Consider the following 144,179-nt stretch of genomic DNA (forward strand, 5'->3'; position numbering starts at 1 on the left):
CCCTCCGCCCCAGCCTGTTGCCTGTGAATTCTCACCCTTCTCTTTAGGCTGAAGAGGGTGGGAGAGAGATTTGACATCTTCCAGGGAGTAATTTAAAAATACGGACCTTGTTTTGGAAGCAGTTGCACACAAAGCATCATTCAGGAAGTACATCACTCGCTTTTCAAAGCTTTATGCCACGTTTTAATTGAAGACTTTTGACTCATGTAGTGTTTCTTCTAGTATTTCAGTTTAAGTTTATGGATCCAGACGTTAGGTTGTGCCAGGAACTAAAATACACTCATGCATGGGCCTTGCTGTATATATTATGCTTTTTAAAAGCACAGAAATCAGAAACAAAGTTGAGTGAAAAGCGATGGCGGTGCAGGAGGAGGAACACTTGTGAGCTCCAGCTTATTGGAACAGCCTTTAAGAATTTCACTATTCTTATGGCAATAGTACTTAATTGTAAATTGGCCTTCTTCCCAGGACAGATTTTGATATTTCTTTTTTATGTACTGCGATGCAGCACTGCTGAAGTTGGATCCCAGTAGACCAATTTTATTTACTTTGCTAGATTTTATTCCCACCCCCACACCACTTTAGAAAATTTATTTTGGAAGGTAAAGAAGGAAGCAAGAATCTGGTATCCTTTTTGGCTTGTCAAAGCTTTCTTGAGCCATGAATAACAAAGTTTTGTCTTTTTAGCTTGTCCAAGTCCCACATGTGAGTTTTCCCATGGGGTAAAAGTAGGCCAAATGAAAACCAAAGTAGAATAACATTACTTTTAATTCGGTCCACTTGTGTGTTACATTCTCCATATATCTTGTTCCTCTAGTCTTCTCATTTTCTTTGAAATTTTTTCATTATTCATTTAGCCACTGTTAAGTGCCTACTGCATGCCAGGCATTGATGGCAGGGGTTGGTCCTTGCCCAGAAGTTTTCTTGTTTGGAAACTGATCCTTTATTCCACTAGTTACCCTGAAGTAATTTGAACTTAAAAGAGGGAGCATTTCTGCCTGGAGACCTATAAGAATAGGTGTCACATAGGCACTTAGTCTTCAGATTGGTTTGGGATTTTGTACATTGTAGGCAGGTGGCGCGCAGACCACTGAAAAATAAATGCATGTATCTTTAGGCTGTTGTATCCTGAGCTTTGCACATGGGCTTGTCTGGCTGAAGTGTCCAAGGTGGAAGTAGTAGTCAGAGACATGTATACCATTCATTTCAGATCACTTGGCACCTTTTCTTGCTTACGTTGGGCACTAAATATTTACTGAATTGACTTGAACAGGAAAATGAAGGATTTTGTATACCAGATTAAGAAATTTGGACTTTATCCAGTCAGTGATACTGAGCTGCTAATTGTAAGCAGGAGAATGTCATCATAACATTCGCATTCCAGAAAGCTATCTGCAGCGTCTGGAGGATGGTGGGCTTCCCGATGGGTGGTAACCAGACTAAGTTGGAGGCTGTTATGATGCAGGGGTTGAGTGCTCAGGGATTCTCTATTCAGATTAACTGGGGCTCTGTCAGATTAATCAGGCTCTGTCATACACTAGAAGCTTTTTGTTCCTTAGTTTTTTCATCTCAGAATTTGGAGGAGGCTAGAACTTGACAAAACATGTATATTAGAATAGTGATTGCCACATAGTGAGGACTTAGTAAATTCTAGTGTGCTGGCAGTGGAAGGAGAAATGTGGCATTTAGAAGGTATGACTAGGAGGCTGGACTAGGTAAGTGACTAGATAGATTTAAGGAGGAAATGAATCCTTAAGGATGAATCCTGAGTTGTTTGACTTCAGACATTGGCATGTACTAGTTAGCTGGCTGTGGAATTAAAACGGGGGTCAAATTCTAATTCTGTTACTTACCCTTAGAATTACTATCGTGACAGAACTTTGATTTCCTAACATTTGGGAAGTGATCATCGTACCTGGTTAGTTGGGTTTGAGGAAATTACGCATGTAATGCCCTTGGCAGGGTACCTAGCATATTCCAAGTGCTTAGTAAATATTAGTTGTTCCTTTCGATGATGACATTAATGAGCTAGTGGAATGTTGGAGGAGACAAGAAGGAGCAGGTAAAAACAATTAATGGTAGAGGTGCGGAAGGGAAGATAAGTTGAGTTTTGGACCAATCTAAGGAGATGCTAAATGGATGGTTGAGAGATCCATGATGCAGTTGTTGGATAGTTGTGTCTCACAGGAGCTAGGAAAGAATAGAAAAAAAAAAAAAAGAGTTCACAGAAAGCCTTCATGGATATGGTAAGCTTTATGGGAGATTTAGAGGAAGCGGAGGATGAAGGAGTTCACAGTAGAGCAATGCCAGAAGTGTTGACATTGAATATTAGGCATTTCTATCCTTAAAATACATTTTGGCCACCATTAAAGAAAGGAGGACTCCAGGCCCTTATAATCTGATTGGCTCTGGCCTTCTCCCCCTCTTCTTTCTCTTTTTTCTGATTGCCACCCCAAAATTCAAATATTTTAAAATTTTATTATGAAGAACTATTTAACTTTAACCCCGTTACAGGGCCATAGTTCATAGGCCCATCTTCCTCTATCTAAATGCATCAAGGTTTTTAAAAGATAATCACAGGTCTCATTTCATAGGTTCTCCTCTATTTAGGAAGCAGTGTTGGTTGAAAAAATATATATATCTTGCATGTAGGATTGGAAGACTGGGGCAGGCCTACCAAAATTGATGCTGTGGGAAGGCCTGAGAGTTTTACAAAACACATCCCATCCCCTTTAGCTTTCCTGGCATGTGTTTCTTTTCCTCAGAAAGTACAAAACAGTAGGAAAATCTGTGGTTAATAAGTTATTTTGTTTGGTTGGATTCAGAAAAGGTGGCTATTTTGTGTGTTAGCCTACTGAGAAGTTATTAAGAGGAATTTTTTAAGAAGCAAGTGCTCATGACACTACAAAAATAAATTGTCCTCTAGTTAGTATGCTTCTAAAGAACCAGGTGTTGTAGGTTCTATCCTTTAGAATGTATGCTTCCTAGAGCTGGGATCCTATCTATTTTGCCAACTGCAGAATGCGTAAGTACTTAAACAATAAATATTAATATATTGTAAACCAAAAATAAAACTCTAAACTCTCTCCCCTTCCCAGCCATCTGAATGGACTTCCTCCTCAGCCAGGAGTCTTTTAAAATTTAACCTGAGAGACAGTTTCGGGCCATGATTGGGAAATGGGGGTTGGATACGACTCATTATACTTCTCTGACATTAACACAGACTTTAAGTCTGATAAGAAACATTTTACTACAACCTATTGTAGCCTACCTGAAGGCTTCCTCTGAAAGTAAGAACCTGGGTCTCCACAATTCTTTGTCTTAACGTAGACATTCCTTTCTGTTGATCCCAGGTCTTTAGACAAACTCAACCAATTGTCAACCAGAAAATATTTAAATTTACCTATAGCTTGAAACGCCATCCCCCACCAAACCCTGCGGTTGTCCCACCTTTCTGGACCAAACGAATCTAATTCTTAAATTTTTTTTATTGATGTCTCGTGCCTCCCTAAAATGTATAAAACCAAGCTGCACCCCAACAACCTTGGGCACATGTTCTCAGGACCTCCTGAGATCTGTGTCACAGGCCATGGTCACTCATATTTGGCTCAGAATAAATCTCTTCAAATATTTTACAGTTTGACTCTTTTTGTCAACAGTATGTATAAATGAACAAATTGGATCCAAATTGACTTTGATCTGCCTTGGCTCACAGACTTCTCCAGCTCTTTGGCACAGTTGTTGGTCAGAGGGAAAGCAAAAGAGAATTGATCCAGTGAAGAAGCTTGAAGTGTTTCATGTTCTTATCAGAAGATATAAGAACTGTAAGAGATTGATGGCTTATGATTCAACTATTTGATAGAGATATAGATTTGTTCAGAGGTAAACTGACAGTAGCCGCATCATAAATTTGTCCTCTCTTGGTTATTTGCAAAACTCCACTGCAGAGCCTCTGAAGTCTTGATAAAGATAGCTGGAGGATAGGATGTAAGCATAGCTTATACGTTTAATCTTTCCAGCCTGGAGATTTAGGACTGATACTTTTGACATCACTCTCCCTTAGTGGAGAAATTATGCAGGGAAAAATTATTTTTTCTCAAAAAATTAGGCTGAGTAGGAGAAATGAGGAATAGTTACAAATGCAGAAAATAGGCAATAGGCAAGTAACATACTATAAAACAATCATTATGTGTCTACTTTAAAAGTGTATCACCTTCATATGTAAAACAAATGAGGGTTTCATTTTTTCTTTCTTGAAGAGTAATCTTAGAATTCTTTTAAATAACAAATTGCTCTAAGGTATGCAATAGGGGCCAGTGTAAAAAGTATTGATAGCCAAGTTTTGATGACCTGTATGTTATATAACATAAGATGTATTTGGCTATAGTTAAGCTTCTGTGATCCTGTGAAACATATATTTGGTCTTTGTCCCTGTTTCCTGGCATACAACTCCCAAATTCCTTGGAATCTTCAGAGTGCTACGTGTCTTTTTGTATGCTGATGAGTTGACTGAACGCAGCCTGTAGGTAGCTTCAAGATGGGCCCTGGTCACTGGAAAGGCTGGATTAGAGGGTTAGGACTGTCAGACCCACCACCAACCTTCAGGGAGGGTAGAGGATCTGAAAAGTAATCTGATCACCATGGCTAATGATTTAACCAACCATACCTACGTTATGAAGTCTTCATAAAAGGCCCAAGAGGACAGGGTTCAGAGAGCTTCTGGATAGCTGGATAGCTGATCATGTGGAGGTTCCTGGAGGTTAGTATCCCCAGGGAGGGCATGGAAGCTCCTCCCCATAGAGTTGTTGCTAATCTGGTGTAGGCTGAGTACGTGGATACTCAAACTTATTAGGAACCATATGCTAAGAGGATGTATCTCTTCATCTGTATCCTGTCTGATATCTTTTATAATAAACTGGTAAACCTAAGTGTATCCCTGAGTTCTGTGAGCTACTCTAGCAAATGAACCCAAAGAGGGGACATAGGAACCCCAAACTGAGGCCAGTCAATCAGAATTTCAGGAGCCCTGCATGACTGGTGTCTGGGAGAGGGAAGCAGTCTTGGAGACTGAGTCTTCAGCTTTGGGATCTGAGGGTATCTCTAGGTAGATAGTGTCAGAATTGAATTGAATTAGAGGACACCCAGCTGGCATCCACTGCTTTGTGTATCAGGGTTGGGGGAAAACCCACATATGGACATAGAAGTATTCTGTGTTGATGACTGTTGAATAAGAGAATAGAAATAATACTTTTGAATGTGTTTTTATTTCCTCTCAGTTTCCAAGGTTCTCTTAGCTATTACTTTGCTTTATAGATAAAAGTAAGGTAAGTCTGGGAAATATTTATACCTGTCATACCCTCTGACATTGGGATTTCAGCTGCTAATCTTAAAGACTTAATTGTTTATTAGAACCTTTATCATTTGGACTAATAAATAATTACTGAACACATAAATTGGAGACCTTTACTTAAGTCTTATTTCAGTATTGTGGCTTTTTCTTTTGTAACCGCCCAGTGGGTTCTTCTTGTCCATTGCCCAGAGATAGCCAATTTTTCAAGGCAGGGGAATTGCAATAAAGAAAGAATTTTACACACACAGACCTTGCTAAACAGAAGACTGGAATTTTATTATTACCCATATCAGCCTACCTGAGCATTTGGGGGATATTTTCATAGGTAGTCTGGGGGAAGGAGTAGGGGAGGCTAGGCAATGGGTGCTTGCTGCTAATTGGTTGGGGGCACGATCATAGGGGTGTGGGAAATGCTCCTCCTATGCTCTGAGTGGCTTCTGGGTGAGGCCACAGAAGTGGTCAGTGAGTCCAATAAAAAAACCTGAACAGATATCTCGAAAGGCCAATCTCAGGTTCTCCAGTATGTTATCTCCAGTACTCCTGCACGTTTTCTGCGGGAGTAATGGGGGAAGTTGATTATCCTGTGACCTCTGGAATAGTGGCTGGCAATTGTTTATGTCTACACCTTAGCTGAATTCAGGCTCCTCTGTTGCCTAGTCTGGTGGGCCCTCATTAGTTTTACTTACAAAGACAGTTGAATTTTGGGGAAGGGCTGTTACCATTTAAACTATAAACTAAATGTCTCCCAAAATTAGCTTGGTTTAAGCCCAGGAATAGTTAAAGGCAGCTTGAAAGCTAAAGGCAAGATGGTAAGTGGCTAAGATCTCCCTACTGCTATAACGTTTTCACTGATACAATTTTTTGCAAAGTCGGTTTTCACTTCTATGTGATTTTTAACATTTGAACTTTGACTTTCACTTTAGTTGTATCTAACAAGTACCTAAGAACTGCTGGACTTGGGTGGCACACACAAGATTGTCTCTGCCCTTGTAGAATTTAAAAATCTTAAAAGACATTCAATCAAGGAGTTAATCATTTGCAGCCGGCTGACTGATGCCCTTGGCTCCTCAACCCTGGGTGACCTTTGCTTCCACTGTTGTTTTTTTTTTTTTTGGAGACAGAGTCTTGCTCTGTCACGCAGGCTAGAGTACAGCGGCACGATCTCAGCTCACTGCAACCTCCACCTCCTGGGTTCAAGCGATTCTCCTGCCTCAGCCTCCTCAGTAGCTGGGATTATGGGTGCCCACCACCATGCCCGGCTAATTTTTGTATTTTTAGTAGAGACGGGGTTTCACAATGTTGGCCAGGCTGGTGTCAAACTCCTGACCTCAGGTGAGTGAACCGTCCACCTTGGCCTCCCTAAGTGCTGGGATTACAGGCGTGAACCACCACGCCCGGCCTGCTTCCATTGTATTTTAACATTCATTTGGCATCTTGTTGTTTCCCTAAGTTTTCCATGTTAGAAATCTTAAACTTAACATATCCTGTAGTCTGACACTGAGCTTAGAGTGCTGTGGTATCCTCATCGAGTTTACAATCTAGAGGAGATTCAAGATAATATTCTGGATCTATTGGGTTAAATAAAATATTAAAAATAATTCAACCAGGTATGGTGGCTCATGCCTATAATCTCAGCACTTTGGGAGGCCAAGGCAGCAAAATCTCTTGAGCCTAGGATTTTGAGCCTAGCCTGGGCAATATGGTGAAATCTCTCTCTAAAAAATTAGCCAGGCATGTTAGCATGTGCCTGTGATCCCAGCTACTGAGGTGGCTGAGGTGGGAGGATCACCTGAGCCCAGGAGGTTGAGGCTGCAGTGAGCTGTGTTTGTACCACTGCACTCCAAGCCGGGCAACAAGAATGAGACCCTGTCTCAAAATAGTAATTTGGAAAGGCTTGGTGGCTCACACCTGTAACCCCAGCACTTTGGGAGGCCGAGGTGGGCAGATCACCTGAGGTCAGGGGTTCAAGAGCAGCCTGGCCAACATGGTGAAACCCTGTCTCTACTAAAAATACAAAATTTAGCAGGGTGTGGTGGCAAGCGCCTGTAATCCCAGCTACCAGGGAGGCTGAGGCTAGAGAATCGTCTGAACCCGGGAGGCGGAGGTTGCAGTGAAACGAAATCACACCATTGCACTCCAGCCTAGGCTACAGAGCTAAACCCAGTTTCAAAAAACAAATAAATAAATAAAATAATAATAATTCACTTGTTTCTTGTTATTTTTTAAACATAGCTACTGGTACATTTGAAATGACACATGTGGCTCATGTTATCTTTCTGTTGGATGGTGCTGGCTTAGGGTATTGTCTGGGGTTATGAGAAGGGGAACTACCCTAGTCTTTGCAGAGTTGGGTATCACTGAAGACTTCACCGAAGAAGTTGTCCTTAAACAGATACCTGGCTGAGTAGGTGTTACACAGGTAAACCCTCAGAGGAAGCAGTTGGAGGTGGATGGCGCTTTGAGGGAGGGGGAGGAGGTGGATGAGAGAGAGCTAGGACTGTCGCAGGGGCTGAGGCCAGGGAGATAGGCCATGGGCTGATCATATGGGTCCTGTTAGACCCAGTGAGGGTTTTGTTCTTCATCACTCATGATTTATTCCAAAACCTCATCATTACAAACCCTTTTATCCAACTCTACCTCTTCTATATAATCTGCAAATAATCTGGTTATTTCATGGAGGAAATGAGACAATCTGCTATGATTTCTCTAGGACTTTCTGTCTGTCCTCTTCTGAACTTTACCTTCTTAATTCTCAGATCTGTTTTTCCACATGTGCCCATTAATCTCTTCAAGTCTCTTTCAGGAGAATCTTCATTAATTAAGTCCCCTCTTTTTTATGTTTAATCTCTTTTTCCCTGCTTTCTTTTTTACAGCAGCCTACAAATATGCTCAATCTTTAACCTTAGAAAATAAACACAGCTCCATTGACCCCACATTCCCCTCTAATTATTGTTCTTAAAGCATAACATTTTTAAAAATTCAATATTTTAAAGCAGTATGTTCGAAATATGTTAACATTTCATCAATGTAAAATTATTAATGTGATTTGACATTCTTTTTTCTCATATTAAGTACTGAAATCTGATGAAATGGTTTGTACTTACAGTATATCTCAGTTTGGATGCTGAATTTTCAGTGGTTGAAGTAAAATAAACCCTACCAAAGTAATGAATATTTAGCAGAATAGTATTTTACATTGCTTCAGCTTTTTCTCTTTATTGTGACAAACACATAAAATTTACTGTCTTAACCATTTTTAAGTGTACAGTGTTAAATATATTCACATTACAGTGAAACAGATCTCCAAAACTTTTTAATCTTGTGAAACTGAAGCTCTGTACCCATTAAACAACTTCCCATTTCCTCCTCTCCCCAGCCCCTGATAACCACTCTTCCACTTTCTAAGAATTTGAATACTTTAGATATCACATATAAATGAAATAATACAGTATATGTCTTTTTTTGTGTAACTTGCTTATTTCACTTAGCATGATGACCTCAAGGTTCATCCATGTCGTAGCATGTGACAGAATTTCCTTCCTTTGTAAGGCTGAATAATAGTCCATTGTACACATACCCCACATTTTGTTTATCTTTCAGTGGACATTTGGGTTGCTTCTACCTCTTGACTGTTGTGCATAGTGCTGCCATGAGCGTGAGTGTACAAATGTCTCTTTGAGACTCTGCTTTGACTTCTTTTGGATGTGTACCTAGAAGTGGGATTGTTAGATCATATGGTAGTCAAACTTTTTGAGGAAACTTCATACTGTTTTTCATTGTGATTGCACTGTTTTACAATCTGACCAGCCGTGCAGAAGGATTCCAGTTTATCTACATGCTCTGTGTTCTCACCAATACTTGTTCTTTTCTGCTTTAATAGTAGCCGTATTAATGAATATGAGGTGATCTCTTGTTGCGGTTTTGATTTGCATTTTTCTGGGATTAGCAATGAACTTCTTATATGCTTGTTGGCCATTTCTGTATCATTTTTGGAGAAATGTCAATTCATATCCTTGACCCTTTAAAAATATTTTTTTATTCCGATTGTTTTGTTGTTGAGATGTAGGAGTTCTTCACATATTCTGGATATTAACCCCTTATCAGACAGGCTTTGCAAATATTTTCTTCTATTCTTTTCATTCTGTTGATGTGTCCTTTGATGTGCAAAAGTTTTTAATTTTGATGTGATCATATCCAAGAAATCCTTGCCAAATCCAGTGTCATGAAGCTTTTCCCCTATGTTTTCTTCTAGGAGTTTTATAGTTTTAAGTTCTACATTTAGGTTTTTAGTCCATTTTGAGGCAGTTTTTGTATATGGTGTAAGATAAGGGTTCAAACAAAATATTTTAAACATATTGCTGAGTCCTTGCTTATAGCAAAGAGAGGGAAAGATCTGAAATACATGGAATAGTTTTAAATTGGGGGGATTGATATCAGTTATTGGGCTAGAATACAGTTCTCAGCTGCTTCATAGCATATTCTAGTGTGAATTTCTCTGCTCTTTTTATTTCTTATAGTTGCGAGATGCCAATTTGGAAACAGTCGATAGTGTGGGGAAAGCAGACCATTATGTTTAAATTGTTTATAATATGACATTCTTTGTCTTCAAAAAGAATCTCTCTGGGCCCCGGCACGGTGGCTCACGCCTGTAATCCCAGCACTTTGGGAGGCCAAGTCGGGCAGATCACCTGAGGTCAGGAGTTCAAGACCAGCCTGGTCAACATGACAACCCCATTACAAAAATTAGCTGGGCGTGGTGGTACATGTCTGTAATCTCAGCTACTTGGGAGGCTGAGGCAGGAGAATTACTTGAACCTGGGAGGCAGAGGTTGCAGTGAGCCAAGATCATGTCACTGAACTCCAGCCTGGGCAACAGAGCAAGACTCTGTCCCCTACACCAAAAAAAAAAAACAAAAAAAAAAACCCTAAAATAAATTGCTTTGCACGTATGCTAGGATTTTTGGAAGGATATCTTTGGACAATAAAGCTTAACGTTCTTAAAAGTAGTATTTTAAATTTAATTTAAAAATTAGCAATACCTCAATTTTAAAGAATATTTTTCTATTTGGTAACTCTTGGGGATTAAGCAGCACATCTGTTTGATTTACCTTATTTCATACATTATGAACTACATGAAGATATAAGGGTTACATGTGATTTTCATTTTTAAAATCACACTGTATATTTTTTAAATTAATACATGCTTAATGTAGAAAATGCAGGAAATCATGAACTATGCAGAGAATAAACATTGCTTATAATCCCACCATTTATCATTTTTTTCAAATAATTTTTTTCAACAATATTTCATGCCTATACTGTGCTGTGTACCATTCTAGAGATTTGGGATAGAAAAGTGAATTATAGAAGTTCTTGTTCTCAGAAATCTATTCTAGTTAGATTATAATTTCAGTACAGTTACTCTACTTTGATAAAAAATGTATTTAGATGATAAAAGCATACAGTCTTGTGACAAGGCAAAATAAAAATTTATTAGAAGTTATGAGTAAAGAATAGTTTCAAGCAAAAATAAATTTCAGCGTTTTCATGACTGTGCAGGTCCCAAGATAGCTGAATACATATATGTCTTATTTTCCTACTGGGTGTTTATCGAATGCCTGTTATGTGCCAGGCACTGTTCTACATGGTGAGACTATAGCAGTGAGCAAGATGGGTGGGATCTCTGTTCTCATAGAGTTTACATGCTGGGGGGCAGGAAGAGAAACAACAGTAAATAGGTAAGCAATTAATGAAAAGGATAATGACAGATACCAGGAGGAAAATTAGATGCTGTGATTAGATCTCAATGGTCTGTTATGCTGGTTACTAGAATCTGCAGCTGGTCTCCAGATTTCCTTTTAGCCATTTGTCTCTTCACCAGGGAAACTTAGAGAGTACTGCCCAGAGAAATCGAACAGTGTTATCTTTGCTTCCTGCCCTTTTGTACCCTCTCCTGGAGGTTTCCCAGTCAGTGAAATGGTTAAATAGCGAAAGCTGGAAATAATTAAGAGTCAAAACAAGGCATATACAAAATTATTTGTCAGATAAGTTGGACTTTCAGGAAGCTGGGAATTTGTTGAGTTTTTACACACTTGAGTTTGTACCTTTCAGTATTTCAACAGTACTTTATGTTTGTATGTTCTGAATTAAGAAAAACAAAACCCTGGCTGGGCACAGTGGCTCACGCCTGTAATCCCAGCACTTTGGGAGGCCAGGGTGGGCGGATCACGAGGTCAAGAGATCGAGACCATCCTGGCCAACATGGACAAACCTCATCTCTACTAAAAATACAAAAATTAGCTGGGCTTGGTGGTGTGCATCTGTAGTCACAGCTACTTGGGAGGCTGAGGCAGGAGAATCACTTGAACCTGGGAGGCCGAGGTTGCAGTGAGCTGAGATCTCACCACTGCACTCCAACCTGGCGATAGAGTGAGACTCAGTCTCAAAAACAGAAAAAGAAAAGAAAAGCAAAACCCTGCCAGTTATTAGGAGATGGAAAAAGAGAAAATAATTTTATCACTCTGTGGAATTTGGGGTTTTATTTTGAAGTTTTTCACATCTCCTTTAAAAATTATCATCTATGTCACCTTATAAAGAACTCTTAGTTTGTAATTGAGCTTATTAGACAGTCTTTACAATTGATGTGTAAGACTTTAGTGCCCTGCTTTCTTTGGTACATAAGAATTTGGAGTGTACTCATGACTCATCAATTGATGTTGTGGTGTGTTTTTAGAAACTAGGAATGCCATAGTAGATTTCCCTTAAGTAGCAGTAGAGGAAGTAAATACAAGAAAACACCAATTTGTCTGTTTCTGTGCTGGTGTGATTACAGCTGAATATTAAATTGATTCTTAAAAATGAGTTATAACACTGGATATTTCAAAAAGCTTGAATAGAATATATATAAGCTAAGTGTCTTGCAAAAAGATTCTTAAATGTAACAATATCTTACATTTCTCCCATTTTTATGATAGGAAATAACTTTGCAGCTAAATATGAGACAATATTTAGGTTTGTGTTTTACTTATTTACTTTTGAAACAGAAATGAAGCAGTAAGGAAAAAGCATTATCTTAGGCATGCAACTTCATTTTTAGTGCTCCATAAAATTGTTATTTTTGATGTGAAGATCTTGTTTGTGTACTTTTTAATTTTTAATCATGTATGTAAGGACCAAGCTTGACAGTTTTTAAATTTCTACTTTATTTCTTTTTGTGCATGCTCCCTCGCTCCTGCCATAAATATACTTCCATATACAGGAAAGTGTATCTGTTCAGATAGATACTTCATGAAAAACAAGCCTGAGGTGAGTTCTTCATCCCAGCTACCTGGTTCACCTAGAGTTGACTGCTATTAGGTTTTTTGTATATCTTTCCAGGCACATTTTGTGTATATAAACTCATGTGTGTATCTATATATTAATACATAGATATTTTAAAACTCATACTGTTCTGTATCGTGATTTAAAATAGTGCAAAATTTGTTTTACTTTGCAAATTTTTTTTGAAATTTAACTTGGTCACCTTTCGTTTGCTGATCCCACCTTAATGATGTTACCATAAGGAGAGTGTTTATCTCTTGAAAGACATGTGGACATTATCATACAGAGGTTTTCTTTGTTGGATATGATTATGGGCAAAATGATTATTTGAGCCTTTTTTTGAGCTTTATTTTTTTTCTTTTGAGCTATAAATCAAGACCTTGTTGCTTAATCCTTTTTCAAGGGAATGCTGAACACAATAAAAATTAATTTGGGCATCATCATCATAACTTAAAATAGGATATTTACTAGGTAGCTTTGGTGTAGCAAATGTAGCACAACCATGGACTAAAACCTATTTGATACACTAATTCTGCTTAAAAGCTTAGTTATTAGGGAATTTTATAGTACAAATTGTGCTTAATTAAAAATTATTTGTTTCACACATCTGCTTGTTAATTGGAAAGATCTTTGTGCATTTTACAGTGTTCATCAAGTCTGCAGATTGTCCCTTTACAGTTTTAATGTTTGTAGTGGACACTCTTAGACTAACTTTCATTTTGAGGATTGTCAGGTGCATCTATCTTGTTCTTCTAAAAATGGGTGTGGGAAGGTGGTCTTTTTCCTTGAGTTCAATTAGAATATGATGTTAGATCTAGAGGGGAAAAAAGGTAATTGTTTTCAGTAATTAATGAGTATTGCCATAGAAGGCTTTAATATTTTCAGTGTTACATTGCTTTTCTTTCTGTTGTGAAATTTAAGTGGACAGAATTGTGCAGCTGCCAATATTAATCATTATAATAACTGCCATATGTATGACTGCTCTGTGGCTCTCTCTGAGTTAGGAACTTTAAGTTTCATTCAGTAGTTAATTGTCATAGTAATCCTGTAAGGTTGATATTTTGCATTTAAGGACTGGAGCTCAGAAAGTTTCAGAGGTAATACACAATTCGGACAAGATAATATGATTACATATGATTGGAAACCAGATTTTGATCTAAAAACTGTCTTACTCTTTACTGTACTAGGATTATATGAAAAGTTAAAGTTTTGATAGTATCATAATTGTTTCCTTTCTTCTTGCTCAAAAGGACTTTAAAGATCATTTTAGTTTAACCTATATAGCTGGCCAATGAAGATATAGGTTCCAAGTGTAAATGGCCACAGTCATGTTCTTAGACTCATAATGAGATAATTTTTCAATGGAACCTCAGAGGAATTATTTTGTTTTAATGCAGTTGAATGATTTTATAGAAACCATGGTTTCAGTTTTTTTTTTCGAGACAGTCTCACTCTGTTGCCCAGCCTGGAGTGCAGTGGCACAATCTTGGCTCACTGCTACCTCCACCTCCTGGGTTCAAGTGATTCTCCTGCCTCAGTCTCCCAAGTAGCTGGGATTACAGGCGCACACTACCACACCCAGCTAATTTTTGTATTTTAGTAGAGACAGGGTTTCACCATGTTGGCCAGGCTGGTCTCAAACTCCTGACCTTGTGATCTGCCCGCCTTGGCCTCCCAAAGTGCTACAGGCATGAGCCACTATGCCCAGCCTATGGTTTCAGTTTTAAAGGCTGAGAGGGAAAAACCTGTTGCTTGCATTATCTATCGCTGTCCACATGTCCGTCTGTCAGCCTGTCTGCTATTCATCTCTCTATTAAACCCAGAGAAAGGAATAGTTACATTCTTTATATACTGCTTCAACTTCTTCGACATTTAATTCTGGTTACTGGTCTTCAAGCTTACGTAGTGAAATGTTTGGAAGGGTAAGGGCGTTAAAGAGTAATTGCAGAGACTGGACCCGGAAAAAGCATATAATTACCCCAACTTTTGTAATGGGCTGTCAGCAAGAACTGATTTTATTAAACCCTTCTTGTGATGATACTTACCTAGTGAGATGTTTACCTGCATGGTTCTGTGTATTCACTTCATATGGTGTTTTCTTCAGAAAAAGTCTATTTTTTCCCCCACTAAAATTCAATAGGTCAGCATTAAAAGACGGGAAGAAAAAATAAATAAATAGGAATAATTTAATAGTAATACAATTCAATAGGAAATGGCAGTTTAGGAACAAGCATAAGAAAAGGGATTGCGAAAAAAAAGACTAACATCTTTGTTTCAACCCTTTGAGCCATAGATTTCTTTCTTTCTTTTTTAAGTTTAATTTGGAATAGTAGAATTTTTTACTTTTTACATTATAAAATAATTATATGGTAGAACATTTGGTAATAGATATTCATAGAAAATCTGGACAACAGACAAGAGTAAGAAAAAAGTGTAATCTCTTCTACCAAATATATGTCATATCTCCATAATTTGGAGCTATCTTGCTCCCATTCCTAGTTGTTGGGCACTCTTCCATTCTATAGTGAAACTTATGATGGGTGAAATTTGTGATGCTCTTTGGAGTGTCAAAGGACTTCCACTAATCCCTCCTTATTCTTATTCTTTACCTTCTGTTTCTGCAATCACCCATAATGTGCTTGATAGCTGAGGAGCCATTTGCACGGAGTGCACTGCTGACTCTGCCCAGTGTGTGGATCTGCTTCTATTCCTGTTCTCCTCATCTGAGAGGTTACCATAGAATAGCATGGAGAGAGTATGTGTTCATTTTATACTGTGATTTTTTTAAACATAATTTTTAAGTAAGGAAAACGTTTCAGAAAAACAGCAAAACAAACTGTTGCATTGAGTGGTATGAATAAGATAGGTATGTGTTAAAATGGCAGTTGGACATCTACTTTTTGGTGGAGGAATACATAATAGTCATTTTTCACCAATTTGAAGTTTGTCATCGTAAGGTACAACGGCATTAAGGTAGTTGGGAAGCATTTCTTAAAACTTTGTGGCCCATTGTTGACATTTGTGTAGAAGAAAAGTCAACAATAAATATGTAGGGATTGGCTGCCCCTTGACAGGTAAGAGACTGCATAAAAAATGGGATCTGGCCATGAAACTGTTTATGTATTCAGGCACCGCTATGGCTTCCCTAAGCGGCTATTGTTAGTATTTCTTTGTCATCAGCAGATGTCTGTTTACTGATTTGGACTGTCACCTGCTGAGTTTTATAAGGGTATCGATTACATAAACATATTTTATTGAAAAATGTCATAATATATCCAAGAGTGATTTGCTTGTTTCTAGGACAGTTGTGCTGCTTTTACAAGCTAATTCAGAATGTGCAGTTGTACCAAGGTGTATTGTTTTTATTTTAAGGAGTGGCATCAGATGCTATTCTTGGTGCCCCAGAACTTAATTAAAGGACATGGTTTCAAGATGGAATTATGTTAGAAAAGGTGACTAAATCTTTTAGTATAGCAAATGAGATTAGATTTTAAAGAGAGACATTGACAGTGTTCTTTTTTAACAGATATCTTTCAATTTGTATTATTGATCTAAATTGTAGGTTGAGCCATAAATTGTTGATATTATTAAGTAGTAAGAGCTAGAAAGAAAAGTTAGTATTTTGATACCAGTTTCCTAAGCAACAGTGCTAATATTTGGCAGCATAATTATTTCATGAGATACTGAATGAAAGTGTAGTTTAAATCATGTGACTTCTTGAAAGTAGAAAAACGTTTACCTAAAAGTTATATATAAAATTTATAATATTGTAATTTTTCTTAATATTGCCCTATATCTTATGTACCTCAATTATTTTTGTGCTGTATCTTACAAGTAGATTGAACTCAAAAGTAATTAAAATGTTAGTTGATCACTCATAACACAATGGCTAAAATTAGAAAGACTGACAGCATCAAATGTTGACAAAGGAAATGGAGCAACCAGAGCTTATACATTCTCGTTAGGGAAGTCAAATGGTACAACCACTTTGGGAAAGGTATGGTGGTTACCTATAAAACTAAGCATCTATTTTCCCTGGGACTCAACCCTTCTCTTAGGTATTTACCCAAGAAAAATGAAAACATATGTACATAGAAGTTCTTGTTGGTAATCACCCAAAACTGGAAACAGCCTAGTTGTCCATCAGTAAGGGACATGATACAGTGAGATACTGCCAAGTAATGGAAAGAAACAGATTACTAATATATACCACAGCATAGGTGTATCTCAAAAACATGCTGAGTAAGAGAAGCTGTACCCAAAAGAGTACATACTCTATGTTCCCATTTAGGTGATACTCTAGAATAATCAAAACTAATTTATGATGGAAAGAATATCAGACCAGGGGTTTCCTCTAGAGGTAATGGGGATTGAGATTGGCTGAGAAGGGCATTAACAAAACCTGGAGTGATGATTCTATTCTATATCTTAATAGGGGTTTGCCCATAGTTGTAGTATTTATCAAAAGCTTAATTAATGTACATTTAAGATTTATGCATTTTACTTGGTGTGGTGGTACATGCCTGTAATCCCAGCTACATGGGAGACTGAGGTGGGATGATTGCTTGAGTCCATAACTTTTAAGACTAGCCTGGGCAACATGGCGAAATGCAGTCTTTAAAAAAAAAAAAGTTTTGCAGTTACTTGTTTTTGTATTTAAATTCTACCTCAAAAGCCAAATGTAAACAAATAGGGAACTTCAGTTGATATGCATACTGTCATATTTAGAGAGAAGTGTACTGACTTACACAATTTACTTTGAAAAGCATGAAGTGATAAAACAAGGAAGGATGAGGAGTTATGTGACAAAGCACATACAATTAAATCTTCATGGTAGACTTGTAAAATACAAGTGTTTACCCCGAAAATGTTGAACTTTTCAGTATGTTTGAAACTGAGTTCGTGTCTCTAAAAATTAATAAAAATTTAAAAAATTTTTTGGGAAAATATTAATTGATAATAGAACTTTTCATCGTCTGTTCATGCATGATGTATTCTTTTGCAAACTTTATTTTGTTCCTCTTTGCTTCAGTGATATTTATGAGCTTGTGGCTGAGAATTTTTGAGAACTTAACTATACTGTTAATTATACCAAATCATAGCCTTATTGGAGGAGTTAAAATTTAGAGAAGTATCATTCCAGTTTATTAATGTAATGGTCTTTCTTTGGGGATGTTATCAGTTTTCTCAGCAATGTCTGCAGATAGAGTGTTATAAATCATGTGGCTTCTGTGGAATTGCATCACGTTGCTTATATAATGCCTTTCTTCTTTTTTCTTTAACGATGGGGAAGAGGGAGAGAACAGTAAGCATTTCTTAATTTCAGGTACTGCTGAACGTGGACTTTGGAATTAGATGGACCGGAGTTTGAATCCCATCCCAATCACTGATAGCCTAGTTGTTTTTAACCCCTTGGATCCCCATTTTCCTCATCCATAAAATGGTAATGATGATGGTAACTACTTCATAGGTTTTGTTGGAAAGGTTAAATGAAATACTGCTTGTAAAGAAATTAGTATAGTATCCAGCATGTAGTAATAGTAAGTAAATTGAGCTATGAAGGAATAGTTAAATCACTGGAAATGGACTTTTTAAGACTCTTTCACGTTATTTATCAAGTGAAGCAATCAAGTAATATGCTTAAAGGAAGATAAGGCGTACATCGGGCTTAATCAGTGTTAAGCCACTTTATTTAGTCTGTGTGATTCTGAGGAAGTTGACTTGATGCCTTGTTGCAGAAGTGACCCAGGTCTGACCCATTAAAGCATCACATGTCCCTGGTTACTGTGATTGTTCAGCGTAGGTACATGAGCAAGCCAGCCATTGGAAATAGGAAGATGTAATTCTGGGGCATTTGTTGACAATATTGTGGAAGGAAAACAAGGAGTCTGCCCCTAAAACTGCTGGGAACTAGCTGCCACATGAAGCCTGAGAATGAACCCAATCCAGAGGAAGCAGAATTGGGAGAAAGCCCCGAGTTAGTCATACCTTTATCTTATTTTATACTTAAGCCAGTGTCCGTAAGGTTTTACACCATTTGCAGCTGAAAGAATTCTACACACAGTTGCTTACGCAGTATATTATATATTAGTGTTCCTCACCGATTTCTTTACTAATTCCACAGTTATATTTCTGTACCATATATACTTTGCTTGTATAGTGATTAATCTACTGATTAGATTTTATGTTCTTTGAGGAAGCGACTTACTTCTGATATTCATGCTTTTCATCCCCATTGGAATATCTGTACCCATGTTGTCCAATACAAGACACTAGCCTTATGATGACATTGGGTTTGAAATGTGGCTAGTCCCAATTGAAATGTGATGTAAGTATAAAATGTAAACTGGATTTCAAAAACCTAATATGACAAAAGAATGTGAGATTTCTTGATCATTTTGTGTCATTGGCTAATAAATGTCTTTGTACTAGACTAAGCTCTGTGAGCTCTCCAAAGTAACCCTATCCCCAAGTGCAGTGTCTGGCATGCAGCAGATAACCAACACATATTTGTTGAATGAGTCATGAATTTTCTGGTACCTAGCGGATATGCCTGTTAGTTATGTGCCATGCTGGTTAACTGATAGGGGAAAACAAGATAAAGTGTTTTTTAAAAATGTATTTTGCTTTACTCTTAGGTTTTCTTCAGCTAGGCTGTTTCCATGGAAACAGCAACCCAAAGATTTTTAGGATTGGTGTAATGCTCTTTGGGTGATATTTGCTGCTATTGTTAACCAAGACCCACAAGTTTAAGTATTAGATGAATGTTTCTTGAGTTTGAGATCCAAAATGTGAAAGTTTGATTCTAATCTAATTTAGTAAAATTTGCTAAATATTTCCTTTTTTTTTTTTTTGGAGCATCTTGCGTTGTTGTCCAGGCTGGAGTGCGGTGGTGTGATCTCAGCTCACTGCAACTTCTGGTTCCTGGGTTCAAGCGATTCTCCTCCCTCAGTGTCCCGAGTAGCTGGGATTACAGGCATGCATCACCATGCTTGGCTAATTTTTGTATTTTTAGTAGAGTTGGGGTTTCACCATGTTGGCTAGGCTGGTCTCGAACTCCTGACCTCATGATCCACCCACCTCAGCCTCCCAAAGTGCTGTGATTACAGGTGTGAGCCATTGCGCCTGGCCCAATATTTGCCTCTTTGGGGTGCCTTTGAAGTTCTTTCCTTCCTTTAAAATAATTTGCAGGAGAGTAAAAGAGTTGCCAAAGTACAGGTGCCATTCTGTTCCTACAAGATACCTTTGTTGTTTGTTTGTTTTACTTTATATTGTCTATTCCTAACTTACTTTCTAATGATAGCTTTGTAAATATGGATTACTAATTGACCTTTACCTGGTTAGAACATAAGTATATTGTAAATAAGTGTAAATTCACTTATATAAGTATAAGTGTAATTTGTAAGTGTAAATTCACTTATGTTATATAAGTGAATCATGAGTTCAGATTGCAATGAGGATGCTAGTAGATAAGGATAGAGGCAGTTATATCCAGAATTGTTCATATTATCTAGAGCCATTGGCAAGAAAATCCAAGTGGGATTCCAGATCTTGAGGCACTAATTTACAAAGTTGTGGTCAGTGGCCTTAGAGGACAGTATTGTTCAAATGAGGAAACAAAGGCTCCTTTTGGTATCTGTATCTTAAAGCCCTAGGAGGAAAGCTTTAAGCTTGGTTAAAACATTTCTGTATAGACCCTTTTTTTTTTTTTTTTGAGATGGAGTGTGGCACTGTCGCCCAGGCTGTAGTGCAGTGGTGCGATCTTGGCTCCCTGCAATCTCCACTCTCTGGGTTCAAGCAATTCTCCTGCCTCAGCCTCCTGAGTAGCTGGGACTACAGGCATGCACCACCATGCCCAGCTAATTTTGTATTTTTAGTAGAAACAGGGTTTCACCATATAAGTCAGGCTGGTCTCGAACTCCCGACTTCAGGTGATCCACCCACCTCGGCCTCCCAAAGTGCTGGGATTACAGGCGTGAGCCACCATGCCTGGCCTGTATAGACCCTTTTATGTACAAAGGTTGCATTCAAAGCATTGCACAAATTTTGTGCCCCATGACAAACGTAAGTGAATGTGTTCCAAGAAGCTTTGAGAGAGATTGATAGGCAACTCAGAATTTGAGATGCTACTCAGTTTCATTCAAATTGATGTTCATTCAAATTGATATTGATATCCAAACACAGAAGCACATAATTATTTGAATTTTGTGGATATAAAAAATAGCGTCAATTTTGAAGCCTCCATTTTATTACAATAAAAATTAAAAATGAAAATATGAAATTGTGGAAAATTTTTTGTGAGACTGAGAAGTGAGGTCCATCTAGCATTTTGGCCCTCATATAGATGGCAATATATGTTTTCTTCTGGAAAGTAGCCTCCCTGATGTTAACAATAGAGGGTAATTTACCCTTGGATCTATCATTCACTTGTTTATGTAAACATATATGTGTGTATATGTACGTGTGTGTATGTATATATACTGTATACATATAGGTATGTGTATATTTTGGTTTGTGCAGCCTAATCATATTTATTATACTTTAAGTACTAAGTATAGTATATACTTTAAAAAGTATAGCTCTGGAGTCAGACTGCCTGATTTGAATCATGTCATCCCTTCTAGCTTTGGGTCTTGCGTATTACTTACTGTCAGTTTCCTTATCTGAAAAATGGGGAGGAATGTGAGAATAGTATCCAATTCAGTGTTATCATGAGGATTAAATCTGTTAATTCTCCATCTCAGTGGGTACTATGCCTGATACATAGTAAGTTCTAAATAAATGTTAGCGGTTATAATTCCCTCGCCAAATCTATTCCTTTTACATGTCAAAATTGACCCCATGGGTTAATCCCTGTTTAGACTGTGTATGATTTTGTGACATCAGTCTCATCCCTTTTTGTTTAATAACAAAAATCCTAATATTCTTTGTCCTGTGTTCTTGTTTTTTCACTTCTAATTTTAGTGGCCTACGTCTCAACCTTTTTCTAGCTGCATGATTTTTTTGGGGGGGGTAATTGGACTTTGATATTTCAGCCAGATGTGGGCTATAGGTGTTTATCATGTCTTTTTTTTAAATTTTTTTTAAAAGGGCTGAGACCGTTACCCTCTACCCCTAAGTGAGGGCTGGAATGAGCTGGAAGAAGCTTTGTAGATTGTTTAGCACAGTGCCCCAGTTTTTCAAAGCAGAAGGTTAGGGCCTGAGGCTGCAACTCCTGCTAATGATGGACATTTGTTGTAAATTGAAAGACATTTTATTTCTCAACAGAATACAATTTGTAGAGTAAAATAGTAAATGGATTATTAGATTTTGCCTTTTTTTAGATACCAGGAAATTCTTATATTTATGAGAAACAACTTTTGAATTGTAGGGAATATAGGTATATTTTGATGGGAAATATGAAGAAAGTTCCCTTATAATTCTCTTTTCTTGGATATGTCTGTGCTGTTTATAGTATGCTAACGCCTTTTCTTACCCTCTTATTTCTCTATTTTAAAATTTTTATATCCTAAAATTTGCTCAAATCCATTCCCCCTTTGACTGTTCATGGTCATTACCTTAGTTCAAGCTCTCATTACCAGTCATCTTGGCCATTGCAGTAACTTTCTGTTTTACCTTCCTTCATCATTGCCGTAACTCCAATGCCAGAGTTACCTACCCAGACACGTGGATCTAGTCACATCATTTCTTGACTCAGGAACCCTTGCTTTCTCTCTTTACGTAGTCCAGCCCTCAGACCCTCTTTTCTGTCCATCCACCCCCTCACATGCATATACCCAAACAGAGTGCATCAACTATTTCTGAACTATCAATTTTTAAAGCTGTTGTTCCTTATTCCCCATAACTGTCCATTGAGAGTCCTATTGTTTCTGAGCCAGTGTACTTCTCCAAGAAACTTTTCCAAATTATTGCAGTAGAAATTACTCTTTTCCCCCATACTTGCATAACACTTTGTTTCTTTTATTCCACTTGACCCAGATATCCTTATATTGGATGTCTGCCTCTCCTGTGTATCAGAGCAGGACTTATAAACTGCTGTCTTTCTCAAAGTATTGGCCTGATTGAGTGCCATTTTTATTGTGAAATTAGGAAGACATGGTTTCGGTGAAGTTGGCCATCCACAAAAGGACAGACTGATTTCTGAAAAGCATAGGCCTTAGAGGTTTTTCCCTCTAGTAATAATCTAATGATAAAGAAGTTTATGATTGAGACTAGAGAAAACAGGGAGGCTAACAGAAGCCTTATTTTTTTGAGGGGAAAATGCCTACTTAGGAGCAAAAGGCAACCTTCAGAAAGGCACTCTCTTTTAGACACTTATGCAGGTAGGTTAAACTTTACTTAGAGACATCTATCTGTATGTTATGACATTGGGCGTATACTGAGAAAGCCCCTTTGTTAAGTTGACTCTATTCAAATATATTTCCTTGGTAGTGTCTTAAAGAGTCATTCCTTTAATGTTTAGCTTCGTCTTTTGTTATGGACAAATGTCCTTAGACAAAGGTAGTATATTTTCATAAATCATATGCAGTTCATTTTATTGAGATTTTCTTACAGATTTTGTGAAACATTTTTTTGGAAAAGGTGGGTAAGGGTAGAGAATATAATATTGAAACAGAGGAAGGGAAGAATGAAGAAAAAGAGAAAAAGTTAAAAAAATAAAATTTGCGAAATGGAATTGGTCTAGGGCTGACCGTATGTGTATGTTTACACATGGGATTCTTTTTTGTTCACTATCTTTTCTGTTAGAATTCGTTTTAGAAATAACAGTGACTTGACTTTTTTAAAAACAAAGTTTATAATGATAAACAATGACTCTGTAAACAATTATGATTTAATACTATATATTTGTTTACATCTCACTCAACTGAGAATGGTGCCATGTACAGTTTGTATAAGTTTTGATGGATTTTAACTTTTTATAGTTTGTCTATGTTTTATGGTAGTAAATGACAAAATGTACATATATTTTATGCATTCTTGACATACCTTTTTCTTAATTTTTCAATATCTCTAGGCTATACTGTGTGAATTTTTTCAAATTGTCATGAATCTCCAAATAATTTTCTAATAAATTCATTGTAAAAAATCCACATATGAGTGAACCTATGTAATTCAAGCCTATGTTGCTCAAGGGTCAGCTGTACCTGCAAAAGATGGTTGAGCGCCATAGAGATTTGTGTTTAATTCCCTGCACTGAGGTCACCTACTTTGTTCCTGTTCTGAGCCTCAGTGTTGGCTTCCTCTTAGTGTATGGTTCCTAATAAGTTCGAGTATCTGAATACTCAGCCTACAGCAGATTAGCCCACAGCAGATTAGCAACAACAACTCTAAGTATGTTGTTGAGGGAGCAGGGAGAAGAGAGGATGTAACAAGTGACAAATACCATTAGGGGAAGTGGCAGAGAAACTAAAAAGTAGAAGATATTTTCCAGGTATGAGAGACAGACTAACAAACATTGGAAACAGAGATTTGAACGGTTTAAATGAATGATTTGAAGTGATAGTTGGCTAGGACACAAGGTTTTGGGGTTTAGGGGTAGACATAGAGACAGGTATGATAGAATCTTAGTTATTTGTTAAGAGATCACCTATTGTGATAAGGAAGTGAAACTAGAGGCAATTAGAAGATAATCAGGAAGTAACAGGAACCTGAATTAGAGCAGAGGTACTGGGCATAAGAATTCTAGAGACAAAATTGGTAGGATTGCTAAGGCAGGTAAAAGTTAAGGACTCATTCGTTCATTCATATTTTCTTTCCTCAGGTTTCTTATTAACCACATATACTCATGTCAGGCATCGGGGTATGGAGATGAATAACTAAGACTTGGTTTCTGTCTTTTTTTTTTTTTTTTTTTTTTTTTGAGATGGAGTCTTGCTCTGTTGCCAGGCTGGAGTGCAGTGGAGTGATCTCAGTTCACTGCAACCTCCGCCTCCCGGGTTCAAGCAATTCCCCTGCCTCAGCCTCCCAAGTGGCTAGGACTACAGGTGTGCACCACTGTGCCCGGCTAATTTCTTGTATTTTAGTAGAGACGGGGTTTCACCACATTGGCCAGGATGGTTTCGATCTCCTGACCTCATGCTCCACTTGCTTTGGCCTCCCAAAGTGCTGGGATTACAGGTGTGAGCCACCACGCCTGACTTGGCCAGTTTCTGTCTTTTAATGGCCATTCAGTCTGTAGGGAAGACAAATGCAAACAAGTGATTGCAAACCACTGCAGTGAAATGCATGATAACTGTGATAATTAAGTGGTGGTGGAAGGGAGATGATGAGAGCTTGTGTTTGGGTGGTTTGGGAAGAGCTTCATAACAGAGTGTTTGCTTGAGCTGCCTACTAAATGGATGGGGGTTCTGCAGATCCCCAAGGTAGGAAAGGACATTCCAGGCAGGGAAGAGGATGCTGTGGTCAGGAAGTTGTAAATAATTTGGTATGGCCAAAGCACAAATGTGTAGAATTGTGTCCAGAAGTGAAACTAGAGTCGGATCTGGAAGGTTTGAGTGCAAGGTTGAAGAATTTGGCTTTAATTTTGTAAAAGCAACTGAGGACTACAGAATAGTATTCAGGCAGGGAAAATAATATTGTTGCTTTTTGGATACTAGTGTTGTGAAGGAAGTAGGACGGAAAAAAGACTGGAAAACCTTCTGAGTTTGCTGAAAGAGCAGGTGCAACATATAACTCAGGCCTAAACTGAGAGTGGTGGTGGGAGTAGAAGAGAGGGGAGGCCATGTTCTGGAGGTAGAATCAAGGGGAACTTAGTGCCTAGGTGTGGAAAATGAGGCAGGGAGTGAGAAAGAGGAACAGAGGTGGATCCTCTGGTTCTAGTTATGGGATACTGGAAATAATAGAAGTTCCATGAGGAAGCGGCTCATTTAGAGGGAAATAATCCAGTTTTTGAACACAAGTGTGAGGCAGATATACTTAATGAAAAATGAAGTTAGATCTGTTCTCATACTGCATACCAACCAGAATAAAGTGATAATCCAAAAAAATTTTTTTAACTATACAAATGAAGAAAATAGAGTCAAATCTTTATCTCATTAAGAGTGATGGAAGAACTCTCAAAGGGGAAAAGGAGTGAATTCAATTACATGAAAATTGACAGCTTCTTTATGCCAGTAGACAACTAAAAGGCAAACAAGAGGCTTGGGAGAAGTGATTATAATAATGCAATAAAGGATTGCTGTCTTAATATATTGAGTTCAAATCAATTGATAAGAAAAAACAGTACAATTCAATAGGAAAAAATGGGGACTAAGGATATAAACAGGCACTTCACAGGAGAAATAAGGATAATAATCGTATGTTTAATTTAGCTAGACTAAAAAAGATGCAAATTAAAAGAACTGAAATATTTCACATATAAAATTTATAAATATTAAAAGAAAATTAACCAGGCTTAGAACAATTTTGGAAAAGTTAGCATATTTATACATTGCTAGTGGAAGTCCAAATTTTGTCACCATTTTGGAGGGCAGTTTTGTAACGTAAATCAGAAGGCTTCTTTTCATTTTGGCCCAACAATTTGACTTTTTTTGGCTTTGTCTAAAGGAAGTAATTGGACAGCTGTCAGAAAAGAGTGGTAGATAGGATGAGAACCAGAACAAGAGTGGTATAATTTCAGCCAGCAGGCCAGGTGTGATGGCTCACACCTGTAATCCCAGCACTTTGGGAAGCTGAGGTGGGGGATCACTTGAGGTCAGGAATTTGAGACCAGCCTGACCAACGTGGTGAAACCTTCTCTACTAAAAAAAAAAAAAATACAAAAATACAAAATTAGCTGGGCATGGTGGCAGGTGCCTGCAATCACAGCTACTTGAGAAGCTGAGGCAGGAGAATCACTTGAACCTGGCAGAGATTGCTGTGAGCCAAGATCGTGCCATTGCACTCCAGCCTGGGCAATAAGAGTGAAACTCCGTCTCAAAAAAAAAAGGAAAAAGAAAAAATCAGCCAGCAAAGAGTTTCAAGGAGAGAGATGTCAGTGATATTGAAGAGAGATAAAGTAGTATGCAGGTCTGAGAAGTGCCTTTAGGATTAGCAGTTAGACATTCGTGACCACAGTGGAACTAGTCTCAGTGGCTGATGGAGGTAGAAGCCCTTTTAGGTAAGGAGTTGATAACTGCAGCATGGTCTTATTTTTCAAAACTATTGGAGGTGAAATGAAGGTGAGAGAAAGAGTAATCATTGTAGAAGAATGATTTGTTTTTATTTTTAAAACTGATGAGACATGAATGTTTTTATACATGATGGGGAGAAAGTTAGAGATTGAAGAAAGATGAGATAAATGAGAAAGGCTTCCAAAGGAATGAGTCCAGGTGGAGGAGGAACTAGCTTTTATATAGGAGAGGGAGAGGTATGACAAAAGAAGAAAGGAATTAAAGTTGTAGACAGATGCAAATCATAAACCTGTACACATGGGGGTGAAAAAGTTTTGTTAATAGGGTTGGAATGCTATCACCTCTGATTGTCTCACTTCATTTTCCCTTTTCATATGGTATATTTTCTCAAAAGAATGGTCTATAACTTCTCCCACTTGAACTCATTCCAGGAGGCTTCTGCTGTCTCCACTCCACCAAAACTCTTATCAAGGTCACCAATGAATTCATGCTGCTAAATCCAGTGCTTAATTCTCAGTCCTAATCTTATTTTACTTGCTTACAGGATTTGACAGTTGATTATTTCTTCCTTCTCGAAACACTTTCTTTATCTGCTTTCTCCATACAGTACTCCCCTAATTTTCTTCTATTCACAGTGGCCACTTCTCCTCTGCCTGGTCCTCTTCATCCCCTAGAAATGTGCTAAGGCGGAGCCTTGAATCAGCCCTTCTCTTTGCTACTTACCCTCATCCACACTCTTTTAGTGATCTTTTTCAATCTGATGGCTTTCCATACCATCTTTACACCAGTGTCTGCTAATTTATGTCATCTTCCCAGTCCTCTTCTTTGAACTGGACTTGTGTAACTGTCTATTCAGTGTCTCTTCTTAGAAGTCCAACAAGCAGTTCAAATTTTACGTAGTCAAACTTGAGCATACCCATTAAATCTGCTGTCTTACAGTGCACCTCAGTTATGCTAACCCTATCCTTCCAGTTGCTCAAATCAGAAATCTTGGAGTCACCCTTGACGTCTCCCCTACCATCAGCCCATGAACGCATTTTATTAATCAGCGCACAGTATCGGTTCTACCTTCAGAATATATCTAAAATTGAGTAATTTCTCACTATCTCAACTGTGTTCATCATGTTCAATCTGCCATCATCTGTGTCTCAGAATATTTCAGTAGGCTTTTAATTGCTTCTGCCTTTGACTGCTTCAGATTATTTTCAGCATACCAGCCAATGATCTGTTAAAATCTGACTCATAGTAAAAACCAAAGTTTTAAGACCCTACAAGATTTAGTTAGCCCAGTTACCATTCTGATGTCTTTTCTTCTCTGAACTTTCCTTATTTTATCTATGCTGGTCTCCTTACTGTTCATTGAACACACTAGGAACATTCTCGCCTCAGGGCCATTGTATTTACAGTCTCGTTTGCCTGTAAGAAACATTTTTACACCAGCTACCTGTATGGCTTTCTAGTTACTGCCTTTTGGTTTTAAATTCAAATGCCACCTTCTCAGTGAGTGCTTCTGTGATCACTGTTTAAAATATCTGCCCTCCCAGTACTCGACTTCCCTACCTTGCTTTCCTTAGCTCTGTAAAACTTTTCACCATCTAAAATACTGCATTTTATTTCTTGTATATTGTCTCTCCTCCACACTTCAACTCCACCCTCTCCCCCATCCCACCCAAATGTTAGCTTCACAAGGGCAGGGGTTTTTGTTCAGTGCTGAACTCCTAACCCTGGAACAGTAGTATCTGGCACATAGGAATTTTTCAGTAAAGTCCTGGATGTATGGATGAACAGACAGAAGAGAGAATGGGAGGTCAGGTTTGAGGTTAGGGAAAACAATTAACTAGTTTGCTTTTCAATATAGTTGGTTTGTGAAAGTTCACTCCCTATTGGAGATGTCAGAAAGGCAGGTAATAGAAACTTAATGTGTGAAACCTGGGATTTTATTTCAATCATTTTGGAAACACAGGAAACTAATATAATTGAAGATGCATTGTTGATGATCCTAGTGGCTTCATATAGTACAGCCTCTTTATAGTTCTGGGTTTACAGTGCAAGTATTTTATTAATATTTCCAATCATGTAACATTATGCATTTTTATTTTGAAGGGATATTTTATTTGGCATATTTGAATCTGTAATGAATTACAATGTATTTTCTTTAAGACTGTAACTTAATTAGAAGACACTGTGTCAGCACATGGGAATCATTTTACATAAATACCAAGGCCAACAAGGCCCTGGTCCCTGCCATTGTCTATTTAGTCTGGCCTTGAGAAAGCACAAACATGGCCCTTCGAGGTCTGGTCCAAAGTTATTCTTGATCTGATATTATATATATAATATATGTATATATACACTTACTATGTATATATGTAATACATATATATTAAATTATAAGTAGAGCAACTTGAGCATCCTAAATAAAATATGCTTTTTAAATTATTGGTATCACTGATTAGCTTTGAAAGCTGCAGCATTTAAATTTCTTTTATCTTGTTCTTAATTAAGATAATGAAGCCTGGGAGTCTTAATTATTAGTAATATCACCATGATATTGTTTTAGTTCTATTTCCTTTATCTTGTTGTATAGGTTGATCACAGAATAGCAGTATCCAGCTGATTCTTTTGCATTTATTGGAGAAAATAGGACTGAAGAGTTTTTTCTTCTGTAGCTTTAGATACTTTTTATGAAAAAGTGTAAGATTGGCTCTGGGGCAAAATCTGCTATCTAAAACCACTGAGTTAGTACTAAAGCCATCTGTGCTGCTAACGTTTACCTGTACTTGCCTTTAAAAAAGAAAGGGCTGGGCATGGTGGCTCACACTTGTAACCCTGGCACTTTGGGAGGCTGTGGGAGGCCGAGGCGGGCAGATCACTTGCATTCAGGAGTTCGAGACCAGCCTGGCTAACATGATGAAAACCTGTCTCTACTAAAAGTGCAAAAATTAGCCAGGCATGGTGGCATGTGCCTGTAATCCCAGCTGCTCAGGAGGCTGAGGCATGAGAATCGCTTGAACCCAGGAGGTAGAGGTTGCAGTAAGTAGAGGTTGCAGTGAGCTGAGATTGTGCCACTGCACTCCAGCCTGGGCGACAGAGTAAGACTCAATAAATAAATAAATAAAAATAAAAGTAAAACAACAACAAACCAACTATAGATGTAGCATCATGTCCTAAATAGCACTTTTCCTGGGAACTAGAAAATTATTTTTGTCTTGTACCGTTGTAGTATCTCATGTCATGCTACCATAATAAAAAATACAAAACTGTTGTGTACCTTGTACTGCTCTCTTGTGTGTATACACTTGTCTGTGAAAATGGAAAATTTCAGATCAGGATATTTAAAGTGTCTACTACAGTGGGGCCAAAACAAACAAAAACAAGAAATGCTCACACGAAACCTTCCTGACAGAATTTGGATTTAGATCATTTTTATAGTAAACACAAAACTGGATACTAGCAAAGAAAAGTATTTGTTCTGTTTTAGGCAAAAATATAAAAAGGAATTTGTACTCACTGCACATTTCTAGAATCTTAGAATTTGGGATCTAGAAGTAAATTTGGAGTTGACCTAGTGTGGCGCAGTCATTTGCAGTTAAACGTGAGAGAGCTGGAAAGGAGAAGGGATGGCCTGGGTTATTAGTCACAGGACCAAGAGTTGGATCCAGGCCTCCTAGTTACCAGTCTAGTGGGTTTTCAGCAATCCAGCTTATCTGTTCTTATCTCCGGCATCCTTTACAATTAGCAATGTAGTAGTAAGTTAGTGTTACAGTGCTTCGTGGCTTATAAAAGGTTTTTCTGGCAGTGTGACATTTTTTAGTTCACAGTAATCCTGTGTCATAATCAAGATGCCATTTCTGTTTTATGTATGAGGAGATCGTGATTTATAGACATTTTAGTGGGGTGTGTCACACCATGATGTCACATTGCTAGTGACTCCCTAACTCCAAATTACTGTTCTTTGGTAACCTGTACTCCTTTGGATTATTGTGATCCAAAATACAGAAATTAGAAATTGAAAAGATCTTGAAAGTAAAAACTTGTCAATCACTTGAAAACTATTGTTTTCTAGAATATGCTGTGGAAGAAGTTAAACCTTTGAAAGCTTTCATCTGTTAGAAGAAAATAGAATATTATTTAATTGATAAAAATCAGAACTCTTGCCTTTGAATGGAATATAAACACATTTAAATTATAATAAGCAGGTAAACTTATCACATGCAATAAAACTAAACCAGTGAACACTGTGGCTCCTCTCATACATGATTCTTCATCTTTTATGTATTATGTGACACTTGTGAATTTGTGGCTTTATCCAGTAATTAGAAATGGCCTCAACTCAGCTGGCTAGTGAAGAGTGCTGTTGATGAAGAGAGCTGGAGAAGTCTTTCTTCTTGGAGTGAAGTTCTTTCCACAGTGGTCTTTTTTTATTGGCAGAGGTTCATCTAGATATTACTGGGAATGTTTAGCATGATATTTAGTATCTTTCCTTTTTGAAATAATTTTATGTAAATTTTGTTTCCAAATTACTCTAAGGTAACACGATTTAGTGTAACTTTTAAAAGTATAACTTTAGTATAACTATCTCAGCATAGGAATTAGGCAGGTAACCCAATATGGTTTTTGCCATTATTGTTTTGCACTAAAAAATCTTTTTCATCATAGCTTGGGAGAATTTCAAAATCAGGAGAACTAAAGGTAGAAGGACATTTAAAATTTTAAATTTTCTACTAGCTACAATTTGACCTCCCTTTTGTAGAATATTTAAAAGATTAAAGTTACCAAAAAATAAAAATGAACAAATACTGGGACTAAAAGGTAAATACAACATACCAATAAGTGTTTTATTATATATAAAAAGATATAGAATCATAAGTGTTTTAGAGCTAAATTCAAACTCCCTCTGTGTGTGTATGTAATTACTATTTAAGCAAAGCCAATAGTTTATAGTTATAGCCAATAATTTATAGAATACAATTTATGTGAAGCTCCCATATGATACGGTAAATATTTCTATGCAGCTAAATATCCAGATATGCTTCTTCCAGTAGGAAAAGGCTCTGGGGAAAGAACTTTATTCCAGGAAAGACAGACTTCTGTAGCAAGGCTCAATCAAGCATGTTTCCATTTTCAGTTTTTGTTTTTCTAAAAGGATTGTGGTTATTGACCAGTACTTCTTATGAAAGAAGGATTTTAAAACTCTTTGATGCTCTATATCAGTCATTCACCCCCTTTTCTTTCATTGAGTCCACAAGGTCAAAACTGTTTTCACAATGTTTTTCTCACTCTTTTTTGCACGAAGTGTGTGGTAGAATTTTCCAGACCTCACATCTGATCTCATGACAGATTAAAAACAGAAACATATATGAGACTCCAGATTTACAAAAATGTAAAATAGTATATTTCTTCTCACTGTGTTTTTTATTTTGAAAAACGTTATTTTCCACAAAAATGTTAATCTAATGGGTTTGTTGTTTTATTAACATGGATATTTGAATTTTAATTACTAACATGATAAATACAGACATAAAGAAAAGCTGCTTGGGAGCTTCAGTAATTTTTTAATTAAACTTTTTATTTTGAGATAGTTGTAGATTCACATACAATTGTAAGAAGAAATAAATAATACAGAGAGATCCCATGTACCCTTTATCCAATTTCCCCCAATAGTAGCATTTTGCAGAACTATAGTACAGTATCACAACCAGGATATTAACATTGATACAGTTTTCATTGTCACACAAACCCTTGTGTTGCCCTATTATTTTCCCCTAACCCTCTTGATCCTTGGCAACCACTAATCCATTTCTGTAATTTTATCATTTCAAGAATGTTATATACATGGAACAATACAGTATGCAGCTTTTTAGCATTGACTTTTTCACTCTTAATTTTCTGGAGATTCATAGAGGTTGTTGTGTATATTAAGGTTCATTGCTTTTTATTGCTGAGTAAAATTCTGTGGTATAAATGTGCCACAATTTGTTTGCCCGTTCATCAGTGGAAGTACATCTGAGTTTTTTGGTAGTTTCTGGCTATTACAAATAAAAGTTGCTGGAAACATGTGTGCACAAGTTTGTGTGTGAACGTAAGTTTTTACCTTTCTGGGATAAATGCTTAAAGGTACAGTTGCTGGATTGTATGGTAGTTACATGAGTATTTTAAGGAAACTGCCAAACTTGTCCAGCATGGATAAAAGGATTCTGAGGTCAAAAAAGTTTGACAGCACAGCTTTATACAAAAGCAGCTATCAAAGCTGATATGTGACATATACAGTGAGAGAATTTTCTTGTGTTCATATCAAGTAAAGAAACTTTTTTCCCTCGGCCCTTTGAAGATTAAAGGGAATATTGCCTTATTCTTTGTTCATTTGTAAATTAACTGGCTGGGTCCATATGTTAATTCCTTTAAGTGACACAAATACAGAATATTTCCTCATATATTAATATAGTTATATCTATCAGGACTCTTACATTTCAGGCTCATGTATGAGCCTGAGAATGATCTTTTTTAAATGCCTGTTATGTCCTAAGAAATGGGAATACAAAAGATTAAAAAGACTATTTTTACCCTCAAAGAGGAGGGGAGGCAGATGAGCAAACATGCACTGTAGGAATTGCTAAAAGGCAGATTTGTCTAAAGGGCAGCAGGAGCAGAAGGGAAGAGGGAGCCCTCAAGAGTAAGAGGAGACAGAATTTGAGCTGAAGCTAAGGAATGAGGAGGACGGGCCAGGAGGACTTGAGAGGAGGGAGGGTATTCTTAGACCCTGGTACCCATGAGTTAAGGGAACCACAAATGTTTCCTAACCTTCGGTAGTAACTCTTAGCTCATCGTCTTTTTCCCTGGGCTGAATCTCTTAGGGTAGGGCCAGTAAAGACCCTTTAAATCTGAGTCAGGGTAACATCAAAAGAAATGAACTGAATAATATATAGTTTTAGAGCATGCAAACTAATGGTGGAAAACCATAGTTCTTTTCTGAGAGTCTTTGTGGTATATCAGGATACTCTTTTAGAGTATCCACTAATGGTGGAAAACCATAGTTCTTTCTGAGAGTCTTTGTGGTATATCAGGATACTCTTATCCCTTAAACCAGGAAGATCAAGCATGTTAATCATAACTGGAATTAGGTAGTAAACTCCCTTCCCGTTGCACTGGCTATTTTTCAGTATTAAAATATATTATTTTAAATGTGTTATAATAATCCCAGCAAAGCTAACAGCTTCCTTCTCTTTACTATTCCAGGAATACTGTTAAACAGATTATACAGTTAGAAAAGATGTACAGTATGCTACATTTTATCTCTATATTTTAGGAAATGTTTGAGACTATTATTTATTTAACTTGTACTTTAATATATCACACTGCTCACAGATATATAATATCTGAAATCAAACATACATAAGCATGAGCGTATCCTCCTATATATGTAGATGTGGTTTTGTTTACCTAAACTTGCTAAGCGGAAGCTTTATTGTCACCCAGTTGGTCATTGAACATTTACTGGGCTCCTCCCCTGTGGGAGGGTCACTCTTAGAGCTGATAGTTTAGTGAGGGACCCCAGTATGAGAGTAGTGTAAGGCAGTATAGCCAGCTTGCACACAAAGCAGAAAGAGAAAGATCTGCCTGAGCTGGGAAAAGAGGGGTGGGATTGGGGCTTGGAGAAGTGAGATCAGGCTGCCTTTCTCCTTGCAAAACTCATACTCTAAAGCTTTCATGGTATATCTTCCCTCTTTCCTACTGTGTTATTCTGAAGCCAGAAGGAACTGGGTTTATCTTCCTTCTTTCTTACTAAGTAACTATATGCTATATGGTTTTGCACAAATAATAAAATCTGAACATTTGATTCTCTATTTTTAATAATAGATAACACTTACATTATACCTATGATTTGCCAGATACTGTTTTAAGCAATATATACATGCACTTAAGCAATATGTATATATTAACCCAGCTAATTTTTTTATTTTTTATTTTTATTTATCTTTTTGGTAGAGACAGAGTCCTACCATGTTGCCCAGGCTGGTCTCGAACTCCTGGACTGAAGCAGTCCTCCCACCTAAGCTTCCCAAAATGCTAGGATTACAGCTGTGAGCCTCTGCACCTGGCCTACTTAAAATTTTTTTTCCAACAAATACTTTAAATAAATAAAGCAAATACGTATATATGGTTGGAGAATTTTGTTATTGAAATAGAAATGCTAGTAGCCTTGACATGGTATATATATATATATATATATATATATAAACTTATTATTTACATTGACCCTTTGAGATAGACTACTGTTATTAAATGGGAACATGTTAATTTTCCTCATGAAAAGTTTTTTGATAAAATGAAAATAAAGAACTAAAGTTATTTAGAGATTTAGAAAGTAGCTAAAATATAATTGTCTTAAATACATTCTTAATCATTATGTGGGAGGCTAGAATTGCAGTATATTTTCTTGAGGAAAAGAAAAATTAGGATAAACACTATCACAAAGAGGAGTAAAAAATAAGTAATATTCTTGCTAATTGGTAATTTTTACTAATTCAGTAGGAAATAAGAATCTGTAGAAATTCCTTATTAAAATACCTAGCTTGAACCTGTCTGTCTGGCTGAGATACATGATCTTTGTCTCCTTAATCTCATGTACTTGCATTGACATGTTAAAAATTATGATGCTCAAAGGGAGAAGAACAGGCCCCATGAATTATAAAATGCAAGAAATACTTGCTTTCTTGATGTTGGTACTGAAAGTAGTTTAGATTGCAGGCTGCTAGTATTATTTTATTTATTTATTTATTTTTGAGACCAAGTTTCACTCTGTCACCCAGGCTGGAGTGCAGTGGTTTGATCTCTGCTCACCGTAACCTCCGCTGCTTCCTGGGTTCAAGTGATTCTCCTGCCTTAGCCTCCTGAGTAGCTGGGACTACAGGCATGTACCACCACAGCTGGCTAATTTTCTTATTTTTTGTAGAGACAGGGTCCTACCATGTTGCCCAGGCTGGTCTCAAATCCAGGACTCAAACAGTCCTCCCATCTCAGCCTCTAAAATGCTAGGATTACAGCTGTGAGCCTCTGTACCTGGCCTACTTAATTTTTTTCCAATAAATACTTTAAATAAATAAACAAGCAAACACATACATGTGATTGGAGAATTTTGTTATTGAAGTAGAAATGCTAATAGCCTTGACATGGTATATCCTACTCTTAGGGTTCTTGTGGCAGGCATGCTAAGTTCTAGAATTCCCCTGCCCTAAGTGTGTTTTCTTTGTCCGAAAGTTTTACCTGCTTCATATTCCCTGAATGTGCTATGCACCCTCAAGGCCCTGCAACTTAGCTGAGGCTTTTTTCTCACCCAAAATGCCCTTGTCCATTTTTTCTCTCTGGCTGATACTTCCTGTCACAACTCAGCAGTCCCATGTTTTTTTTTTCCCCTTTTGAAATTATTTCCAGCCACAAAGCCAGAGTTAGATGCCAGTTTTCTTCAGGATCCTCCATATTCTCTTATTATCCTGTGCCTAACTTTCTTAGAGCACTGACTACACTGAAGTTTAATAATGGGTTTTAACTGTCCTCTCCCTACCTCTTCTCTGTCAATGTTCAATGTTTGGTACATTCTAGAGGCTCTTCTGTAAATATTGACAGAAGAAGCAATACAGAGCTACTACCTTTGAAGTTGAATACTTAATCCATGATCATTCAGCAGCGGGAAGATGGAAACTGTTAGATGAGGGGAGCATTACCGGCTAGGCTTGCTGGTAGGCTTGCTGGCTAGGCTCCCTGGAGGAGGCTCTCGTAAGAGTTATATTGGAGGGCCGGGTGCGGCCACGTCTGCAATCCCCACACTTTGGGAGGATTACCTGAGGTAAGGAGTTTCAGACCAGCCTGGCCAACATGATAAAACCCCGTCTCTACTAAAAATACAAAAATAGCTGGGCATGGTGGCACATGCCTGTAATCCCAGCTACCTGGGAGGCTGAGGCAGGAGAATCTCTTGAACCTGGGAGGCAGAGGTTGCAGTGAGCCAAGATCGGGCCTCTGCACTCCAGCCTGAGCAACAGATCAAGACTCTGTCTCAAAAAAAAAACAAAACAAAAACAACTTATATTGGAGAGGACACGTGCACACACACATAGATTGCTGCTCTGAGTAAGCAAGCCCAAATTGAAGTATGGAATAATATGAGGTGGAATTGAAATGTATAACACATCTTATCTGATTAACTGAGTTACAGCAGGTTTTTTTCTTCCAATAGAATAAAATAGTATTGTACTTTGCAGAGTTTGCACTGTTATTTATATATGCTATGCAGATGTATCTTTCTATAATCTGTGTTACATATGGAGAGAGTATTCAAATCATACATATTTTGAAGTTCATTTTTCCTGTAGTGCTGAGAAAAGGTCTTTTTTTAAAAATTATTATACTTTAAGTTGTGGGATACATGTGCAGAACATGCAGGTTTGTTACATAGGTATACACCTTCCATGGTGGTTTGCTGCCCCCATCAACCGGTCATCTACATTAAGTATTACTCCTAATGCTATCCCTCCCCTCCCTCCCCACCCCCCGACAGGCCCCAGTGTGTGATGTTCCCCTCCCTGTGTCTATGTGTTCTCATTGTTCAGCTTGCATTCATGAGTGAGAACATGCGGTGTTTGGTTTTCTGTTCTGTTGTTAGTTGATTCTGAATTATCCTTGAGACTACATTTTAAAGACACAGTCTTTGGTATTATACTGTAAACACACAAAATCAATCAGAAGCAAAGAAGCATGTCTAGGATGACATGCAAATGTATTATATACCTCAAACAGCATTACTATTAGCACATAATGTAGATTAATTGGCTTTAAAACTACTCTCGAACATGACATATTTGGGGATTTCGGTCAGTAAAACAAATCGATTGATTTCTTATGTCACACTGTATAATATATGGTGTCTTTACCTTTCATCACAAGTGGTTTTTTCATCAAGGACTTGACAGTGGGGGCCAGGCACGGTAGCTCACACCTGTAATCCTAGCACTTTGGGAGGCTGAGATGGACTGATAACTTGAGTCCAGGAATTCAAGACCAGCCTCTGCAACATGGAAACCCCGTCTCTACAAAAAATTAGCAGGGCATGATGATGTGCACTTGTAGTCCCAGCTACTCAGAGGCTAAGTTGGGAGAGCTGCTTGATCCTAGGAGACAGAGGTTGCAGTGAGCTGAGATTGCACCACTGCACTCCAGACTGGGTGACAGAGCAAAACTCTGACTCAAAAAGCAAATAAATAAAATATTTTAAAATTATAATAAATAAAAAAGACCTTGGCAGTATGTCATTCTTCTTAGCCAACTGGAAAATTAATTTCATTTTTTGTGACTAATTTATTACCTGATTGAACCTTTAATTTTTTTACTATAAAAAGCTGACCAGTAATAATATATTGATACTTTTGAACTATCTTGATTGATATTAATTAACTTTTTTAATGTGTCTGTTTTGCTTATCTAGAAAAACATACCTTGACTTTAGTCAGATACATCCCTGTCTGTTAAAGGAAACCAAGCCTGAAGTGGAAGTCTAACACATGAGAACACAGAATTGATTCAAAATGGGAACAACAAGTGATGAGATGGTGTCTGTGGAACAGACTTCCTCCTCTTCTCTAAATCCCCTGTGTTTTGAATGTGGCCAACAGCACTGGACAAGAGAAAACCACTTATACAATTACCAGAATGAAGTGGATGATGACCTAGTCTGCCATATTTGCCTTCAGCCTCTGCTGCAACCACTAGACACCCCCTGTGGACATACATTCTGCTACAAGTGCCTGAGAAACTTTTTACAAGAGAAAGATTTCTGTCCATTGGACCGGAAAAGACTTCATTTTAAGTTGTGCAAGAAGTCTAGTATTCTAGTTCATAAACTCCTAGACAAATTGTTAGTTTTATGTCCATTTTCTTCAGTGTGCCAAGATGTAATGCAACGCTGTGATCTGGAGGCACATCTCAAAAACAGGTAAGCAAAAAATATAAAAGAAGTAACTCCACATGTTATAAGAAGGTGGTTCAAATGAACACAAAAACTTGATTAAAACAAAATGAACCAAAGCACTAGTAAGTAAATGGGCAAATCATGTACGGAAGAGATCCAATAAGTTGTATGGAACAGCATTTAACATTATTATTTATCAAAAACATGAATATAAAAACTGCAGTGAGGAAGTACTGTTTTATACCTATTAGTAGTTCCGCTGGTGTAATACAAAACTGATATATTCAAATGGGTGACAGGATATTATGATAGATTGTTTCTATAAGGCAATTCGGCAGTTTGTTTTTTAAAAACTTTATAAATGTAAATCTTTTATCTAGCTTATTATCCTAAGGAAATAATCTAAAAGAAGGAAAAATTGTATGTAAATATGTTCAATACAACATTATGTATAGTTTGGTCAATTGGAATCATTAAAAAGTAGGGAAGAGTTAAAAAATACTATGCACATAAACTCAATAGGATATTATACAGCCAATAAAAATCGTAATCTTGTTGCAGTATGGAAATAAGGACATGATTTTATTTGCTAAGAACTTGTAAAGATTCTGGGTTCAGGGACTAGATTGAACAAGAACTAGGAGTTGGAAGACTACATATTTAGTGGGGATTTCTGTTCTAATAAAAGCTTTTTGAAAGATTAAGGAATTTATTTAGCTATTTTGTGAGTTTTATAATTTGATTTTGGCAAAAGACCTGATCTTTAACTTAGGAAGAGTTAAAATATATGTCATTTGTGTAGAATCACATAAAATGTCAGAAATACTGATTTCTAAACTTCAAGTTAAGCCAGTTGTACAGTATAAATCTGCAGTAATCTTGCTTGATTGCTGTGAAAAACAATGCATAATACATCATACTGGATTTAGATGTAAGAGTGTAAATCTGATATAGAGTGGCTTGCTATTATACTCACACAGAAAATCATAGACTTGAAGGAGATTAATCCCTCTCATTTTATGAATGAGACTGAGTCACAAAGATAAGTTAGTTAACAGTATAAACTCAGCTTTAATATTCTTGTTTACTATTATAATAAAGCACGTTGACTCTATCATAGGTCAAGTCATGTTCTCTACTGCTGTGTAGTAGTCAGAGTTTCGTGTGCACATTGAATATACATGTTCATTCCATATCAATAAATTATTTTAAATATCAGAATTAATTGTATCATAAATTATTGATATTTCTAAATATCAGGGTTTTTTAAGACAGAAACAATGAAAGAAAAACCCAACATGTTATTAAAATGTTAGAAACATTTAGATTTATAGAGAAAGTGCTTAAATCGAAACTGTATTATCTAGAACTAGGAGCTAAGATAGAGTGGGATAGACAGACTTTTGAAAATGCATGTAATAATATAGCCTTACTTTTTTTTATATCTTCTGTAACTAGCAAGCATGGAATCTGAACATGATGGCAGAGGCCTCCTGGAAACTGACACTGGTCTTTTGAGTATACTTGTCTGGGTCAGGACTAGTTATGGCTGAAGAATATTTTAGACTTCTTACTTCTTTCAGTAGAACTGTTCTTTTTAGGGTATAGGCTTCTTTTCTAACTCTTATAAACATCAGTCATGAGATGTTAGAGAAACTGAATGGTCTGTTCAATTTGAGAGCTGAAAGATAACAGTTTCACAGATTTTTAGGAATATTACTTTAATATGCATTCAAGAATTTAATTTGCAGTTGAAGTATTACTAGTGTTTCTTATCAAATCATTAATAATGATAATGTAAAACCTTGGGAATTGAAAACTGTCCTTTCATGTACATGTTGGTAAAGGCTAAGCAGTTATATCCAGTTGAAGGTTTCATTTTCCAGGTGTGCTCATTAATATCAGAGTTACCAATTTTATCATTTCCAAGGTATCTTATACCTATAATATGAAAGATACAATGAAAAGATGGATGATTGGAAAAGGTCGTGATTTGCCTGATACAGACAGCTAAGAGTGATTATTGAGTATATGAAGATACAAAAATTATCAAATTTAATATGATTTTTATATGCCATTTGAACAGATAGTGATGAGCAGTTTGACCTTTCTCTATTCTTTTGAATAAGAACGTTGAAATTCAGGTAGAAATGTGTATTATACAACACTCAATCCTAAATAACATTGTTCGTTTGTTTATTCAGCAAATATTGATTATCTGTGATGTGCCAGATACTTTTCTAATTGTTAGTCTCTGAAAGTTAGAATCTAATGCTGGGTTGTAGATTCCTTTAGAAACAGAACCATGTCTTTACTAGTCTTTCAATTTATTTGCCCAAAGTTGACAGTCATCTAACGTTTGTCCAATTAAATTGTTGATGTATGTTCCAGTTATTCATTGCTGAGAAACTAACCACCCCAGACATAATGACATTAAACAGCATTTGTTGATTCTGTGAGTCAGGATGCAGACAGGATGCAACAGGGATGTCTTGTCTCTGCTGTTACAAGTGTGCCACAGCTGGGAAAGCGCTGAAAGCCAGGGACTGCAACAGTTGGAACTGGAGAGTCTACTTCCAAGTTGGTTTCTTCATTCACATTTCTGGCACCTTGATGGAAATGACTGGGTGCGTGGGACTTGTCAGCTGGAGAGGCTAAGGTAGCCTTTCCAGCAAGATAGCCCCAGAGTATTTAAAGTTCTTACATAGTGATTCAGTGTTCTAATAGGCTTCATGGCCTCGTATAATCTAGTCTTGAGGTTACCTGGCATCCCTTCTCTGTTGGAAGCAGTCCTCAACCCGCCCATATCCAAGGAAAGGGGACATAGGTTTCGCCTTATGATGGGAAGTCAAAAAATTTGCAGCCATATTCTAAAACCAACAAAAACCACCAAGAAGAATGATGTTGAGGTGCAGAATATGATTACTATGACTGTTTGTGGCTTCTCAGTGTAAAGTCTCACTTGTTTGTTAGGAATTGATAAGTCTGTAAGTTTCATTGAAGTTCATAGAATTTTAGCGTCAGCAACAATGAGTCATTGTGTAAAAGTTGTATGGCTGTCATGTGACTTTGCTCTTGAGCTTGGGTTTACAGGAATCTCTTAATTATTGGTAGAAATAGAGCATTAGCAGTAGTTGGCATAAATTTAATAATTTCACATTTAAGATCACCTTCCTATTTGAATGTAATTCTACACTTAACAAATGTGTTTCGATTTGAGAAGAGCAAACGTTTTTCTGCTATGGATAAAATATTTATGAAAGATTAATGTATTTTTAAATAAAATTACTATTTTTAACTGATTACATATTGAAACAAGAATTTTAAGAGACATGGACAGTCTCTATCTTTGAACAGAGAAATAAAGCCTTTGAAAAATATTCTACATATTGTAATAAATATGTCACATTTTAATTGTTACTTTGAAATTCTGCCAAGCAACATCAGCTATATAGCGTCCCTCCTACCCACTACCACTCATCTCCAACCCACCCTTAACAATTTAACATTTAAGCTTATGGTAATTTTAAGTGCTAATTGTTGTTGTTGTTTTTAAATTGTGTGTTTGTGTCCTAGTTTATGGCAAGATTTAGAATTACTTCTCTTTTCCTCTTAAAAGTTACAGTTTAATGCTATTATAAAAAATTTTCAATAGAAAACCTTTAAAGAAGCCTCTTTCCTTGCCGAGACCTTTTCTTCTTCATCAGATGGTTTTAAAACCTTAGGTTCAAGCTTGTTCAACTAGTGCTGCATGCAGCCTAGAAAGGTTTTTGGGATTTTTTTTTTTTTTTTTTTTTTTTTGAGACAGAGTCTCACTCTGTCACCAGGCACCAGGCTAGAGTGCAGTGGTGCGATTTCGGCTCACTGCAACCTCTGCCTCCCAGGTTCAAGCAATGCTCCTGCCTTAGCCTCCTGAGTAGCTGGGACTGTAGGCACACACCACCATGCCCAGCTAATTTTTGTATTTTAGTAGAGACGGGGTTTCACTGTGTTGGCCAGGATGGTCTTGATCTCTTGACCTCGTGATCTGCCTGCCTCAGCTTCCCAAAGTGCTGGGATTACAGGCATGAGCCACCATGCCCGCTGATTTTTTTTTTAAGCTCATCCGCTATCATTAGTATTAGTGTATTTTATATGTGGACCAAGATAATTCTTCCAGTGTGGCCCAGGGAAGCCAAAAGATTGGACACCCCTGCTTTAGATGATGGTCTAGGAAAAACTAAAGGAAAAAAAGGGTCAGGGTAGGCTGAGGCATGATTACACTTTTAAATTCACACTTTAACTTGGAGGGAAGTTTGTGTTTAGCACATTACTATCAGTATTGTTTTTTCATGTATAGTGTAAAAAAGCAGATACATATTTGCACATCATGTATATGATAATTGTCTAGTATCCAGAATACATAGAGAACTCTTACAAATGAAAACATAAATAATCTAATTTTAAATGGGCAAAGGATTTGAATAGATATTTCTCCAAAGATATTCAAATGGCCAAAACGCACATGACATGCTCAACATCATTAGTTCATTTTTATATTGGGTTATTTGTCTTTTTGCTAAGTTGTAAGAATTTTCTATGTGTTCTGGATACTAGACCCTTATCAGATACATGATTTGCATATATTTTCTCCCATTCTGTCAGTTGCCTTTTTCACTTTCCTATGTCCTTTAAAGAACAAATAACTAATTTTTATGAAGTTCATTGTTACTTGCTTGTGCTTTTGGTGTCATATATAAGAAAACATTGCCCAATTCAAGGTCACAAAAATTTACATGTATGTAACTCTAACTCTTCTTCTAAGAGTTTTCTGGTTTTATCTCTTATATTTTAGTTTTTGATCCATTTTGAATTAATTGCAATGGAAAATCATAATGTGTATTGTTTGTTGTTCAATCCTTTAAATTTTATTGAGGCTCCCTTTTTTTTTTTTTTTAAGATAGCATCTCGCTCTGTCACCCAGGCTAGAGTGAAGCAGTGCAATCTTGGCTCACTGCAACCTCCACCTCCTGTATTCAGGTGATTCTTGTGCCTCAGCCTTCTGAGTAGCTAGGACTACAGGCACGTGCCACCATGCCCAACTAATTTTTTTTTATATATATTTTTTGTAGAGATGGGGTCTTGCCATATTGCACTAGGCTTGCCTCAAACTCCTGAGCTCAGGTGATCCGCCACCTAGGCCTCCCAGAGTGCTAGGATTACAGGCATGAGCCACTGTGCATAGCTTGAGGCCTTTTTAAAAATGGCCTAGTACATGGTCTGTCTTGGAAAATGTCCTGTGTGTACTTGGGAATAATATGTATTCTGCTATTAATGGGTAGAGTGTTCCATATGTCTATTAGGTTTAATTGGTTTATAATGTTAAAGGGTCTATTTTGTGGTTCCATGTCTAGTTGTTCTACTGTCATCGAAAGTCGAGTATCAAAAGCTTTATTGCTAATTTGTCTATTTCTTTCTTTGTCATTTTTTACTTACGTCTTTTGGGGCTGCTGTTTATAATTGTCGTATCTTCTTGATATGTTTTTCTGTCTTTTGGTTTATGATTTCAAATCTGAAGGATGTCTGTTGTAGACAGTTGGACTATGTTCTTATAACCCATTCTGCCAGTCAGACTTTTTATTGGGATATTTAATTCATGTAATTCAATGTAATTACTGATAAGGTAGGCTTTATGTTTGCCATTTTGCTGTTTGTTTCTGTGTCTTATTTCTTTTTCTTCCATTTCTTCCATTTATGTTAAATATTTTTAATATGGTATTTTAGTTCCCCTGTCATTTCTTTTAATTAAAATTATTTTCTTAGTGGTTACCCTGGGGCTTACAATTAACATCCTAGTTTATAACAGTCTAGTTCAAATGAATACCAGCTTAATTTTCGCTGATGAATTAGTTAGGGATCTCTAAGGAAATAGAACCAATATATAAGGAATTGGCTGACGTGATTATGGAGTCTGAAAAATTACACATTCTGCCGTCTGCAAGCTGGCAACCCCAGAAAGTCAGTAGCATAATTCAGACCTTCTCAGTCAGAAGTTCTGAGAACCAGGAGAGCCAGTGATCCCAGTCTGAGGGCAGGAGATGAGATGTCACAGCTCAAGCAGTAAGGAGGAAAATAAGGAATGAATTTCTCCTTCCTCCACCCTCTAGGCACTGAAAGGATGGAATGATGCCCAACCACATTGGGGAGGGCAATCTACTTTATACTTTACTGAGTCCACTGATTCACATGCTATTCTCATCTAAAAACAGCCTCACAGACACACCCAGAAACAATGTTGAATCTGGATACCCCATGGCCCACTCAGTTGACACATAAAACTATCCATCACAACTAGTATACAAAAACTTCCATCCTCTCTCCCCTTCTGTGTGCTATTATTGTGTAAAGATACAAGTTTTATCTTTACACATTCTATGCCCATCAACACAGAATTATTGCTTTATGTGGTTTTTCTTTTAAATCAGATAGGAATAAAAGAATTACAAACCAAATAAAATAATTCATTTTTTCACATGAACTTGAGTTATTGTTTAGTGTCCTTTCACATCAGCCTTATGGACTTCTTTTAGTGTTTCTCGTAGGTTAAGCATGCTACCAACAAACATTTTGTTTTTACCTAGGAATATCTTAATTTACCTTTTATTTTTGAAATCTACTGGATATAGCCTTCTTGGTTGAGAGTTTTCTCCCCTTCTCTCCCTGCCCCTCCCTCAGAACTTTCATTATGTCATCCTACTGCCTTCTAGTCTCCATAGTTTCTGAAGAGAAATCATCAGATACTATTGAGGATCCTTTCCTTGTGATGAGCTGTTCTTCTTGCTGTTTTCAAGATTCCTTGTCTTTGACTTTCAACAGTTTTATTAAGAGATGTCTAAGTGTGAATATCTCCTAGTTTTCCTACTTAGAGTTTATTAAGTGTCTTGGATGTGTAGATAAATGTTTTTCATCAAATTGGGAAGATTTTGGTCATTATTTCTTCAAATATTCTTTCTGCTCCTTTAGCTCTCTCTCCTTTTGAAACTCCCATTATGTATGTTTATTCTCTTAATGGTGTCCCTCAAGACCCTGTGCTTTTTTTTTTTAGCTATTCTTTTCTGTTCCTCAGACTGGATAATCTCAGCCTATCTGCAAGGTTGCCTGTTCTTTCTTCCAATTCAGTTCTGCTGTTGAACTTCTAGTGAATTCCTTTTTTTTTTGTTTGTTTTCATTTTTGAAGACAGAGTTTTGCTCTTGTTGCCCAGACTGGAGTGCAATGGTGCAATCTTAGCTCACTGCAACCTCTGCCTTCCGGGTTCAAGTGATTCTCCTGCCTCAGCCTCCCAAGTAGCTGAGATTACAGGCGTGTGCCACTGCACCCGGCTAATTTTGTATTTTTAGTAGAGATCGAGTTTCACCATATTGGTCAGGCTGGTCTTGAAGAACTCCTGACCCCAAGTGATCTACCCGCCTCAGCCTCCCAAAGTGCTGGGATTAAAGCGCCCGGCTGTGTATTCTGTTTCATTAAACTTTTTGACTCCAGGATTTCTATTTAGTTCTTTATTATTACTTAATGTTTCTTTATTGATATTTTCTTTTTGGTAAGACATCATTCTCATATTTTTCTTTAGTTCTTTAGATATGTTTTCCTTTACTTCTTTGACTGTATCTAAAATAGATGATTTAAGTTATCGTCTGATAAAGCTAATACCTGGGCTTTCTTAGGGACAGTTTCTGTTGGCTGCTTTTTTTTCCCCCCCGTGAATGGACTGTACTTGCTTCTTTGCATGTCTCTTAATTTTGTATTGAACAGTGGACATTTTAAATAATATAATGTGGCAACTCAGAAAACTAGATTCTTCTCCTTCCTCAGACTTGTTGTTGTTTGTTTGCTACGTGACTCTTATGAACTAATCCTGTAAAAAAAAAAATCTCTGTTCATTTAGTATACTGGACAGCTAATAATTGGACAGAGAATTCTTTAAATACCTGAGATAAAAAATCTCCCCATCTTTGATAGGGACTCTATGTGCACGGTGGGGCATGCCATACCTTCAACACTCAGACAGTTGACAACTCCACCTTAGTCTTCATTTCCTGCCTTCACAGAGCTTCAGGATCAGCTAGAAGTGAGAGTTTAGGCCTTCGTGGGTTTTTGCTGTGCACACAGCCCTGAACATAGCTGAACCTCTGTGGATATTTCATTCCCTGGCTCTTCCTTTTAAACATTCTGGTTAGCTTTTTATTTGCGTTCAGGTAGCCACAGTCTTCAACAGTTACCTCTGATTTTTTTTTAACAAATGCCCTCAATGAAAAGGAAGTTTGCCCTGGGTAAGACAGACACACAGTCATGTAGGAAGCAAGTCAGGGAAAAAAAGAAGAAAAAAGACAAGCACACAAGGGGAACCATAGACAGGTCAGTTAATAACAGATCTCTGGGAATGGGGCTGTGAAGGCTCTCCAGTCTGCTCTTCCAGTGTCCGTCAGCCTCCTGATTTCCACTGTGATGTGGGCTATTGCTTTTCCAATATGCTGGGGAGGTGAGGATGGGAATAGGGTAAACTCAAATGCTACAAAGCTCTCTGTTTTTACTGAGAGTAGGCCATTTTTCTTGAACAAATGTTCTCCCAATTGCTATAATTCTTTGACTAATTTCCAGAATTCAGAAATGGTTGATTCTGACAATTTCTTCCAGTGTAATCATTGCCTTTATGGAGGAGAGACTTTTCAGATATTCTTAATTTACCATTTTCACTGACATGATTTGAATTAATTTTTTCCTAGCTATTTTTATCATTTTTCTTGATTCTAAGGTGCTCACATTCTTTCAGCTTCATTAAATACCTGGCATTGTGCAATGTTTAGTATGCATTGTTTTGTTTCTACTGCACTACCACCACCCCTACTACTAATACTAATACTACTGACAGTAATACAGTGTGTTGTTAGACCACATGCTTCCTAGTGTGAACGAGCTCATATGCAGTTGTTATCAGAGAATGTTGTCATTGTAGCATAAATCAAATTAGTCCATATGTAATTTTTTTTTTATGAGGAGAGCGAGAATATTGGAAATAGAAGAACAACCCTCAGCAGAAAAGGAAAAATCCCTATTTGGGTCTTGGCTGCTACAGAGGCATTTTGGTTTTATTTCAAGAAAATTAAAAAACACACCAACATGTTCAGATCCGTCCCTTGGGAGGTGCAGCCCTCAGCTACCGGCAGGTTGCACTGCCTCTGCAGCCCACTGTCTCAGAGCTCCACTTCTGTCTGCATAGTCTGAGCAATGTGCCTATCTCAGTCTAACTGAGTGTCATATGCTTTTCTATTCTATTGTTTTTATTTTTGATGTCCTCTGTAGTAGTCTCCTGCCACATTGAGTTACCTGCCTGAATAAACCAAGTCACCTTCCCCAGTGCAGTTTCAGTTTGTGTTCTTAAATGCTCCATTTCCAAAGGTGGATTACGTTTTTGTTTTTTGATTTCTGTTTTTTAATGATCACTAAGACCCTTCTAGCCCCAACAGTCTGTGATTGTGTTTCTAGGTACAAGTTTTTAGAAGAAATTCAATTTATATTTTCCCAAGGCCTAGAAAAAGAACAACATATGAATGAATTTAGTATGATACACTGGCAAGAACAGAAGCTAGAAGCCTTTGAAATCAGATCTGAGTTTGTTTGGATTATGGCTCTGCAATTTAATAGCTGTGTAATGTTGGCTTAGTTGGTTAAATCTCAAGTTTCCCATTTGTTAAATGGGGATAACAGAGTGATTATGAGGATTTAATGAAATAATGTATATAAAGATTGTTACCTAAGTGATTGGCACAAAATAGGCACTCCACAAATGTTAAGTTTTTCCTTTCTCTTTCAGTTCCAAATATTTGCAACTTGAGGGATGATGGCTCTGAGCTGTCTGAGCTTTTTTTCTGTCCAAGCCTGCTCTGATCTAGTCATTCCCTAATAGTTTTTTAAAAATATAGCTTTATTGAGATGTATTTCACATATCATAAAATTCACCTGTTTTCACATAAAAAATTCACCTATTTTATAAATTTATTATAAATTGCACACTTTAAATAAAGTGTGCAATTCAGTGCTTTTTAGTGCATTCACAGAATTGTGTGACCATCGTCACAATCCAATTTTTGGAACATTTTCAGCATACCTAAAAGAAAATACTCATTAGCAGCCATTTCCCATTCCCCGATGCACAGGTTTTGAGTGGTCTACCCCAACTCTTTTTTTCCTTTAAGCCCTGTTGCAGTTTTTGTAGAATGCATATATTATGTTAACAGAAATGCTAGTAGTATAATCTGGTCTTTTGCCCTCATCAGTGAAAGTGTTCTTTCTGAGGTTACCTTCTAATTGCCAAATCAACCCACACTTTTTGGTCCTTATTTTTATTTGCCCTTTCTGTGGCCATTTGCACTATTGGTCACTTTTTGTTGTTGACACATTTATCTCCCTGGTTAAGTTTGCACTCTCTCGTACTCTCCTTTGGTCTAGTCGTTCAATCTCATCTATTCAGTTGGTCCGTCTCGTTTAAATATGGGTTTTCTCAAAGGTTCTATCTATAGCCTTCCTCTTCTAATGCTGAGTGAAATAATTTCTCCATATTTTACATGATGTAATTTTTAGCATTTTTCTTTAGTTCCTGTTAGCAGTTAGCTGTCTTACTGAATGTAAGTATACCTGTTACTTTGCCTTTCTAACAACTTTAGCTTTTCCTTTTAAAAGTTATTTTTGTATGTTTAATAACTATAAGACAGGCCTTATTATTTAGTTTGTGAGGGCATAGAGTTTTTAGCTGGACTGATTCCCAGGTGTACATAATCTGTTTGTATTTCCTCTTCGGTTTCTATTCCTGGTTCATTTTTTCCATTGAAAACTAGCTATTCTTGTGTAGATACTTGTGTGTGGTGTGATTTTTGTAAATTAAATCTTTACCTGTCTTTTTCAGTCATACTATTTTTATGGTCCAGTTTTTGCCTCAACTTTTTTTGAATAAAATACTTTAAAATGTATTTTTTATTAAACCTGCTTGCTTGACAAAAGTAATTTTTTTATGATCTAATTTTCAAAACTAGTTGTCAGGCCCTTGGAAGAGCATTCCCTGGATTGCTGTACAGCAACACAGAGGAGAAAACCATTTGTCCCCTTCTTAACAAGGTGTAGAGAAAACAAGAAATGAGAGAAAGGTGAATAAAGACATTTCATAGTGAATCTTTTGCAAGAACTTGAAATCCAGGATTTAAAAGAAATCTTCAGGAGGGAAAATGCATTATTTTTATAGTTAAGGGATTGCTTTTAGTTTTAATTGAATTTAATTCTGTATTTTATTGTGTTAGAAATTTTGGATTTTTAAAAAATATTGTTGAGTGAAGGTCTGTAACCTTAGGCATAAGGTCTGTGATTACCTATCCTACCAAGCATTACCGTAGCTAATTACAACCAAAGCAGGTGGCATCTGTAGAGTCACGGTAGGCCTCAGGTTTATGTGTCCAACTTAACTAATCTTCTTGTCCTCCCCCATCCTTCAAACTAGACATTAGTCACTGTCAGTCAAGGTGTCCAGTGGAAAGGCACTGGCCCCTTGACATCATTTTTAAAATTTGTTATATAGAGACTTTAAGTTTAAAAACAGGCATCCATCTGCACCTTTTATTTGCTTAAATAAATAAAAACAAACAGGTTAACGGTTGTGATTTCTGGATATTTATGTAAGCTTCCCAAGTACTTGGAATATATTCTTCAGTTTATGTAGCATATCTATAATTCTGTTGAAATTCTAATTTCACAAACTAGGAGGCATGTTTTTCTTTCCATGTCTATCATAAGATAAATTATATGGGTCTTTGCTTTGTCTTCCTGTCAGTCGTAAAGCTTCCACTAATTAATGAGTGTGTCGTGTGTCTGTGAAGAGTGTAGAAGCATGGTGACACAATCAAGTCTAAGTCGGACACAACCATTTGTGGGGGAAGACTGCTGATTTCACTGCTGTGGTTAAGCCATTTAACCTGTAAAGGGGTTATGTAATCAGAATTTCAGAATAATTCTTGCAATACTGAGATGACTATTAGGGTCTTTTCTGGTGACAAGTATATACCTGCGTACAATTTTTTATTGACATATGCTTTGAGATACATACCAAACCATTGGTCATGCTAATACCTTCTGTTTTTGATTTTCTGCTCTGTGGAGCAATAAGAACTGAGTGTGAGTGGAGATTAGGATCGCAACTATGTACTGCCTGTAGGTACTTCTAGCTTCTGGTTCTGTTTGTGTAGAAGCCGTGGCCACTCTTTTGTTGTGGTACAAGCTATTAGTCCCCCTTTCTATTTTGTTTGTTTGTTTTCAAAATCATCTGGAAACCATCTGATATTCTTTTTCTAGATGTCCTGGAGCTTCTCATCGGAGAGTTGCCCTGGAGAGAAGGAAAACTAGTAAAACTCAGGCAGACATTGAGAATGAAAATGGACCCACTATACTAGATCCTGCAGTTACCTTATCTCCAGAAACAGACTGTTTGGGGACAGGCACAGTGCCTGTGGAGCGGCACTTGACATCAGCGTCTCTTTCCACATGGAGTGAGGAGCCTGGCCTTGACAATCCTGCCTTTGAGGAGAGTGCTGGAGCTGACAGTATGTGTGGTACAACTCCTTGTGTATTTCACCTGTTTCCTTTCTTTCCGCTACTTGTCCAACACATACTTTTTTCATCATTCACCCTTTTCATTGTACAATTTTCACTAATCAAACAGCACTCTCTCTAATACAAACCAGCACTCTCTACATACAGAAGCCTCCTAACAGTCTGCATTTTAGAAACAAATCACACATCTTACCCCAGAGGCGGGTGGTCCTAACCCATCCCTTTTCTGTTGCAGTCTGTGAACTCACTACCCGTTCTCATGGTTCTTACTGTCTGTGTGTGTATTCAGAAACTTGTTCACTTCTTGTCATAAGAAGTCAACATCAAGAACAACACAAAATACATAGCTCAGATTAAATGCTATTCTGTGTCAGGCACTGTGCCAAACATTTTATATGTATTAACTATTTAGATGCTTATAACATTTTAAGTTTTGGGTTTTTTTTTTTTTTTTAAACAAGAAGACTGAGACTCGAGAGATTAATTGGTTAAGTTTATACAACCAGTAAATAACTGGGTTTGCATTTGATTCCAAGACCGTGCTTCTTACCATTATACACCTCTGGTGCCAGCCACTGCTCTATAACCGACTAGGAAGTTAACTGAAGGCCTGTAGTCATGGATCTTGGGCATATCATGGTAGTTGGCCCTTGGTATTTCTTTTTAAAAATGATTTTCTTTTTCCAAGCTCTACTACAAATTTGAATTTTCCTTGCCGCAACTATGCATCTTCTTTGTTTCTTACGGCTCTGTTCAAGACCCACCTCTTCTTAGGAGCTTGATTTGGCTACTTTCTCAACATCTGTGCTGTTTCTATGCCACAGAGCTAGTGTTTCCTTGCACTGCCTTGTATTTTGTACAAGTTTCATAGTCTGTACTTTCTCTCATCAGTTAGGCAGGATGACTTTCTTTTCATATTTCTTAATCAGATCACCGTGTTATCCCTAATGATCTGACACATAGTAGCTATTTATTAGTTATTTACTGATCACTTTTGGTAGAGAAAATCTTCAGATAATGTTAACATACAGATATTTTGTCATTTTGTTTCTTTGTTGCTTAGCTGTTAATCATGTATTAATATGACATATTTACCTGAAGATAATCAGAATATAAATTGTTGGGGTTTTTTTTTGATGTATGTTTTTCTCTGTCTCATTTTTAACTTGGCAGCCACACAACAGCCACTTAGTTTACCAGAAGGAGAAATCACCACGATTGAAATTCATCGGTCCAATCCTTACATTCAGTTAGGAATCAGCATTGTGGGTGGCAATGAAACACCATTGATTAACATTGTCATCCAGGAGGTCTATCGGGATGGGGTCATCGCCAGAGATGGGAGACTCCTTGCTGGAGACCAGATTCTTCAGGTATCAGTTTTAATTATTCTGTTAACATGTGCCTTTTTGTTCTTATTCTTACACTTAAACCTTAGAAAATTCTGTTGTTATGGAACCTAAATTATATATAGGTTAGTTTTGCTGTTTCTATATGCAAAACATCAGAATTTATAAATTTGTGTTATTTTCCAGTATACATGGAATATTTTTTTTCTTCGTACCTTAATTTTCATTTCTGCATGTGATGTGGCTTGGCATGTGATCTCAGGCTCCCTGAGCTAGCTAGACTCTTCCCTGGTCTGGCTAGCCTTTTCCTGCTTGGACTTCTTGAATGGCTGTTCAAGGGCCACCTTCATCCATGTTGAAATTATCATCTCATTGGCTTTGTTACTCCCTGTTTTCCCACTCATTACCTTCATTGTTGGAATTATCCTTTTCTACACAGATTACTAAAATCTAGAGAAGAAAAAACCATGCAACACTCATAATTTATACCACAGAATATAAGATAGAGTTCAGAAATCTTACAGTCGTCTCCTATCAACCCCCTCATACACTCTCCTCAGCGGACAGTCTAACTCTGCATTTTCAATAATCCCTGTTGTTCCCCTTACTGTTTTCCCTTTCAGAAGATGATCTTTAACAAGAAACAGGTATTCTCAAAAAGGAACTAGCATGGGACAAGATATTTTATTAGAGGGCATGTTGAGGTGAGCGTAGGAGGATGGTAAGAATTCTACAAGACTGGAGTTTATGTTAATGCTGGCCTGGAATATTTACATCATACAAAGGTGATAATAATTAAAGCTTTAAAAATGGATAACTTCTAGGAGAGAGAAGAAATAAGAAAAAATGTTTTCTGCCAACCCAAGCACAGGGACTTCTCTCTCCTTGGATTTGTGGATTCAGTCCTTCACCATGACCTGTTGATATCTACCCCCTACTTCCATTTCCCTGCCACTTCTGGAGTTTAGGACTTCATTATTTCATACCTAATTTAGTATAATACCCTATTATATACTTATGCCTCCCGACTCTCCTCCCTTAAATCTGACACAATTACTGCCAGTTTAATACATCCGTAACCCTGCTTGCCTTGCAAAGATTCAGCTAGGCAGTCAAGTCCAGACTGATTAATCTAATAGTCCAGGTCCTCTATGGTCTCTTATATAACCTGTCTTCTTAATCTCAACTCTTTATTTCAGGCACACTAGCTCATTCATTTCTCCCAATTTTCTAAGCACTGTACTAGTTGCTGGTGGTACATTTCAGAGCAAAATACTGACCTGTCCTCATGGAATATATAATCCAGTAGAAGAGACAGACATAGCAATGTTCTTCCTGCAGACACCTTATTCCCACACTGCAACCTGTCCTCATCTCATGCACCAGTTTGATCACCTTCATCCTTAAAGCTTTTGTTCAGCCATTCTCGCCCATACTGATTCTTCCTACATTAGTTATTATTGGTATTCATCGCTTTTCTCTTCATCACTTGGCAGATGATCAGTTACAGTAAATTATGTGAACATTTCACATATGTAGGCGTGATCTATGGTAATTGCAACCACCCTAACGGTACAGATTATGAAACAGATTTCTCATACTTTATAATAAGTAAGTGCTCTGAAAACACTTGCTGAGTCAATAAAAGAGTGAATTTGAATATAACAATAGCCATCTTCTTTATTAAAATAAAAACTTGGTTAGTGTTTTTAGTTCTTGAAAGGAAATCTCTAGACTTGGGGCTGGGGAAGGCTACAAAGGCAGCCAGGATTGATCTTCCTGCTAAGGATTTTTGGGTTTGATTTCCACTCCGTTTGTATGCTGCTTTTCATGGTGTGTTATTCCTGAAAATAATTAACACTGAGGCCAAAACCCTTCCTTCATTACCCCTAGTGTGGCTGAGACAGACTGAACTTTCAAAAAGTGTTTTGTTTTTTACTAAATACTTAGAAGAAATAGAGGAATACAGGAACATAACTAATCCAACTTATATAAAATCTGATTTCTGATCCTGTCATAGCTAGCTATGTAGTTATCCTAGCTGTATTTTATGATGCTAGTACTCTAGCTGCACAGGCTGGCACAACTTGTAGGACCCCTTGAATTTCTTACATCCTAGCTCCTGACCTGATTTTTCAGAGGGACTTTTATAGCTCATTTCCCAGCATCATCCTCCCAGACATCTTGACAATTTGGCAGTCAAGATCAGGAAAGCCAGATAGTCCTTTTCTGCAGCCCACTCAGTGTTCTTTGACTCGCCCACTCAGTGTTCTTTGACTCTCCCACTTCTGGGCTTTTTAGCTAAAATTTAAGTGTGTACACTTATTTTTGTGTTTTGTTTTTTGCTACCAGCCCAGTATTGTTACTATAGTTATACATTTTTCATTCTCTTTCTTAATTTTAAAAGTAAAAACAAATGTTTTTATTTCTAATTCTTTGAATATAACTGAGATTTGTTTTTTAAATTTTGTTCACTAATACACTTCATCAGTGGGCTTATTTCTATAATAGAGAATGATTCATTAACTGAATCTTTATACCTCAAAAGATTATAATTATCTGAAATTGTTGACCATATTTTTGGGAATTAACTCAAAGTCATAAAGTTTACATTGTAGAAATTCCACTGAATTATTACTGTTTATGTAAACCTGTATACTAATAGCTTCAATAATGGCAATCTTATATCTAATTTAATGATTCAAATTGATAAGGAAAGTCTGAGCACATAACCTGATTAATGAATTCACAAAGTGTCTCCCCTATTATAGGCCCTGGATTCTGGCTGGCTTTTAACTGGTGTGTTGGAGCCAGTAAATAAAGCCACACCCCTTTCCCAGATATGGACTATTGATGGTTATTCAAAAGTAAACACTTGGAAGGAAGCCTATTTGGTATATTTTACTATCTGGTCACCTCCAACTTTGTATAAGCTGAATAAATATAACACAGTGAACCAATTTGAAAATCTTAGTGGCAGTAAGATGGTTCATTTACAGACCAATGAGCTAGCTTGCATTTTCATTTTTGCAGACCGTATACATAAGCAGTGTGTGGCTTTGGTGGTTTTCCCACATTTATATATATATTTATTTACATACACAGATGTTATTAGATACTTTGAAAAGGAGAACCATCTGCCCTCAGAACCATTTTCTACTCTTAGAGTTTCATATGCAGCCTTTTTGAGCAGTTTTGAAGAAAAAAAAATTGCTGTTACAAATTACCTCAATATCATTAATAAAAGTAATATAACTTAGAACATTATTAAGTATTTTCAGTTTAATGAAGTCATCGATAATGTAGGCATTTTCAGTTTTGAAGGAAAATAATTATAGCTGTTTATTGGTAAAAAAAAAAAAAAAAGATTTAGCTCAAAAATGTGATAGTTTGCTATGCTGATGCTATTTTTACAAAATCTGGAAACAGTATTTTATTTGGTTTCTGCTTTCTCTGAATTTCACCGGCAACCATGCATTCCTGGAAGAGAAATTTTTTTCCAGTTGTAGAATATTCCCCAGCCTGCTTCACAAATATGTTATGAGGCTGCATGTTTACACATGGCTGGATTTTAGCCAAACATTTTTTAAAGTCGTTTGTGATATGTGTGATATGTCTGAATACAAGATGGAGAAATGTGAACCTACAGGTAGGTAGCTTTTAAGCTAAATAGCTGGAAATGGTGGTTTTGACTAATGAATCTACATCTGCCTGGTTTTTTAGAAGCTGCTTTATAAATATAATAGAACTTCGGAAGTTCTGTTCTTGACCCTGTATTATTCAATACTTTTACCAAGGACTTGGATGACTGCCAAAGTCATAAATGTTGCAGTCTTGGGAGAAAAAAAGTTTGTGTATGGCTTCTATGAATTTGATGACTGAATTCTGAAAGGTATAGATAGGTCAAAATCAACAAATTCAAAATAGTCGTATTTAAAACTATCATTTTTTAAGTGCCGTTACCTATCCAAGGATCAGTCACTATACTTTTTTAAGGTTATAGAGGTTAATAAATAAATGCTATATGAGTGTTGAGTTATGCTTAACGCATTAGATATACATTACATTTTAGTTTTAATAGTAAAAACCTTAATTACTTTTGCATCCACCTAATACTTGTGTGCTGAAGAATTAGAGTGAGATTACAATTAGCCTGATTTTCTTTCAAGTTAAAAGTTGCTTATTATAATAAGGTTGTATACCTGGAATATGCCACTTTCCTTAAAATAACAGTTTGTTTTGTCTAGCTTAAGTGTGTATCATTTGGAAAAAGCAAATTTGTAATCCAGTAAAACTTAAATTTTTGTTCCACTAGAATTAGTATTTATTGCATTAGTATTTGCCACAGGTTGATCTGTTCATTCTCATACTGATCCCATGAAGTAAACACATTTTACAGATGAGGAAACACATTCAGACAAGTTCTATAATTTGCCTAAGGTTATCAGTTAGTAAGTGGAAGAACCTAGGACTCAAATTCAAAACTGTCATTAAAGCCCGTGATCCTAGCTACCATTCTCTCCTTGATGCTAGTCATTGTAAGTTAATACCAGAAACTCTGTTTTTAAATGTCTTTGATGTGGTTTTCTTTGTAAATAATGGTTGTATAGCATTCTCACCATACTTAGCACTCTTGCAATACTTAGTTTCCCTTGGAAATGTTACATAAACATTTCTACAAATTGGAAAAATAAAAGGTTGTCACACTTTGGTCACAATTCCTTTTTTCTAGGTCAACAACTACAATATCAGCAATGTGTCCCATAACTATGCCAGAGCTGTCCTTTCCCAGCCCTGCAACACACTGCATCTTACTGTGCTTCGAGAGAGGCGCTTTGGCAACCGAGCACACAGCCATTCTGATAGTAACTCCCCACGAGAAGAGATTTTCCAAGTGGTTCTTCATAAACGGGACTCTGGTGAACAGCTTGGTATTAAATTAGTGCGAAGGACAGATGAACCAGGTGTTTTTATTCTTGATCTGTTGGAAGGGGGGTTGGCTGCCCAGGACGGCAGGCTCAGCAGCAATGACCGAGTGCTGGCCATCAATGGGCATGACCTGAAGCATGGAACTCCGGAGCTTGCTGCCCAGATTATTCAGGTAAACCCTCTTGGCCTTCATTCCAAAGCCTTGGCCGTAATGACCATATAGCAGTATTTGTTTTCATTGGCAAATGACATCAGAATTCAGGGGACATTTTATATTTCATGAGAAAATCAGGTGTAGCTACCTGAATTCTTTAAAATCCACACAAGTATAACTTCATTGGGAATAGTCTTTTCTAAAAACTGCATCCCTATGAACTTTGGGAATGGTTATTTATAGAGTGGGCTCTACTGTTTCACATTCATTTCTCATTTGGGCTCTTGGTTCTATGATTTAGCCAGATGTAGCAGATGGTAGTGTCCACCATTTAGAAGTGAGGAAAGGGAAGCTCAAAAGAGTTGTGATTACCAAGGATCTGACTTACCTGGTGTCTTAACTCTCTGTTGGGATTTATATAAATAGGAGAAGAGTAACTCTTATCTCTATAGTGCTTTGTTGGTGGTGTTTTTAAGGAATTCAGAGTGTTTAAAATACATGATAAAATTTGTCCACATAGCATGCTTGTGACGTAAGGAAGGATAGTCATTATTAGAGAAAGAACATGTTTTTTATAAAAGCATGAAGACAGATAAATTGGAAAGTCATCCAGAGAAGATATACACATTCTGCAACATGCCATAGCATTTAATGATATGAGCAACTTCTGCAGTGATAAAGGTGCAACAAAAAGATGTTTTTCTTAAAGTTAGCACAGCAAAACACTATAAAGGAAGCCAAGCATTATATAATTGAGCATCAGGAAGTAGGCTAGGCTGATAGTCATTGAAAAATGTATTTACAACACAGAATCAAATTAACAATGAAAATTTAAGACTATAAGAAAATCCAAGTCTCAACCCTCTTTATTGTATTGAGAGGAGATTTTGATATTGGTCTAATTTCGTAGACTTGAGGTTTAAAGAAATTGGATGCCTTAAAATTTTCTTAAATCAGAGGCAACATTAGGACCTATATCTGTGGGTATCAGCCAGCAGCTGATCACTAAAACCCAGCTTATCTTGTAAGAGTGGAGATTGGTGGGAAGGAGGGGAAAAAAGAAGAGGAAGAGGAAGAAGAAAGCTAATAGAGTTGTAGCATTTGTTTGAGTAAAAGAGTCAAGTGAGAGGTTGAGAGGTCAGCTCGATAAGATAGAAAATAATAGATGAACTATATGTCAGGCAATGTTTAAATTATCTAATTTAATTTAAATGTTTAAATTATCTAATTTAGTTCATCCAATTAGATGATTCTAACTAAATTTCTAACCAAAATGTAAAAAATATAGATACACAGGTAGAAAATGTATTTTAAATTGTCCATGATAATATTTTATATTTGAATGTTTATGTTTCATCATCTTTTGTGCTATAATTTTCTCCAAATAATGGAAAACTGAAATTGCTCAATTTGTTTCTTTTTGAAAATAAGTAAAAGTCTTACTGCTTTTGGATTAAATATATATATACTCCATGTCTTAAAAGGAAACCAATAGTAAATGAATTTTGTAAGGCATTAAACTTGTTTATCACTTATTTTCTAATGTAAGAATTGAAAATAAAGTGATTTCTTAACATAATTGACTATAATCATGGGATAGGTCTCCACTTTGTACCACAATTTCTTTAAAGCAGGCTATTATATTTTCCCATAGGAATTACAGTAAAATTGGGCATTGTGGTCATGACCAAGAGTGATCATCAAATAAATTAGACTTATACTTTAAAAGGAAGGATTACATAACTTGTAAAAATATAACCAGCGTAAACATATGTTGAAAATAGGTAATAAGCCTATAAATTTAAAACAATAGTCATGAATCTCTAAAGTAATTTAACCCTTGAGATGTGTGTGTCACATTCACACACATATGCCATACACACACACACACGTATATATGAAGTCTTGTTATGCAGGATTTCTGTAGTCATTATTTTCAAGAGTGTTGAAGCTGATGTCCTATTTTTGACTTAGACCTAAAGCAGCAAAAACAAAGCTGTGCAGAATTTCATTATTATTTCTGAAGTAGCTACCATGGAATTTATTTCAAAAGTCACAATGGACTCTAATCAAGTTTCGAAGCAATTCTTCCTTCTATTTTATTTCCTTTGTTCTCCCTTACAATATTAAGACCAACATTGAAGAGGCAAAGAAGTATTACAAGAAAAGTTACCAATCATGGGGAGATGAGAGCCCAGGCAGTGTGGCCACTTTGCCTTGGTCATTTTAGAGGTGGGGTTACAGAGGGCATGCCCAAGATCTTTGTGTGTGTGTGCTTCAACTGCAGAAGTTTTAAGATATTAGCTAATGAAATGAACTCATTCCTCTTGCCACCAGGTGCTTGTGGTCACTGCCCAGATGATGCCCTGGTATAGTGATTGAGAAGTGCGTTGAAAATTACACTGCGTGTAGTCTTTAAAATGACAAACATCATTAGTGACTTGTGGTAATGTATTTGTGTTTTCTCCAGGCCAGTGGAGAGAGAGTGAATTTAACAATTGCTAGACCAGGAAAGCCCCAGCCTGGTAACACTATGAGAGAAGCAGGAAATCATAGCGGCAGCAGCCAGCACCACACACCACCACCGTATTACAGCAGACCAAGCTCACATAAGGTAAGGATTTTTTTTTTTTTAATGCCACCATCAAAGGATCATTGTTACAAGCTGATAAGATTTAAATGAAGTTTTTTTGTATGTCAGTTATACCTCAATAAAGCAGTTTTTTAAAAAAGATTCAAATGAGCGTTGTTTTTCTGTTGGAAGAGGTAAATATAGGTGTTTAGAATGTGAAATGTATTTATTTTGCTACCTTGGAGAGTGACTGCTTTGTTTCTTAGAACTAGAGATAGTTTCTTGGAGGGGAAGTTTCCTTTGCTAGGTGATTAACGAGAAGCATGAAATCTTCTATTTGTTTAATCCTACTTGAAAGTGGAATTTATCTTGGGTTGCTTATTTAAATGTAAGAGCTGGTTATTGAAATAACATAGTGAAGACAAGATTGACAAATCTATACTTAGCAATTGAGCCTGTCGCCTACAAAACCAGAATTAGAAGTGTGAATATTAAACATATGAATCATGAATTTTGATAGGTACATATAGAATATTTCTTTTTATGTTAAAGCTTAGAGGAATATTACCCTAAATCATTTAAATTTCCCATATGTTAAGATTTGTTACTGTTTCTTCAGAATCACTATTTCACTGATTTTATGATGTATTCCACGTTTATCTATCTGAGCTGAGAATTTTGATGCTACCTCACTTTCAGTCCAAAAATCTGAAAAGATGGTCCTTTAGCATTCTTTATTTTACTTACTTCATTTGATCCTTTATTTGAACACTTCCAGTAAGCCAGGAGTTTTAAACAATGATGTTATGCTTACCTAATTGTGTGAAAATAAAAGCTATATGTGAGCTAGCAAAGTAATTCTCCTTAAGCAAAATTAAATTGTTTTACTAAACAAAAACTTATTGTCACCTCAAAGTACAACATTTGAGTGAATAATTATCTTTAGAGTCTGTCTCTGGTACCCTAAGACAGCACTAGCTTAAAGACAGTATTTTTGGCCCATCAGGTTTATACGGTTTTCTGAGCTTAAGTTCTGTACAGACTTGTCACTAGTCTTTGGTTTAGTTAATACTTAAAATAAATTATAATCGCAGACTTTATTCTCATTTCTGAGCAAAACCCGAAATGTATGAAGGAAACCTGTAATTTGCCTTTAAATAATGACTGTGGAAAAGGGGTAATTGTTTTAAATGGGAAATTTTGAATAGGCATTGTTTCATATAGCCAGTCCTTGCTTTACAACTTTTGTATACATATAAAACTATAAGGTACAAGTTGATAATTGAATCTTTTATGTTATTGAATTTTATAATAATTTGAGATATTATTATATATAACAACATTATAGTTTTAAGAGACTTTGAAAGACTGTACTTAATAATTCCAGTATTCATATAGCAAACTCTCCTTATTTCAATTTTGGACACATATATTTTTCTGTTATAACTATGCTAATTCTCATTCTCTTTAATTTTATATGACAGTGTTCTAAATAGCAATGCTTAATTTATCCTTATTCCAGGCACTCTGCAAACCTGACTGGTTAGAGCAAACACTTGAAATGGAATGTGTTCGTTTAGCTATTTACTACAATATCTCTATTTGTTATGTCAAATCCTGATATAGTAAAGTAAAGGTCTCCTAGGGAAAACACATACGAATTCACCAAAACAACCTTTTCAGACAATTATAATCATTCTAAAAAAATTAAAGGATATATTAGTCTACTACAAAGCTTCCCAGTAGCTGTTTCAATAAACATTCATGTGGTTTTAGGAAGTTCCTTGAAGCACAGTGAGTATAATCTTTGAAGTTTGGTTTGGTTCCTGGGGAAAAACTGTATACATTTCAGTCACCTAGGGTAATAAAACACTCACCCTTAATTGCTTAAATATCTAAGGATTGAACCTGCCTAAATAAATATACTCAAGGCTGTGTTTACCTGAGTTATCTTTAGAATAAAGTTGTGTTTGCCTAATTTTACAGGCTGCTGACATAAATTTCATACCTTTAGATAGGAGAGCGCCTTAAAATGTTTACAAATTTTCTCCTTGGTCATAAAATTTTCTGAGAATACTGTGCTGCTATTACAAATATAAATTTCAAGAGTATAGATTTCACATCTAGAGAAGTGTAGATAGGTCTAGAATTCCAGGCCCTGATTTAGAGATTTGATAAATGCCATTGTTAACTGTTAAATACCTGTCAATTCTTAATGTGATTTAAGGAAATGTTATAACTGTGTAAATATAATTTTTATTTTTTATTTTTTATATATTAACAATGTTAATTATCCGTAACATTCTGTTAACAGTTGATAAGTGTTAAAACCTTTTGAGTCATTATCTTGTGCTGTACACTTCATGGAATAGTTCTTGTGTGGGTGCATATATACAATATGTACACGTAGTCCATCAGACTATATGGATATATACAAAATACATATTTACATTACTATGTATTGTACATACTTTTAACACACATAAGTTTTGAATCCCAGGACAGTTGCCAAAATTAAAAGATTTGGGACAAGCTTCATGACCTCCCCAAGCTTGTTTCATCATCAGTAAAATGGGGTCAATAATACATACTTTAAATACTTTTGTGAAGGTTAAAAGAAATAATGCAGTAAAGGCATTAGCTTTTCACAGGCTAAACTCAAATGTTATTTTAATATTAATATTGCATACGTACATCTTATTTTTTACTGAGTTCTAATTCAAAAGAAAAGTGATGTTTTAAATTCTTTTTCTTCCAGGAGTGTCTCAATAATAAGTAATAGTAACAAATGTCAGTAAAAATAGGAGAATATTAGTTTGTTGGGAATTTATTTCCCTTGTCATTGACTTTTTCAGAAATTCAGTCATTTCATATCCTTTTAGCTTTTCATGAAGATTTTGAAGGTAGATTTGCACCTTTTTTATTATTGAGTACTCATAGTCCTAGTCAGTAAGAACAGGAAGATAGGTCGACGGCCTTTTTCTCACAGTTGCCAAAATCTACACTGTACTTTTGTACTACTCTGTCAACTTTTCTTTCAAATAAATGGGGAGAAAGATGGCAGTAAAATTACTTGATTTGTCTTCAGATTCTTAAAACTCAAAAGCATCATTTACTTTTATGCAGTTGATGAAACATGAAGCTCAAATTACACAAACGATGTGCTTATTTTACTTTGACTGCCATATTTTAGCAGTCTTGAGTTTTTCACCTATACAAACCGTCATATGAAAATAACATAGTCCAAAATTTGACATTGATCCACAGTAGACTTATTAAGAACTGTATATTACTTTCATTTGCAAGTAAGGAATAAAAATAATCACTTTATAAATGCCATGTAAGTTATTACCTTAGTTTGAAGTAATAACTTCAACTATATTATTATCCAATAATTTTTTTCTTGTGTTTTAGGATCTTACTCAGTGTGTTACATGCCAAGAAAAACACATTACTGTAAAGAAGGAACCACATGAGTCCCTTGGCATGACTGTTGCTGGGGGCAGGGGAAGTAAGAGTGGTGAGCTGCCCATCTTTGTGACCAGTGTGCCGCCCCATGGCTGCCTTGCACGAGATGGCAGAATCAAGAGAGGTAAGATGGGCTCTTGAAAAATTTTACCACATCTTATTTCTGAATTAACGCACATTTTTAAAAATAAAGAGTATCTACAAAGTATCTATTAAATGTGACCTTTTTAAATCTTTTAAACTGTCCCTTGCATATGAAAGCATGAAGTCATTCTATGAGGTTAGAAAAATGCCTTATATAAAGGAAAGTTGCTGAATTTCGATGACGGTTTCCAAATTTGCTAACCATTACTGAGACTCTTGGATTATTTTATCTTGGGAAAAGATCCTCTAGCATTACAACAGACTTAGGTACTCTGAAGGGCCATCTCACTGAAAAATAAATGTTTCTTTTAATAAAGTGTCTATGTAGAAAGGGACTCAGAGAGGAGGTGGAGCAGAAGACAAACTTAATTTTAGGGATAAATGCATTTGCCATTTCATATTCCCTATCAATGCTATATAATTTATATAGATGGGGGTTGCAGTTAGCCACTATTAGCATGGTAAAAAAAAAAAAAATAGACTTAGTTTGTTTATAAGGTAAGAAAAGTGACGCTGAAAATATATTTTTCCAGGATGAAGTCGAACCCCTGCCTCACACCATAAACACAAATTAAGTCATAATGGATTCAAGACCTAAATATAAGAGCTGAAACTCTTAGAAGAAAATACAAGTGTAACTCCTCATGACCTTGGATTAGGCAGTAGTTTCTTAGATATGACACCAAAAGCAAAAGCAACAAAGTAAAATATAGACAAACCAGACTTTAAAACTGCAAACTTGTGCTGCAAAGAATACAACTAAGGAAATGAAAAAATAACCCACAGAATGTGAAAAACATTTGCAAATGATATGTATGACAAATGGCTTGTGTCTAGAATATATATTCTTACAACTCTAATTAAAAAGACAGAAAACACAATATAAAGATGGGAAAAGAATCTGAATAAACATTTCTCCAAATAAGATAAATAAATGGTCAGTATTCCCATGAAAAGATGCTCAGGCCAGGTGCGGTGGCTCACGTCTGTAATCCCACCACTTTGGGAGGCCAAGGCAGGTGGATTGCTTGAGCCCAAGAGTTTGAGACCAGTCTGGGCAATATGGCACAACCTTGTCTCTACAAAAAATAGAAAAATTAGCCAGCTGTGGTGGTGTGAACCTGTAGTAGTTCCAGTTACTCAGGAGCTGAGGTGAGAGGATCACCTGAGCTCCAGAGGTCAAGGCTACAGTGAGCTGAAATCATGCCACTGTATTCCACCCTAGACATCAGAGTGAGACCCTGTCTCAAACGCAAATCAAAACCACAGTGAGATACTACTTTACAACCAGTAGGATTACTATAATAAAAAGGACAGCCAGTAACAAACACTGGCAAGGATGTGGAGAAACTGAAACCCTCATTAATTGCTGGTGGGACTATAAAGTGATACAACTGTTTTTGGAAAACAGTTTGGCAGTTCCTCAGAGAGTTAAACTGATTCCTCATATAGTTACCATATGACCCAGCAACTCCAATTTTAGAGAAATGCAAACAACTGTCCATATGAAAACTCATATACCAGTGTTCATAGCAGCATTACTTACAATAGCCAAAAAGTGGAAACAACTCAAATGCCCATCAGCTGATGAATGGATCAATGGAATGCGATCTACCCATATAACAAAATATTATTTGGCCATAAAAAAGACTGAAGTACTGGCACAAATTACATGGATGAATGCTGAAGATGTCATACAAGTAAAATAAGCTAGATATAAAAGACCATGTATGATTCCATTTACATGAAATGTTCAGAAGAGGCAAATCTGTAGAGACAGAAAGTAGATTAGAGGTTGCTTAGGGTTGGGGAAGGGGATTGACTTCTGATGAGTATGGAGGGAGTGATTAAAATGTTCTTAAAATTACTGTAGTGATGGTTGTACAACTGTGAATATACTGAAACCACAAAATTATATTCTTTAAATGGGTGAATTGAATGGTATGTGAATTATATCTCAAGCTGCTATTAAGAAAAGATTATTTGTCCAGTTGTAGAATTGGCATAATTTTATTTCCTTTTTGTTATTTTATTATGTTTTCTAAATTTTCTACAATGAAAACGATTTGCTTTCATAATCTAAAAAATCGATGATAAATTTGGAGAGAGAAATTTCTGTAGACTTTGTAGCACAAATGTCTGCTTCCTACAAAACTAATCCTTTCCTAACCTTTGATATAATCCTCATTGCCATTTTTATTATATTACTTAGCAGAGCAACAGTTCTTTTCTTCCTCAAACAGGGGAAAACATTCAAATCACAAGTTTCATTTCTTTGTGTGAGTCCAGGGATAGCTTCTCTGTACATATTCTGATGTTTGCCCTGAGTGAACTCCGCAGGGCTGTCCTTATGTATGTATGGAACTGTATAAAGTAAAATAAATTAAAAATTTATTTCTAAGGGCAGAGGATCAAATGATTTTTGATTAGACAGAATTGTAGAAATCTCTGAAACTCCAAGAAGAGAAATGAACCTGCCCAGGGCCTATACACAGCTAAATTCAGACTGATGATTCGGACTTCCAGTCATGTCAGGGTTCCTCAGGCCGCACTTTTTTCCATGTATTATGACATTATTTTAAAACTGAAATGTTTTCTGTGTTGGGTTTCTTCTCAATATTATAAAAATTACGAAGAAATAATCAATGCCTTTTCACCTTATCTCATCAGAATTGTGGGCACTAACTTTTGTTGCTCAGTTTGTAAACAGCAGGATTTGCAGGTGAATACTCAGTGGCTCAGCTCATTTTTCTTGTTTCTTCATCTGAAAGGTGATGTGTTGCTGAATATCAACGGCATTGATTTGACCAATTTAAGTCACAGTGAGGCAGTTGCCATGCTGAAAGCCAGTGCCGCGTCCCCTGCTGTTGCCCTTAAAGCACTTGAGGTCCAGATTGTTGAGGAGGTGACTCAAAACACGGAGGAGCAGCCAAGTACTTTTAGCGAAAATGAGTATGACACCAGTTGGTCCCCATCATGGGTCATGTGGCTTGGACTTCCAAGGTACTGAGTGCTTTCTTCTTGTTTGACGGAAATCATAATCATACTTGCAACCCTTATCAGACTGTAGCATAGTAAATTTACCCATTGTGAGAAAAAAAATCTTTAATTCAATAAAAGTAGCAACATCAAATCAAATTACAAAAGAAAATGGTAATTTTTCTTAGGAGATTATATTTTAAAAGGTACACAAAGAAAGCAGTTATGTCCATTCCTATTAAGACTCTTCAGTGGGCTAGCCATGAGATTATTGGATAACCCCATCTCTTACTTAGAAAACCTGTCATTTACCAACACTCATTCTGCTATGTGCTCAGACTTGGTGCATTTTTCATCAGGAAAACCAGGCCAATCTTGGGGCATCCCTCCATCCCAGAAGCCTTTCTTAAACACCTTTTAAAATCTTTTTAACTCTCTCTAAAAAGGCAGCATTTAAACTCAGTTTTTATTGGACGCAGGAGTCTATTAAGCCAAACCATTAGTGTTCAAGAATGACTGTTCCACTTTTACTTTTTATAAATGTGACCAGCCAAGATATGCTGTGGTTGATCAGTGTCGGGGTCACAGAAGCACATGGAACCTCCAGTGCCATCCTAGGATACATTCCTTTCCCCAGTCAGGCAGTTGTTTGACATAGGAAGAATTTGTTGCCTAATCCATGTAGATTCCTATTGTACTTAAGAATCCTAAAACTGAACTATGAAGCATTTTGATTCTTGACCAAGTATGAAAATTATTATTTAAAATAAAAATAAGCAGTAGGAATTTGCTATTTTCTGAGTCATCTGACTCATGGAATATATTTATAACAACAACTAGCATTTATATACTGCTTCAAGGCCCTTTGCACATGGTGGGTGAGAAGTGGTCTACTTGTGCAGTGGCCGGTCAGCGTGTTGCAGACCTCAGAGCTCGTCTGCACCTCTAATGATGGGGCAAGCAGAGAGCAGCAGCATCCTGGAAAAACTTGGTCCCTAGTGCTTCCTTTAATTTTCCTTATCTGTATACCAGTCTAGTTTGGGGTGTGGCATGTTGACCTCTTTGTTCAGAGTATTTTCTGGTGTGCTGGCATAACAGCAAAGATTTTAGATGAGAAAAACACAGTATCATAAAATCTGTTTTTGAGCCCACCTGTGTGGAAAGAATACCTATCAATAAAAGACTACTATTCTATGTATGTACGGCGGTCTCTGTTGAATGCAAAACTATATTCAACAACCATGTGTCCTCCTCAGTGGGTACAAATGGCACTTAAATGCAGGTTTCACACCGCATAGGATAGCAGCTCTGCTCTGTTTTTCTTGCAAAGGGAAAGCCTTCCACTGCAATTTGCTGGGGTATGCCAGAGAGCTATTTGTTTCAGAAGATGCAGCATTAGAAAAATAACCAACACTGTCCCTTTAAATCCAGGCCAGTGCATAGGACCTTGTTTCATCCCAGAAGCCTTTCTTATCAATGAGCTAAGAAACTAGATAAGATGAGAAGTTCTGGCATGGTAAACATTGCTTTATAAAATCAGCTTTTTAAAGAAATCTGTTTTATGGATTAAAAACAGGAAACCTTGCCTTCCATCCATTTAGATACAGTTTCACCTAAAGATGAAAGATATTTATTTATTATAAAAAGATCTTTTTTCTGTATCATTCAGGTATGGGTTTTTTGTTTGTTTGGTTGCTTTGTTATTAAGTTTTTACTCACTGCGTTTGTTCCCAAATCCATAGAGCTATGAAAACATAAGTACATTTTTTTTTCTCCCTCTCTGGACACATCCTCCAATCTGGCAGTAGCATTCTAACTGTAGTTTCTCAGTGTCTATGATACACTTATATATGCATATGTGTGTATAGATGTGTATATATTTTCTTTTTTTTAAGAGATGAGATCTTGCTCTGTTGCCCAAGCTGGAGTGCAGTGGTGTGATCATAGCTCACTGTAGCCCCAAGCTCCTGGGCTCAAGCCCAGCCTTCCAGTAGCTGGGATTACAGGCACATGACACTGTACCCAGCTTGTCTATGATAGAGAAAAAAAAGAAAAAGATTTTTTGTTAGTGTTTTTCAGATTGATTTATCTATTTTGGCAGTTAGATAAAATGCCCTTAAAATGAAAACTTTCTAAGTAAAGGAGAAAAGAACAAATAACTCCTCATGTAGACTAAAAGCCTATTGGATCTTCAGAAAAGAGGGAGGATAATTATGTGCCTTCTTTTTGGAAGCTATGCTCCTGGTCTTTTTCTTCTTTCATTTGCATGCTGGGCTTGGCAGTACTAGACCTGTTTCATCCCACTTTAATTCCTCTTGTAGATAAAAGTGATTAGTAGAATTGAGGAGTTTGTTGACAATGCAGTGAGCAGATACAGATACATAACCTTTTTTGTACAGGTTACTGAGGTGTAGTTTGTAACCAGGTTCTCTACTTGTGTGTATGTGTATATGTCTTCACTTGGGAAGACTGAAAAAAGTTGGGGAAATTTGAGTCTACTTAGGACTGTGTCTGTGCTAGAAAATGGATTGTCAAAATAATCTATTCAGAAGGAAGTAAATAGCCCTTTTTATTTTTTCCAGGAGTGGTAAATATAACATGGTATGGGGTTATAACAAAAATGAGTGGCTATAAAAGCCTCCATGTTTATTTTTTCTTTATTTTTGTGTTTTTTTATAGTACACTTCATAGCTGCCACGATATAGTTTTACGAAGAAGCTACTTGGGAAGTTGGGGCTTTAGTATTGTTGGTGGATATGAAGAGAACCACACCAATCAGCCTTTTTTCATTAAAACTATTGTCTTGGGAACTCCTGCTTATTATGATGGAAGATTAAAGTGAGTCTTGTTCTAATTAATGATATGATTCATGTTGATAACACTGGGCATGATCTAGACCGGGGGTCAGGGGTGAGCACCAAATCCAGCCCGTTATCTGTTTTTATAAACAAAGTTTCATTGCAGTGCAGCTAAATTACTGGTTTATGTACTGTCTGCTCCCACACTACAACAGCATAGTTGATGCCATCGTGACAGAGACTGTATGGGTCTTGAAGCCTAAAATATTTACTACATAACCCCTTACAGAAAAAAAATTTGCCAATCCTGATCTAGACTGAAGTGTTACCTTTACTATCTTGTCACTTATGCATATATTTCATTAATCTGATAACAGAAAATGAACCTGAGTTATTTCACTGGACATGTTGTGTGATGTGACATTGAGCGCTGAGTAAGTTTCTCACACAGCCTTCTCAGGTCCAGTCCTGTCATTAGAAGACTCTGCTTTATTTTTCTCCACAGCACTCATCTCTACCTGAGATCGTACTTATGCAAGCTCCATGAGAGAGGGATCTTGTTGCATTTATTGTTATATCCTTAGCAGCCATAACAATACCTTGCATAAAGTAAGATCTCAATAAATATTTGATGAATGAATGTACAATAGCTTATGAGATGCCAGGCCCAGTGCTAAGTGCTGTGCATGCATTATGTAATCTTCTTAACAATCCTATGAGGTTAAGTTTCATTATTCCTGTTTTAAAACAAACAAGGTAACTGAGGCTTGAAAAGGTTAAGAAACTTGCCCGCAATGAAATAGCTGAAAGTGATTGGCTGGCATTCAAACCCAGGACTGTCTGGCTCTAGATCCCTGGCCTTTAACCCCTCTGCCAGCTGCCACCACTGAGCAGAAATCCTTGCTTAGTGTACAGCATCTTCCTTATCAAAGGTTGGGCACTGGGAGAAGAAAGAGAAGGTGTCATGGCAAGAGATCATCACCAGCAGGGAGGAGGTAGTTGATTGTTAAGTTCTTAGGCCCTGTTTATGAAGCTGTTCTTAAAAAGTAAATGTTGACATTCTATGTAGAATGCTATACAAATGGAGAATTTACTCTGTTTGCAAGGAGTAAGTGACATCTAAATAATGTATGGAAAGGTGATTAGGAGTGGTATGGTCCAGGTCAGCCTATATTGATAAAAGTGAAAAAAATCATTTTAGGAGGAAAGAGTAGGGAAAAATGGATTAATCACTCTCTTAGCTAAGTTACTCAACCAGTCTGGGCCTCTCTTAATTATAATTTGTATTCCTTCTACTTCCAAAAAGAAATTGAAGTAATTAACAATAAAGTAGCATATTTATGGTATAAATAGAAGACCAAAAACCATGAGGATAATTACGGTAATTATAATCATAAGACTGGAAAAGTCCTTCGATTCATCATCCATCCACGATAATTCTACCTAGAGTACAGTGAGTGTCAACAGCTGAAAGAAGAGGAAGTTTGGGTCTTATATCCAATTTAATTCAACCTTCAGATGTGTGAGCTCTAAGAATGAATAGGGAAATAGCAGTCAAAATAATAAGCAACCCCCTTCAAATGCATGACTTTTTTTTTTAAGAGAGAGCATATTTACTCTATATTTTGCTTAAATTAGTGTGAAAATTACTCTGCTTGCCCTTGACATTCACCTACTGGTTTTGGAGTGGTTGGCACAGGGGTTTCCTTGATTGGCAAGGGAAAGCCAGCATAGGCTTAACAGCTGTCCCAGACAAAGTAGATAATACACCCTAATCATTGACAGTTAAATGGTAAGTGAATCTGCATTTTTCATGTAAAATAAATCCCAAGTGGAATATTTTTTAATACCATGTAAATAGTAACATTCTGTGTCTGTCCCTTTTTGTCCAGGTGTGGCGACATGATCGTGGCCGTAAATGGGCTGTCAACAGTGGGCATGAGCCACTCTGCACTAGTTCCCATGTTGAAGGAGCAGAGGAACAAAGTCACTCTGACTGTTATTTGTTGGCCTGGCAGCCTTGTATAGGTTTTGGAAATTGGTTTTGAATTTTGCGTCTTCCTTTTTTAGGTTTTTGAAAGAAAACCCTTTGGTTTCATTGTGTTTGTGGTTGTTAGAAGCTGCTGACACAGCTGGTATACACAGGGCCAAAACCCACTAAGATTGTCCTTTTATGTTTATTTAAATCGTTTCCTAAATTAGTTACATTTAAGTCTTCCACTAACCTTTGTGAGTTTATATTTTCAGAATTCAGACTTAGTTGTTGAAATGATGTTACCTATGGTAATGAGCAAAACTCCCCAAAACTGTGCCCCAGCTGGAGTAAAGACCTTCGGTGGGTCTTTGTTTTCAGTAACTGAATCATAGAATGAGTTATATATCCCTCAGGCCTGATGTCAGCGAAGTCAGTAACAACAGCGTGTACTGCCACTGTCATAACCAATGCCATGAATGAGTACACTTTAAAATTTTGGTGATAACTGTTCCCCATTTTTTTTATTGGTGCAACATTTCAAAACTTCATAATGTTTATAAGGTGATTTTCTGGTTTATTTCTACTGTAATCTCTCAATACTTATAGAAGATGAGGAAATAAGTCTGACAACACTAAAGAGATTTCTTAAATAATATACTATCATTAGAATAGTAGAGAATAGAAGATAATGTTATCCAGTTACAAAGGAATTTGGATGGTAATTACAGCTTAATGTTAGAGATGGTAAAGCTGCACTTGAACAGCCCAAAAGCATAAAAATCTATTTCCAAAGGAATGTTTTGCTGTGTAGGGAAATTTTGAAGTAGTTTTTGCCAAAAATAATTTCTAGAGTTGTATTATTCTTAGTAGTAATCTTGGCTAGAAATGTTTTTGTGATTTATCTGATTAAATGAGATGATAAAGATAAATCCATATTGTTATTAAATACATATATATTACAGCTACGTAACAGAAAGGGAGACCTTTTTATTTTACTCAGGTAGAAGTCTTTCTTGTGTATTTTAGAAACAATTATTTTTCTCATTATTTCTTAAGAGCTTAGTTGTTTCAAATAGGAGACAGAAAATTCCCTTATATTGGAAATATAGGTTTTGATGTGTCTTCAAGTCAGCTCTTGGTCACTAGACTATTTCATATTTTTGAAATGTTTTTGAAAACTATGACTAGCCCATTTTTTTTGTCCTTTATTCGACATCCTTATCCTCTGAAGAAACAAATAAGTGAATAAGATAAAAATATCTTTACCTTATTAATATGCATACTTGAAAAAAGTTTCATTTAGAAACCTAGTTCAGAATCTGAGCTAATTTACAAGTGACCTCTGTAATAAATGGTATTGATAATCAGAGAATGTATTTCAGAATACTACAGTACAATATATTATGAAGCATGACTGCTTTATTTTCAGACTTAGCAATTGCATTGCTGGGGTTTATTGTATCTGTAGCATGTCACTGATTATTTCAGTTAGTTTTGTAATGATTAAAAAAAAGCATATCTTTGGAATAAATAAGATACAGCAACAATCATTGCTACTGACTTGTTCAACACCCTAGTTACACTGTATGGTCAACATATAACAGGATACAGTGGAATGCCCCATACAGTATATTACTGTCATGTGATGATTGGCTTTGGAAGCAATTTGATATTGAAATGCTTTGATATTCTAACTGACATGGAACAAGTTTTTTCCCTGCTCCCCAAATAGAATTTTGTAATCAACTTTGCTATTTTTTTAAAGTTTGTAACAATGTGTCATTTCTTGGGGAGTAGCCATCAACAAATATCCTGACTGCTACTTTGTTATACACAAAATACTTACATTGAACCTGGTGGCATAATGAGTATTTTGAAAGAAGACATTTTTTTCACTATCATTTTTATCATAGAAATCTTGGAATCAGCTTAAGCTGTAGCTTTTATGACAAAAGACAGTCATTTTTGGTCAGAGTGATATTTGGTGATGGAAACTTGTTCATAATTTATTGTTACTATAGAACTATTTGGATTTTTCTCATTTTTAGTTCTGATAAATATTTTGGTTTGTTCTGTGCCTTCAGTTTAAATTATTTCAGGATTTTTCAGATGTTTAAATCATGGTGTGAATCATTCAGGATGGAAATAAACGTCATCCTTTCCGTAATAGTAACGTTGTCTCTTTTCTTGAACAGTAGCTGTGGCTTAGTCTGTGATCCGTATTTTTGTTGGTGGCGCCACTGTCCTTACAGTATACTGAGCATGAAACCTCAGGATCACAAACCCACCTTATTCCCACAGTTTCTTTTTCTTTTTCATTTTTTTCTTGGAGACAGAATCTTGCTCTGTCAACCAGGCTGGAGTGCAGTGGCATGATCTTGGCTCACTGCAACCTCTACCTCCCGGGTTCAAGCAATTCTCCTGCCTCAGCCTCCCAAGTAGACTACAGGTGCCCACCACCAGACCTGGCTAATTTTTGTATTTTTCATAGAGACGGGATTTCACCATGTGGGCCAGGCTGGTCTCAAACTGCTGACCTCAGGTGATCCACCTGCCTCCGCCTCCCAAGTTGCTGGGATTACAGATGTGAGCCATTATGCCCGGCCTCTTTGTAATATGGTTACTAGGAAAAAAAAAATTTTTAATTGAAAGAAACAAAGTTGTCTTCTTTTCTAGTAAGTAAGTTCAAACCAAGGCCTCTGTGGTCAGACCACTAATCCGATTTTCCAGATGACTCCGTGGTCCTGTTTACCCTCCCTTACTCCAGCAGCCTCCTCAGAGCACTCACCCCCATCCCCACCCCGCCCCACCCCAGTTCCTGCCTCCAGCACACACAGTAACTGTAAAGCTTCTCTGCTGGTTCATGTTGTACCCAAGCTGGAGTGAGGGCTTAAATGATGCTCCATCTGTCTCACTCTCAACTCCACTCCCCACTTTCATTCCTAATGGTGAATCTCCTAGGCCTTTGTCTATTCATTTCTTCTGGCCTCGATCTCTTGCTACCTAATTATTGTTAGAGTTTTAAATACCATCTCAACCCTTGCAACTTTGAGCACCACTGACACCTGAGTCTACAGCTCCCACAGTCCACAGCCTAAGACAGACACCTTAGATCTCAACATCTCCAAAACTGAAATCTGTGCTTTCCCAAGCATTTGCCTCCCTGTCTCTTCATCTTTCAATCCAAACTCTTAAGCCCTCAGAATAACTTTTCTAAACCCCAACTCTAATCATGTCCTTGCCCTGTTTAAAAACCTTCATTTGTTCCATGTTGTCTGCAGGATAAATGAAAAGGCTTGGTGCAGCACAAAAGGCTTTTCGTGGTCTGGCCCCTTGCCTGCCCCTGTGGCCTATTTCCCACCCTTTCTTGCTTCCTGTATAAACCACCAGCCCATACACATCCCCCACGCTCTGCATCTGCAGGGGCTGACTTGGCTCAAGTGACACCACTCTTTTGAGAAATCCTTATCAATCTCTCTGGGCAAGTTTTTCTGGCTCCTTTTAAAGATTTCATTAAGTTACACATTTATGGTCATAGCTGTATGCAAGGGAGAAGAAAACAAACTTGCCAAGTAGATGCTGGATTACCCCATCTGTGGCAGTTTTTTAAAACTAGACAAATGTCAGAGATTCTGTCGCTTCCGAAGAGCTCAAGACATTGCCAAGATAGAGTCTAGGCTTCATGTCTTTTTCTGTTCCAGGAGTCTACAGTACGTTCAGTCATCATGTCTCCTTATTCTCCTCGTGGCTGTGCCATTTTCTTAGACTTTCCTTGCTTGTGAGGGTTCTGAGAATGTTGATGTTGGTCAGGTATATTACAAGTTACTCCCTATTGGAATTGCTGTTTTCTCTTGTTATCAGACTGGCAAATGGGTTTTTGGAGCAAGATCCCCAAGGTAAAATGCTGCTGTCCTTATATCAAGGATACCTCCTGTCTGTGTGATTTATGGCTGCTGAGGTTGGCCTCGACCACCAGGCCTCTGCACTGCTTGTCCCGTTTCTCCACATTCAGCGTGCACAGCGCATGCTTGAGCAGTGGGAGTTATTCTCTCCCTTCGTTTATCTTTGAGCTGGTCAGGAAAATTGAGGCCTCTGGTGCTGCTTAGGGAGCACCTTGTGGGTAGAAGGCAGGTGGAAATCCTTGGTTAAGAATATCAGGGGCAATAGGCCAGGTCAGATGCAGTGGCTCATGCCTGTAATCCCAGCCACTCTGGGAGGCTGAGGCGAGTCAATCACTTGAGGTCAGGAGTTTGAGACAAGCCTGTCCAACATGTTGAAACCCTGTCTCTACTAAAAATACAAAAATTAACTGGGTGTGGTAGCAGGTGCCTATAATCCAGCTACTCAGGAGGCTGAGGCACAAGAATTGCTTGAACCCAAGAGGTGGAGGTTGCAGTGAACCGAGATCACACTACTGCACTCCAGCCTGGGTGACAGAATAAAACTCCATCTCAAAGAAAAAAAAGATATCAGGGATATATTTCATATTTTTTTAAAAACTCAGCCAGGCACAGTGGTTCATACCTGTAATCCCAGCACTTTGGGAGGCTGAGTTGGGAGGATCGCTTGAACCTGGGAAGTCCAGGCTGCAGTGAGCCGCAATTGCTCCACTGCACTCCAGCCTGGACAACAGAGCAAGACCCTGTCTCTAAAATAAATAACCCTCCCTTGATTCTGCTATTCATAGTAAAGTTTCCCAAAAGAGTTGTCTCCATTTTGCCTTCTTTAGCTATTTTTAATTCATAACAGTTTTTCTGACACGAACAAAAGTTAGAAATAATACAGTGAACACTTGTGTACCCACCACCCAGCTTAAATATAAGCAGGGCCACTGCCATTCAGCTTCCTTCTGCATTTGTGTCTACCCTCTCTCTTTCCCATTGTTTCTTCATGGTTACACTACATATTTACGTATCATTCAAATATAGTATTGTGTGTACGCTTTTAAGTATGTAAATGATGTGCATATGTGGTGTTCTGAAACTACTTTTGCTGCAAGATTCGTGCATGTTTATGTAGTTCAAGTTTTTATTCTTAGTCAATGATATGACAATTTTCTATCCATAGTTTAGTTATTTGGCATTTAGGTTATTTTTTTTCTTTTCATAATTAACAGTGCTGGTGGGAGCACTCAAAAACAAGTTTTCATGTGCATGTGGAGAGTTTCTGCAGGGCAGTGATTCTCATTTAATCCTGGCTGCACACGAGAATCTCTTGGGGAGCTTCGCTGATTTAGTTGGTCTGGGCTAGGGCTTGGATATCAGTTTTGTTTGGTTGTACGTGTTCCTCAGGGGGTTTATAGGCGGCCACAGTTGAAAACCACTGCTCTAGGAATTGCATTGCTGGGTTTTAGAGTAGGTGCATCTTTACGAGGTAATGAATTTTCTCATACTAACGTACATTTCCACTAGTAATTGGGTGAGTTTTGTTGATCTACGTTCGTGCCAACATTTGGTGTTCTCAAACTGAAGAGGGCAAAAATGGCATCCCACTGTGACTTCAATTCACATCTCCCTGTTTACTGGTGAAGTCAAGTACCTTCTCACATGTTTACTTCTTTCAGGTCTCTTCTTTGGTAAATAACCTGTTTGACTATTTTCTAATGGGCTATTAGTGTTTCTCTTTTTGATGTGTAGACATTCTGTATTCTGGATGTTAACACTTAGTGGATGATGTGAGGCATGAATATCTTCTCCCAATTTGTGACCTCTTTTCAACTGTAATGATGTGATAAACCAAAGTTCATCATTATAGTGTGGACAAGTGTATGAACGACATATAAGCAGATTCTTTTCTGTTACTTTTGGAATTTGTTATTTTCCCAAGTGTTGTCCATTTATGTTGATTATTATATGTTTTGTTTCCATCCAACATTAATTTGCCCTGCCTCTCTGTGCTTCGCGTTTTCTTTTACTGAATTATAGCTGCTTCTGTTGACTTTGCAGCTACCCTTGAATTTTTCTTCGTGCATATTTAGCATAAAGCTTCAACTTGATCAGTAGCTCTATCCCCTCTGCACAATACAAGGACCTGAGACCAGGTGACTCCTGAGGTCTGACTTAGTGGCCAGCGTTGTAGCTCCTCCTCATTCTCCTCTCCAGTTACCAGTATTGTAATTGTTATATTCTGTTAGGGTTTGGTTAGATTTCATTTCCGAACTGTGTAAAATACTGAAAAGCTGATGCAAGCACAGTTTATGATAGTTCCTAACATTTCACTAACATCCCACAAAGGACACATGGGCAACAGAAGGCCAGAGTGGGATTAATGGCAGCACACTGACCCATACTATCTGGAAGTTGAAGTTGCCATCCAGATGTAAGGAAAGACTTCATAAAACCTTGGGGTGCAACATTTTCACCATCATATCGCTCATTTCCAAGCAGTCTGGAAATCACTTAAACAATTTGCCATTTTTCTGGGAGGGGTTGAAAGAAGGGCAGTTCAGCAAAGATCACTATCACCAACCTCTCTAGAGCAAATGCAACTTGCATTATAAATCCAGAGACGTGTTTTCATACGAAATTTTGGAAGGTAGATTTAGAGGGTTTCATTTTCTCAAGATACTGGGCACAGTGACTGGTTCTCAAACACCTGAATCCTCCCTCTCCATCCTAGCTATTGCTGTTTTCTCACTAGAAGACCCTGAGGTCTGTTCATTCTGTTGCTGAACCTTGAGAACTTGATATGCATTCTTTTATATGTGAAAGATATAAAGGCTGCTGCTTTATGTTTGAAGCTGTAATCAGATACATGGATGGTTAAAATTAAATCTGAAGTTGGCCTGAATTCCAGCTGCTATGGGCACTTCACCCATTTCATCATGCCTGACACCCATGTTACAATACAGCCCCTGTTAATTCAGACTTAACTAATTTGGAATCTGAAAGCTTAAAGAGAGTTGAAGTTAACTTAGCACTTCATATAAGCAATAAGTATCTTAACATTAAGAAAATGGAAAGTGAGATATTTCAGCTGCATGCTAAAGTATACTGTTTCCAAGTTTCCTTAAGCACTTATAAAATACCCAGGCTCATTTGAGTGATGGAGATGTTGCTTTTCCATGGAATAATTTAAACAGTTTATCCAGCACATACTATGCATAACACATAGTGAGAGGCTCTGGGTCACCTCCTCATAACACCTCATTTCATCTTTTATAATGCGGATTTTCTTTCATTTGTCCACCTTCGGTGATCAACAAAACCATGTAGATGACACCAACTTGGTAAACTGCTGCCCTAGTCACAGGCTAGGAATTCATGACGAGGTTTTTCTCTAAGTCTGTCTTCTCTCCTTGCGGAGGGAAAGATTTCAGCTCCCTAAGATCCTTATTAGAGTGCTCTTTTGCCATTTTATGGTGTAAATATACTACTAATTAATTTCTATGGCAACACAAAAGCTCTTTAGAAGTGAAATTGTACGTGTAAGCGCAGTGCCTAATAGCTATAAAGTGCCTGAGTAAGAAGTGCTAAAACTTTAATCACCTACAAGAATAAACGACTAGCACTTGGAGGCCTCACACCATCCCTGCAGACCTCAGAGAGCATGCCTCTCACCAGGAGAAGGTGGCTCAGCCGGCAGCTGAGTGGGAAGCACTTAGAGATTTCCATTTGAGCTCTACTCATTAACTCACCTGCAAATAACGCTTTCTAAGATAGGCGAGTTCACAAACGTGGATCCGTATTTGTCTTGCTTCTTCAAAAGTTTTCAGTTTCAGGGTGGATTCAACAAGAACTGCCTTCATCAAATTTCCCGAAGGCTGACCAAGAGGGGTTAAGCTAGAGACATCTATTGCCCAGACTCTAACAGATGAGAAGCAACCACGACTCGTCCAATGTCGAGGTTGTGAGGGTGGCAGCAGCTGTTAAAAGTAAGTTTGGTTTTTTTTTCAGACAGGGCAAGGTGACTCAAACTGTAATCTTAGCACTTTGGGAGGCCAAAGTGGGAGGATCACTTGAACCCAGGAGTTCAAGACCAGCCAGGGCAACAGAGGGAGACCCCATCTCTGCAAAAAATAAAAAATTTGCCAGGTGTGGTGGTGTGCACCTGTAGTCCCAGCTACTCGGGAGACTGAGGTGGGAGGGTCATTGAGCCCAAGAGGTCAAGGCTGCAGTGAGCAGTGATTGAGCCACATAGCACTCCAGCCTGGGCAACAGAGTGAGACCCTGTCTCAAAAAATAACGTTTTTCTTTCTTTTGCCTAGGTTTTACTGAAAGGTCTCCTTTCATTCACCTCCTCTAGAAATGACCTGAGAATGTCAGGGCTGTGTTTAGTCCCATTCTCCTGACTGTTAGCCTCTCCCACCAGCAGACCTCCCAGGGAAGTGCAGACCACCCCAGAGCACTTTTTAGATTCGCCCCTCTCTGTGCCTGTTCCTTCCTGCATGGCTCAGCCCTGAAGAGTTAGAGACCGGGATCCTTGCCTCATCTCTTGGTGACTGTGGGCTAGACTCCCGCTCCTGAAGTCCTGGCCTGTGCTGAGATAGACCGGCACCTGTGGAGGGTCGGGGGTGCTCACAGCTGCAAAACTCCCTCTGTGGATAAATAGTAAATGTTTAAGGAAAAGCAGTCCTTGTCACCTCTCATATGTAAGTCATTCCAAAGCATATGATGTCCTTGTGTCATGCAGGTCCCCACACTGGAGGTAGTTGTTTCCCCTGCCAATCCCAAGTCATGGAGCCTTAGAAAGGGAAGCTCCTTATCCATTTTTCTGGTATAGGGATCCTTGCTTTGATACGGTCATCTATCTCCTGCTTGAAGGCCTCCTGTGACAGAGACCTCCCTGCAGTGCTCCAGGCATCACCACCGTTGGGCATGTCTAATTGTAAGTGATTCCTTTTTATTAATAATTTGTCCCTGTCCCTCTTCCCAGCTAGAATATGGAAGCAAGGAGGTTGGGCAGATAGGATGTCTCTTCATTTGTTACTTTTCTTATTTAAATGAATATTAGGCAGTCCCAAGACACAAAACACTTGTGCATTCATCTTTTTGTTTTACTTGACCGGTGTTCTCTTAGCATCTACTACGTGCCAGGCACTGTTCTAGAGGCTCAGAATTTATCAATTTTTAAGACGGAGTTCTTGCTATCTCTATGCTTCCACAGAGATACACAGGGACATCATCAAGAAATAACATGATTTCAGACGCTGATAAATGCAATGAGGAAACAAAGCCAGGTAAATGGAGAACACGGGATGGAAAAGAACCACGTGAGAGGTGTGCAGGGAAGGCCCGTCTGAGGAGACGTAATGGAGGCTGACTCCAGGTTCTCGGTGGCATGGTGGGTTAGGATGTGTATGCATGTGGTGCATGTGTGGACAGCTTCATGACTACAGGATATTTTCATTCCACTCAATAGTGGTCATTCTAGGATGACCATGCTGGTGTGGCGGGCTCTGAGGGTACAGCCTGCTGGCTGACCTCCACTTCTTTTTCCCTCTGTTCTGTAACAGAAACACTAAGTATGTTGTTGCACACATGATCCAGATCAAGAGGGAGGCCAGTGGTGTGGCACAGTGGGTAGAGCCAGGCAGCCCGAGGTTAATACCTACCTTGCTGGACGGTGGTAAGTTCTGGAGATCGTGCATGTTACGTGGCTGACACATTGTGTGAATGACCAAGAATCACACTTCAAATGAATTATTAAAACAGCTCCCTTTAGACTGCAAGGGGGAGAAATCTACTCTTAGAGGTTCTTCTGAACTCAAACTTTTGTTTACCCTCAATATGGTGTGTGTTTTCATAAATATGACACAGTCAGCAAGCTCTCTCCTGCGCCTTAATCACACAGATGATTCACATTCCCCAGGCATCGCCCTGAGCTTTCCAATGAGCCAGCTCCTGCTCACATGATGCTACTCTTCCAGGAAGGCCTTGTGCTACTGATTCTCTAATCTGAACCCAGCCATCAAGCCCTGCTTATCCTTTTAAGCCCAGCCCAATGCCAGCTGCACCACGGCTGCCTGGCACCTGCATTCCCACCGCCCCTCGCTGTGCTTGTACTTCCCTCGAGGCACACACTGGCTGCCGCTTGTCCTGTCTGCATTCCTCAGCACCTGAGAGCTCCTCCAGGGCCTGGGTGTTCAGCCACCCACATACCTGACAGCACCTGCATGTGGTGTTCATGCGATGCCCGCTGGCTTTGACTCAGCAGTGTCTGAAGCTGCAGAGGAATTGGGGGAGAGGGGAAATTGGTGGGGGCAAGAATTGAGAAACACTCTCTGGGTTTACATCCTTGGTGACTTTTCAGAGAATAGGTTCCATGGCAGGGTAGAGCTGGGAAGTCCAATGGCAAAGGGTTAAGGACTGGACACTGAAGCCACAGAGGAATTCACAGGCTACTCTTACAAAAAGTTTGGCAAAATGTGCAAGTACCTGTGGATGAAACAACATGATGTCTGGAGTCTGCTTTGAAACTGTCCAGGAAACAAGAGAAAACAGGAGTAAGGGAATGTTTGAAAATTTTCATAATGCAAATAGAACAGCAGAAACAAATGAATGAAAAGGTTTGGAAATGAGAAAAAAGGCTGTCATTTGCCAGACCCCTGCAGTTTGAAATGGATAGAATGCACCCGTGTAAGAAATACGTCATTTATTTTCCTTGACCTCTGTTGGCATAATTGCTAGGCAGATTTGATTCTTTTATCTTCTATACATGTTCAAGAAGCGCAGGTGGCAAAGGATGAACACCACCACCAGGCGCATGTCTAACACCAGTGCAGTCACTAAACCATTTCACTTCTGCACTGTTTTGCATTCTTTACAAACATTTCATTTGATCCTCATAATAGACTTGTGAGGTATGTTGCGAATAGATTGTTCCCACTGGATAAATGAAAAGCATTGAGATTTCATGACTTACTTACTTACTTGAACATAATTGGCAAGTGGAAAAATATATACCAGTCGCCGGAGCCCCCAATGACCCTTCCCTGCCCACTGCCTGCAGAAGGACTCGGCATCGTTATGTTTCACATTAGTATCCTGATCACACTGCCCATCCTGAAAACAAGGAAATAATTCCTTCCCACCTCTTCGTGCATCGTCTTTCCCCATGAGGAGCACTTTTTCATGTTCAACATTCAGACAGGATAGGGCGCGTTCAGGGTATTATGGCTGTAGACTACCATGTTCAACATTCGTTCAACAAACACAGAAATGAGGAAGATGGCTCTGCCCTTTGGGAAATCCGCACTGTAAAGTAATAAACTTGGATGAAATGTAAATAAAGTGCACTCTGCCTGACCTTTGGAGAGGCCAGGAGGTACAGTTCTATGCAGCAGGAATTTTGCAAGGTTGCAAGCTGTGCTTAATCGGTGTCCCAATTTACTTTTTATCTTTGACTTTGAAAAAGATTAGCATTCTTGGTTTGTACTGTATTTCAGCCATCCTTGTTGTCCGAGATATCTGCTTTCAAATTTTCCGTTGTAATGTCTAAATAGGAGAACTTCATTGCTCTCTTCATTCCTGCCCTTGGCTCTGAAGGTGCATCTCTTGGCAGAAATTCTCAAGTGTACTTCAGGATTCAGAGACTGTGGAAGTTGAGAACTTGACATTGGAATTTGGTAAAAGATTTGAAGGACTCCAGGAATGCAGTATCTCAACCTGAAAAAAGTTTCTTTGGCTTCTGTGGTAAAACGAGATTACAACAGCTAACATTTGATAAAAGTTAAGTATGCACCAAGCATCGTTCACATGTATTTATCCATTCATTTCTCACAACAAGCTTCCAAAGCAAGTACCATAACTTTCCCAGTTCTACAGAAAGAGAGGACAGTCACAGAGAGGTTGAGTCTCAGCGCTGGAAGTTGACGGGGAAGTCTGATTTCTAGGTTTAGAACCCACCGTGCTATGCTCTGTCCTACGTTTAACACCAAGGCCACGCCAGGGCTCACACTAGTTGCAGGCTTGATTGCTTTGTGAACACTGGTCAGGGAGTCAGAAATTTGCACTCTGACTCTGCCTTTGACTCTGATTTCTCGTCTGACCTTTGCCTCTTGTTTGTCATGATTCTCTTGTCACCATCTGACATAGCATGGCAGTGAAGGAAAGAAGAAAATAGGGCCCAGGGGAGACAGGCCCTGCTGCTGACTCAGCCGCTCCCTGGACAATCCCTGCCACTTGGAAAGAGTGTGTGATCTGCCACGGTTCTGATGTGTTCACTGCCACTTCGTGGTAAGAGCTATGCTCGATACATGATTATTTTCACTTGGTCTTATAGATAGGATTTCCTATGTTCTTCTGTTCCCCGTCACGGGGGGCAAAAAAGGAACAATTACATTCTCACTTATTGTGGCAGTATCTTTTGCTTGAAATGACAGATTTGTTTGCTTTTCTAAAATAATTGCTAGTTGGCCTAAGACTCAGATCTGCTGAGCTCATCGCTGCTTCTCCTGCGGAGTGGCTGATAAAGGGACCTTCCTAGGAGTAAGAGATGCGGAAGCTGTGCCGTTTCCTTTGGGTTCACTTGTGCTTCCATTACTAATGTTGCCAATATACAGATTCTTTGCAATGATATTTTTAAAGCTCCATATACATTTTTTTCCAAATTTAATTTAGTTAACACTAAATAATGAATTCCTTAAATCCGCTTATCCAGGCCCACACAAATTGTAGTTAAGTGGCAACAAGCTGAAGATGAATGGGGACATGAGGATGGGTGGCCTATCTCACCACCCCATAATGTGTGGCTTTGACATTTGGAGTAAGTGATGGTGCCAGCATTATCCATCTGGATTTTAGCTCTGTGTGTGTGTGTGTGTGTGTGTGTGTGTGTATATGTAGGTGTGTATATACACACACACACACACACACACATATACATGCACATACAGGCTGACACCCTGTCCCTGGTGCTCTCCTCCTCTCTGTCCCCATGCCAAGCAGCGTGCTGTCACCCTGCTTTGGTTGTGAGCGTAAGTGTACGTGTGGGGCCACCTATGGGAGGTATGTTGAGGGTGGCCTTGCTGTCACTTGTCACTGCGTGGGCCACTCCCCTGGCCTCCTCTGCCTCTCTCCTTCCTTTTATGGGGAAAAAGGAGGTGGTTCTCTCACGGAACTGTGGCTAAAGGGTGACAGCTCTGACCAAAGGTGAGACTCATGAGCATGGGGAAGAAGGTAGCAGTGGAGTGTCCGGTTAGTTTCTCTGTGGACTGGAGCAGCCGGGCATCAGAACCGTGGGAGCTCGGGCACCACCAGTGGTCAGTGCCTGGCCCTGGATGTGCCTGGTTCACTGGGCCACATTCCAGCGCCCTCTGCTGGCTGAATGGACTGGCCTCCCTCGCTTGCTGCTCCCCGGTGTTTGCAGCCGGTGGCTCCCGTGCAGAGGTCAGGGAAGCTGCAGCAGGAAGGGTCGGATCTCTGAGGCCACAAACAGCATGCATATATGAAGAGAGTGCGTCTGTCCCCCTCCCATGTGGCATGAAGAGCCTCATAGTTGGAATAAAATAGCAAAACAAGGTGTGCAAACATTGTCGACCTTCCCCGTGGCCATTTCTCTATCCATGGGTAACTCAGACCGCAATTTGCCTTGCTCCCTGCATGTGAGTTTCGCTTCTATGGTATAGGGCTCTTTGAATGTCAATGTTATTGAGGTTTTGATAATTATGCACCTTCAAAAGATGTTCAATGTAATTCTGATCATACTCCTCTAAAAAAGCCTCAGATTAAAAGCTTTTGCTGGCTCTTTAGACCGTGGGCCTGCAATTACAGAAAATGAACTGCATTTTAGCTTTCCATTGAAATTAATAACAACAGTTCCCCAGTTGACTCTGTGAATAGTTAATGGAACAAACAGAATACTTCAGTACAATACGGGTTGGAAAGCCATTTGAGTGAGATTCTGGGTTTCAAATGGGAAAATAATTCATGCAATGCAAACCTGTTCCATATGTGCTCTGTACAGTAGGTGTTTCTCTGGAATAGAAATCCAACTATTTAACAAATGATTAATCATACCTCGGTCATCATGAACGTTCATGAAAACTGAGCTCAGGTACATGAGCTAACACATGGTATTCAGTGCTGCAGAGACCTGAGAGGACATAGAGATGGACCTCCTTCTTTGACAATGAAGAAACTCAGAGTTAGCGAGGTGGAGCTTTGGAGGCCAGCAATCCTGACAAAGGAGCTGCCCTGGAAGTGATCCTTTAACCCTCTAGCAATGCAAGGTGAGGGAATATTTGGACTATGAAGAGACTGGGATATGGAGGTCAGGGATAAAAGGTTGTGTAGCCCAAAGTATTCTCTGGTTGGGGTCCCCATTTCAACTTATAAGAATAAAACCTAAAACAATTAAAATTATGTTGAATTCAGCAAAGTTGCAGGATACAAAATCAATACACCAAAACCAGTTGCATTTCTAAACACTAACAATGAAAAATCCTAAAAGGAAATTAAAATAATTCCATTTACAATAGCATTATAAAGAATAAAATATTTAGGAATAAACTTGGCCAAAGAGGAAGACATGTACACTGAAAACTATAGAATATTGCTGAAAGAACTTAAAAAAGACATAAATGGAAAGATACCTTCTATTCACAGACTGAAAGACTTCATATTGTTAAGATTAATACTACCCAAAATGGTCTACAGACTCAATACAATATCACAATCCCAACCACGTTTTCTGCAGAAATAGAAATATCCATCCAAAAATTCATATAGAATTTAAAGAGACCCAGAACAAAGTTGAGGGTCTCATTCTTCCTGATTTCAGACTTGCTACATAGCTACAGTCATCAAAACTGTGGTACTGACACGAAGACAGGCCTATAGACCAATGGAAGAGAATGGGGGGCGAGAAATAAACCCTTGCATATATAGTGAGATGATTTTCAACAACAAAAACATGATATTGTGCCAAGACCATTCAATGAGGAAAAGATAGTCTTTTCAACAAATCTGGGAAAACTGGATGAACACCTGCAAAAGAATGAAGCTGGAACCTTACCTAACACCATAGTTTTTAAAAACTTAAAACTCTAAGTGTAGCAACTAAACTATAAAACTCTTATAAGAAATGAAGCAAAAAGTTTTCTGGCAATGATTTCTTGGATATAACACCGAAAGAACAGGCAACAATGAGAAAAAGATAAATTGGATTTCACCAAAATTAACAACTTGTATATCAAAGGACACTCACAAAATGGGAGAAAATATTTGCAAATCATATTATCTGATAAGAGATTACTATCCAGCATATACAAAGAAGCTCTATAACACAACAGCAACAGCAAACAAACACCCAGTGAAAAAGAATGGGCAAAGGACTTGAATAGACATGTCCTCGAAGAGGATATACAGATGGCCAATAAGCACATGAGAAGATGCTCAACATCACTCATGATTAGGGAAATTCAAATAAAGACCATGAGATGCCACTTCACTCCATGAGGATAACTACCATTGAAAATAAAACCCAACAACCACAAAAACCAGGCCGGGTGCGGTGGCTCACATCTGTAATCCCAGCACTTTGGGAGGCTGAGGTGGGTGAATCACTTGAGGTCAGGAGTTTGAGAACAGCCTGGCCAACATGGTGAAAACCCATCTCTACCAAAAATACAAAAATTAGCCAAGCATGGTGACACGTGCCTACTTGGGAGGCAGAGGCAGGAGGACCCTTGAACCCGAGAGGCAGAGGTTGCAGTGGTAAAATTAGATCCCTTGTTCATTGCTGGTGGAAATGTAAAATTGTACGGCCACCATGAAAACGGTATTGTTCCTCCAAAAGTTGAAGATGGAATTGTCCTATTATCCAGCAATTCCACTTCTGGGTCTGTAGTGATAAATACTTAAAAGCAGGGACTGAAACAGATATTTGCTCACCCACGTTCACAGCAGCATTCTTCACAACAGCTAAAAGGTGAAAACAACCCAAGTGTCCATTGATGGAAGAACGGATAAACCAATGTGGACTATACATACAATGGAATATAATTTGGTGTTAAGAAGGAATGCAGTTCTGACACATGCATCCCTTGGATGTGGATGAACCTCGAGGACATTATACTCAGTGAAATAAGCCAGTCACAAAGGACAATCCTGTATGATTCCTCTCATGTGAGGTACCCAGAGCAGTCAAATTCATAGACAGTAGAATGGTGGCAGCCAGGGGCTGGAGAAAGGGGTGCGGAGTGGGAGTTAGTGTTTAATGGGCACAGAGTTTCAGTTTGGGAAGATGCAAAAGTTCTGGAGACGGATGATGTGATGGTCAAACAACCACGAGGATGCACTTAATGCCACTGAGCCATGTGCTTTAAGAAAGGTTACAATGGTGTTATGAAATATGTTACGGATACTTTACCACAATAAAAAATATTTTATGTACTTATTGACATGCAAATATACTCATGAATATGTTAAGGGAAGAAACAGGATACAAACTGTTAAGATTATATAAATGGTTTTTAAAGACTGTGTGTGTGTGTGTGTGTGTGTGTGTATGTGTGCAATTATCCGTTAAAAAGGAATGGAAAGCTGTTTAAAAGTGCTCACAGTGTTCACTCGGATGACTAGGGTGATTTTGGCTGATTTCAGCATATTTTATCATTTTTGCACAGTGAACATGAATTTTTATAATACATATGTCATGTCTTAAATGTAAATTGAAAGAAGTGTTCCGGGTATGCTCGCATGCAGGCCACAGTGCCCAAGGAGGTGTAAAAGGAACTTACACCTGTTGTAAGATGAATTGCTTTATAGAATCCTCACAAAAACCACCCTGCAAAGTCGGTATTCTCATTTTCACTTTATAGATGTAGGAATGAAGGAAAAGTGACTTGCCCGACGTGTGACCTGCCAAGCAGCTTCTCCCAGTTAGAAAACCTGGAGTGAAACTTGCAGGCTCAGGACAGGCCTGTCCTGTGCTTTCTCCCAGCCGTGGGCATCTAAGTCCCTGAGTCCCTGTGTCTGGTCCCGTACTGAGAAGTTGGGAAATGACTTTAGGAACATTTTGGCTCAGAACATTGGATTTTGACTCGTTTTCCATCAACCAAATCTAAGTCACTTGTTTCTTTATTGTTTTGGGGACATTTCATCATCATGGTATCTGGGCATAAGGGAGGAAGGAATTTCAAAATTGGGATTGACAAGGCGCTGGTGATTAAAAGAAACCCAAGAGGAATAAAGAGTAAAAGAATTTAAGTAACGTTAAGACAGAGGCATAAGAGACGAAAACTCCCCCAGCCTCTCCCCACTTAAGAGCTCAGCTGTGTGGGGCACCTTCCTTGTGACCTCCTAGGCTGCCTCTTTTCACTCTCACTTGCCACTTGTTGTCACTCACCCATGTCACACTGGAAGAGGGTGAGTGACACAGGATCATCACTCCCAGAACAGGATCGAAGACTCTGGAGAAAACAGCGAGGGAGTTATGGACTTCCCTGAGGTTTGACACTCCTGGCCTGTCGGAGCTGGGGATAAAATGACCCGAAAGCCCATCTCTCCATGGTGGAGATTTTTAAAAAAATTTCTGCGTTGTGGAATAGACGTTATTACATTCAGAGCTATTCAGATGTGGTTGAGAAATAATACCTGTTTTCCAGCACTTCAGAGTCAACTAAGAGTGTATGTAATGTAAAATGTGGGTTAGAGCTCTGTCCTGGGGGTCGTCTTATATAGCTTTTTACTTCAAAATGGCACAAAGGTAGGCAGAACAAGTAAAAGGCCAGATGATACTGAACCGGATAAGGCTGAACTTTTAAAAGGTGAAGTATCTCATTTAGGCTCAAATAATTGTATACCAACAAAATGGGGACAAGTTGGAAATTCTAGGCAGCCACAAATTCGGCATGCACTGACGTGTAACTCAGCTGCTGGTGCCGTGGTCCGCTCCATTCACACAGTGGGGCACAGTGTCGGCATGAAGGGAGGGTAGCCCCCACTCTCCTCTGTTCTCAGTACAACACTTCCAGCTCTTGTGGGCACTCCTAGCGGTGGATGTGAGAATCCGGATCATGTCCAGAAGGGAGCTGTGGAAACCTCGTCATCTGAGGTATGACAGGAAAATGTAGACGTTGACCGTGCAGTGGCCCAGGGCACACACCGGCTGTCTTCATACGTTTCCAGCCTGTCCTGCAGAAGAGAGTTGACACTTCCTGCATCACTGCGGAGGGCTGAGCGGGTGCACGTGTTGAATTGTGAGGAGGCAGATTGGGGTCAGAGTGCCACAATAGGTCCCAACAATTCCAGGCACTGGCACGATGCCAGCGTCTTCAGAAGGCTCCATGGAGAAGCCAGGTGGGCATCAGGAGGGACTCTTCTTGCCAGAGAGCGAGGTTGGAGGAGGTTGCATCCAACACTGAGATTCTGGTTGGTGCCTTAGGACTAAGGGGAAGGTGTCAGGGCCACGCGTCTCCAACACATCTGTGGGGCTCCTTTGGGTGGGTGGAGGGATGTATTAGGTCATTCTTGCATCGCTATAAAGAAATACCTAAGACTGGGTAATTTATAAAGAAAAGGAGTTTAATTGGCTCACAGTTCTGCAGCTTTTACAGGAAGCATGGTGCTGGCATCCGCCTGGCTTCTGTGGAAGCCTCAGGAAGCTTCCAATCACGTCAGAAGGCAAAGGGAGAGCAGGCACTTCCCAGGGCAAAAGCAGGAGCAGGCGCCAGAGTGGGAGAGTGGTGAGAGTTGCCACACATTTTCAAGCAATCAGATCTCATGTCAGCTCAGAACAAAGGCTCACTTATCACCAAGGGGATGGCCCAAGCCATTCATGAGGGCCCCTCCATGAGCCACCCCCATGACCCAAACACCTCCCACCAGGTCCCACCTCCAACATTAGGAATTACATTTCAACATGAGATTTGGAAGGGACAAATATCCAAACTATAACAGAGAGTTTCTAGTGGGAAACATTCAAGAAAAGGTGGACGGGGGGGCACTTGCTGCTTGAAGTCATGCAAAACAAGAGTGAGGGCTTCTCCCTACTCCTGTTCTTCACTGAAGGAGGGGAGGATCAAGAAAAGAGCATATTGGGACTGGGTTATCTCCTGCAGGGCACTTTTGGCAGCCCAAGGCACAGCTACTGGAGACCATTTTAGGATTAAGGAGACAGCTGTATTCTACGGAGCACTTCACTGTGCTGCCATTCCTCAGAATGGCGTGTCTCAGCACTGGCTGGTTGGCATTGTCTTTCTTAGCCGGCCTTGGCTGATAGTGACAGTGCCTTGTGCCCGGGCATCTGTACTTCCTCGAGGGTGGCAGAGGCATGCAGGTGGGGGGTATGAGAAGAGGAGTGGGTTGTGGATCATGGAGATGTCAGAGTCCCGGAATGCTGCAGCTGAGGACATCTCATCAGGGGATCATCTGCTCAACACCCTGGTTTTCAGGTGAGGAAATTGGATGTCAGAGAAGTTAAATGACTTCCCCAGAGCTGGGCTGAACCAGAACCAGAATCGAGGTTCCTGCCTCTTGGTCTAATGCTAGCTCCACCTTCCCATGCTCACCCGCCACACAGGAGGCCAGTGTGTAAGAAAACAGTGGGTGGTGAGGCCAAGGGGGAAGGAAATATCATTTAAGATAAGGAGGAGAGGAGACCAAGTGTATGCCCTTTCTTCAGGGAAGACACTCCCTGGGCCTGGAGCCCTGGTTCCTGTTTCCTATGGGGCTAGGGGGCTCCCCTCCTGGCACTCCTGCCTATAGCCCATTGAGTGGAGTTTCAGAGCCAGCCACTCTTGGGTTTGAATCCTGGCCTTGCCACAAGCTACCTGTGACTTTGGACATGCCACTTAACCTCTCTGAGCCTGAGCGTCATCCACTCTTTCCCAGGTTGGCACATGTGACATCCTCCCAGCGTTGGGGTGTGCTCATGGAGCTCAGCCACCATTCCTCATTACCCCCTTCCAGAGGAGCCGGGTGCCTCTGTCCCCTTTTCTGCCCTAAGAGGTGGCCTTGTAAGTATTGCTGCTACTCGGGAGGGAACCCTGAGAAAGGCATCCAGATGGACCCAGCGTAGGGTGGAGCTGAGAAGAGAGTGTTTGAAGCCAGATTTAACCCTGAATAACCCTGTTTCCTATGGTCTTTGTCCATTTTCTGTTGCTATGACAGAATACCTGAGACTGGGTAATTTATAAAGAAAAGAGTTTATTTAGCTCACTGTTCTGCAGGCTGGGAAGTTCAAGAAGCAGAGCACCAGCATCTGCTCGGTATCTGGTGAGGACTTTCCTGCTGTGTCACAACATGGCAGAAGGTCAAAGGAGAAATGACGCATGCAGAGAGGAAAAACCAAGGGGCCTCCTGGTTTTATAACAACACGCTCTTGTGTGAACCAGCCCGCTCACGTGAGAACTAACCCAGTCTCACCAGATCAAAACTCACCCACTACCTTCAGAATGACAGCAAGCCATTCATGAAGGGTTCATCCCCATGACCCAGACACCTCCCACTAGGCCCTACCTTCTAATGCTGTCACACTGGGGATCAAATTTAAACATGAGTTTTGGTGGGGACAAACCATAGGACCTACACTCTGAGCCTGAGTTTCCGCCTGTGAGGGACACCTGTTTGACAAATTCCCATGACTCAGTGATGAGGATGGGCTTGGTGAGCTGAAGGTGTGTCTTGAGACATGTGACCTGCTGTGACAGAATACCATAGAACGGGTAATTTACAAAGAACAGAAATGTATCGGCTCTGGAGGCTGTGAAGTCCAAGACAAGACACCTAACCAGTGGGTTAGGTGATTCTGCTCTCCAGATGGTGCCTTGAATCCTGCATCCTACAGAGGGGAGGAGTACTTTGTCCTCTGATGAGTAAAGGCAGAAGGGCAACGAGACAAAAGGGGAAGGGGCTGGACTTGCCCTTTTCTAATGGCATTAATCCCACTCATGAAGTCAGAGTCCTCCTGGCCTAGTCACCTCTTAAACATCCCATCCCTTAACACAGTTACAGTGGAAATTAGATTTCAGCATGAGTTTTGGAGGGGACAAACATTCAAACCACGGCAAGTTACAGCAGGATTTCCTGTGGGCAGAGGGCCAGCTGCTTGGCTTCCTGATCAACGTCAGCAAATGTCACCCCCAAGCACTTGGTGGCTGCTGCTGGGTTATCTTGGGCAGTTTGCCGTGGACTCACTCTGGCTGTCTCACCACTGGCAGTGCCTCTCTCCTTGCCTTGGGTTCTGGGTGGCCACATAGTCTTTGCCAGCACAACTGAACAGCCTCCTGTGACAGCAAATTATCCTCCACTTCTAAGCCAGTGTGTCTTCTGTTATTCAGCTGAAACAGACACAGAACACTGCCTTCTAAACATGTTATGTACACCCTTCATGTAGAGATATTCCTTGGCCACACCTTGTTTTAAAAACAAACCAAGATACAGCTTTCTGGCCCCATTCAGTTGGCCACCACAGTGGCAGTCCATTAATTTATTTCCAACTCATGGATTGAACTTGACTTGCCAGTGGTATGCTGGTAAACCACCCCCACCTCAGAAGAGGGAAAGCCCTGATGAGTAACTTTTGCTGCTTCCCATGGTACAAATGTTCTCACCATGGCCAATCTCAAGCTGCCAGCATAGTGTTGCTGAAGAAGAGATGTGCATGGTTGACTCTTGGGAGCTGGTAAGACCTGGTTCCTACCAGGTCAACACTGCTTGAGACCTTTGCAGGGCACCAACCCAACCAGGCTTTCTAAGGAAGTGAGAAGTTCAAGTACCTCCCAAGGAAAGCCCTTGAGATGTTCTTCAACACCAAGGCTCAAGTATATCTGTAAAAGTGACCTGGGAACCATGGAAGTCAACTCATCCCTGGGATCCCTTTGAACTTTGCTGCCTTCAAGGGCACAGCAATGTTGGGAGTTTCCTTCAAGGGAACAGCAATGCCGGGAGGCTCTCCTGTGTTGGAGGAGGAGGAAAGGGGAGTATTTGGGCTTAGCACCAAAGGAAAGGTTGATCTGACCTAAGGGAATTTGGGTTTCCCACTGGGAAAGGAGGAAGAGCATTGGAATTGGAGTCAAGAGAAGGCTTCATCCAATTCAGGGTTCGCCGCTATTAGCTGTGGGCTTTGGGCAAAGCATCTCACTTCTGAACCTCAGTGTCTTTCTCTATACCAATGGATAATGATAGCCTTTCCAACCTGACAAAGTGACAGAGGAAACATAAACTAAAAGGAGGCAACAAATGGGAACATACTTTGTAAACTAGAAAGAAGTGTACAGATAGATGTAAGGAGTTATTTTCATTATTCTCTGTGCTTGTTCTCTGCCATATGTTGTGTGGAGGAGAATTCTGCAGTGCTGATACAGCCACATCCTGTGGATGGCCACGCATGCAGCACTGCACCCAGGCAGCCTGCAGCTGCCTGTCAAGGAGTCAGATGATGGCACCCGACAAACTCCAAGCTGACAGCTTAGAGCCCCCAGTGAATGAGTGTCAGGACCCATGCCCACTAGGAGCCAGGGGCACAGGAGCAAACGGGGCTCTGTCTAACCCATTCTAGAAAGAGAGACAAATATACAAGTAGAGACTGTCATTCTACCTTTAGGTGAAATTAGGCTTCTGTTTATCTATTCTTCTGGCAATAGTGAGAATGTAGTTCCAGCCTCCTTGAGCTAGTCAGCTTGGGACCGGTAGGGAGAAAAAAACCATAGGAATAAAAATAGAAGGCAAACAGATGGTACCCAGGAGTGGAGAGTTTTTGGCATGAGGCTTCAAGAGAGGGAGTGCGCCCAGGGGGTGATACCCATGATCTCCACATGACACCCCCATCTGTGCAGGGTGAGGATGCCCACCTGCAGTTAGGAGAACAGACTCCTGCTTCAGGGATCATCCCTGGAAACCTGAGCCAGATGGGAGCTTGGAGCTCCAGTTATAAATTCAAGAGAGCAGTGGGCATTTGCATGGAGTACCAGAGACAGAAAAACTGCCTCTCTAACCCCTGTCAGCCACAGAGCAGGATGGATTTACAAGGAGCTCACTGAAAGGAGATTCTGAAGTTTCTAGCAGATAATCCATGACCCATATGAGATTCTTAACCCAACAACACAGACTTATCAGACCACAACCTTTTCTGTGACTTGCTCTGCTTGGAATGACTAAAAGACACAGCTCCACAGCTAACAAGGAGTTAAGAGGAGTGATGAATAAGAAAGTGTATTAAAACTTGGAGTTTTCTCTCATAGACTTTGCTTATTTACTCTCAGCAGCGGTGCGGAAGGGGCAAGTCTTGAAACAGATGCCTGAGAAGCCGCATCATCATCATATTAATACTAATCTCCGTAATAGTTTCTGCATTTGAAAAATGAGGGGGTGGAACAGGAGGCTCTCTAAGGTGCTGTGCAGCTCCGGCGCTCCCTAATGGTCAGATATAATGCTTCTTAAGCATGGCACTGCATCTGGGTTGTGGGATGAAATGGCCTCAAAGACCAGAGTGTCTGCTGACAGAATGTGCATCTTGGTGGTACCTGGGTGCATGAACGCACAGATGGCCCATGTGCAAGAACCATTTTACTCTTATTATTGTTTGCAATAGCCATTTTCTAAACCTTTAAAGATTAGATACTGGATGGGGGCATGAGAGATTGGGCTTCTGGGGCTCTGCAGAGTTTTGTTTCTTGGCCCAGGTGGTGGCTGCATGGCCGTATTCGCTTTGTGGTGCACATTTATGATCTGTGCGCTTGTATTTATTTGCATTATGCTTGAATGAATGTTGACATTTTTAATGTCATTAGAACATCCTATTCTGTTGTCAATCCTCAGGTTTCAAAACTCAAAATACATCTAAGAAGTTGGGTTTGGGATGATCTGGTTGGAAACCCTGAAGCTTTGTTGACATGAGGCTCTCCTGGCAGTCGCAGCCCCGCCTTCCCGCTGCCCGGCATGAGGCATTCTCCCTGGTGGAGGGCACCCTCCTCTGTCAGTGGCACTCAGGAAAGAAGCTGGGTGTTTTTCTGTTGCTTCCCACTCGCCTGGCCTATAGCCAGGGCATCAGTTCTGTGCTGAGCTCCCACAGATCGCCAGCTCCTCTGCCCAACCCAAAGCATCCGCCACCTTCTTCCCAGGCCCAGCTTCCCCCTGTGTGTCCCTGGTCCTGTCAAGGGCACAGTTGGCCCATTTGGAGACCCTAAAATTTTCCTAGACACATCTTCTAGGGTTTTAGCCATCTCACACCTCTTGTAACATCATTTAAATTTTTTTGGTTTTCTTTGTGTGTAAACTAATTTTGTATAACATTTAAGTAAATGATAAAATAAAAATAATATGCTTAGGGAAGAAGGCGTGCTCTCAAGGAAGCAGGTAGGATGTCTGGGGGTGCTGACAGGGAGACCCATTCAGTGGAGGTGGTCTGTTGCTGCCAGGATGGGGCTGCCTGACCTCCCCCAGGACCTCAAGGAAGGGAACTGAGTGTTGGCCCCAAGAGCAGGCCTTGGCTGTTAATCTCCATCTCACAATCTCAACCTGTGACCAAGGCACCGCCACAGCGCAGCTTCCTCTAAGTTCTGCAGGTTCTGAGCTAACTTGAGTTTGTTCATTTTCCACAAACAGAGGCCCACTTTCTTCACTGGCCTCACAGATTTCTACACCTTGTGGCTTTTATACCCTGGGGCTCAGCACTGTGGATTTGGCAGTCCTGCCTGGGATAGCAAAGGAAGCTCTAACCCTGGCTGGACTCGACAGGGCACTGCAATTTGAACACGTGGTGCTAAACAGCCCTTTCAAGATGCAGAGCTTCTTCCGGACCGGAAGGCAGCTTTGGGAATGGCCCATGCTAGAACCAGGAAAGGACAGAGTGCATCCTCCAGTCTCGTGGGAAGGAATAAGCTGGGACTAGGTAGAGGAAGAGAAAATTTCTACCCAGCACTGCTGCTGCAACCACAGGGAGGCACAGCCAATCGCTTGAGGACAACCTCAGATACAGGAAAGGTACCCCAATGATTGACAGCTGATGATGTCATAGACCCAGCCTCCCACCATGCCACTTCCTCCTCAAGCCCAGCTCTTCCCTCCAAATACAAGTTGTCTCTTCCTCTTCTACAGTTTGCACAGAACTCTTAAGACATACATACAATTAAATTCAGCAAATATTGATTCCACCTCTGCTATGCTCTGGGTGCTGCTGGTTACCATAGTGAGTGAGTCTGACACAGTAACCCTGGAGCTGACCGGGGTAGGGGTGCTTAACTTATTTTGGTCCAGGGTTCATGGAATGCTTCTTTGAAAAAAAGACAGAATAGATCAGTGGCGCTCAGCCACGTGTAGAGCAGATGGTGATAGACGTTTGAGACCAAGGGAACCAAGTGTGCAAAAGCTCAGGGAGAGGAGAGTTCAGGAAACTTCCGGGGGCCCAGAGAGCTTCTGTATGAGTGTCACATGGAGAACCAAGGGCGAGAGACTCAAGGCACTGAAGGCTGTAGCGGTGTCAGGGCCAGATAAAGGAAGTCTTTGCATGCCTCACAGTTGAGTTTCATTCCAGGGCCAAAAGGAAGTCCTTGAAGGCTAGTAAGCAAGGGTACGATAAGACGTGATTGCATCCCAGAAAGATCATTTCTGCCTCCCTTGAATATTTTTTTAGTAAAACAATGTCCTGTGTGACCTAAGAAGCTCCAGCAGGCAGAGCTATATCCACCCATCTTGGCTTCCTCCAGAGCACCGATGGGCCCAGCAGGCACCGTTCTTAGGAAAGGTTTGCTGAGTGGCTGAATGGATTTTCACATTAATCCCATCAGGCCCTCTAGATAAACTGACTAAGTCCAGCAGTCTGATTCATTACATACAGTTCAGCTGGAAGACATGCAGATGTTTCCATTGTCTCTTTTTATATTTTATATTTTAATTTTTTATAGAGTCAGTGTCTTGCTATGTTGCCTAGGCTGGTCTGGCCTCGAACTCCTGGACTCAAGTGATCCTCCTGCCTGGACTCCCAAAGTGCTGGGATTTTACAGACATGAGGCACCCCCACTTGGCGCATTGTCTGTTGAAGACTTCAAAATATTCCATTTTCCTCTAGAAACACTAAGGTTTTAAAAAAAATCCTTCTTGTCCATTGCTTGTTTTTATAAAAACTATCTTTAAAATTAAAAGTTATGTAATATTTAATATATACAAAATAATGCATATGATAACATGAGTGATAATAATAAAATGAACACCATGAACCCGCCACCCAGCCTGAGAACGAAAGTGTCACCAAAGTCACTCACATCGGCTGAGTGTCCTTTCCTGCACCCGTTTCTCCAGCCTCATCCCCAACCCTCGGGTTACACAAGTCCGAATTTTCTGTTTCTCATCCCTTGCTTTTTAAATGTACAGTTTTATAATATGAGGTAGGATCCTGAGATGTATAAAATATTATATGCAGGCTCTTCTGAGACTTTTTTGATTCAGTGTTGTTTCCAAGATTCACCCTTGCTTTTGGTATTGCTGACCGGCATCCATTTTCACTATTGTAGAATATTCCACTGTGTGAGCACACCATGATTTACTTATCCTGTTGATGGACATTTCATTTGTTTCTCGTTTTTGTGTCTTCTGAGAAGTGCTGCTGTGAACATTCTTCCAGATGCCTTGTGGCAAAAGCAAGAGGAACTCAAGGGCATGCAGCTCAGAAGGGAATTGCTGGGACTCCAAGTTGTTTCCCAAGTGTCTGTGTCATTTTACATTCCTCCCGGCAGTTCAGAAGAGGCTTGTCAGGGTGGAACAGCATTGCAGTATTCATTTACGGTTACCTGCTTGCTGATGAGATTATCATCGTGCCACAAGTTTGTTCTCCATTTACTTTTCTTCTCTTCTGAAATATATCCGTGCATGACTGTAATTTTTGTTTCTATCTCTAATTGTCCTGGTTAGAATCTTCAGTACAATGTTGAATGAAAGTGGCAAAAATAGACATCTTAAGTTGTTGCTGATCTAGGGGGAAAGCCTTCAGTCTTTCAACATTAAATATGATGTTGGCTGTGAGCATCTCATAGATGCTCCTTATCAGATTCACGAAGTTTCCTTCTAGTCTTAGTTTGTTCAGTCATGAACAGGTGGTAGATTTTGTCAAATGCTTTTTCTGCATTGATTGAGATGATTATCCTATCGTTTCTGTCCTTTATTTTGTTGACATGATGTATTGATTGGCTTTGTATTTTGAAAAAGCCTTGTATTCCTGGAATAAATCTCACTAGACCATGTAGTAATTTGCGTATTGTTTCTTTTCTTCTTGGTCAGTCTAGCTAAAGATTTGTCCATTTTGTTGATTGCTTCAAAAAAACCAACTATTGGTTTCATTGATTTTCTCTACTATTTTTTTCTTTATTTTGTTAATTTTTACCTTAATCTTTATTATTTTCTTCTTCGGCTTGCCTTGGGTTTAGTTTGTTTTTTTATCCATAGTTTCTTATGTTGGAAGTTTAGGTCATTAATTTGAAATATTTCTCCTTTTTAAATAGAGGTTTTTAAAAGCTATAAATTTTCCTCTTAGCACTGCTTTAGCTACATCCCACAAGTATTGGTATGTTGTGTTTTGTTTTTATTCATCTCACAGTGTATTATAATTTACTTTGTGATTCCGTTGCTTTTTACATATTAATCTTACACATAGGCACCTTACCAAATTTTTATTAATTTTAAAAATATTTCCATAGATCCCTTGAGTTTTCTATGTAAATGATAACATCTACTGACATAAAACTTAGATTTATTTATTACTTTTCACTGGTAACCATTTCCTTTTTTTTTTTTTCCTTTTTTAGACAGAGTCTATTCTGTCACCCAGGCTGGAGTGCAGTGGCATGATCATAGCTCACTGCAGGCTCAAACTCCTGGGCTCAAGTGATTCTCCTGTCTCAGCCTCCTGAGTAGCTGGGGTTATAGGCACAAGCCACCTCTGCCCTCCAGAACACATATCGTTTATCTATATTTCTTCTCTTACTACTCTAAGACCTTGAGTACAATGTTAAATAAAGCATCTTCGTTTTTTTAAAATCCATCATTTTAATGGTAATAGGTCAGATACATCTCCGTTAAAATTAGGCACAAGACAAGGTTATTTAAAGGCTCCTGTCTTTCTCTGGGCAAATTATACTACTGCATATTCCCTGGCCCTAGTGATTGCTTCAGGAAAGGACATAGAACAAGCTGGCCCATCAGCCTTCTTCCATCATCTGTCAAGCTGGACTGCGGGGGGCAGGGGGAATAATTGATTCTCGCCTCTTTGATTAGAAAACTACAAGAATTCACTCAGAAATACCAACCTCATATCCTCTGCAGAGTGAAAAAGAACAGTTGCAGGAACAGCAAAATAGACTGCTACCTCTCTCTCTCTCTCTCACTCTTTCTCTCTCTCTCACACACACACACATCCCCTTCCCTAAACCTCAGTTTTTCTGCTGGGAAAATTGGAATAATTCTTACCTCCTGGGTTGCTATGAATACTTACTAAATGATTAATCAATGATTAATGATTTAAAATGTTTAGCACAAAGACTCAATAAATACCACCTGCTAATTTAGTAATGTTATTAATGTTGTAAACAAGATTTTTCTACATGTGCAGCTTTGAGCTCTCCTTTCTCTCACCTGGAATCCCCCACTTACCCACCAGTGTAGAGTGTGGAAGGAATACTCTTCCCTTCAACTTGCCAGCTTAAGAAAGCAGCAAATATTGGGACAGAACGAGGGGACGAAACGGAGGGAGGTCGGAGCCGCTGCGGTCGCCATGACACACGGTAAGCAGCGAGAGCTCGCCCGCCAGGAGAATATGAAAAAGCAGAGGGACTCGGAGATCATGCAGCAGAAGCAGAAAAAGGCAAACGAGAAGAAGGAGGAACCCAAGTAGCCTTGTGGCTTCGTGTCCAACCCTCTTGCCCTTCGCCCGTGTGCCTGGAGCCAGTCCCCCCGCGCTCGCGTTTCCTCCTGTAGTGCTCACAGGCCCCGGCACCGATGGCATTCCCTTTGCCCTGAGTCTGCAGCGGGCCCCTTTTGTGCTTCCTTCCGCTCAGGTAGCCTCTCTACCCCTGGGCCACTCCCGGGGATGAGGGGGTTACCCCTTCCCAGTGTTTTTTATTCCTGTGGGGCTCACCCCAAAGTATTAAAAGTAGCTTTGTAAAAAAAAAAAAAAAAAAGAAAAAAAAGAAAGAAAGAAAGCAGCAAATATGACTCCCTTTATTACATATCAGGAGATATGAAGTGTTTTGCTGCGCTGATAACTTCCATCTTCTCAGGATCTGTTTCCAGAATGGCAACTCCAGCTTATATAATTTTTAAAAGTTATTATTCTTTTTGATTGTGGTAACATACACATGGTATGCATGGCAACATAAGATATACCTTCTTGGTCATCTTTAAGTGGATGGTTCATTGGCATTAAGTATAGTCACATGATTGTGCAACCATCACCACCATCCAGCTCCAGAACTCTTCCATCTTGCAAAACTGAAAGTCTGTTCTCATTAAGCAATAACTCTCCTTTTCTCCAGATTCCAGCCACTGGCAACCACCATTCTGCTTTTTGTCTCTATTTGGCTACTCTCGGCACGTCATATTAAGTTTTATAAAATTTGCTTTTGTGACTGGTTTATTTCACTTAGCAGAATGTCCTCAAGGCTCCTTCACGTTACAGCATGTGTCAGAGCTTCATTCCTCCTTAAGGCTGAATCATATTCCATCGTATGTCTATGTTACATTTTCTTTATCCATTCACCCATCAAGGGACCCTTGGGTTGTTTGCCCCTCTTGGCTATTGTGAATAATGCTGCTATGAATGTGGATGTTCAAATACCGTTTTGAGATCCTGCTTTCCGTTCTTTTGGGTGTATACCCAGCAGGTTGTATGATGTTTAAGAAAAAAGCTCGGCGGGATGTGGTGGCTCACACCTATAATCCCAGCACTTTGGGAGGCTGAGGAGGGTGGATCACGAGGTCAAGAGATCGAGACCATCCCGGTCAACATGGTGAAACCCTGTCTCTACTAAAAACACAAAAATTAGCTGGGCATGTTGGCGCACGCCTGTAATCCTGGCTACTCGGGAGGCTGAGGCAGGAGAATTGCCTGAACCCAGGAGGCGGAGGTTGCAGTGAGCCGAGATTGCGCCATTGCACTCCAGCCTGGGTAACAAGAGTGAAACTCCGTCTCAAAAAAAGGGAAAAAAAAAAGAAAGAAAGAAAGAAAGAAAAGCTCTAGAGTTCCAGCACAAGCCCTGCCTAGCTGTAATTGCCTGCCCACTTTACCATTGAGGACCCTGAGTCTCAGGAAAGATGGAAACTTGTCCAAAGTCTCACACGCAGGTCATGAGAGGAGGTGTGTTTCAGCCCGGCCCATCTGCCCCAAAGCCCATGTCGTTCTCACTGTTGTTTGCTCTCTCTCACCAAGCAGAAAACTGTTACAGACAATCATCAACGGGTTCCCAAAAGTGACATGCTGTAAAATAAATCCACAGATACAATCACTTTCTAATATAAAGGATAAATGGAGAACAGTGAAGGAGGAAATCCAGTTCACAAAAGTTTTAAAGATTATACTTGGAAATTAACCTTATATGGAAAAAAATTACAAAATTATTGTAGGAGAAATAAATAAAGCACTGAAGAGTTGGATGTTGGACTCCGTTTCAGTCTAGAACAATTTTAAAAGCTAAAGACCAAAAAGCTCTTGCAGCAATTAAAATTCCCGCAGAAATCACATCAAAATCCATCTGGAAAAATAAATAGTTAAGAGTATTGCATTTGGGAAGGAAAACCAACAGCAGAACCAGGAGAACTAAACTTCCCAGATAATGATAAAATATATTGTTAAATGGCAATCAACAAAACTAGGTGATATTGGCATAAGAAGAGGAAAAATAATGAATAAAATGATGCACAGATTCCTTACATATGCCTAACCTATTGGGGAGCTGTTATTAAGACAAACTGGGAGTAAAAACATAATGGGAAAGGAAGTGACGTTTAATAGTGTCATGGGAAGCTGGGTGAAAATAACAGCTAATATTTAATGAGAATTAACTCCGTGCCAGGAGTTATTCTAAGTGCAATAATTCATTTAATACTAATGACAGCTAATATAGTATATTACTATCTCAATTTTATGGATGAAGAAACTGAGTTACTAAGAGCTTGTACAAACTTTCACGAAGCCACACTGCATCTCCATGGCAGAGCTGGAATTTCCACCAAAGCGTTCTCAGTCCAGGCCTCTCAAGCCCCACGCTTTAGCTCTTCTCATGCTAAAGTGAGGAGAGAATTTCAGCCCAATAGTTTAAACAGTTATGTTTTAACAACCTTACTAAAAAAGCTAAAGTAGGCCAGGTGCGGTGGCTCACACCTATAATCCCAGCAATTTGAGAGGCCAGGAGTTCGAGACCAACCTGGTCAACATGGTGAAACTCTGTCTCTACTAAAAATACAAAAATTAGTTGGGCGTGATGGTGCATTCCTGTAATCCCAGCCACTTGGGTGGCTGAGGCAGGAGAATCACTTGAACCTGGGAGGTGGAGTGCCACTATACTCTAGCCTGGGTGACAGAGAAAGACTATCTCCAAAAAAAAAAAAAAAAAGCTAACATAAAAAGTGTATTTAATATGTATCTCAAATATAGAAGAAGATAAACATACTGGCACTTCATAAATAGAAGAAATTATCTGCCAGGTTTGTCAATTACACAATTACAGGCCTGTAATCCTAGCACTTTGGGAGGCCAATGCAGGAATTACTTGAGCCCAGGAATTCAAGACCAGCCTGGGCAACATAGTGAGACCCCATCTCTACAAAAAATAAAACATTAGCTGGGCATGGTGGTGCACGCCTATAGTCTCAGCTACATGAGAGGCTGAGGTAGGAGGATCCCTGGAGCCCAGGAGTTCAAGGCTGCAGTGAGTTAGGATTGCACCACTGCACTGCTGCCTTCACAACAGAGTGAGACCGTGTCTCAAAAAAAAAAAAAAAAAAAAAAAAGAGAAAAGAAAGAAAAATAAATTATCAGTGACAAGTAATTTTTTAAAAGCTGGTTAAAAAATAAAACATTTGCTATCAAGAAGTTTGAAACTGGATACAAGATCATGGTTTGTTAATTTCAGTCATTCTGGTGGTGGCTATGCTCTATCAGAATAACCAATACCAGAATACTCCACCAAACAATACCCAAATTTTGCTGAGGATAGGGAGCAACCAGAACTCATTGTTGGGCAGTGGGTTGTAAATTTATTTACCTGCTTTGAAAACTGTTTGAGACTACCTACTAAAGCTGTGTACAATCCACTCTAAGACAGATACATAAGAGAAATGAGTGATCTTTCAAATGACAAATGACATTTACAAGATATTTAGAGCATCTTTATTCACCATAGCCAAGAAACTACAAACAACCCAAATATCTACCAACAGGAGAATGAATAAGTAGATTGTGGTACATTCAGACAATGAAGCAGTGCTCAGCAATAGGAAGGAGTGAGTCACTGACACGTGCAGCAATGTGGGTGAATCTCCCAGACACTTAAGAGTACACTCTGGCCGGGCATGGTGGCTCATGCCTGTAATCCCAGCACTTTAGGAGGCCGAGGCAGGTGGATCATGAGGTCAAGAGATTGAGACCATCCTGGCCAACATAGTCAAACCCCATCTCTACTAAAAATACAAAAATTGGCCGAGCATGTTGGCAGACACCTGTAGTCCCAGCTACTCAGGAGGCTGGGGCAGGAGAATCGCTTAAACCTGGGAGGCGGAAGTTGCAGTGAGCCGAGATCGCGCCATTGCACTGCAGCCTGGCGACAGGGCAAGACTCCGTCTCAAAAAAAAAAAAAAAAAAAGAATACATTCTCTGTAATTTCGTTTGTAGAATATTCAAAAAGCAAGCATACCAATTGAGAGTTTTAAAAAATCAAAACAGGAGCAGGAGTTATTTTTGTGCTGGGACAAGTATTTGACTGGGGAGTTTTTTTTTTTTTTTTAAGGTGTTAGAAATATTCTCTATCTTACTCTTGATGATGATTACACAAGTGGAAATGAAAAAAAATTCATTGAGCTGCATTCTTAATATGTACACTTTAACGTATGCAAGCTGTAGTTTGATAACAAATTAAAACCAGCAAATCAACAAACAAAAATGTGTTAAATATGTGTGGTACAACACTTTTTATTCACTCAGCAAACACTTCTAAAATAGTTATTGTGCCTGGAATGCTGAGGACACCTCACTGACTAAATGAGACTATCTTCTAGGAACTCAAGATCCTGAGGGGATATAGATCAGCAAATGCACACGGAACCTCATGAAATGTGATCAAGTGGGAGGCAGGTGTTGTGGGACACTAACTCTGCTTGGGGAACTCAGGGGAATTTTAACAGGAGAGAAGAGGTTTGAGTAAGGTCAAAGATGAATAGAACCACAGTGAAATACACCTCCCACCCATTCGGATGGCTACTATAAAAAAATAACGTAAAATAACAAGTGTTGGGAATGATAGAGCAATGGGAACTGTTGTGCACTGCTGGTGGGGATGTAAATGGTGCAGCGGAAAACAGTAAGACAGTCCCTCAAAAAATAGCACTACCATGTGATCTAGAAATTCCACTTCTGGGTATATATCTCAAAGAGATGAATGCAGAGACTCAAAGAAGTATGTGGATACCCCTGTTCACCGCAGAATTATTCACAACAGCCAAGAGATGGAAGCAATCCAGTGTCCACTGATGGATGAATAGATAAACAAAATGTGAGATAGATACAGATGTAATGGAATATTATTCAGCCTTGAAAAAGAAGGAAATTCTGACACATGCTACAATATGGATGAACTTTGAGGCCATTATGCTAAGTGAAATAAGCTAGTCACAAAAGGACACATACTGTATAATTCTACTTACATGAGGTATCCAGGGTGGTCAAATCCAGAGACAGAAGTAGAGGGGGATAAAGTGGGGATGGTTAATGGGTACACAAGTACAGTTAGACAGAATGAATGAGATCTAGTGTTTGATACACAACAGGGTGACTCTAGCCAACAATAACCTATTGTATAATTCTAAATAACTAAAAGAGTAGAATTGGAAGTTTCCTAACACAAAGAAATGATAAATGCTTGAGGTGATGAATATCCCCAGTTACCCTGATATGATCATTACGCATCACATGTCTGTATCAAAACATCACATGTACCCATAAATATATATATACCTATTACGTACCCAAAATAATTAAAAGTAAAAATGTTTTTTAAAAAGAAAGCAGAGTGATGATTGCAAAGGGCTGAGGGGAAAGGGAGTGGGAGTTAGTGTTTAATGGGTACAGAGTTTCCGTTTTGTGAGATTAAAGAGTTCTGGAGATGGATGGTGGTAACGGTTGCACAACAATGGGAATGTCCTTAACGCCACTGACCTGGACACTTTTTTTAATTTTTTTGGGATGGAGCCTTGCTCTGTTGTTGAGGCTGGAGTAAAGTGGTGCAATCTCGGCTCACTGCAACCTTTGCCTCATGGGTTCAAGTGATTCTCCAGCTCCAGCCTCCCAATTAGCTGGGATTACAAGGTCTGCACCACCATGCCCAGCTTTTGTATTTTTAGTAGAGACAGGGTTTCACCATGTTGGCCAGGCTGGTCTCGAACTCCTGACCTCAAGTGGTCCTCCCACCTCCGCCTCCCAAAGTGCTGGGATTATAGGTGTGAGCCACCATGCCCAGCCTGAACTGCACACTTAAAAATGATCAAGATGCTACATTTTCTTTATGTATGCTTTATCACAACATTTTTAAGCAAAAAAAAAGAGTAGAGAACATTCTGGCAGATGAGAGCACCCTAAGTGTGCAGTCTTGAAAGAGCACAGGGCATCTTCAAGGAACGGTGAGCGGGTGTGTGGTGAGTGTGACGGACACTGTGGGGGATGCCGAAGATGGCACGGGCGATGCAGGTGGGCCCTGGATGGGAAGGGTCTGGGTTATCATTTAAGGAGATTGAGCTTGAACTGATAGGAGCCATTGAAGAACCGCAGCCTAGAGCACATCTCCCTCGAGACCTCTACAACACTGCAGTGTCCCTCCCTCTCCAGCCTGGGCTGGAGCCCCCGAGGGCAGCGGCACCACTTGCTGCTCCACCACTGCGTCTCCAGTGCCCAGCACAGCAGATGCTGAAAGAACAAATCGTGCATTTTGCACTTTAGCAAGACCACTCTGTTGGCATGCGGAAAACAGAATGGAGGTGGGGCAGGAGCCAGAGAGCAGCTGGGCCACCCCTGCAGGGTTCCGGTTATGGGAAGATAACCAGCAACAACCGTGTGAAGCAGAGGACAGTGGCTGCAGGGTGAGGCACGTTTATGAGACAAGGACAAGAGGGCTTGGGATGGATTCGATGTGGAGTGAGAGGGAGAGGTGAAACGTGAGCTGTTTCTAAAGCTTCAGGACGGGGCACCAGGGTGGTTTCCTTGCGGGAGGGATGTCCTGGGGCAGGTGGCAGCAGACAGTGAGGAACACTCAGGCCTGGAGCTAGGGTGGACCCTGTCAGTCTTTCTCAGTATCCAGGGCCAAGCACAGAAGCAGACACATGGCAGGCTCTGAATAAATATTGTAAGAATGAGAGACATAAAGAGGGAAGAAGGGAAGGATGAAAATGCTGCCAGGAAGGGGCAGAGAGCAATGGGATCTGCTCATTGACCTGGACGTATTCAGCATGCAGATGGCAGGTGAAGAGGACAGTATCACCTGTGATGACGTTTGCAAGGGCTGGAGCAGGAGGAGGAATCAATGACGGTATAGATGGCCAGGTGGACAGATAAGGGGGTGTTGCAGGGGGAAGAGAGCCCTGAAAAGGAGGCACAAAACCAGCATCCACCACTGCGTTGAGGAGAGGCTGATGACAGGTGAAGACACCGGGTGAAGGCACTGGATGTCCAGGCAGGAGGTCATCAGTCACCACAGCCAAAGCAGAGCCTGCATGAACAGGATGAAGATAGAGGGCCGGGGAAGAACCTGGATTCTCACAGTAGCTGAGGGACCCAAAGAATGGTGGGAAGACTGTTTTTTTTAAGGAATTTATGTTTAGGATTGGGGGATGGAGCATATCTTTAAGCTGACATGAGGGAGTTGGGGAAAGAGACAGCTGGAGAGAGAGAAGTAGGAAGGGTTGTTAGTGTGAGGCTGTGGAAGCGGCAGGCCAGACGGGGGGGCCGGCACACGGTGGGGGCGGGGCGGGCTAGGGAGAGAGGGAGGAGGCAGGAGGATCAGGAAGATGGAGAAGAAAACGGACGGAAGCACACCTTTGTATTGAGCAAGACCTCACGAGGTGCGCAACCATTTATGGGCCACTCTGGGCAAAGTTAATAAAGCAACTACGTGGACAGTAATGAGGCCACTGGCCCTCCCAAGGCTTGCTCCCTGAAGCCGTGATGGTCACACACCAGCCCCCCAAAGCAGCTCCTCGGGAGCATCTGTCCCCGGTGCGTGCGTCTCCACCAGCAGTTTGCAGCGGGGAGCTCATCTCCAGTGTGGACCAGGCCTGTGTGTCCACGTGTGAGTTCCTGGCTTGCCCCCTGTTGTGCCAGGCCCTCCCCACTGGGCAGGCCAAGAAAAACCTGCTGCCCAACAGCCCCGTGCCCTGAGATTGAGTCCTGCCCATATTATCAATCAATTGAATTAGAGCAAATTACCAAGCCTGCTAAAGTCACACTTTCCTTCTCTATAAAATAGGGCCCAATGACATAATGCAAATGTGTGTGGTGGAGGATAACATGTCATGTAGGTCATGTATGAAAGCTACATGGGCCAGCTGTGGTGACTCATGCCTGTAATCCCAGCACTTTGGGAGGCTGAGACAGGTGGATCACTTGAGGCCAGGGGTTCAAGACCAGCCTGGCCAACATGGTGAAACCCTGTCTCTACTAAAAATACAAAAATTAGCTGGGCATGCATGCCTATAGCCTCAGCTATTTGGGAGGCTGAGACACGAGAAAACATGGGAGGTGGAGGTTGCAGTGAGCTGAGATCACACCACTGCCCTGTAGCCTGAGTAGCAGAGCAAGACTCTGTCCAAGAAAAAAAAGAAGAAAAAGAAAGCTACATGGACTTATTCAAATTTCCTGTGAATAGCATTGGCCATGACTAAACTGCACACATGGAGTTCACAGTATGTGCAGGCACAGACTCTCTCACTTAAACACCCCAGAACCTGTGAGTTGGCTATTATCAACCAACTATCATTTTAACTTTGAGAAAACTGAAGCTTAAAGATGTTCAGTGACTTGCCCAAGGTTACTCACCTACTAAGAGGCCAAGCCAGGGGCCAGGTGATGTTGCTTTTCCCTGTATTTGTAGTCATGCATTGAATAGAAACCTTTCCCTCCACCAACAGTTTTCAGAATAGAGCTAGCTCCTGTCGAATGAACACAGGCAATTGAATGTTGGTGCAGGTTCTACTGCACATGAGTGTGCTTAGGCCCCTCAGGGCTCTCCAGGTGGACTGAGGGGCTCTTTCCTAGTGCTCCCCTGCCCTGGACACAGTCCTTTATTCCAACATGATGTCTCCCCCATACACACAAAGCTCCCCAAGGCAGGATCCTTGTGTTTTCATCTCTGTATTTCCAGCACTTAGAACAGCCTGGTACGTTGTAGCTGCTCAGTAAATACTGGTGAGTGAAGAAATTTATTCTGGGGTCTTTAAAAATGGCCTAGAGACTGTATTCTCTTCTCATAAAGCCTCTGCACAGAGCTGCAGCTATTCTTCTAACCCTGTCTGCCAAGCCTGGGAGGACCTTCGTTTGCAATGTGTCCCCTCTGGCTTCTCATTGAATTCTGTAAAGGTAATAGTCATTTGTTTATTAATCAGATATTGTTGAGTAGCTCCTGTGTGCCAGACACTGTGCCAGGTGTTAGGTATGTGGTCCTTGAAGGGTAGCTGTGCACAGTTGTGTGGATTGTACACTGCGCTGTCCCAGGGCACACCATGCACAGCACAGCCTTCCCCTAAGGCGCCACAGTGTGCTCCAAGCCTGAGGACAGAGGAGCAGATCACACATAACCCCTTCCTCCAAGCTGGGAAATGTTCGCTTCCATCAAATCTGGTGCTCTGGTGCCTGGGAGGCTTACTTAGGGGAGGAAGGAGGTGGGGCTTGAGTCTCTCCAGTCCCACGACTCCTAAATCACCCAGCCTTGGCCTTTGAGGACCACAGTTCCCCACCTGGTACGAACTTTCAGCCCCAGCCAAATTTTTCCAGATGGATTTCTAACCATGGAAATGGAGGTTTCTAATGGAAATCCCTGCAACCCTTTACTTAGAGCCACTCTGGGAGGCACCACTCTAATTATTCAATTGCCTAATTCCATTTATCTTTCATGGTCCATTATGCACCACTGACGGGCTGCGTCTTCCTTAGCAGATACATAACCTAGTCTAATGGACTCTGGGTGAAGCCAACTACATTGGCTAAGGGATCTAGCTGATACCTAATTCCCCTAAACTATTATTTTATAAATGAGCAAGGCAGACAGACACATTTTCTGCTTTAGGATAAATATTTTATGAATTGCCCCGCTGATACATTACATTATTAGTACATTATCCTTCATCCCTCCCCGAGGTTTGAAGAGCCTGGGTACGCACTCAAGAGTACATTTGGGTGATTTTATTGAATAGGCTGCTTTTAAAATCTGTTTGTATTAGTGGAAAAAGAGAAATAATTTTGTCTCATGAAAAGAAAAGTTCTTTAAATGTTGATTTGCTATTTCAGTGTGAAAGTCATCGTCCAGGGACTTTTAGGTTGATGGAAATGTCTAAGGCCTACTTAAAAAAATCAGCAGCAGGGTGCGGTGACTCACACGTGAAATCCCAGCACTTTGGGAGGCCGAGGCAGGAGGATCACTTGAGGCCGGGAGTTTGAGACCAGCCTGGGCAACATAGTGAGACCTCATCTCTTTAAAAAAAGGAAAAGAAAAGAAATAGAAATAGGAAAAAAATAGCTAATCTTTTCTCCTTGGCATTCCCCAATAGGACCCAACAATACTGGGAAGAGTTTTGCACAGTTCCAGAAGGGAGACTCTTCCTTGTTTAGAAAGCAAGGCATTCTAAGAAAGTCAACCTTTCTTTTTTGTTACGATGGCTATTTCTCCCCAAATATGCTTGCGTTTTCTTTATAACTCAGATGGGCATTTTAACCTGGAATAAAAGTGGGGTGGATTGTGCCAGTCTAAGAATTAGTGTAAATAAGCCCTGAGGTTTCAACATCATTCTACCCAAATTGTAGAAAGAAACTGGCTTTGAGTCTCAGTGCCCATTCCTCTGTACAGGACAGATACTGCACACGTCGTTTTCGTGTTTGTAATGTATGTGTTTTACGTACATTATTTAATTGACATAGAGCTCTAGTCAGCCTCTTTATTGTTTGGTAGCCTGCATATCACAACGCGGAAGAAAGTAGGGGAGATGCTTAGACACTGCAGAAAGACCGAACCAGCTGATGATGTGTCTCCCAACCCATAATGAAATGACAGGCAAAGATTTGGAACGGAAAGCAAGCATACTAAATTCTAGGCGTTTTTCAGTAAAAAAAGAGTTCTCACATTTGTTCCAGATATTATGTCAACATATCTGCTTATAGAAGTGAAATTAGTCACCATATTTCTTAGGGATTAATTAGATTCAAATTTATAGAGAACACTGAATAATGACCTTTGAAAAAATGCCGTGCGAAGTTGAAATCGGAGTAATCTGAAAGGGAGGAATGAATGTTATTAATGCATTTACACCTTCTTCGATTCTCCCTGGAGTGTGTTTTACCTTTGCCATAAAATGAAAACATTTAAATTTCTTTAAAATTACATTTGATGTAATTATACCCAGGCCCTGATACCAGTAAGCCCCATTTTGCCTGCTCTTCTCTCAGTTAGAGCAACCAGGCTCGTCATTTCATAAAAAGCTGTTTTTCTACAGGATGTTCGCTATGTGCAGAATGTTAATAGCCGGCTGAATATGAATAGGCTCTGTGGCTCCACTTGAAATATAGAAAAATGGCCCAGACATTAAAAAAGATAAAAGGGAAAAGGGCAGTAATGAATTTAGAGGAAAATGAACATTAATGGTACTAGCATTACTCATGTTCCACATAACAAATTATTGGAAATTTGTCAAGCACACCAAATTATCTACTCGTCGGCTGCTGTGGGGCCCTCTGCAGCCATCCAAAACCAGCAAAAGCAAGACAATTTAAGCTAATTTTACTATTTATAACAATAGAACAGGCCATTAAGATAAATTAATGTCATTATCAAGTTTCTATGAAAATGACAAATACCACTATTTGGAGCAGCTTAGAGGCTGTTGACTATAATGAAATCCGCTGCACAGGTACTAAAGAGAAACACTCCAAGTAATTATTTTCTAGTAGCCTGTTTGTTTCCTGACCATTCATTTGCTTTCACCACAATTAGTTCTGTACACAATACGGTAGTAACTAAACAGTCAACACTACGCAGCATTAGGACTAATTGGGCCATTAGGACGCAGTTTCCAGCCTTTTCCTCTCTAAAGAGAGCTAGGAGTAAACAGACCAGGGGCAACAATGAGAGCGCCATGCTGGCATGGATTGTCTTAATTTAAAGGAGCTCCAAACAGGATAATAAATCATAAACCATACAGGGAAAAAGCTCTGCATAGAACCTCCTTGAACGAGCAGGATGATCACAAACTAGACAGTGCTGGACTGTGTGCCCTGGTCCCCCGGGGTATGCCACGATGGGGGTGACCCCTGTGGCGGTGGCTCTGGGCTTGCAGTGGTGCCATCCAAAGGTGTTAAGAATTCCTTGTTGGTCTGAATCTGGAAATCCTTCTTCCATCACTTAGGCCAGTGATTTCTGAGTTGTTCAGAGCCATATCACGAAAGGCCCTATCTCCCAACAGGGCTGTGCCTTTGATTGCTTCTGGGTTATTGTTTTAGGATCAAATCACTCAGAGACTATTCACAGCAGCAGTCAGCTTTCTCTTACTCAGGTATCAGTGGGAAGGAATTGTCCCAGACAAGCCAGTGAGTGATTTATAAGGAATAAGGAGTCACGTGATTACACGTTTTTGAGATCCTCATTGCACAAAGTAAGTGGTAGACTGCATCGGCCCACCGTGTGGCCAGGAGCTGGGTACACAGCTGATAAATGGATGGGCATGCATGAGGCCCTCAGTGTGGCACACAGCAGTCCCAAAGCCACATCGCCTTCTGGCTCTGAGGACAATACTCACAAACCACCCCTTGGCCAGTCCCTCCCCTCTCTCCCCTTCTCCAGCTGAGACAAGGTGCCATTTGTATTCTTAAGGGATACAAAACTCAAGCACATACATTAGATCACCAAAAAACTCAGAGCATATAAGGAGTTCAGGCAACAGCAGAACTCTCAAGAAGCAGTAAGGTGATGATGACCCCATCTGATCACTGTGAATGTTAAGATAAATTAGTCCCCATTCCACAGCCAGCACAGAGCCTCTTTGACCCGGTCTGGTTGATTTCAGGGCTTCTGGTGCTGCCCGAACCGATTACCAGCTGCAAGAGCCTCATTCTGCAAAAATCACACTGGCTTTTACAGGTCTTTACGGGAAGGAAATAGGCTAATGCACTGTTTTCCCATGTGTGTTAGCAGCCCAATCTCTCCCTAATGGGCTCCAATTGCAGTTTTACTATGAACTTAAACTCTCCGACAGACACGCACAGGACAGGCATCCTCACTTCTTATGCTTCCAGGGAAAATCAAGGCAGAGAACAACATTTGTCCTGCCTTCCTCCGAATAGTTGGACTGAAAAACAAGTGCATCAGGATGAATGTGACCTCAATTGAGCTTGTTCTTCCTAAGGTGAGCGAGAGGGGGAGTTTAAGTTTAACCTGCTGATTTTAGAACTTAAAACAGCATTGAACACAGGTCTGTCTCCCCCCACACTCCTGGCCTCCCCATTCTGCTGCAATCCCCATCTAGATGCCTCAGGAAATGCAAAACAGAGCCTTTGGGTCAGCCCAGGGGTCAAGAGTCACGTCTCTGTTCGCAGCAGGCGAACATCTCCTTCCTGCTCTGAGGAAAACACTCACAAACTGCCCATTGGCCAGTCCTGGTGTCACATTCCTGCCTGACAGCGGCCTCACTTTTGAACTCTGCTACTGTTTTTTTGTTTGTTTTGCAATGGAGTCTCCCTCTGTCACCCAGACTGGAGTGCAGTGGCACATTCTCAGCTCACTTCAACCTCCACCTCCCAGGTTCAAACAATTCTCCTGCCTCAGCCTCCTGAGTAACTAGGACTACAGGCATGTACCACCACACCCAGCTAATTTTGGTATTTTTAGCAGAGACAGGGTTTCACCGCGTTGGCCAGGCTGGTCTCGAACTCCTGACCTCAAGGGATCCACCCACCTCAGCCTCCCAAAGCACTGGGATTACAGGCAGGAGTTTCTGCTACTAATATATTCCCATGACACACACCAGGTCCTCTGTGCTTCTTTGATTAGTGTTATTGTTAATCTTGCTTCTGGCACACTGAATTTCTGGCCGTGAACTCTTGATGCGCTAACTGCTAACACTCCCCATGTACCAGGCTCTGTGCAACAGTATCAGTTCATTGGAGGCTAACGGCAGCCCTACAAAGGAGACATTACCCCCCGTTCTACAATTGCAAAGTCAGACCAGGACACGCTCAGTTACCTGCCCAAGATCACAAAACTGGAGAGCGACAGGGACAAAACAGTAACCAGAGCAGTCTTACTCCAGAAGTCTCTGAATCTCTCTGCTGTCTAAGCCTCCAGCCTAGATGGATGCCGCTCCTGGCCTCAGCTAGGATGACCTACCCTGTTGGTACCCATGTTGGCATATTGGCTAAACATGGCAAAGGGAATACTTGTCACCTAATCCATTCACTGCAGAGATGATTATTTTTCTTGCTTTCCACCGCTGGATTGAATGCTCCTTGAGGACAGGAAGTGCATTCACTTTCCTCATTATTTTGTCCAGAAAAGGTGGTCAGTGAAAGGTTTATGGAATAAATGGATGAATTGCTGAAGGGTGCAAATCACCAACTGGGCACACCAACGGAGTCATGGGCGGGCTCTGCATTTCTCCCGGCAGTTTTGAACATGGTCCAGGAATAAACCAGTAAATCGTTTCCCTCTCAATCCTCATGTGACCTGGGAACTTTTCAAAATAGACTCCACGACCCTGACCATCAATGGTCCTTACTTTCTCATAACAGCAAAGCAGTGGTCACTCCCGGCTCCAGCCAGTGCCCCTGAACCGGGTAAGGAGGCGTCAACATGCTCCTGGCCATTCACACACTGTTTCTTCTAACTTGTAGCAAGAATTTTCTTTCTTTCTTTTTTTTTTTTCTTGTCACCCAGGCTGGAGTGCAATGGCAACAGGGACAAAACAGTGACAAGAGAAGTCTTACTCCAGAAATCATGCTCTGAATTTTTCTGCTCTCTATCTCGTCTCACTGAAACCTCCACTTCCCGGGTTCAAGTGATTCACCTGCCCCAGCCTCCCAAGTAGCTGGGATTACAGGTGCCGGCCATTATGACCAGCTAATTTTTGTATTTTTTTAGTAGAGATGGAGTTTCGCCATGTTGGCGAGGCTGCTTTCAAACTCCTGACCTCAGATGATCCACCCGCCTCGGCCTCCCAAAATGTTGGGATTACAGGCATGAGCCACCACGCCTGGCCAAGAATTTTCTAAACACTTTTTCAAAAATTATCCAACTCCCAATAACCAATGACATGGAGTAGAGACCAGCGCGTATTTCTCTTCTCAGCTTGATTATGAAACGAGATATGGCTCCCTGTTTCCTGCCTTCCCAGGACAGGTTACTTAGGAGGGGAGTCCCCAGCAGATACAGGGATTGCATCTGGTGAAGCTGCAGTGCATCCTGACGAGGCAGTGCTGGTTCTTCATTTTGCTAGGTCTGCTCCACTTGTCTGAATTTAGCAGCCTGTTGACTCCAAAGACTAGAATCCAGGCAAGCCTTAGGCGATGGTGCCAGGGCATTCATGCCCGGGGCCCAGAAGTGTGCACACCAGCACACCGGCAAGAAAAAAGCAAGTGGGTAAATGTCCCTTTTGGGTCATGGGGCCCGCGAACTTTCCCCTGCAGGTTAGGGGCTGGGTCTGGACATCATTCTGCTGCAGCCACCTGGCTTTGAGCAAATATCCCTATTCCTGTGTTTTCTCATCTGGGTGATGAATACTTGATAATCCCAAATTCTATTCTGGTTCTTAAAAAGAAAAATAAAATGTAATTTCAGGACTATATAAATTCTGTAGTTACACCGGATTTTTGTGCTGTGTTTAGAATCTATTTATTGGAATATCGCACCCGATTAACTTGGTTTTCAGGTCATTGTGGGTTGAGGGGGACAATTCCACCTTATGCACATGAAAGTGTCCCCGGAATGTGATGATTTGTCTCCCCCGAAAAGATGTCACATGAAGATGAGCTGGGTGGGATTTGCTTTGAGAATCGTGCAGTTCCTCAGAGACATCTTCTAATATCAATGCATATTTATGAGGTACACAATGGTGACAGAGTCTCCGGTGAGTGTGGCCAACACCCAATAAGGAGGGAGTTTACACCCGGTACAAACAGGTCATCTTGTCCTTCATCCGTGTCCCCCAAGCAACAGCAGCAGTGTGGAGCGCTTTTCCACTTTTGATTCTTAAAACACTGAGTGCCAGGGCATTTCCATTTAACTGGATTTTTCAATTATTTTAGGGCCAGCTAATAGATTTGTTAAATGGAGACTTAATTGTCGAGATAATGGGTGTAATGAATCTGGATTTGTAATTGCTAAAGTTTATTGATCCAGAGCAGTTTGATTTTGTTGTCATGTGACTCCCCTCCAATAGTGTGCACAAGCAAGTACTCAATACACCTCTCTGCACCAGGTACAGATGGGCAATCTTGTCCTTCATCTCTTTTTCCCTGAGCAATAGCAACAATTACAGTACACTTTTCAATTTAATTCTTAAAACATCGAGATGTGTCCATCTGGAAAGCCTGGAAATACGTTTTCAAATCGCAGCCCAGGTTCTCACCACATTCTTTGTTCACCTGACTGTGAAGGAGGAAGACAATGCTGACCCAGAGGGTTGGTTAAAAAACAGAACTCAGGCCAGGCAATGGCTCACACCTGTAATCCCAGCACTTTGGGAGGCCGAGGCAGGTGGATCATCTGAGGTCGGGAATTCGAGACCAGCCTGACCAACATGGAGAAACCCCATCTCTAAAAAAAAAAACAAAACAAAACAGAACTTAGTTCCCTATTATGACCAGTGCTTTTAAAAGTCTGTAACCAACTACCAGCAAATTATTTCTTAAAAAAAGAAAAGCGTAATTTTTTTATTACGGAAATGATGACTTTAGGGCATTACATTTCCTAGCCTAGAAGGCACTTTCTTTTCAATGGTTTCATTGATCTTGCTTGGACAACACTTTCAACATTTTGCCCCTTTCTGTCTACTCAGAGAGAGAGAGTCAAAGGCACTCAGTTTCCCTCGGGATTAGAAACTGGTGGGGAGAGAGATCCCACACACCAGGCAGGAGGTCCCCGTCCTCCAGAGGGAGAGGTCTTCCCATTTCGAAACAATAGGAGTGACAAAGAGCCTCAGGACACTGGGAGCTGGGGAAGGATGTGGGAGTTATTGGGCTGTGAAGAGATGAATAATACATTGGAAAGCAAACACAAGCATGATTTCTCTTCTAATCAGGATCATGAAACATTTTACAAATTAACCACTTTCCTCCGACACTTACCATGTTGAGTGGCTCTAGGTAGAGCCATCAGGGCGGACTCTGCCATCTGCATTTAGAAAATTGCCTATACATTTATTAAAGTGAAATTCACCCATTAATTAATGCTGTTCTCCCTGAAGACTCTCATTAGCACATTGAGCTAATTACTGAAAACACAGGCCCAAGGGGTGGGTGGGGTTTTTTTTTTTTTTTTCCCTATTATGGTAAAATTTGCTCCAGCCTTACCTTTATAGGATTTAGAAAGAGAAACAGCAGAGTCAGAAAAACCTCTGGATGTAGGAATTGAATCAACTTTCAGACCACTTGTCTTGCTGGTCATCTTCTCCTCCTCTGTGGGAGGCAAATGCAGCTGCTATTTCAGCAAGAAATATTTCCAGTCTAGGAGAGGTCTAACCATCTAGCCACCACTGGAGTCTTCTGACAGTTCAGCTGCTGGGTGTGGATGAGTTAGGAAATACATTTGGAATGAGACCCAGGCTAGTGTCTATGTAGCGTGTCCCCTTACACATTAATTTTCTCTTCTCCACCATCAATGTGGCTCCTGCATGGCCTTTTCATCCAGCAGAAAACAACAGGGACCCAATGGGTTAGACAGATTTCTACGGCTTTCAATTGAAAGCATCTTTTTTTTTTTTTTGAAATGGAGTCTCACCGTGTTGCCCAGGCTGGAGTGCAGTGGCACAATCTTGGCTCATTGCAACTTCTACCTCCCGTGTTCAAACAATTCTGCCTCAGCCTCCTCAGTAGCTGGGATTACAGGTGAGCGCCACTACGCCCAGCGAATTTTTGTATTTTTAGTAGAGGTGGGGTTTCACCATGTTGGTCAGGCTGGTCTCGAACTCCTGATCTCGTGATCCTCCCACCTCGGCCTCCCAAAGTTCCAGGATTACAGGCATGAGCCACCACACCCAGCAGAAAGCATCTTAAACTGTTCCAGGAGCTGACATCAGGGAAGTGGGGAGCAGGCCAGTGTTAGGGGAGGAATTGTGACACAGACCTGGCCCAGGGAACACAGGCACGGCCCTGTGCACACCTGTTAACCTTAGGTCGCCTTTGGTGCTTAAAGGAAGCCTCTTACATCACCCTCTTTTACATTAAAGAATAATTTAACATGAGTTCTGAGTTACAATTATGAATAGTTTAAAATACATGTGGGCCGGGCATGGTGGCTCATGCCTGTAATCTCAGCACTTTGGGAGGCTGAGATCAGTGGATCACCAGAGATCAGGAGTTCAAGACCAGCTTGGCCAACATGGTGAAACCCCATCTCTACTAAAAATACAAAAAAAAACCAAACCAACAAAATTAGCTGGGTGTGGTGGCGCATGCCTGTAGTCCCAGCTGCTCAGGAGGCTGAGGCAGGAGAATTGCTTGAACCCAGGAGGTGGAGGTTGCGCCATTGACTCTAGGCTGGGCAAGAGACGAGACTCTTGTCTAAACAAAACAAAATCCGGGTGCAGTGGCTCATGCCTGTAATCCCAACACTTTGGGAGGCTGAGGTGGGCGAATCACCTGAGGTCGGGAGTTTGAGACTAGCTTGACCAACATGGAGAAACCCCCATCTCTACCAAAAATACAAAATTAGTTGGGCATGGTGGTGCATGCCCGTAATCCCAGCTATTTGGGAGGCTGAGGCAGGAGAATCGCTTGAACTCTGGAGGAGGAGGTTGCAGTAAGCTAAGATTGCACCACTGCACTCCAGCCTGGGTGACAAGAGCAAAACTCCATTGCAAAAAACAATGAAAACCCCGTGATATTAAGTGAAAAAAGCAAAACAAAAAATTGTATTAATCCTATCACTGCAATTACATAAAATTACCTCTGCATTTAGCCAAGGACAGGAAGGGAAACAGGCAAAATAGAAATGGTCAATTCATTCAAGTTGCAGTAGGATGATTTTTCTCTTCTCTCCTTAAATAAGTGAAATGCTGACATTTCCATTTCTAAGCGCATTCTCCTCCTGGCAGGTTGATCCTGCTCCTGGGCCTGCTCACACCAGATCATTGCAGAGGTGCTGAATGTGGTCGGCTGAGTGATGGCCCCCAGAGGATGCCCCTGGCCTAATCCCCAGAACTTCCAATGTTGCCTCATACAGCAAAAAGGACTTTGCAGATGGGACTTAGTAAAGATTCTGTGTTATTCAAGTGGGTCCCAATCATCACAAGGGCTCTTTCAAGAGGGAAGCAGGGGACATTAGACTACAGAAGTAAGAAACGGGAGGAGGGAAGCAAGGGGTGGGAGGGGTGTAAGGCAGGGGGATCAGCTGAGGAGTTCAGCAGCCCCTAGAAGCTGGAATAGGCAAGGAAACAGAATCCCCCCAGAGCCTCCAGGAAAAAGCAGCTGGCTGACAGCTGGATGTTTGCTGAGCAAAACTGAGCTTCAACTTGTGGCTTCCAGAACGGTAAGAGAATACTTATGTGTTGTTTTCAGCCACTCAGTTTGTGTTCATTTGTGACAGTGGCAATACGACACCAACGCAGTGGGTGGTAAGGGGCTGCGCTTCCCCCTCCAGCCTGGCCGGCAGCTCCACTTTCTTACCTTATACAGCCTGGCTGACTGTAGGACAGAATTTTTTTTGGCATCCACAGGAGTAGCCACAACGTAATAGTAACTGAGCTTGGGGACAGTCGTGATTCAGTGTCCTCAACATGCTGAGGGCTTTGGCCCTGAGGATTAATTTCTTAGTGAGTTTATGCACTTTCTTATCTGCAAGCAGAATCACACTCCAAGCCTGTGTTTCCCTGTCTGTTAAATGGGACTACTTAGCTAATTCTCACAGTAGCTTATGAAGGCAAAAGGAGACTATGTACTTCAAAACACCAGCGCATAGCATGGGGTAAACCTTCCTCTCTCTCCTAGAGAGCTTTCCTTCAATACCCATGGGAAATGCCTCCATGGCCACCTGCAAAGGGGTCCGACCCAGCCCCAGCCTGCAGTGGTGGGCGATGTTCTGCTGGAGGTCTGAGAGTACCTGCAGACCCCATGCGTGCACCTCACTCTCAGACATCACCATTCCACAGCGGCTATGGAGTGCTGGCCAGGTGATGGGGTTAACGGTGTGGGAAACAGCACGAAGCTCGCCTTAACCAGGCAGGCCTTTTACTGGTGGAAGATTCATATTTGTAAAAGCAATACCAACTGCAATGTATGAGGACTGACGGTGTTCAGGGGTGCCTTCAGGGGCCTCTGTCACTCCCTCTAAGCAACTCCAAATACATCTGTGATCTAAATAAAAACAAACGCTCCTTCTAGACAAGGCCCCTGAGCCCTTTTCTGGGTAGAAATTCTGAAGCTGCCCTTAGTGATGGAAAGTGAGACAGAACATCAGACAGGACAGCCTCCAGGAGGCTGCATTGTCCACCTTGGTTTGAGTAATTGCCTCTCAGTAAATACAGACTATTAACATGTTCACACTTGCAGCTTTCAACTAGAGACTGGTTTTCTGGTGGTAGATCTCAGAATGCATTTTTTCCTTTGAAATAATGTTACATGTTTTCACTCGAAGTAGGTCACCGTATTTGGTGGCTGATCTGGAAACTTGACCGCTAAGAAGAAAATCAAGAAATCCAAACAAGTGACAAATGAATCTTTAGAGCACGATCCATTTATATGAATTGGGTCCTGCCTATGATACACTTTTTTTGGGGAAAGTTTACAGGCTAATGTGATGATTGTTTATTAATTTCACTCTTCTGTTAATTCATAATTCATTTATTCATTCACAAACATTTGGTGAGCACCCACTCTGAGCAGGCTGTTGTGCTAGAGGCCAGGCACAGAGGGGGAGTGGACACCTCTGTTTCCAAGGAGTCAGGTTGCACACTGTGGCGCCTGCACCGGGGCCCACTGCCCGATGACGGAGATGCTCATGCTTATAATACCATGAGCTCTGGTCCCGTGATGCCAGAAGGCAGCAGAAGGCTGTTTACCCAGGTCTTTCTCTAACAAGAGCCTCAGAGAGAGGAGAGGCAAACTAAAAACCCAGTGGCATGAAAGAGAAGGGAGAAATACTTTTTGAACATGTTTTAATTCTAGAAAATGTCAAACATACAAAATAAACAGGATAAAGATGGTGAACCCCATGTTCCAAGTTCCCATCCACCAGCTCCAACAGTTAGCAACATTCTGCCTTTCTTGTTTCATCTCTATAACTCCCTCATTCCCCACTCCCCCACTCAATCATTATTGTAAAAGGTGCATACACTCAAATGCACTGGCAGCTTAGCAGTATGATTTTGACAAATGGACACACCCTTGTAATTCACACATTACACAAAATAGAACATTTTTCTTCTCCCAGAAAGCTTCCTTGGCTCCTCTCCCAGGTAATCTCCACACCCCTCAGAGGTAGCCACTGTTCTGATTTTTATTCCACCTTGGATTATTTTTGCCTGTTCTATTTATGGTCATATAAATGCAATCTACAGTATATACTCTTTGAGGTATGCTACAAAAAAGTAGTATGCTGGCTGTGTTCACTCAGCACAACATCATCGGTGACATTCATCCATGTTGTTCCATGTGCCAGTAATCTGTCCTTTTAATTGCTGAGTAGTATTCCATGAAAACACATATTTTTTGAAAAACATCTTTTAAATCTCCCTTTGGACAGGTCACTCTAGTGGATTTTAAGAGGGGATCATAAAGACGTAGAAGACAGGACCTCTGCCACTTTAAGGAACAAGCACCAAGGAAACTGACTCAGGGCTGAGGGAACAATGGCAGGTGCTATTGGTTTTCTACTCAACAACCATACTTCCTTTCTCTTGCTCTTGGAATCACCTTTTGTCTGGTCAGTAGTATGCTCAGCCATGCAGATTGACTTGTGATTGGTCTCAGCCATGCAGATTGACTTGTGATTGGTCTCAGCCACACAGGCTGATTTGTGATTGGTTTCAGCCATGAAGATTGACTTGCCATTGGTCTTAGCCAAACAGGTTGATTTGTGATTGGTCTCAGCTGTGCAGATTGACTTGCGATTGCTCTCAGCCATGCAGATTGACTTGTGATTGGTCTCAGCCACACAGGCTGATTTGTGAATGGTCCAGCCATGCAGATTGACTTGTGATTGATCTCAGCCATGCAGGTTGACTTGTGATTGGTCTCAGCCATGCAGGTTGACTTGTGATTGATCTCAGCCATGCAGGTTGATCCATGATTGGTCTCGGTGGTGGAGGTTGACTTGCGATTGCCCAGTCTTTTCTTGTTGCCATTGTTTAATCTAAGGTTGGGCTGTGGCCCAATTCTGGCAGTGAGACATATGGAGGAATGTGTTGGGGGATCCTTCTCTAAGAGAGGTGCAGGGAGAGAAAGGCTTTGACAACCATCCCTTTCCTTCATGGGTGTTGTCAGGAGAAGCCAATGCTTGTGTCCATGAAGAAAAAAGACACCTGACCTACAGAGGGTGGCAGAAAAGAATCGGCTTCCAGTAACATTGTTGACTTGCCAAACCCACCCTCAGGCTGCCCACCTCCCAACTTTTTGTTAAGTAAACAATACATGTTCTCCTGCTTAAGGGCCACTAGCAAAGTACTCTATTCTTTGCAGTCAAAACAAATATGGGCCAGGTACAGAGAATGGTTAAATGTGTTTCAGGGAATGAACCTGGAGTTATGGCAAAGGCAGCCTGGAGACCACTGTTGCATCACACCATGTGTGTCTCAGTCACAAGAAGTAAAGCAAAGTAGCAACAGAGCATGGGCTTGAGCACAGAAGGACTGGGGAACCGAGGGCCCAGGGAAAGCCAGCGTTGGGCCTGGGCAGAGAGAAAGCTTTGTGAGGGATTGGAATCATTTTTTAAATATCCACATTAATCCAAAAATATGGAGCTTTGTGGTTTTGGCCAGTGCTAGGGTGTCTTGTCACCCTGTCACAATTACTCACAGGATGCAAAAAGAAGCCCTTATTTTTGGTGGAGAAACTACAGTTTGAAGTGTCAACTCCCACTTCCTGGGAAGTACCAGAATAAGAGTGTCACACCATGTTAAAAAACATTTTAAGAATGCTCTATTTATGAAGAATTTTGCAATCAAAGTTTAGAATATGTATTTAATTAAAACCAGGTTTTCTATGGTGGCTGGAAGTTTTTATGCTATAAGGATGTTAAAACTAGAGTTCCTGAGTCTGCACACATGTTGGGAGCTTGTTCTGTCCTACAAGCTTCTTCCTTGCCAGTTTGACTCCAGGGCAGAGCTTTCCAATCAGTGTCTGCAAACGGTTTACAGGTGTGACCGAGAAATTGATCCCTTCCACCTTTGCGGCAGTCAGGTAGGACTTGGACCAGCCATTGCCCTGGAGCCAGTTGGTGGTAAGTTACATCGACCATGTACCCCTATTTTCCATGCGTCACACAGCATGAAAATGTTTGGGGGGCCCTGCTGTAAAGTCTGTAAATGCTGAAAGAGGCTCAGACTTCCAACTGCCTTTGGAAGCTAGGGGTAGTCATATGACACAGCTCTGGCCATTAAGCTTTAAGCTGAAAGTGCTGAGTCCGGCATGTGCTTCCTCCTCCTCCTGGATACAGAACAGGGATCTGCAAATTATGGCCTTCGGGCCCAGTTCCACCTCCTGCCTGGTTTCATAAATAAAGTGTTTTGGAATGCAGCTATGCCCATTTATATACACATGTCTGTGGCTGTTTGATGCTGCAATGGCAAAGTTGAGTAGCTGTAGCAAAGACCTTCAGCCCACGTCATGGATTGGATTAGGGTTCTTATATAAGGGCTTGAAGGAGTGGGTTTGCCCTTTTCTGTTCTTCTGCCATGTGAGGATGCAGCGTTCATCATCATTTGGCCCCTTCCAAGTCTGCTGATGCCCGATACAGAAAGATGCAACAGGCAACTTATGGCCATGAGGACAAAAGCCCCAAACAGAGGACAGCAGAGCAGGATGAGAAAGGAGCTTGAGTCCCTCATAAACCCCCTGTACCCGCCTGGCCAGCCCAAGTCAAGGATACCTGGAACATGACACAAACTTTCCTTATATTTAAGTCACTGCAGTCAGGTTTTCTGTAATACTGTCTCCTATAGAAAATTACTATATCGATTAGGGGTATTAGGTGCAAATAACAGCTGTGTTTAAGCAGAAAAGGAACTTAGGATGTTAGGTAACTCAAGGGTCTCTGGCAGGGCTAGAAATCCAAGCTCTAGAGCTACACAACTAGGGATGATGCCCAGTGACATCACAGGGTCTATTTTAGCATAAATACCACTGCTACTTGTTCACTGATGACATTCAGAACCAGGTACCAGCTCTGCACCATTGCTGGCCCCCAAAGAAATAGATACCTCTGCCAGCATGTGGCACAGACTATGTGGCTTAAAAAACACAAATTTAGGCCAGGCATGGTGGCTCATGCCTGTAATCCCAGCACTCTGGGAGGCATGCTGCAAAGTACACGGGTGGATCACCTGAGGTCAGGAGTTTGAGCCCATCCTAACCAACATGGTGAAACCCTGTCTCTACTAAAAATACAAAAGGAGCCAGGCGTGGTGGTGCATGCCTATAATACCAACTACTTGGGAGGTTGAGGCAGAAAAATTGCTTGAACCCGGGAGGCGGAGGTTGCAGTGAGCTGAGATCGTGCCATTGCCCTCCAACCTGGCAACAAGAGCAAAACTTCATCTCAAAAAACAAACAAACAAAACAGAAATTTATCTATCCAGGTTCTGCAGGCTGGATGGTCTAGACCAAGGCACCAGTAGGTTTGGTGTGTCTGGTTAGGGCCTGGTCTCTCTGCCTGGTCTCCTCTAAAGGGGATAAATGCTGTGTCTTCACACTGCAGAAGAACAGAAGGGGCAAACCCATTCCCTCAACCCCTTTTATAACAGCCCTAGTCCAATCAGTGAGAACTTTATCCTTGTAAGGCCGGCTGCCTCGCCGGGAGCTTGGATGCACATCCCCCGCCCCCTTTTTTCCGAAAGCTCGGACATGCTCTGGTTGTTCCCTTTTCCCCTTCTCGCACAGCCTGGCCTTCCCTTAAAGAACCCAGTATGCAAGCAGGGTCTTGTGATTCTAGCCAATAGCAGCCAAGTCTTTCTAGCCAATAGCAGCCGAGTAATTCTAACCAATAGCAGCCAAGTCCTGTATGCAAACAAAGTACCCAATAGTAGTCCTGCTCTCCCAGAACCAATCGAGCTCCTTCACTCCCTGTAAAACCCCACGTCTGAGAGGAGTCCGTGGGACTTCTCCGGCCCCTCCTGTCGGACTGCAGAACCTCGCCCGGGAGCCTGAATAAATTCCTTCATATTGGATCTTCTTGTGTTGGCCTCAGTTTCTTTTTTTTAAACTCGGCAAGAACCCAAGAACAAACCTCAAAATCCTCATGCGTTAATCACCTCCAAAAGGCCCCACCTCTTACAATTACACTAGCCATTAAGTTTAAATGTATGAATTTGGAAGGAAGTATTCAGACCACAGCAGCAGGCCTCTCTCCTTGGCTTGTAGACAGTGCCTTCTCGCCCCTTCCTCACATGGCCTTTTCTGTGTGTCCACATCCCTCATGTTTCTTCGTCTTCGGGTAAGTATGTTAGTCCTATTGATTAGGGCTCCATCCTTATGTTCCCGATTAACCTTAATTGCCTTCTTAAAGGCTTTGTCTTTATTAGGGCTTCAACATACGAATTTTAGGGGAACACAGTCCCTAACACCTTGCTCACCCAAGTCCAAGTATCATGGGGATGCACCTGATTGCCCGAGACAAGGTCCCGTGTCTGGAGCCTAGTTTCAAGGAATTCCTGGAATGCACATTTTCTGGCTTCTCCTATGGGAAGACAAGACTCAATACGGGAAGGGCGGTTGTCTAGGTCTGTTTTTCTGCGGGTCTAACAGAATACAGACTGGGTAATTTATAAGGAAAGATATTTCTTTGGCTCATGGCTATAGAGCCTGGGAAGTTGAAAACCAAGGGGCCACATCTGGTGAGGGTCTTCTTGCTGCACCATAACCTGGAAGGTATCAGGGTAAGAGGCCAGAGTGAGCAAGACCGAGAGGGACAGAGGGCCCAACTCTCGCTGTAACAAACCCACTCCTGTGGCAATAGCATTGCTCCATTCACGAGAGCACAGCCTGCATGACTAATCACCTCTTCATACCGTCACAATAGCAATTACATTTCAACATGAGTTTTGGAGGGGTCATTCAAACCATGACTGTGGTCAAAATATTAAGCAGCCACAAATGACAGCTGTTCACTCCAGCAGACATTCATCTTTATACCAGTGCAGTCTGGATCAGCAGTGTTCTCAACTTTTTCACACTGTTTTCTAGGCCGCTTTATGAGTGTAACTGGTTCCAGATCCCTCCCTCCAGTGGAGCTGTTTTCCAGAGGAGGCCATTCACATAGATGACAATGTGTCTCTCCTGTTTTTTCTAAAGAAAAAAATTAAATATTAAAAACAAAACCAAACCCAGCAATGTGAATGCTGCCCTATGGTAGTGTAATGTGGCAGCCCTGTGGCCAATTTTGCCTGCTTCTGGATCTGGAGCCCAGCAGACTTGTGGTTTTATGTAATAATGCCTTCATGTTTCTATGCTGGCTCTGGTTCCCAGACATGTTTATCTTGTTTTTGAGATAGTTATGTCTTTCACATGTTGCTAAAGATGTTTTGTCTATAATTGTTATGTATTTAGAGCACAAAAGGAAGTGGGGGATGACTTCCGTGTGAACCAATTTTTCCACCATAACCAAATACCAAAACAACTTTGCTATATACGACTTTATTTAAATTCATCATCTGTTCAGCTTCTATATAAAAGTAATTTTTAAAAAATTAACATAGATTTTTCTCATGGAACTTAAGATTACATCAACATAGTGCCAATAAAATAAAAGACAATAGAAAGCCCAGAGACAGACTTAGATGTATACAGTAATTTAGTAGATAAACACAATTCCATTTATTGAACGTGGTCTACATGCAGGTGTTGGGAGACAGTTCTCCATGGATCTTTTACTTTTCTGCAAGTCTTGTGGGGTACTATCTCTCCTTTGTTTTAGATTATCTTTTTATGGATGTTCATTTAGTAAACAGCCTTGGAAAATAGAAAGAGGTGCTCCTGCAGGGCATAGGGCAGGCATGCTTACCGAACACTTTAGAAGATTTGGATACCCTAAATTCAGAGTTCCTCTCCTATAACGCAACCCACTGCATGTGTAGGTAATTATCTGGGCTCATCCTTTCACCACCATGGGACTTCAGTTGAGGAAAACTGATGCACATATGGTGATGCTCTTGCTGCCTGCTGTGCATTGAATAATAATAAAGTCCTTTGTTTCTGATCCAGGAGTCTCCTGTCTTCTGCCAGCATCTGTGAAACTGGCAGGCTAACTTGTCAGCTGGCAAGTGGGGTAAAATCTCAGGCTCTTCACAGTTAATAAACAGGACACTTGTTAGGAATTTTGCATTTGTCATATTATTTAATCATTATAACTCTAAAAAGTAGGTGTTATCTCCATGTTACAGATGATAAAACCGGTGTTTAAAGAGATTAAGTAACGTGCACAAGCAATAATTCATCTCTGGGCCAGGATTTTAGTTTAGGACTGTTTCAGTGTTGTACAAATTATTACTTATTTGGAGACATAAAGTTAAATTTCTATCTCACAATATAGGTTAAAAGTTCACATGGAATATAGAGTAAAATGTAAACAAAAACAAGCAAATATGCATATCTGATTTTTAGATGCATAAGAACTTATCTAAGCACAAATACATTTTAAGACAAAATTTAATCACTCTGAATATGTCAAAGGGCACTGCTGAAAGGCAAATGAAAAACTGGGAAAATATTTGAATTAGATAAGGAATTAATGTCTTTAATATGTGAAAGTTTATGAAAATCAACAAGAAAAATACTGTCTCAGAAAAATGAGTAAAAGGCTTACAGAGTAAAGCAACTTACAGAAGTAATATACATAGCAAAAACCAAAAACTATCTTCCCCAATTCCATATATGTTCTACAGTTTCAAATAAATGGAATTATAATAAACAAAAATAAGCACATAGAAAAAATGTTTGATTTCCAATATTAATGAAGTGCTACCCCTAAATACTCTTCTTTTTAACAAATTGGCTAATTTTTAAAAATTAAAATAGGCAGTATTGCTGCAGTTATAATGAAATGATTATTGTGCACTATTGATGAAAGCATACATTATACAACTATTCTAGAGCAGGGATCCCTGCCCCAGTCTGTGATCTGTTAGGAACTGGCCCACACAGCAGGAGGCAGGTGGCGGGCCAGCTAGCATCATCACCTGAGCTCTGCCTCCTGTCAGATCAGTGGCGGCATTAGAGTCTCGTAGGAGCACAAACTCTATTGTGAACTGTACACTCCTTATAAGGCTCTAATGAATCCCATGTGGTGTTTAACTTTCTGTTTCTGGCTTCTTTCTCTTAATAGAATGTCCTCCAGTTCCATTCATGTTGCCGCAAATGACAGGATTTCATGGTTGTTATGGCTGAATAATATTCCATGGGGTATATATACCACATTTTCTTTATCCGGTCATCAAAAATATGGAATGCTTCATGAATTTGCATGTCATCCATGTTCAGGGGCCATGCTCTGTGCCATTCCAATTTTAGTGTATGTGCTGCTAAAGCTGGAAATGAAAGATATTTAAAATCATGTTTCAAGTCTAACAGCCATATCTAAATATGTATTTTTCATCAGTGTCAAGAATTAAACAATATAAATAACTCCCTGACTTCAAAAAGGGTGATTCACCTACTTTTAATTCCTCTCTGCCTACCCTGCTGGGTATTTCCAGCTCTGCTGAAATCATCTAAATGTTTAGAGTGATGTCTTTTGGGTTTTTTTTTTTTTTTTACATGATGCCTCTTCTATTTTAAGAAACATTTATAGACCAGGTACAGTGGCTCATGCCTGCAATTCCATCTCTTTGGGAGGCTGAGACAGGTGGATCACTTGAGGTCAGGAGTCCACCCCCAGCCTGGGCAACATGGTAAAACCCTGTTTCTACTGAAAATACAAAAAAATTAGCCAGGCTTGGTGGTACACACCTGTAACCCCAGCTACTCTGGAGGCTGAGGCATGAGAATCACTTGAACCAGAGAGGATAGAGATTGCAGTGAGCTGAGATTGCACCACTGCACTCCAGCCTGGGCGACAGAGTAAGACTCCATCTCTAGAAATATAAAAAAATTTTTAAAAAAAGCTTTAAAATGTACTAAACAGCTATGTTACCAATAATCACTTAAACTTTACAGGTTTTATTATTTATTACCGTTTCTTGTCTTCACCATCTTTTCTGAATTATTTATTTTGATGCTTTTTAAAATTTCTTTCTTGAGGTTTCTTAGTGTCGTTTTGTTTTTAGCAGAGGAGAAATGTGGGTAGGATATTACTGTGCCTTCCTTTCCCTGACACAGGATAGATGCATTGAGTGGGTATGAAATGCTATTCACAATCCTTTCCTCTTGGGACCCTAGGAATGTGGTTGCACAGTCTTCCAGCGTTTGGTTTGTAAGTTAAAAGTTTTATTCTCTTCTCTATGAAGGTAATTGTTTTGGGGTATTTTTTCTTTTCCTGTCTTGAAGCTTATACATTTTTCCCTTTAACCATAGGATTGAGAAATTTCATCAGATAATGTTTAGATAGTTTTTCTTTTTTTTCTCTCTCTCTCTTTTCTTTTTTTTTTTCTGAGACAGAGTCTTACCTCTGTCACCTAGGCTGGAGAGCAGTGGCACTATTACAGCTCACTGCAGGCTTATCCAGGGCTAAAGTGATCCTCCCACCTCAGCTTCCTGAGTAGCTGGGACTACAGGTGTGTGCCACCACACCTGGCTGTTTTTTTTTTTTTTTTTTTTTTTTTTTGAGTAGAAATGAAGTCTTGCTATGTTGCCCAGACTGGTAGGTAGTTTTTGAGAACTCCTACTTGGCATTCAATGACCTTTTTTTCTCCACTCAGAAAACAATTTATTATTCTCAATGATTTTTTTCCTTCTGTTCTGTCATGATGAAATTCCTATTACACAAGTGATGATGACACTGGATTTATATTTCACTATCTCTCATGACTTCTATCACCGTTTCCTCTAATTCACTAATTCAGTTTTCAGCTGAATTACTATTAAGTCAAAGTATACATGAAGGTGTTTTGCTGTTGCTGCTGTTGTTGTTGAGAGGGGAGTCCATTCATGTTGGTCTTTTCCACCTTTCTTAAATTGCTGAATAATATTCACACAACAAAATGCACATTTTTTTTTTTGAGATAGAATCTCACTCTGTCGTCCAGGCTAGAGTGCAATGGTACGATCTCAGCTCACTGCAACCTCTGCCTCCCCAGTTCGAGCTATTCTCATGTCTCAGTCTCCTGAGTAGCTGGGATTACAGGCGCCAGCCACCATGCCCAGCTAAATTTTGTATTTTTAGTAGAGATGGGGTTTCACCATGTTGGTCAGGTTGCCCTTGAACTCCTGACCTCAGGTGATCCATCCTCCTCAGCCTCCCAAAGTGCTGGGATTACAGGTGTGAGCCACTGCGCCCAGACAGAATGCACAGATTTTAAGTGCACAGTTCAGCTGTAACGAATGCATACATACAACCCGTATACCCATCTAATCAAGATATAAAACATTTCCATGACCCCAGAAAGTTTTTTTCATCTCCTTCTGGACCATCATTTCATGACCACTCTCCAGAAATCATGAATGATTTCTAATATCGTCGATTAATTTTGCCTGTGGTAGAATTTCATATGAAAGAAATCATACAGCAGGCCCCTTCTGCATCTGGCTTCCTTAGCTCAAACATAATGCTTTTGAGGTTTATCCATGCTGTAGCATGTATCAGTAATTTTTTCCTTTTGATTGCTCAGTAGAATTTCATTGTATGGGTATATCACCTTTTGCTTCCATTTAAATTTTTTAATTTCTAAAATATGCTTCTTTCTTATCTAATTGCTGTTTTCCAAGTCTGCTCTTGCTTTATTGAAGGAATATCTGCTTGGATATATATATATATATCCAAAAAGTGTGTGTGTGCATATATATATATATATATATAGTTTTTTAGACAGAGTTTCACTCTCTTACCCAGGCTGGAGTACAGTGGCACAATCTCAGCTCACTGCAACCTCTACTTTCCAGGTTCAAGCAATTCTCCTGCCTCAGCCTCCCGAGTAGCTGGGACTACAGGTGTGCACCACTGTGCCTGGCTAATTTTTGTATTTTCAGTAGAGATGGGATTTCTCCATGTTGGCCGGACTGGTCTTGAACGCCTGGCCTCAAGTGTTCCACATGCCTTAGCCTCCCAAAGTGCTGGGATTACAGGCATGAGCCACTGTGCCAGGACATGCTTGGATATTTCTAAGAATACTACTTATAATTATCTTATTTCTTGTTTCCTAAAATAACTCTATCATATGTGGGGGCAGGTATTTATATTGATTTCTTGGAATACTTTCTTTCCTTCGAGGTGCTGATTCTCCACAAACATCCAGTGATTTTGTGTTTTTATTGTCTGTTTCCATGTATCACATGCCATGGTATACAAGCATCAGTAGTTCCCTCAGCAATTGCTCTGATTCTGGATAGACACACTCTTCCCCAGCAACTAGCATCATGTGTGGCTGTAGATGGCAGACAGCAGTTTTTGCCCTGGTGTGTTTATTCTTAATACCCTTGGAAGGTTCCTCTTTTTAAGCCTGAAGCCCCTCTACCCTCATCAAAGTAATGATTTCCCCTTTACTTTGAAGAAAATATGAAGCTAACAAATAGCAATTAACAAATAAATTCAACCAAGGTATATGCATGCCTTTTTCCATCAGAAAGATTTTTCGTGTGATGATTGCAAAACTCTTGTTGAATAATGTTGCTGGGCGGCTGCATGATGTTACTGTGGATGAACACAAACAGATCGGCCCGTTTAACCTGCCCCAATTCATCACAGGAGGTACGGCTTGACCTTCCACTGCCAACCACTTACGCCCCAGGTTATAAACGGGGTAAAGAAAACACCTGGTCCACTTCGAGGTTATCATTTGCTTGCAGGCAAGACTCCTTGGTCCACCTCCAAAAGGTGGGCAATTGAGATCTGCTGCTGAAGGCAGCTATCTTTCAGGCAGAGCACGGAGCCAATTGGGGGACAGGGCCGGCTGCCCTTGAAATGGCTTTGGACTGAAAATTAAGGGCGGTAAGGACGAAACCATAAGGAGCCTTGACTGGTCTCTGTTCATAGAGTCCTAAAATTTTCACTTCATGTCTCATTGGGAAAGAAGAAAAGGCCCAGTCAGGAAAAGGCGCTCCCCCTGATTTTGGTAAGTGAAACAGCATGGCAGTGGTTTCAGGCAGAGGGTTGGGGCGCTGCGCTGCGGGGGTGGAGCCCTGCGAGAGAAGCCCAGGTGATAGCTCGCTGTCAGGGGTTTCCAAGCAGCGCACTCACCCTGCACTTGCTAGAGTCCAGACAATGGGAAGGGGGCTGCGTTGCCTTGCCCGGGCGTCCCTGAAAGGAGTTCTGAGGAGGTGGAGCACCTGGGTTTCCAACCTGAGCTCCATCCTCATGGACAGTCTGAGTCCCGAGCCCTGCCTTTGGGTGCCTGGATTGGAGAGATGTCCTGGAAGAACACGGACACACTTGCCTTTCAAACCCTCCCCCCACCCTCTCAACACCCCATTCGCAGCCCACGGTTGGGTTCGGCTGGGAAATGCATCCAGTTAGGTCTTAGAGGAGCCCTCCTCTTCTCCTGCATGAAAAAGGAGAAACAAAAGTGTTGCTTCATGTACTGTATTAGTCCATTTTCACATTGCTGTAAAGAACTCCCTGAGACTGGGTAATTTATAAAGGAAAGAGGTTTAATTGACTCACAGTTCTGCATGGTTGGGAAGGCCTCAGGAAACCTACAATCAGGGCGAAAGGGGAAACAAGCACCTTTTTCACAAGACAGCAGGAGCGAGGAGAGAAAGTAAAAGGGAAGAATCTCTTATAAAACCATCAGATCTTGAGAACTCACTATCAGGAGCACAGCATGGGGGAAACCACCCCTATGATCCAATCACCTCCATCCCTCCACACGTGGGGATTACAGGTCCCTCCCTCTACATGTGGGGATTACAATTCTAGATGAGATTCGGGCAGGGACATGAGCCAAACCATATCACGTGCCCCGCAGTCCAGTTCTGTCTGCTTGGAGCGTCCACCTATCTCATGTTGTTGGGTGAGCTGATGCATGCATGTAAAGGCATTGAGCAGGACTGGTGCAGTAAACCCACATAGCCATTATTATCACATCAGAGCATCTCCATGTTTCTTCTCTATCAGTGGTATATTTTCCCATTATCGCTCTCTGCCAGAGATTTCCCCCACTGTTTACTTTTCTGTTGTTGTCATATATTTCAGTAAGATACTGGGAAGGAGTGGATAATTTGACATCTTTAAGCCAAAAGTCAGCATTATTTATTTTTATGACTTTTAAAACAGGGCAACAACTTGAAGTCCAGCAATAGGACAACTGTCAGGTCATAGGGGTACATAGAGGGTGAGATTTTTATTTAGAAGGAAATTTCAAGACAAGCATAGAAAATCACACTGAAATAGATCTTCAGTCTACAAAGAATTGTGTCAGTGGTCTCTTATAAACAGAGAACAAGGAGTCACCCATATTACCAAAAAAAAAAAAAAAAAAAGCATGACCATATATTTCGTTTCTCTGAATGGCTTAGCAAAATCTGACATAGTCCTTGATTTGCATTTGCAGAGCAACCGTTGACTGGGGAAGAAGTGGGCTGATTTCCCGAGAAGCTCAGGGTTTTCTAAAGTAGCCAGCAGTCCAATCACCACTTTCTCAAATTTGAAATTAGAAAGGTCTGATTTGAAATTAGAAATATACAAAAGGGAGACTCAAATCTAGTAAGAGGGAAGTGAACAAGACCTTGAAATAGTTATCGTGCAGGAAGGGGATTCAAGTTTCATGTCCCAAGTTCATAACAAGGGCCAAAGAATTGGTAGTGGAATTGATTCCAGAGCATTAAGTATATGGCTGACCTTGGAAGTACCTCCGACCCCTAAAAGCCTTGCCTGGTGGCTGTGTCTTAGAGGGCAATGTCTGAGCATGGAAATGTAAACTACAAGGGGCTGGACACGGAGGAACATCCCAGAATGGATGGTCATTGCTGGCTGCAGTGTACAGGACTACTCTTCAACACTGACATCACATGGCAGCCACAAGGAACCACAGACTGGAGGGCTAGATGTCATTTTGCCAGCCTGTTACCTGGAGTCCTCTTGGGGCTGAGGAAGGATCCAGGATTCTTGGACAACTTGGGTGAAAGGCAGGGAATTTTGAGAGGGATAAGTTGGACTTTCTGCTCAAAGGGACTGAGATGGTTCAGCAATTAATTTCAAAAGACTATAGGCCGGACACGGTGACTCACGCCTGTAATCCCAGCACTTTGGGAGGCTGAGGTGGGTAGATCCCTTGAGGTGAGGAGTTCGAGACCAGCCTGGCCAACATGGGGAAAGCCCGTCTCTACTAAAATTACAAAAAATTAGCTGAGCGTGGTGGTGCATGCCTTTAGCCCCAGCTACTCAGAAGGCTATGGCGGGAGAATTGCTTGAACCTGGGAGGTGGAGGTTGCAGTGAGCCAAAGTTGTGCCATTGCACTGTGCACTGGGCAATAGAGAAAGACTCTGTCTCAAGAAAAAAAAAGTTGGTGCAAAAGTAATTGTGGCTTTAATAGAAAAGGCATGACCATATTTTTACACTGGGTAGAGCAAGTCTTACAGTCTACATTTAAATTTTGAACAGCTGTTCCATGACACGCTATAAACCTACTAATATAATGTTTTAGAAGAGTACTTACTGATATATACTATATAACATAATGTTAATTTTTAAAAGCAGAATTTAAAAACTATACATATGTATGATTCATTTGTATTACATTTGCCTATCAAAAATAGTACCATCTGAGGAACTGGAAATAAATGGAAACCTGAGGCTAAATGAGGTTTATGAGAGATAAACAGATTAGCTCTCAGCTGTGGGGTATGGGTGGGTTTATTTTGTCCTATTCAATTGGCTCCAGGTAACCTTAATGACTACAACTTCAATGCTGAGGCAGCCCCCTCAATGCCCCAAGTTATCTGCACAGTTGAGGGTGGAGGTGGGTGTGGGAGGAGGCATCCCACCTGTTTCATTTCTTTAATTCCTGTTTTGGCTCATAAAATAGGATCTTCTATGTACATTTGTACCACTCAGGGAAATATTATAAAGGGAGCTTCAGATGCCTCACCTGTTTTTTAACTCCTTGTCCTAGTCTGTTTTCTGTTACTCATAACAGAATACCTGAAGCTGGGTAATTTATAAAGAAAAGAAATTTCTTTTTTACAGTCATGAAGGTTGAGAAGGTCAAGGTCAAGGGGCTGCATCTGGTGAGGGCCTTTCTGCTGGTGGGGATTCTCTGCTGAGTCCACAGGCAGCGCAAGCATCACATGTGAGGGACTGAGCGAGCTCACATGCTAGTTCAGGTCTCTCTTTCACTTCTTGTAAAACAACCAGTCCTACTATCATGATAATGCCTCCATTCATGAAGGTAGAGCCCCATCATGATCCAATCACCTCATGAAGGCCCCACCTCTCAATATTGCCCCTTTGGGGATTAAATTTCAACATGAGTTTTGGATGGGATGAACCCTCAAAGCATAGCACTCCCCTACAAGGGAGAAGTAGTGATCTAACTGGTGAGATCCTCTGTCTATTGGACCACAATGGCAGAGGTAAGTAAGATCACTGTGCCAAAAAAGCAACACCAGCCCCAGCCCTCCTCTCCTGTTCCTTGGATCTATTCGCCCTTGGCGATGCCCCTCCTGAGTTAGAGGACTTTCCCTCCCTGCTTCTAGGCCTGCTGGCAATCAGGACTTTCAGTTGGTGACTTTGGGTAAAGGAGAAGAAAGCCCCTAACTTACCCAGGGGCAGACTAGTTTTCATATGAGCTTCAGTTACAAAGCTGATCCTCTCTGGCCCCCGCAACTGTTTTCAGTTTGGTGGAACTTGGAAGTAGGGGGCTGAGAGTGACTGCCACCCTGAAACTTCGGTTCCCTCACTTATGAAAATGACTACAAGGCCGTTTTTAACTAATGCAACATTTTCATCTTTGTAATCTGGCAGGTGATATATATAGAGACTAGGAAAACATTACCTGACATGATTCATGTATATCCTGCTAACAGGCAGGGGAGTAGGGAGGGAGGGAAAGGAACAAGCTGACAGCTCACAGGCTCTTTGGCCCAATGATAGGTGGTGTCCAGTCTATGGCTTCCCTGTCCTCAGACCTGTTACTCCTCCCTCCCCTGCCCTGCTTCGTATCACTGTGGGCTTCAGGGGCAGCTGCTGCCAGCCGGGTTTGGCATGGGAGTTGCTGGTAGAAGATGAGCAGAAGGAAGGCAGAAGCCAGGACATTCCTCCCCTCCCTCTGTGGTTTCTTTAGCCTTGTGTTCACCAGAAACACTTGGATGGAGTGGCTTCCCGCTGGTCCTAAGCTCTCAGTAGCTTCACGGTCCTTGTTTGTCTCTTAGCTCTTCCTTCACTTATGAAGCCAATTCCTAAATGTATTTTCCTCGTTTTAAAGATTTGGAGATACTTTCATTTTCCTGGTTGGGCCTCGACACCGAATATCTGCTATGATCTGAATGTGTCTCTCAAAACTCACATGTTGGAAACTTAATCCCTATGCAACAGTGTTGGGAGGTGTTTGGGTCACAACGGCTCTGCTCTTTTGAATAGATTAACACTGTTTTAAAAGGGCTTGACAGCAGCAGTTGGATTCTTTTTTGCTCTTCCCTCTTCCACCATGGGAGGACTCAGCAAGAAGGCTCTTGCCAGATGACAGTGCCTTGATTTTGGACTACTGAGCCTCCAGAGCTGTGAGAAATGTTTATGTTGTTTATAAATTACCCAGTCTTAGGTATTCTGATATAGCAACACAACATGGACTAAGACAGTATTAGTTTGATTGTTGCCTTAAAGCCTGGGCATGGAGGTATTCCAACTGCTGGACTGAGGGCTGAGTATCAGACCTAGGAGGTGGCAGAGGCAGAGGCTTTGTGTATGTGTGTGTCCCAGATAAACATCAGTAAGAAAGCCATGGCATTGGTAAGATCATCCTGCATGACCATGGTCCTCTGCTCTTCCCTGTCACCACTCTATCTTTCCCTCAATCTGGAATATTAATGTCATGTTTTATTTCTCCAATGCCTTGCTCTAAGCTAGCTATTAATTAATTCCTCTGAAAATTTGCCTGATGACTACTTAAGAGTTAATCAGTTTCCAGGGTATTTTTATAGAGGAAAAAATAAAATAAAAGGGTTTATTTTATAGAAGAAACAAAATAAATGATTATTATTGTAACCTTTTTTTATTACAAGAGTAATATAGGCTCCTATAGACATTTTGAAGAAAAAATAAACTAAAAACCAATAATAATTCCAACCACTCAGAAGAAGCTCTCTTAACATTATGATGTATCAGTATGAAGTCTTTTTTTAAATTGCTTATATGCACAAGTGTGTGTGTGTGGGTGTGTGTGTGGGTGTGTGTCAGGGTGGACTGTATTTATAGCTAAGATTATATCTTATATATGGTTCTGTACCCTGTTTTATCACACAAGAATCAAAAGCTCTTTGAAGTAAGAAAGTCCCTACCTCCCACCCCAAAACATGAAATTAATTCAGTTTAACAATGTCCAGAGAGTTCTCTCCTATGTCTCCCTACTAAGTGCTGGTACAAAGGAAGGATGCATTGGAAACACACTGACAAACACCATATACGGACACCAAAAGAGCGCTCTTGTGTGTTTGTGTGTGCAAATCAAGCGAGAAACTGTAAAAAGGTGGCATGGGGAGGAAGTGGCCAGTAGCAGAATAGGACTGCGGGGGTGCCCACCCCATCCACCTGACCTTACCTGACAGAGCAATGACGCATGCTCTCCCAGAAGGGACGGTGGTGTGGAAACCCCCACGCCAGCCCCCTCCTACACAGAATAAATTCTCCATCCAGAGGAGAAATGTCCTCAGTGGTAAGTGTCTTTTGCTAAGAGCACATCCCCTGCACAGTTTATTCTTAGGTTCTACCTAGTATCTGACCCATCTCATAGATAACAAGCATAGTATTGTGTAGTGTGTCCATCCAGGTAGAATTCACAACTCCCTTGAGATTCTGGGGCTTCTGAATCCAGGAGTAGTTCATCTCAGCTTTGTTTTGTTCTTTACTGAAAACATACAGCATTTTGGATGTGTCTACAGCATACAGTAATATATAGCAGGCAGAGGAGACACGAATAAAAGACTCTACCACCTTAACAAAGACGCCAGATTCTCCCCTCTTTCTGTTGAGCTTGCCTTGCTTGTGAAATGTTTCAGAGGAGAGAGGCTAGGGTGATGGCTCGGGAGATATTATGTTAATGAGAAGCAGGATAAATGCTCAAATGATTTGCATAGAAGGAACCTGACCCAGCTGATATTTGAAGAGGAAGTCCTGGGGGAGGTGCCCCACATAATGGGCCTTCCTTTTTCAGCCCTGGATCTGAAATAAGTGTCTGAGCCTAGAAAAACAAGTTCACAGTTTCTCTCTCACTCAGTGAATGCTTGTAAGGCTCCATACCAGTGTTTCCAATCAGTGCAATGATTCTGCAATTGTGTGTGTACTTGTACTAATGTTTGCTCTAGTAACACCCAATAATGGCTGGGCACTGCCCCTGGAGGCCAGTGACGGGGCCAGCTGCCCATGCATGCAGATGTTCATGGTTCTGAGCTCAGCCTGCTTGGGACAATGTAGGAGAAAAGGGAGTCCTGAACCACTGTGATCTTGCACAATCATATTGAGGCTTTCTCCTGCTGGGAGTCATTCAAGTTGTCCAGTTCTAGGGAGAATTTCACCCTGCCCCAAGCCTGCTCTTCTGCATCCCCAGCTAACATCAGGGCTTATGGCTCAGGACAAGGTCAGGTGGTGGTAATGCTGATGGAGCTGAGGCAGGGCGTTCGGGTCTTGCCAACCTTATAAAGTACCCATGACCCCGGACCCTTTCCACCATTCTTCTCTCCAGGGGAAATGCCACCTTACATGTGAGCAAATACAATTCAGGGTACTTACAGGAACAAACGTGTTCTCACCCATAGCTCCCTTCAGACTAGATTTGGGGTAAGAGAAAAAAAGGGTGGCAATGTTGCTGAGGGCCTACTATGTGCTGGGTGCTGTGCTGGTGCTTTATTCTCTAAATCCTTCAAGCAATGCCTGGTCATGGTGTTTCACACTTGTAATCCCAGCACTTTGAGAGGCCAAGGCGGGCAGATCACCTGAGGTCAGGAGTTCAAGACCAGCCTGGCCAACATAGTGAAACCCCGACTTTACTAAAAATACAGAAAATTAGCTGGGTGTGGTGGCGCATGCCTGTAATCCCAGCTACTGGAGAAGCTGAGGTAGGAGAATTGCTTGAACCCAAGAGGCAGAGGTTGCAGTGAGCCGAGATGGCGCCATTGCACTCCAGCCTGGGCGAGAGAGCAAGACTCCATCTCTAAATAAATTAATTATTCAAGCAAACCTGCAAGATTGATACAATCTGTTCTTGGTGCAGGTGTCAACACGAAAGCTCAGAAAAGCTAAGAGCCTCACTCTTCCTCACCCTAAGGTCCACACCTGAGTCAGCCTGGCTCCAGCCCTGAGCTCCTTCCATTTATTCTTTCATCATATTCACATCTGTGGATCACCACCTATCTGTCAGGCATTCAGGACGGCCAGGGGTGAACTAAACACTGGGTTTGGAGTCCACTGGCAGAAACGGGTCCCCCACAGTACTGGATGTATTATGAAAGGTCTGGGCTGTGCTGGGAGGAAGCATGAGGGGTCCTGCAAGAGGAGGCTGTGCTCGTGACTTGGATGGGACCCGGGGTTTGGACCGGACTGGCACGGGGAGTTAACCAGGTGAAGAGCTGTGGGAACAGCTTCCCAGGCCCAGGCCTCAGAGGAATGAGAGGACACTGGAGGCCTGGGACGGAGGGAGGCTGGCGAGCCTGCAAAGGGGGCACAGCCTGATGGCTTTTTAAAGATTTGGGCCTCATCCCACCTGCAGTCATACAATCAGACTAGCATTTTTGCAAAGAACATTCTGAAACCACCCCAACCAACCATCCATCAGTGGAGGAACAGATAAACAGAATGTGGAATATGATTTAGCCTTAAAAACAAAGGAAATCCTGTCACATGTTACGAATGGATGAACCCTGAGGACATCATGCTAAGCCAGTCACAAGAGGACAAACACTGCAAGATGGCACTTATGTGAGGTACCAGAGCAGTCAGGGTCCTCGAGATGGAAAATAGAACGGTGGTTTCCAGGGGCTGGGGAAGGCAGGAATGGGAGTGGCTGTTTAATGAGGACAGAGGTTTCTGTCTGAGAAGATGAAAGGGGTTCTGGAGATGGACCATGGTGCTGGCTGCACCACAATGAGAATGTTCTACTTCAAAATGGTTAAAATGGTAAATTTTATGTTTTGTGTATTTTGCCACAATTTTTATAAACAAAGAACATTCTAGCTGGCAGGTGGAGAAAAGACTAGAAGGAGGGTTAGATCGTGAAGAACAGAACCAGATATGACGCTTTCAGGAGTGCAGGTGAGATATGATACTTTATTCATGTCCTTAGATAGGAATCTCCACCTAAAAATTCCTAGGGGGATGTTTTTTGTTTTCCAGAATGTCTGATTGGTGTTTGTTCCAATGGAGGCTGTCTCTTTCAACCCTGAGCTCCTGTACAAACCCAGCAGAGGGCTGGAGCTCTGGAAAGTAGGGGCATCTATGCTTCCACGGCATGCAGTTGGCTGTCTTTCCCTGTTAGGTGGGCTGGGGCTGGGCATGTATTTTTGTCATTGTAGGCCTTTGAGGATGAAAGCAAAAGACTGTGGCCAGGATCCCCAGAGAGTCACCTGCGACAAGTCCCTTCTATCGTTTTCAGGTTTCTGGCTATTTAAATATAAAAATGACTAAGTGATGCCAGTCGTGGGCGGGTACACAGTTGTGGGCGGGTGGAAGATTTGGCTTCTGTAGCTTCACTAAATCTTCCTGGGTCTGCGTTCCAGGAGGAGAAGGCCCTTCCCAGGCAGCACCCTTTCCTCCTCCGTGTCCCTGACCAAGGCCTGAGGCGTGTCCTGGTGGCCACGCTCTCCCTGGATGTTTTTGCTGGAGAGTACCCGAGGCTGGTCCCCTACCATGAGGCAGTAGGTAAGTGGAAGTAAATACTGTGCCAGCTTAAAAAATGCATGTAGAAGACTTGGTCTCGTAGAAGCGTCATGTTCTGACTCATAAGCAAGTGTGCTTCTAGCCTTGGTAATTCCCTTCAGCCCTGCCGCCCTGCCCCTTTCTAACGAAACCAGAGGCTGTCTCTATTTTTGAGACAGAGTCTCACTCTGTTGCCCAGGCTGGAGTGCAGTGGAACGATCTCAGCTCACTGCAACCTCCACCTCCTGCATTTAAGCAATTCTCCTGCCTCAGCCTCCCGAGTAGCTAGGATTACAGGCGGTCGCCACCACACTTGACTGATTTTAGTATATATATATTTTTTTAGTAGAGATGGGGTTTCACCATATTGGCCAGACTGGTCTCAAATTCCTGACCTCAAGTGATCCACTCACCTAGATCTCCCAAAGTGCTGAGATTACAGGCATGAGCCACTGCACCCATAAGTCTATCTTTATCTCAGGGGTAGATGAAGCAGCAGGAAAGCTGAGGCCTCTTCATTTCAGAAGCCAGGACATTTGTGTATCAAATGCCACAGTCATGAAAAACTCAGGCCTTAAACCCCAGACTTGGAAGAAAAGTGAGCAGTCAAAGCAAATAGTCTATGGTGTGCAGGAGATAATGATGCATTTTGCTCAGGAAAGACAAGAGGCTGAGAGTTTGAGTCCTTCACCAACCGGTTCCGGCCATTGGCAAGTTGTGTCACCTGTCTAGGCCTGTTTCTTCATCTGTACAAAAATTCAGAAGGTAATGTACCACAGGGGACACACACTACCCCCCAGATCTAGGGGGTCACAAGACACTCCCAAATCTAGGGGATCATATGCTATCTGCGCAAGCCAGATGGTTGTCCGTGGACCCTGAAGTTGGAAAACGCTCAATTGAATCATTCTTTCCAGCTCTGATATTCTGAGTCTGTCCCCAAAATGTCTGCACTTCCTGCAAATTGGAGCCCGATTCTTGCCTCCACACAGATGCTACCTTTCCTGGAAGAGCAGTGTGGGGTAGTGGGAAGGACGCAGCATCGGGGGTCAGACAGAGGCAGGTTTAGAAATCTGAGCCAATCATATGTTAGCTTTGTGACATCAGGCAAGCTATATAACATCTCTGAGCCCTGATTCCTCATCTGAAAAATCAAGATAAACAACATCTTTCAGGGCTATCTTCAGGATAAGAAATAAAATGGAAACCACCCAGCACAATGTCGGACACACACAGACGGTAGCATTACAGCATATTGGTTAAATCCACTTCCATCACTGCTAGCTGTGAGATGATTGGCAAGCACTAAATAAAAATTAATATTAGCTGTTATTAGGGCAGGGTTCTGGTTCTGTGCACAGGTTAAGAGGGGCTTCTTATTTTCAAGTGGGTTTTGAGGACAGCATCCAGAAATCAAAGTTTTGAGGACAGCAGCCATAAATCAAAGTGCATTATGGTGCTCCAAGTTGACAAATAGGGCACGGGAAACATAATCTAAAGAGCAGATGTCACCAGTAGTAGCAATGGTATGCAGACGAGCCTTTAGCAAGCCCAAAACTTCCTTCCAGACCAATAATCTCAGTGTCTTCTTTTGGGAAATAATTGTTTCAGCTCTTGAGTTCTGTGCCCACAAAGCCACTTGAGAAGCATCATCTAGTTTCCTATAAAAAAAGCCCAGGTTAAAACCTGGGACTTGCCCACCCACGATGTGGCCATCCACAGGGGCTGGGTTGCTACAGGAACAGCGGGTGGTTAATGTTATCTCATCATCAGGGCCTATGTGGATGGGTGCTCCAAGGTGCTCCAGGTGCACACCACAGACAGGTGCTGCTCCAGCCAACCCCCAAAGACCTCTGCTGGTAACCCATCAAACCAATCTGGTTCAACATTTATTTGAAAAACCTGTGAGTTTTTCACTTGCCATGGACTCCCAGGTTGAAGATCACACAACCTGAGCATGCCCAGATGAACCAAGCATGTAACCACTGGCGGGACCTAAGCGCTTAAGGAGCTGGGATTGAGTTAAGATGCAAACATTGCATGTCAGGATCCAATCAGATCATGCTTCCTGGCATCACCTCATTGCAAGATCCAATCAGATCACACCTCATTACCCTGTGCTTATAAAACCTAATGCAGCCCCCAGCTCAAGGAGACAGATTTGAGCATAGCCCTCTGTCTCCTTGTCAGTCAACTCACACTAAACCTTTCAAAACCCAGTGATTCCGTGTTTGGCTTTCCATTGCACATGGCAAATGGACCCAATTTGGCTTGGTGACATGCTTGCTGTCAATGAGCAGTGCCCAGGCCTGGGCCAGCCTCCCAGGTGAGTCCTCAGCAGAGCTGCTCACCCTTTAACACAGATTCTGACTTTGTAGGTTTGGGGTTGCAGAGCCTGAGAGTCTGCAGTTCTCATGAGCTTGTAACGGGTGCCCATGGACCCAGAGTCCTCACTGGGGAGACGGCTCTTCCTTGGATGATGAGTCCCAGGCGATCTAGGCAGAGGGGATGCCCTGGAGCTGCCTTGGCCTTGCTGCA

General features: G+C 40.6%; 1 protein-coding gene and 1 pseudogene across 1 annotated transcript; one reads left to right on the top strand and one right to left on the bottom strand.

Moving 5' to 3' along the window:
* The first annotated feature begins 11,757 nt into the window (after positions 1 to 11,757).
* On the top strand, positions 11,758 to 73,906 carry LNX2 (ligand of numb-protein X 2). Its single transcript, XM_012471077.2, has 10 exons — positions 11,758 to 12,655; positions 38,261 to 38,767; positions 51,114 to 51,361; positions 52,545 to 52,744; positions 57,453 to 57,821; positions 60,274 to 60,417; positions 63,790 to 63,967; positions 66,759 to 66,990; positions 69,646 to 69,804; positions 71,657 to 73,906. The coding sequence occupies exons 2-10, from the start codon at positions 38,361 to 38,363 to the stop codon at positions 71,790 to 71,792; spliced, it is 2,073 nt and encodes a 690-aa protein (XP_012326500.2). The 5' UTR covers positions 11,758 to 12,655; positions 38,261 to 38,360; the 3' UTR covers positions 71,793 to 73,906.
* Positions 73,907 to 128,922: 55,016 nt separating this feature from the next.
* LOC135273883 (U6 spliceosomal RNA) lies at positions 128,923 to 129,017 on the bottom strand (annotated as a pseudogene).
* Between the last annotated feature and the right edge of the window lie 15,162 nt (positions 129,018 to 144,179).

The sequence above is a fragment of the Aotus nancymaae genome, unplaced genomic scaffold (assembly GCF_030222135.1).
Source record: "Aotus nancymaae isolate 86718 unplaced genomic scaffold, 86718_ANA_hifiasm-v0.15.2.pri h1tg000009l, whole genome shotgun sequence".
Classification (NCBI taxonomy): Eukaryota; Metazoa; Chordata; class Mammalia; order Primates; family Aotidae; genus Aotus; species Aotus nancymaae.

What these genes read in the sequence shown, in the direction of transcription:
- LNX2 (XM_012471077.2), top strand. Translation starts at nt 38,361, where the DNA reads ATGGGAACAACAAGTGATGAGATGGTGTCTGTGGAACAGACTTCCTCC. An exon ending in ATGTGGCTTGGACTTCCAAG is followed by an intron (nt 66,991 to 69,645) that starts GTACTGAGTGCT and finishes GTTTTTTTATAG; the next exon opens with TACACTTCATAGCTGCCACG. An exon ending in TATTATGATGGAAGATTAAA is followed by an intron (nt 69,805 to 71,656) that starts GTGAGTCTTGTT and finishes CTTTTTGTCCAG; the next exon opens with GTGTGGCGACATGATCGTGG.